General features: G+C 41.1%; 1 protein-coding gene across 3 annotated transcripts; it reads left to right on the top strand.

The window, feature by feature from the left end:
- Positions 1-7,806: 7,806 nt before the first annotated feature.
- Positions 7,807-89,948, top strand: RASEF (RAS and EF-hand domain containing). 3 transcript variants are annotated; one of them, XM_042964743.1, is made up of 19 exons: positions 7,807-8,237; positions 41,127-41,273; positions 44,477-44,567; positions 49,842-49,937; positions 53,357-53,434; positions 55,988-56,103; positions 58,163-58,231; positions 60,077-60,161; positions 61,560-61,648; positions 65,147-65,381; positions 65,683-65,820; positions 65,926-66,073; positions 67,385-67,466; positions 69,119-69,233; positions 74,020-74,139; positions 76,735-76,811; positions 83,239-83,416; positions 88,337-88,410; positions 89,360-89,948. In XM_042964743.1, exons 1-17 carry the CDS (start codon positions 7,807-7,809, stop codon positions 83,342-83,344), a joined length of 2,223 nt encoding a protein of 740 aa, XP_042820677.1. In that variant the 3' UTR covers positions 83,345-83,416; positions 88,337-88,410; positions 89,360-89,948. The 3 variants fall into 3 exon arrangements, with proteins under 3 accessions (XP_042820677.1, XP_042820676.1, XP_015395471.2); XM_042964742.1 differs by having other exon boundaries at positions 83,239-86,790; positions 89,413-89,948; XM_015539985.2 differs by having other exon boundaries at positions 83,239-86,790.
- Positions 89,949-125,830: the final 35,882 nt, after the last annotated feature.

Here is a 125,830-nt window from a genome sequence, read left to right as displayed (position 1 = left end):
TAGCATATGGAGAAAATGCTAAGAATTCTACCAAACAGTGACCAGAACTAATTAGTGAATTTAGCAAGGTCTCAGAATACAAGTTTGTGATAATTCCAAAATCAATTGCATTTTATATGCTGGCAACAAATAAACAAGAGATATATCATATTCTCTGATAGGCAGACTTAATATTCAGATATCAGTTATCCTAAAATTGACTTACAAGATTCAAACACAATCACAATGCCAGATATATATGTATAAATTGAAAAACTGATCTTAAAATTTATATAGAAATCCCTAAGACCAGGAATATCCAAAACAAATTTGAAAAAGAATAACAAAGCCAGAGGACTTATACTACATGATTTTGAGACTTGCAATGTGATCAAGACCATATGGTATTGGTGAAAGGGTAAATGTACAAACCAATAGGATAGGATAAAAAAGTCCAGAAATAGACCCATACATGTATGGTCATTTGATTTCTGACAAAGGTGATTCAATGGGGAGAGGATTACCTTTTTCAAAAAGTAGTGCTGGAAGACCTGGATGCCCATATAGGAAGAAATAAACTTCAACTTTAAACTCATCCCGTACACAAAATTAACTTGAAATGGATCATAGATGCAACAGTAAATGAGAAATCTGTATTTCTAGAAGGAAACATAAATATCTTTGCAACTCTAGGTAGATAGAGGTTTGTTGGATGGGTCACAAAAATATAAATACAAAATACAATATTGATACATTGGATTTTATCAAAACTAAAACCATCTGCCCTTCAAAAGACACCATCAAGAAAATGAAAAGGCAAAGCACAGAATGGGAGAAGATTTTCAAAGTACATTTAAATGACAGAGGACTTGTTTCCAGAACACAGAAAGAACATGTACAACTCAGTAAGATGGCAACCTAATAAAAAATGGGCACATGATCTGAACAGACATTTCATTAAAGAAGATACAAGAATGGGTGATAAGCATATGAAAAATTATGCAATATCACAGTCATCAGAGAAATGCAAATTTAAAAAATGCTTTTTCAACGTTTATTTTTGAGAGAGAGAGACAGAGTGTGAGTGGGAGAGGAGCAGAGAGAGAGAGGGAGACACAGAAGCCAAAGCAGGCTCCAGGCTCCGAGCTGTCAGCACAGAGCCCGACATGGGGCTTGAACCCACAAGCTGTGAGCTCATGACCTGAGCTGAAGTCAGCCGCTTAACTGACTGAGCCAACCAGGTGCCCCGAGAAATCCAAATTAAAAGCACAATGGGATACCAGTACACATCCCATAGAACGGCTAAATTTGAAAAGACTGATAGCATTAAGGGTTGGCAAGAATATGGAGCAACTAGAACTCTCTTATACTGCTGGTGGGAATGTAAAATTCCAATCACTTTGGAAAACACTTAGTCAGTTGCTTGTAAAGTTCAACATAAACCTACCATGTGATCCAGAAATCTCACTCCCAGGAATTTACCCAAGGGAAATGGACACCTATGTTTCTTCTTACAAAGATTTGTACAGGGATAGTTACAGCAGCTTTATTCATAATAGTCAAAATCTGGAACTATACCAAATATCAATCATCAAAATAATGGATAAAACACAATGTGGTGTATTTGTATAATGCAATCCTATGCATTACCAGAAAGGAATGAATTACTGAAATATGAAACAATATGGACGAACCTAAAATAATTATGCTGAGCAAAAGAAGCCAGGCATGTTAGAGTACATGCAGAATGATTCTATTTACATGAAACTCTAGAAAAGACTAATCACCTTAAATCTAATCTCTGAGGTCCTAGACATGGAGTCCTGTCACGACATGGTGGCTACTTCTTCAAGATGAGCAGGAGAATCTCACTCCAGACTGCCCAGTCTTATATAACATAATGTAATCACAAGGGTGATTATCCTATCATATTCATAAGATCTGCTCACTGTGAAAAAGAAGGGATTATATGGAACATATACAGCAGTGAATGGGAATTTGGGGGCTGTTGGACAGTTCTGTTTATCACAGTTGGCCTTTTTTTTTTTTACTGTCCAAAATTTGAACTGAGATGGATGTATTTTCACTGCACTGAATTTCTCTTTCCATTACCTGCATGTATAATATAAAATGCAAACTTTTGTCTCGACTGAGTGAAACAAGATGTACGTATGAGACAGTTTTTTTTTAATGTGGGAAAATGACATATGAGCTTTGCTTGGTCATCAAAAAATGGGATCAGAAGTTTGAAACTCGACACTTCTCACCCAATTCTAGTACCGAATGGTCTACCTTGCTCTGGTTTGTGAAATATTTTTATACTGTTTAGAGCATTATAGAGATATTTAATTTTTTTATAATGAAAGACCTACCAAAGCCTGTTAACTGCCACATACACACACACAACAATGCTGTATACTGATTACAGAAACAACATACAATCAAAGAAGACGTTCAACTGGTTCTGTAATGCTATATTTTCTAAAAAAAAAAAATAGATCTGATAAAATGTTCACATTTGCAATTTCTTGGTATATGGGTGTTACATTATTCTTTTCTTTTTTTCAAGTTTACATAACGATTAATTAAGTCACCACGATGTAAATTTGCTGACACATTCTTTTTTGTAAAATCTTCAAAAATTTCCTGTAACTTCCTTTGGAACAGCAAGCCATGGCAAGTATTCATGAGAGAACGCAGACTCAAGGTCTCGCAGGGTGCATCTGTTTGAGAGACTGTCTGAACCTACTAATTGGTCCCTCAGTGGTATGCCATTACTTGGATATCTAGTTCCATCTTAACAGGCTTACTGGATCTTTCTGAGAGTAACTGCAGTGTTAAGTGACTTTGAGGAACGCTCTTGTACCTGAAGGAAATCCTATAGGATAGATAACAACAGGCTTTCATTAAAAACCTCTCCCATTTACTGGGTGAAGAGGAGGTTAAGGGGTGGGGCTCATTCCCCATTATAGGAAATTGGGCCAATTTTGATACTGTGGCAAGGGAGAATTTCTCATGATTCATCACCCTGGTCATTGTCTATCGAGAGGTTTCCCAAAGTATGTTCTCAAGATCGATAACTTGGTGGAGAGCCCTCAGAAATTGAAACAGAACCAAAACAAAACCAAAAACCTTACTTCCATAGTCAAATACATTTAGGAAATTTTAGATTAAACAAGTATAAACAGCTTTCTTTATCTCATCCAAGAACAGATATAGGATTCTTTTCCAATTTTTTTGGTGTGTATTTTAGAACTGTATTTGCTCACAATAATATCTTTTCACTGTTTTGAGAAACACACTCTAACAAGATTATCTCTGATTTTTAAAATCCTTGAGCAGACACCGAGCAAGCCGATCTATCTCAAAGTCATGCTGATAAATACAGGCAAGCTCTCTTTACCTACTGATTCACTGGCTCTCAAAGGTTGCTCTGTTATCTCCAATTTCTCACTAGCTGTTTCTGGATACTAAAATAGAAAAGAAATGCTTCCTATTTCTTTCTTCCCTCTCTTTCTTGAAAAATTAGAGACAGATTATATAGCCCTGGCCTTCCCCTGAGTATATTGCTGGTATATTCAAAAGCATTCCTCAGTAAGTTGTTGAGTGGCTTTGCAGAGGCATCTCACATTTTAGATACATAGGAGGTTCCTTACTCTTCCCATACATCAACTTTTTTTCTCACTGATTTACATGACAGTTTCAGATGTATTATCAATTTGTGCTTGTGCCTCACAGATTAGTCCTAAGCTTCACTGCCTCCTTCTCTTTTCCATGATCTTCTCTGCCATGTACTTACTGATGTATAAACAAACACTTAAAAATACAAAAGACGATCCAATAGGAACTTTAGGAATATTTTTGTAAGCCAAAGAGTCCTTTCAAAATGTGAGTGATTCTTTTTTTTTTAAATTTTTTTTTTAATGTTTATTTATTTTGAGACAGAGAGAGACAGAGCATGAACGGGGGAGGGGCAGAGAGAGAGGGAGACACAGAACCGGAAGCAGGCTCCAGGCTCTGAGCCATCAGCCCAGAGCCCAACGCGGGGCTTGAACTCACTGAACGTGAGATCGTGACCTGAGCTGAAGTCAGACGCTTAACTGACTGAGCCACCCAGGCGCCCCGAAATGTGAGTGATTCTTGATAGAACAGACTAGAAAGTCCAGAAAGAAACCCAAATAGAAGAATTAAGTATATGCTAAAAGTGACATTTCAATCCATGGGGAAGAGATAGTGAGAGTTGAGACACTAGGTAGAAATCCAGAACAATAGTGAAGTTAAATCTACAAATCACTCACACCTGACCCAAATTGAATTCCAGATGGATTACAATTTTAACTTGAAAAATAAGACCATATTTGAGCTGACATAATACAAACTAAGCAATGTCCTTGTAAGTGACAGGTCACAGTGAAATTGTGGAAACTTTGGTAGGAAAAGCAAGATTCAACTCTTCCACTCAGTCTGGGAAATGGTTTGGTAGACCAAAGAGAGGAAAGCTAAAGGGTGTTTGATATTTACATTTTGTGATGACAATAAGACACTATTAACATAAGTTATGTAATCAAGGGTGGCATATTTGGGGATTGTAGGAGCCCTGGTGAGAGATTAAAGGTAGATAGAGGACTATGAATGACCAGATGAAGAATTTACCCTTGGTTCTCTTTTTACTGGGGAACCTCTAGGAGTGTATGAGCTAGGTTTCTTTTTTTTGGAGGGGGTGTGCAGACTTTCTTATCCGTATTGATATTTTCGGCCAGATAATTCTTCATCATGGGAAACTAGCCCTGTGGATCACAGGATGCTTAGCAGTATCTGTGGCCTCTACCTACTAGATGCGAGTATCATCTCCCCCTTTACAATTGTGACAACCAAAAAATGTCTCCAGACATTGCCCAATGTCTCCTGGGCAACAAAATTATCATAGTTTGAGAACAACTGAGCTCTAGAATGACAGAATAATTGGCATTTTAAAAGGACTATCCAGTTGTGGTTATGTAGAATGGACAGAAGGACAGCAGGACAAGAACCTGAGAAAATGTATTAATGCTGTCCCAGCCCCCTAGCTATGGTATATTGTAATAGTAAAGGGCCTCTAATAAAGCACATCTCCCTGTATCCGTGCCCTTGCATAGTCCCCTCCCACACTGATGTAGGGCTTGCCATGTGACTTGCCTTGATCAAGGTAACATCAGCAACCATGACACAAACCGAGACTGGAAAGGCATTTGTGCATGGGGACTTATTCTCTCGGAACACTGCCACCATGTAACAAAGCCCATGCTAGCCTCCTGAAGACACATGGTCCAGCTAAGAGCCAGCACCAACTTCCAGCCAGACAGGAGTGAGGCTTTCTAACACCACGCAGCCACAGTGAAGCCACCATGACTACATGATCCCAGGAAAGCCAGCAGAAAAAGTATTTACCTGAGCCCTGACCAAGCTGATGACAATGAAATTATGAACAAATGAAATGGTAGCTGTTTTAAATCACTAAGTGTCTGTTGTGTTGTTATGCAGTGATAGATAACTTGCAGTAGGTCTGGAGTAGATCACTATCACTGGAAATGAAAATATGTGTACACAAGGCATTTGGAAGAATCCGTATTTCTTGATGATTCTTCAGTGAAGAGACTCAGTGAAAGGGCAGAGTAGGTCAAAAAATATGTGTTTATAAACCGAGTGCAAAGGTCAAGGGAATTCAGGAATGAAGTTGCATGAAGAGTTTTCAAGAAAGCACTTCTATCTAAGCAGTTATGAATATTAACTCATCTGTTTTGAAAACTACAGCTATTTAGTAATTGCTAACAGTATAATCATAATAATACTTCAAAGATTCAGTTTAATAGATATATTTCTAAAGCTTTAAAAGCATTACCAAGCTAGCCACTTTTTACTTTATATGGAAAAATCAATCTTTAGACTAAACAGGAAAGAACATAAACTCAAAATCAATAACAATTTATATTGCACTGATGATAAAATTCATTTCAATGTATTAGCTGTCCACTTGTATGGAACTCTATTCACTTAGCAATTAGATTGCTAAGACCGGGGCCTCTAATAGAATGCCTCTCATAATTTACCAGTTGGATTTACAGATGGCGATTATCAGTGGTATTTACGGCTTGATAGATGCTGAGTGTTGACCCTGTTTATTGTACTATTCAGGAATTAACAGTTTCTCAGAGGGTTAGCGCTTAGCTTTATGTTTAAGAACACCAGCCTGAGGGAATGTCAGTCAAATCCCCTACTTTATTTTAATCATATATAAAAAATCAAAGTAATAAGCAATAAAGAAAATCCATAATGAGATAAAATGGAAATACAGACTCATAACTAAAAGAACTGGCAGTAAATAAAAGAACGTGTAAAGCATGGAGGGAATGGACAAAGTAAGTAAAGTAGGAATAACCAAAATGCATTTTTACAGGCTATTAGAATCACCAAAGGGAACATATGCATAAGTCATATAAGACAGTGAGGGTCTCTTGGAAACAGGACAAGATTTAAAAAAAAAAATCAAAATGACAGAATTTTAAAGATCTTGTACCCATTAAACAGTCAGTATTAAAGAAACAATAGTATTGTTGAAATAAGTGTTTAAGATCAAAGGGTAACATGCATTTGGATATAGAATTTCCATAAGATTTGTTTAAAAAAAGGAAAAAAGCAACTCCAGTCTTTGTTTAAATGTTGCTGCCTGCCAAAGTATTTGGGTTATTAAATCTTTTTTTTTCTTTTTTTCTTTTTTTTTTTTTTGAGAGAGAGAGAAAGAGAGCATTAGCAGGGGAGGGACAGAGAGGTGGGGGGGGGGGGTGTGTCACAGGATCTGAAGCAGGCTCCAGGCTCTGAGCTATCAGCACTGAGCCCCACACAGGCTTGAAGTCACTGAGGGTGAGATAAGGACCTGAGCAGAAGTTGGATGCATAACCGACTGAGCCATCTAGACGCCCCGGTTTTTACTTTTTTCTCAGGTTGAGGAAACAAGGACTGAGAAAAAATTATTTGGATGTGGGTATCTGGAAGATCTATGTGATTTCTAGTGTGTATTAACCAGTTGTACCTTAATGTTGGAAGGACCTGGGTTAAGGAAAGCTGGTAAAATCAGAGAACGGGGTCTTCTGTAAATCGTCTAGTTTACTTTGTCAAAAAACTTGTATATGCAGAAGTTTACCAATTTTCCGGAATTACAAGAGAATAAAAATACACATAACGTTCACCAACTTGGAATCCTACACCTATCTTCCTTTTCTCTTTTTGTCCGATTAGCTTTGCACACCTCTGCCAGCTCTTGGCTTTACTGAGCAGTGTTTACGCGGAAGGGCCTGGGGACTCTAGTGCCAGGGTTCCGGCCGGGCCCCTAAACCAAAGAGCCCCCCCAACCCAGGTTCCGCCGACTGGAGCTTGGCGCGGAAAGCAGAGCGGGTTCCGGAGGCGTGGGAACCGGAGCCGTGCGCTCCTCCTACCTGGCTGGGCGGAGCCGGCCGGCCCGGAAAGTGAGGGCCGCCGCTCCCCGGCGCTCAGTTGCGGGCGGGCGGGCGGGGCTGCGCGGTGCGCAGAGTTGGGGGGGCGCACTTAACACTGCTCCTGGGCCGGTAGGGGCAGCGCGTGGGACCAGCGTCGAAGCGCGCCGCCCCCAGCCCGCCCAGGAGCCTCGCCCCGTCCGGACATTCCTGCAAGTGGCCGAACCAGCCGGACGAGCCCGACTCTCCGCGGTTCCCGGCGGCAGCAGGTGGCCCCGGAGTTCCTGCCGTCACCTCAGCCCCGGCGGGCAGCGCGCCCCGTCGCGCCCCGGAGCTGTCTGGGCTGTCCCCGCCGGGCGGGATGGAAGCGGACGGGGACCAGGAGGAGCTGGCCCGCTTGCGCTCCGTCTTCGCTGCCTGCGACGCGAACCGCTCGGGGCGCCTAGAGCGCGAGGAGTTCGGCGCGCTGTGCGCGGAGCTGCGAGTGCGGCCGGCAGACGCCGAGGCCGTGTTCCAGCGTCTAGACGCCGACCGGGACGGCGCCATCACCTTCCAGGAATTCGCGCGCGGCTTCCGCGGGGCCCGCCGCGGGGGGCGGCACCGGGGCTGGGGGCCTCGGGAGCCCGCGTCCACCGCGGGCCAGGTGGAGCCCGACCGCGAGGACGGCGAGGAGGACGAGGGCGACGAGGACGCTGCGGAGACGCTGGCGGCACCCTGGGGTCGCGCGAGCCCGGTCCAGGCTTGGCAGGACTTCCAGGCGCGACTCGGGGAAGAGGCCAAGTTCATCCCCAGGTGCGTGTGTGGGTTGGAGGACCGAAGGTGAGGATGGTGTTTCCTGTATTCCGGGTCCACGGACTCTTAACTTTTTCAAGTCGAGACCCCCTAGAGTTGAAGAACGGGAGTGCGTTCAGAGTTCGGGTTTGGGGAGAAAGTTTTGCTTGCTCATTTCTGAGCCCTGCACAGGGCACTTTGTTAATTACCTGGGTCACAGTGAATTCCGCAGGGTCCAGAGTTTCTTCCCAGGCAAGGGTTTGGGAGCGCTCTCTACATTTAATCGCACTTTTTACCAAGGCCTCCAGGCTGCACCCCGGAGCGTCGCTGCGATCCGCATACTCTACGAGTAGTTTTTGTATTTGTTGTTTTCTTACAACTACATAGAAGATCAAACATGTTGGGCATTTATATTCCTGGATTCGCATATTCATTGATGCGTACTATGTTCTAGCCATTTTACACAGTTCGTTCATTTAATTGTTGCAACAACCCTGGGAAGTGGGTTTTCTTATTTCTGATTGTTGGAGAAACTTAAAGACTCAGAAATTTAGACCTGTAAGACATTAAGGGACTTGACTAGTTAATAAAAGAGCAGGGACTTGATCCCAGATATTGTTGAACTGAAAAACTGGTTTTATACAATGGAATCAAATGATAAAATCATACAATTAATTCTCTACTCCTATGGCTCCGACAGAAATAATATCAAGTTACTAACTTACTTCTTAGGGGTTAAGGGAATGCCTGCAGGGGCAGGTCAGGGAAAGAAAGATACTCAGGTTTTATGCAAGAGTAATTTGCATGTGTCCCTGCTTTCCTGCCATGGTATGTCTTGAGCTGCCAGTTTCACTTCTTCCTCTGGCACTACAAACACGTGAATGCTGTAAAAAGTGTATTTCTGCTCTCTGTTTGGATTTTTGGTTGAAAGCTTATGGAGCTCTGTCATTATTAATAACTGAAAGGTGTAATTCTGACTGGCAATTCACATATCTTAGACTTAAGACTCAGAGAAGCAAGTAGCCCTGGGAGGGGACAGTGGTCTGGCTCACTCATTCACAGCGTGCACCTGCAGACCTGGAGACCTGGGTTCCACTTCCTCCTTTGCCCAGCTCCTCCCTCCAGTTTGGAAAGTGAGGCATGGAGAGTGACTCAGTGCAGTATGAGACAGATGTGTAGAGAAAGTGGGTGTGATACCCATTTTTCTGTTATTTACAAATGAGTTAAAATGCAATGGCTCTATCAGGAAAGTAGAAAAATGTAAACATTGCTATAAACAGTATTCTTTGCGTTATCTCTTATCTGTAACTTGGTTTAGGTCTGCCTAATGAAAAGTAACAATTTTAGGAATAAGGAAAGGTGAACCCATGCCATGCTTTATATCCACACGCGGATCTACTTTTCACAGTTGTGAACTCTCAGCAGCAAATATATGACACTTAACCATTAAGTGATTTAGATTGATCTTCTTAGAGTCAGTATACAAACCAGGATTTAATATTGGTGATATTGTTATTATCATTTCCAAACTCTTCAAAGGTTATTAAATTTTATGGGCACCAGTGTCACCAGTAGACTTGTTTTAAGCCCCACCCCCTTCTGATTGGAGATTAACAAGTACAATATTTGTCTTCCTGTACTTGTTCAAGTGGAAAAGAACTAAACTGAGCTGCTGTATCTGATTGTTACCATGGCAGCCATTAACTGTTTTTGGTAAATTGAATTGCTTCCATTCCACTTTCCTCATACAGCTGTTCACCTTCCGTTCCTCTCATCCAAATGTGATAACACTCTTTTGTTATTGATAATGCCATCAGCATTATTTCAGCCAAATTAATTCTGCAAACATTATTGAGTGCTTATTTTGTGCCAGGCACTGTTTTAGGTACTGTTCTAGGTCCCTGGGGACAAAGAGAAGTATGTAGTGTAGTTCATGACTTCAGGAAATTTATAGTGCAGGTGAAACATTTCTCAAAAAATTCATGAAATAACATTTAAAGGTGAGAGGGTTTTTTTGCAAGAAATTCCATACATAGAGGACAGTCCAACAGACTACTATAACCAGGAACTTTCTTTGAAGTCTTGAGTTTTTATATTTAAAAAGGTCATGGGGGTGCCTGGGTGGTGCCTGGGTGGTCAGAGCATCTGACTCTTGATTTTGGCTCAGGTCATGGTCCCAGGATCATGGGATCAAGCCCGTCATTGGGCTCTGCACTGAGTGTGGAGCTTGCTTAAGATTGTTTCTGTCTCTCTCCCTCTCTGTCCCTGTCCCCAGTTAGTGCCTGCACGTGCTTTCTCTTTCTCTCTCAAAAATAAAGAAGCAATAAGAAAGGTCATGTATTTGTTCATTTTCCCCCATAATACATTAGGGCTTATTTTAATATAAAATACTATATTTTCCTACAGTGGGAACATTGTTTTTGTAGGAGGATGTGCCATTTTGCCTGGTGGCTTTATCCCATGCTTATCCAAGGGGTTTTCATGCCTAGTTTGAGAAGAACACATATAGATGTAAGAATGTTGGGCTCCTTTAAAGGCACAATGTGGTAGTGTTGACAGAGTTTCCCATTTGTAAGACCATTTAAGCTCCTAGTGTAAAATATTAAGCAAGTTTGGGTTAAACTCCCCAGTCGTCAGTAATTGTGATCTTAGAGAAGAAATAATGTTGCACTGTCTGAAAGGATGAAAATGGTCTCTGGGATGTGTGTCAGCACACTCACAAATTGGTTTTTACTTAGCAGATTAAAGGGGACTGTCCAGAGTAGTCAAGTGACCTGTTAACCTGAACTGGGCAGCTGTAAATGGTCTTCAGGGTCAGGATGGCCATCACCACTTCCTAGAGAACTGGAATTAGGTCAGCCAGCAGGTGAAACCAGAATGGGCATGGCCACGTGGTTATATAAGAGAATTCAGGAAGGGAAGATTGTACAGGGCCAAGAAAACTCCACGAAGTGGGAAGAGAAGGTTGGGTGAGAGATAGAGAACAGGCTTGTAATAACCTAGCCTGGCCAATTTCTTGTGCCAGGTGTGTTATGAAATAGAGTTTTGTACCTAGTACGTAATAAATGTGCTCACTAAATGTTTGCAAAAACGAATGGAATAAACCTCTGTTCTTTGATTCCTTGGTTCATATATTGAGAATGCAGTTCATGTTATGTGCACTTTCTTCATTTGTTTTGTTGATTCCTTCCTTTTTTTTTTAATACTCTGGTGTGAGTTGTTTATGGTGTTCTAAGATCAGCAAAGAAAGAGAGAAATAGGGGGTGTGTGTGTGTGTGTGTGTGTGTGTGTGTGTGTGTGTGTGTGTCTACATGCATGTGCCTGTGGGTGCATTGAGCATTTGACCAGGGCTGGGGGGATGGCAGAACTCTTTCCTCTAGTTGGAGCTGAAGCTTTTCAGAGCTTCCTTAACTCCATTTGCTGCGAATTGTGTTGTGATTTGATTTCACATTGATAAATCAGTTTAGAGCCCCATGTTTTCACAAACAGAAACATGAGGATCCAGCTGCCACCAAAACCACAATGGATTTGTGCATGGGCACAGGTACTACAATGGCCAGATCAGGGACAGACCCAAGGTGGTGCTTGTAAGGTAACAGGTGTTAGTGTGATTGGTGACCCACTAGGCAGGACAAGGATGCCATTTGTTCAGGCACCCAAATCAGTCCTGTGTGGTTTCTTATGGTTTGTGACCTTTCTACACACACGGTGTTGAAGGGGAGACTTTTATATTGACAATTTAGAAAGAATAAATTTAATTGAGAAGAACTGAAACTACCAACCTGTGAGTTGTGTATGGGGTGTCAAAAACAGTGTACTTTAGGGGCGCCTGGGTGGCTCAGTCGGTTAAGCGTCCGACTTCGGCTCAGGTCACGATCTCGCGGTATGTGAGTTCGAGCCCCGCATCGGGCTCTGTGCTGACTGCTCAGAGCCTAGAGCCTGGAGCCTGTTTTGGATTCTGTGTCTCCCTCTCTCTCTGACCCTCCCCCATTCATGCTCTGTCTCTCTCTGTGTCAAAAATAAATAAACGTTAAAAAAAACAAAAAACAGTGTACTTTAGCATCTCCATATAACTGTAGGGATGATTATGGAAATTGAGAGAAAGATCCATGGCTGAACACCAATCCCATTTAAGCAGGACATTTTAAAAACATGTAGCTACAAGTAGGCTGAAGTATAGTTTCTCTACTGCTCAGGGTTTCTTTTACATTTCCCCTTCTTGCGTTCCACGTTAGCCCTTTCCAGTCTGGTTGCATGCATGCATTTATATATATATATATATATATATATATATATATATATATTTATTTATTTATTTATTTATTTTTGAGAGAGAGAGAGAGAGAGAGAGAGAGAGAGAATGAGAATGCACGCACAGCTGGGGAGGGGCCGAGAGAGGGAGATACAGAACCTGAGGCAGGCTCCAGGCTCTAAGCTGTCAGCACAGAGCCTGATACAGGGCTCAAACTCATAAACCGTGAGATCATGACCTGAGCTGAAGTCAGATGCCTAATGGACTGAGCCACCCAGGCTCTCCGTGGTTGTCTTCTTTTAAAATAGCATGGTTGTTTCATGCAGCCCCTTCCTTTCCATGGTCTGGTACAAGATCACAAGATGGGGAGGCAGAAGAGAGATAAAGGCAGAGAAAGAAAAACTCAGAGGGCTGGAGACTTGGAGCAAGAGAGGGTACAGGTGAGGGGAGAGGAAAGACAGAGATCAATAGATAGATGGACAGATTGGATAGTGCCTCAGTTTCCCCTCTCTTTCCACTGAAGAGGCCATGAGCCACCTTGAGACGGGAGAGGCAAGTCAGCTTTGCTCAATCTAATTTTAGCTCTTGAGTATCTCCAAAATGTGGGTATCTTGGTGCTTTGGACTGTGTGTTTGTAGATAAGTATATGTTTTCTACTCATGTGGCCAGGAATATATCTGGTGCTCATCGGGGAGATAAAGATTTGTTCTAGCCTTGAGACATGACAGTGGGTTGGATCCCAGTCCTGGAAAAGGATTAAGGGTGATTTTGCCTGTGTCTGATATTTACTTCTGGGGCTGGCTTTGGGATCTATCAGTGTAGTAGCCACAGGCTTTCCAGAATTCTCTGCCTTTTCTGGGTTCAGAAGTGGGGTGTTTATATGTATATTTATTTTCTAACTGTTGCTGGTCTTTTGCTTTTTGTTTTCTCCTCTTTAATACATCTTCTGTTGTAATTCAGTGTGTCATTTCCCTGCTGCTGAGCGGGAGAAATGTGTCTGTTAAGAAAACCGCAGCTCAGCCTCGAACCTTCCGAGACTTGCTCCTGGGCTTTGTAGGGGTCTGCTGGTGGCTTGGCTTTTATGGACTCTACTTGATGATGGTCCCTTCTGGTTTTGATATTTGAATTTCATCTCAAGGTGATAATTTCATTTAGGTCTCCTGGCCCCAGAAATGTATTCTGGCCTTCCTGTCCTTGGAAGACTATCTGTTCTGGCCATGTGGTTAAGTGGCCTGCTCAGATTGTGAGATCTCACTGATTGTTCAGGTCTTTATTCTCAGGTTTTGATAAGAGATGATTTATCCCGCCCTTATGAGGTGGGCATAAAGAAAAAGGCTTAAAATGGGGTGTCCTTGGGAAGACTGCACTCCAAGAACCATAGACTGTTCTCTTAGCTTGTCTTTTAACCTGAAATTTTGATTTACTCCTCTCCCAAATCACTGTTCAGATTCAGGGTCATACTACTGCTATCACTGTACATATAGATATCTTTACCTGTCTCTGGGGGCACCTGGGTGGCTCAGTCAGTTAAGTGTCCGACTTTGGCTTAGGTCATGATCTCACGGTTTGTGAGTTGGATCCCTGCATTGGGCTCTGCAGTTCGTGTGGAGCCCACTTCACATCCTCTGTCACCTCCACTTTGCCCCTCCCCTGCGTGCACTTTCTCTCTCTCTCTCTCTCTCTCTCTCTCTCTCTCTCTCAAAAATAAAGAAAAAAGAAAAAAAAAATAAATCTTTACCTGTTTCTTCATTTCCACCCGGGTTACACAATTATTTCATTTGAAAAATGGAAGTAGCGCCATTGCACTGACCTGCCTCCAATGGAGGTTTGGAGGCTGACAGCAGAAACGGGACCCTGTAGGTATGGGAGAGATCGGAGCGCCATGGGCATTCAAATGCCTGGGTTTTTTCCTCCTAAGATGGTGTATGCAGGACACATTCTTGGTTCATGTGTAACTTGTTAAAGCTGAGGCAGCTCCTGACTGCAGTGTGTAGTTGGAAGGAAGAAGCAGGAAGAGATTCTTTATCGTGGGCATTCAGGCTGCTTCTGTTTGATGACATTAGTCTTCTATCAGGTTGTAAAATGGAAAGTAAACACTGCTTTCTACAGGGAAGTTGTAATGGGGGAATATATGTATGACACATGATTTTCTTGGAGTTAGTTCCTCAAAAAAATTCCATTGCTTCAACTTGTAAATATCCAGGATTTTCCAAATTATAATTGCTTTTGTCAGAGCAGTTATAAAAGGAGAATAGTGAATTGTGACCTTTAAGGACTTAGTTTGTATGTCTTATAAAAAGATAGACAGATGCAGTAACTCAAACATGTTTCTGTAATTCTTTCTCTCATTCACTCAGTGTGCCTGCCAGTGTCCTAGGCACACTAGAGAGACTTTGTAGGCTTGACCCTGACCTTCAAAGAGCTTATTGTCCCACCTTAAATACATAGGAGTTTCTGATACCTGAAGGACCTGGGATGAGGTATAATCTGAAAAAATACCTCTTGGCACATACCCTACGCTGTGGACGTTTCATGTCAAGAGTGTTTCTGAAATCAGACCCTTTGAGGTCTTTCCATGTGTACCTGGGAGTCTTAGAATCCTAAAGGTTTTTGTTTTCATTTGGATGAAATATAACACAAACTGATTTGCACACGTTTGGAATCACCTGGATGATTCCTACGTCAGAGATTTGGCCGCTCTGTTTCAAAGCCTGCCTTTGTGATTAAGATTGTGTGGCATCCCCAGCACTGCATTCATAGGCAGAACAGTGCATGGTGACATGTTCATGTCAAGTGGCTGACAACACAAAGCAAACCTATGCCTGACACTTGAATTTACCAGGGTACCTTCTCAGGTAGGAAACAGAGGATGTGCAAACTAGAAATGGTAGCTTTCCCAACTCTGTGCTTTGACCTTCAGAGTCTGAAAAATTGGAATTTCCACTTCAAATCTGAATTTTTCACCATCTTTTATAAGCTGGCATCACTCACAGCACTGAGCCTACATCCAGCATGACAGTTCACTCATGGACTGTCCAAACTGTTGGATTGTCTGTGGTCTCAGTAGAAAGTGATGGGAGAGTGGGGTTTTGGTTGTATCAGTGTGTTCCAAAGAGCCACGTGCAAGCTGTGCTACCATATTGATGCTGGCTATGGTGATTTAGTTTCAGACGGAAGTGTATCCCCTGTCAGATTAGATGAATGTTGCTAATTCTGACTTCATTGATTCTGTAAATGCATGTTTGTCTTCTAAGTGTTTTGGAGCTATAAGTATAGGAAGTTTATATATGGTTTATGTTTGTTCCTGGTTAAGCAACATGGTATAAACAATATTTACGTCAACCCTGGAACTCATAGGAGATATTTTTAAGTAAGGTCTGCATGTTAATCAAGTGTGAGATACACTGTTCTAAAAAAGACTTGAAATTCTCAAGAACAATGTAGGATTGGAAATGTTTATTTATCATTGCTTATCAATCTTGTCTCTCTTTTTTTAATTTTTTTAAATGTTTATTTTTGAGAGAGAGAGAGAGAGAGAGAGAGGGACTGCAAGTGGGGGAGGGGCAGAGAGAGAGGGAGACACAGAATCCGAAGCAGGCTCCAGGCTCTGAGCTGTCCGCAAAGAGCCCGACGTGGGGCTTGAACTCACAAACTGTGAGATCATGACCTGAGCCTGTCAGATGCTTAACTGACTAAGCCACCCAGGCACCCCAGTCTTGTCCATCTTCTAACTTGAGGGCATAATACTGTTGAAGAAGTTCATCTTGAATGGTTCCCAATCTTGTCATTTATCCAACAGAAGAAACTTACCTTTTTCTATGTCTGTCCATCCTTCCTCCCTCTCTTCCTCCCTTCCTTCTCCTTCCTTCCTTCCTTCCTTCCTTCCTTCCTTCCTTCCTTCCTTCCTTCCTTCCTTCCGCCCATCCTTCCTTCCTTCCTTCCTTCCTTCCTATAACATGTTTTTATATCCACATGTGCCTGGGACTGGGCTAGATACTGGGTGTTTTAAAATAGTACCCTGTCAGGGGCGCCTGGGTGGCTCAGTTGGTTGGGCGTCCAACTTCGGCTCAGGTCATGATCTCAGGGTCTGTGGGTTTGAGCCCCACGTCAGGCTCTGTGTTGACAGCTCAGAGCCTGCAGCCTGGTTCCGATTCTGTGTCTCCCTCTCTCTCTGCCCCTCCCCTGCTCAAGCTCTGTCTCTGTCTCTGTCTCTCTCAAAAATAAATAAACATTAAAAAAAATTTTTTAAATAGTATCCTGTTAGAAATCAGAGTTTCTTGGCCAGTTTGTCTCTATCCAGAGGTGATAGCATCAGTGAGGTTATAGAATGGGAAGAATCATGGGTGGATGGTCTGAGTTCAGCTCTTACTGGTGGTCAGAAATCAAACAGGTAAACTAAAATTCAGAGTTTCTTCCTGTCTTCGATACAGAAGTCGTATCCTTCTAGCTCCTATGATGGTGTTACAGTTCCATTGAGGGACTCTAGGCACCTGTCAGATGACCTCCAGGTTCCCTTCTCTTACCATCCTGTGGGTTGTGACTGATGTCATGGAGGTGGGGGTCACAAACTCAGGGGTCTGGGGCCAGATGAGTAACACTGAGCTGGTGGAGAAGAGTCCGGGCCCAAAACCAGCCTCTCTGAACTGTCATGCTGGATGTAGGCTCAGTGCTGTGAATGATGCCAGCTTATAAAAGATGGTGAAAAATTCAGATTTGAAGTGGAAATTCCAATTTTTCAGACTCTGAAGGTCAAAGCATAGAGTTGGGAAAGCTACCATTTCTAGTTTGCACATCCTCTGTTTCCTACCTGAGAAGGTACCCTGGTAAGTTCAAGTGTCAGGCATAGTTTTGCTTTGAGGATCCATGTTGATGTGAGCATGTGATTGCACGGTACCCTAAATTAGGACTTGGGCTGCTGCTTCCACTTCCCAAGTTTGTGGGCAGTATTCTTTGACCCAAAGATAGTCTCTCTCTACCACTGTTTTTTTTTCTTCTGGATATTGTTGTACTTTTCGGAGTCACCTTGTTCAGGCTTAACAGATGTTGCTTGTATGATATTTTCTGCCTCCAGGTTTTGCTGCCCTGATAGGTGCGTCCTTGGGGGAGGAGGGCTGAGTTCTGAATGCATTGGGATGTCCAGAACCCCTTTTACCCTAATGTCTTTCTCTTCATTTGAAGCTAGAACAACATTTAAGGCATGTCACAGTTTTTAAGCGTATAATTTTTAAGACTTGTAACAAAGTCAATCAGAATGGAATGACTTCTGATTAAAAATAAAGGAATTTGAGTATAAGAGGTACTGCAGTGGTATTATCTTTTACTGTTGGAATACTTTGTCCTTCAGACAGAAAATTTTTCACAGATGAAAAGATGCTCAACATCACTAATCATCAGGGAAATGCAAATCAAAACCACAATGAGATACTGTCTCACAGCTGTTAGGATGGCTATTATCAAAAAACCAGAATAACAAATCCTAGTGAGGATGTGGAGAAATGGAACCCTGGTACACTGTTGGTGGGAATATAAAATGGTGTAGCCACTATGGAAAATAACATGGAGGTTTCTCAAAAAATTAAAAATAGAACTACCATATGGGGTGCCTGGTTGGCCCAGTTAGTTAAATGTCCAACTCTTGATTTCCACTCAGGTCATGATCTCATGGTTATGAGATCAAGCCCCATGTCAGGCTCTGTGCTGACGGCACTGGGATTCTCTCTCTTTCTTTCTCTCTCTCTCTCTCTCTCTCTCTCTCTCCCTCCCCCCCCCCTTTCTGTCCCTCCCCAACACGCATGCACACTCATCCTCTCTCTCAAAATAAATAAATAAACATAAAAAAAAAACCCCAGAACTAGCATATGATCCAGCAGTCCCACTTCTGGGTATGTATATAAGAGAATTGATTAAAATGAGGATCTTAAAGAGATATCTGCACTCTCACGATTATTGTAGCATTATTCACAATAGCCAAGAGGTGGAAATAATCTAAGTGTCCACTGACAGACGAATGGATGAAGAATATATAATACAATGGAATATCATTTAGCTTTAAAAAAATAAGGAATTCCCACAATGTGGGACACCGTACATGAACCTTGAGGAATTACACTAAGTGAAACAAGCTAGTCACAGAAGGACAAAGACTGCATGATTCCACTTATATCTTAAGTATCTTCAGTAGTCAGACTCTTGGAAGGAGAAAGTAGAAGGTGGTTGTAGGGGCGGGGGGAGGTGACAATGGAGAGTTGCTGTTTGATGGGTATAGCCTGTCAGTCATTCAAGATGAAATCATTCTGGAGATTTGCTCTACAATAATGTGCAGTACAGGATTGTCCACTTAAAATTTTGTTAAGAAGGTAGATTTCATGTATGTTTCTTACCATGATAAAAAAAAGTTAAAGAAATAAGAATTTTTTTCAGACAGATAAGAAATTTGAAGAGTTATCAAAGCTCTGTGCCTTGATTTCTGTTTGTGTCATTTGTTTCTGAGCCATCCCAAATACAGGGTCTGTGAAGCTTTGCCCCTTGAATGTACTCATACTGGCTGTTTTTAGGCAAGCAGGCAGAAACACTTGAGGTAATGACACATTCTAAGAGCACTCTCTCACCACACACATACACCAAGGGCAGTCACTATTCAATTTCAATTTTTTTTTAAATTAGTTTTGGGACATTTTATGAGAATGTTCAACCACGATACCCCATTGTGATTATTTATAATTATAAAATTATGGAGCATGTTCAGGTGGCCATTTTGTCATAATATTTTTGACCAGGAATATTTTTTAAATGTCTGGATATAAAGCAAACATGTGCAAATGAGTTATTCATTTTGAAATCCGAATGCAGTGGTGAGAGTATCACCTGCTGGCAGAGGTGGAAGGGCTCACGGGAGCTAGTGGCACATCCACTGACTTGTGGCTCATCTACGGGGCATGGCGGCTGTGCCATTTCATCCCTTGACGTGACACGATCACTTTGTAATTCTTGCTTCCGTAGAACAGAGTTATAGTCTGCTCTGGGCTGGGGTGGAAGAATTCTGGGAGAGTCCATCGACATTTGCTTAGAAAATCCATGTTTTAGGATGTTCATATGTCATGTTTTCTGACTGAAATGCTATAAACCAGTGTTGGTGTTTGTGATGCAAAATATTTTTTCTTTCCTTCCTTGGGGATCCCTGGCACAGCATGTACTTCACAGTCTGGCAGAAATGGTTAGCTTGGGGATGTTAATGAATGAATTACAGTACCGGCATTCTGCTCTACCATGGTGTATGCATTCCAGAAAGACATAATATTCTGCAAACACATAGGACATATGAAGAAGGATAGGATGGGGCCGACCACTCAATATTGTACACCTTTGTAACCAGAACACTGGAAAAAAACCCAGTAACAACTCTAATAAGATACCAGCACAATAAAAAAAGAAAGCCATGTTAGATTAAAAAAAATTTTAATGTTTATTTGTTTTTGAGAGAGAGATAGACAGAGTGTGAGCAGGGGAGGGGCAGAGAGAAAGGGAGACACAGAATCTGAAGCAGGCTCCCGGCTCCTAGCTGTCAGCACAGAGCCCAATGTGGGGCTTGAACTCATGAACCATGAGATCATGACCTGAGCCGAAGTCAGACGCTTAACTGACTGAGCCACCCAGGAGCCTCAGTCATGTTAGAGACATAGACATGGAAATACAACAGCCCAGGAATACCTGCACATGTTTTAAAAAACAAAAATATAGGATATTACAGTTTAATTTTTTTTTTGAAGATTAAGGTAGCTTGATGGAGGAGGTATTTGGTTGTGGCTGCTGAGTTATAGGGACAAGGACAAAATGCACAAAGCTCTGAGAGAACCAGGACAAAGCATGTGGACCATCTGTGCCAAGAGGAAGGCCCCTGGCCGAGTGGGTATTGTGTCGGCCCTGTATTTACCTCAGCTGCCGCTGCAGCTTGGGGAATGGACTTGCATTTGGTGGCTGTTACTTGGGGGCACAGAGCCTTAATATGCTGGGAAACACAGCTTCCACTTCAGCATCACTCACCTGTTGACCTAGGAAACAAGCTGGTTGATGCTATAGGAACACGCATTGTGGTGGAGCAGTCCTGGTCTTCAGTACAAATTCATGAGGGGGCAGGGCCAGGCACAAAGCCAGCGCTGAGTGGGAGGTTGGTTCTGTGTGTACAGATTCAGAGGCTTTGTACTGGTCTAAGGGGATAATGCATTGCCTTGCTGCTAATAGATGATAGTGAATAAGCTGTGTTTAGGCCAATAAAAATCCATCAGTCCCCAAAAGTCTGCAGCTTTTTCAGACAGGTTATTACAATCCTAATGAGCCCTGTGACAATTAAAATGTTACGATATAGCTGAGCATTTGGAGCCCTTAAAAAGTGACCTACTCCATCGAATGACACTTAAAGTTCGTATTTGCCAACTGAAAAATAATTCAGTTCTTACTGAATTCAATTTATTCAACTAAGTTGAATAATCTTATTCAGCTCTTTTAGGCAGTGCTAGCTTGTATATGCTATGAAGCTGATATATGTTTGTTTATGTGTGATTAGCCCCAAAGTGCAATGATTTAAACTACCATATTATTTAGGGTTCCCTAGAGAAACAGAAACTATAAAGTGTGTGTGTGTGTGTGTGTGTGTGTGTGTGTGTGTGTGTGTGTATGTGTATGTGTGTATAAGAGAGAGAAAGGAATTTATTTAAGGAATTGGTTCTTAGATTGTGTAGGCTGGCAAGTCCAGAGTCTGCGGAGGTAGACCAGGAGGCTGGAGACCCCAGGAAGAGTCATTGTAGGCAGAGGGAAGGGCAGAATGCCTTCTTCCTCCAGGGAGGTCAGTCTTTAATCTTAAGGTCTTCAGCTAATCGGATGAGGCCTGCCTGCATCATGGAGGGGAATGTGCTTTACTCAGAGCCTACTGATTTAAATGTTAGTGTCATTTACAACATGCGTTCACAGCATGTGAAGCCTTCACAGCAACATCCAGACGTGTATGACCAAGTGTTTGAGTACAGTAGCCTCACCAAGTTGACACATAAAATTAACCACAGCCACTAAGAAACTTTTTCAGATGTTCCCAGTTTCTGAGATTCCCGATGTCTTGGGAATCAGTTTTGAAAAGATCAGAGACCATTTTAAAAATGCTTCTAGGTTATAAAATATATACCAGAAAACTTGTGGATATTTACTTGAATCTGGAAAAAACCCCGGTACATATGTTATATGCCTCCCGCACCCCTTCCAAATGCCTAAACAGTCCAAAACAACATACCAAATTTCTGTGACAGCTTTTTGTGGTTCCTGTTATTTTTCTATCTGCCAAGAAAAGGCTTGCCCTGCATGTGTTTTTGGCTCTGAGATGCCCCCGGGGGGGAAATGGGCTTCCTCTCTACCGCTCCATCCTTACCCTGCAGTCCCACTCTTCATCACAGTATCCGTGAGTCTGAACCAAGCACCAGAGAGAAGAGGCATTTTGGATTGAAGCAGCCTTGGCCGCATCAAGCCACGCCAGCATTCCACACTGTTGCCCTTTCCCGGGCAAACCATCTGCTTGCTTGCTTATGTCTTCCTTCTCCTCCTTCGCCTTCTTTCCCTCCTTCCCTCTTGCAGATGCTGTGGAAAAGTCATTATGCCAAGAAGCCCAAAGATAATGGGAAATATTATGAAGTTCCTTAGAGTAGGGAAGGTTCTTCCTCTACTGTCCCCAACTACTAGTTTTAGTCCCTGAATTGGTAGCTCCTAACAAGGATGCAATTTGAGAGGCATAGGGAATCCCAGAAGTGTGCCACCAGATAAAAGTCCTAAAATTCAGCCATAAGAAAGCTGCTAGTTGCATGCTCATTTTTCAGTTCCCAGGAGCTCAACAGACACTGCTTTTGTTATTATTTTTTTTTTACTTTTTTAAAGTTTATTTATTTTGAGAGAGAGAGAATATCCCAAGCAGGCTGCTGGCATGGAGCGTGATTCGGGGCTTGAACCCACAAATTGTGAGATTGTGCCCTGAGCCGAAAATCAAGAGTCGGTCGCTTAACCATCTGAGCCACCCAGGCACCCCAGCAGATGCTTCTTTTAAATCAAACCTTTTCTCAGGCACTGCTACTCAGCAGTGCAGACCAGCAGCACTGGCAACACCTGGTAGTGGTTCTAGAACCGCAGACTCTGAAGCCCCACCATGAACCTGCTGAAGCACTTGCATTTTAAGAGGGTCCCTGGGTGATTTGTGCACATTTTAAACTCTGTTAGGGAGGAGCACCTGGGTGGCTCAGTCCGTTAGGCGTCCGACTTGGGCTCAGGTCATGATCTCACAGTTCGTGAGTTCTGGACCCGAGATAGGCTCTGTGCTGACAGCTCAGAGCCTGGAGCCTGCATCGGATTCTGTGTGTACCTCTCTCTTTCTGCTCCTCCCCCACTCGTCCGCTCCCCTCTCCCTTCTCTCTCTCTCCAAAATAAATAAATATTTAAAAATTGTTTTAACCCTGCCAGTAAAATGAGAAATGAGAGTATGGGATTTAGCCACTTTTGCTTGGGAGTTGCTTATAAAGAGGTAGAGAAGACCCAGAAAGAGAATGTTGAATTTAGGTAGAAAATAAGAACTTGGCGTATGCCAGAATTATGCCTTGTGTTGCCCCTGGTTGTCTGAAATCTGAATTGTGAAGTGTTCCTGACAGAATTTACCATGAAGATAAGTAATTGATACTTCACTGAATATATTGTGTATTTTGTGAATGTATTCTTCAAAGACGTACGCATACAGAACAGTTCACAGAGCTTAATCTTCCTTGATCTTCCCAGATGGAATGCTCACGTAATCGGCATCCAGATCAAGAACCTGAACATTTTACCAATTTTTCCAAAGTCCCCAGTGGTCCCTTTCAATCCCTGTTGTCCTCAGCCCCAGAACAGTCATTATCCTTTGCCTTTTTTTTTTTTTAACATCTATTTATTTTTGAGAGACAGAGAGGGACAGAGCACAAGCGGGGGAGGGGCAGAGAGAGAAAGAGACACAGAATCCGAAGCAGGCTCCAGGCTCTGAGCTGTCAGCACAGAGCCCGACATGGGGCTCGAACCCACAAACCGTGAAATCATGACCTGAGCTGAAGTCGGACGCCCAACCGACTGAGCCACCCAGGCGCCCCTGCCAGGGTTTTTTTGTTTTTTGTTTTTTGTTTTAATTTACATACAGGGCCCCAAACAGCGTATCTTCCTTCCTGTGCTCTACATTGCGTTCATGAGCTTGGAGTTGTTCATCTGTCATTTTCATTGCTATAGAGTATCCCTGTGTGTAGAGTATCCCATAAATAAATGGATTTACTTATCCATTTGGGAAATTTCTACTTTGTGGCTGTTACTGTACAATGAGCAGTCTGTCACATGTCTTTGGTAAACACATGGACACATACAATGCATTGCTCTTAATAACTGCAAAATGATTTAAGATTTCCTTGCTAACTCAGGGACATCATCATGAAGTCTGGTTTCATCCTGGGCTGTAGTATAGTGATATCCCCAGGATTTGTGGAGATGGTAGTTCAGCGTGGCTTTCTGAGTTCCTATATACATTTTCTCTTCTAGCTGTCAGGCTACCCGGTGACACTTCATGACTGTGAGTTCTTCCTTCCTGGGTACCTCCATCTGCTGAGGATTCACAAAGCAAATGATTAGAATTGTGTTTTCAAACCTCTGTTTGAATGCAGGTTATTCCTGTACTGAGCAGGGGTGTCATAGAGGCTGTTTTTTATTCTTTCTTGGCTTTCACCCTTCTTTGGATTCTTCTTGGTGTCAGATCCCTGAATTTTAGGTGGCTGGAGCGCTGTTGTCATTTTGAAATTATTATTATTATTATTATTATTATTATTATTATTATTTGCAGTCTTAATTTTTATTCCAGTTAGCTCCTTTTCCCATGTTCATTTTGAAAGTTCTGCAAAGTAGACCTGATAGTTCTAAAGTATCTTTGTAGAAATGATGATACTTGGATAAGCACGAACATTCAATTTTATTATTATGAATACATGTGAGAAATAGTGTCTAGTCAAGAGTAGGAGTGGGCATATGCTTGGATGAGCCCATGGGAGTCTGGCCAGGTGTGGGGGCTTTCACCTGTGTCATGGGCCTCCAGGCCAATAGCTGGTCACTGAAATTATTTTTCATGCTCTTTTTTTGAAGTTTATTTATTTATTTTGAGAGAGAGACAGGCTGAGAGGGGAGAGAGAAAATCCCAAGCAGGCTCCGTGCTGTTAGCACAGAGCCAGGTGTAGGGCTTGATCTCAAGAACTGTGAAATCATGATCTGATCCAAAATCAAGAGTCAGACGCTCAACTGACTGAGCCACCCAGTCACCCCTTTAATGCTCTTTTTTATGAGTCTTGGGGAAATGCTACAAAAACTATCCATGGAGGTAAACACATACTACAGCTTTGTGCATTCTCCTTATCCACTCATACGAATTTTTATAATAATTTTATTGCTTATGTCATTTTATTAAGCCCCTTCTTTAGTACTTGGATTGAAAGCAACCATTCAACATCTATTTCCATTTTATTTAGTAGCGTTTGGGCCAATTGTATTGCCCAGAGGGGATGTTTTCCATGCACATGAGAGCAGAGGGCAGCTCATACCACAGGGAACCAGAACTACAAACCAGGGAAGAGTAAAGGTTTGGGATGAAAAATATAAACTGAGATAAATGTAAATACATAGCTCACTGAGATTGCCTTCTTTTTTTTTTTAAATCTGATGAACCAGTGAGTTAAGATGATGACTCAATTAAGAGGCCAGTTGTTCTTTTCTTGGCTCTCCTGAGGGGCTGAGGTCAGATTCCTTCAGTAGATCCTGTTTGCAAATCTGAAGGTTGTTTGCTAGTGGGCTGCGGCTCTGGAAACTCCTAAGTGGATTTGTTTTCAGGACAACTGATCCTGGTATAATGTGAAAAAGTCAGATTTTGATAGGATTTTTGGCTGCTTTCTTTTTTTTTTTTTTAAATCACATTCCAGAAAATCACCCTTTGGGTGTTGAGAAAATCAAATGAAAAAGTAATTAAACTTTCCTGCAGGATGCTGGGAAAGCATTGAAATGGACAGTTGATGAGCAGTGGAGTGTATCTTGGGAAGCTTCTCCCTTGTGGAAAACACGCCCCAGGCACCACTGAATGAGACCAGCGGTCTCTCAAAAGGTCTTAGCTGTTGAAATGTCAGATTAATGCTATCAGCAGCATTTGACTTTAAAAGGGAAATGTGTTCAAAAACATTATGAGGAAACCTCTACAGCGAATTTAACTTTAGTTTAATATTTTGGATCCACCTCTTTGTGTAAAACAGAGAGACTGGAAAGCCATTATTGACTTATCTTTATGTTTGATGGTTAGGTAAGCAGGTATGTAGGTAAAAATCAATGATACTTTAAAAGAAGTAGATTAAAAAATTCTTTGCTATGCTTTTCATACAGTAACTAAACAAACATTGCCATGTATACAAATAGTTTTAAGGTAGTTCAAGGATGCCGTAGAAAAAGCTTTCTTATTTAATTACATGATCTTTCACAGAAAACTGTAGTAACCCTCGAGAGAGGTTTTTAAGAAGGCCAGAGCGGGTTGTATATGATGTACAACAAAATTTCTTGCCCATATCATCCATACACCGGCATAAGGTCAAGATTTAACTGTTCAAGAAAACGTGACTATAGCTTTGGCACCAGTTATCTTTCCATGATGTCAATAATAATTTAGCATTATATGAATAATCAGTAGTAGGTTTTTAACATATACTAAATACAAATTCAAGAAATATGTTTGCTGCTGAGTGAACAGGTAGGATGCACTTATATCCCAGAATATGCTAATTTTAGGAGAGAAAAAATGTGCTCTTTAGTGGTACTCATGATTCTGAAACCAAAATGTACATGTTCGTTTGTTACAAATGCATCCTTGTTTATTAATGAGAAAATATAGTCAGGATTCACAACATTAGTTCAGCCATTCAGCTGGAGTTCTGATTTCAGCAACCTCAGAACACAGAAAGGCGGATCTGAGGTGGATGGACAACGAAGGCACCTGTGCCTATTAGAGATATTAGTGACAGACCTCTGCAGGACAGACAGTTTCTGGAGTAGACAATTTTGGACTCTTTCCTAGTATTATATGGTAAATATTGGGCACGTCCCCTGTTAGAAACAATGCAAAATGAGAAAAGGGAAAAATAAATGAAGGGCAGCAGTGGGTTTAGAGTAACAGTGTACGCTCTTGCCTGTAGGGTTGAGATGTGCTTTCTGGAAAGCCCTGCTTTCTCACAGCGTTCAGGAGGGGATTGGCCCTTCTTCCTTGGCAGTTCGATTTCCCTTAGTTAGTCTCATCTCTGACTCTGTGACCAGCAAGGTTCATCTGCTCCCTCCTCAGCATGGACTTCCTCAGCCAACCTCAGATCCAGCACAGAAGTCCATATTCTCTTCTCCTCTTCAGCTCCCACTGAGTCCTCCTTCTCTAGGCTCTGGCCTCCTTTATTCGTTGATGCAAGATCTGTGTCAGGTCAGCTCTCTGGTGCTGCAAGGGATATGGAGGCTGATAGGGTAACAGGGAAGGTAAACATTCACAGAAAACAGTCCACAGAGCTTCAGGTGAAGTGTGGCAGGGGATCTGAAGGGGAAGATTTCTTGTGGTTGAGACAGGGCAGGCTTCGTGGAGGAGGCAACTTTTGGGAGAGCCTTGACTGATATGCAGGGTTCACTTTCTGAAAGAGCTTTTTATTTATTTGTTTGTTTTGAAATTTATTTTTTTGAGAGAGAGAGAGCGAGCACGCAAGCAGAGGAGCAGCAGAGAGAGAGAGGGAGAGAGAGGAATCCCAAGCAGGCTTCATGCCATCAGCAAAGAGCCCAGTGTGGGGCTCATTCCCGTGAACTGTGAGATCATGACCTGAGCCGAAACCAAGAGTTGGACATTCAACCAGCTGAGCTACCCAGGTGCCCCAGGGTTTACTTTCTAGATAGGAAATACAAAGGGTTTTGATTTGATCAGAGAGCAATATCAAAGTACACTTTGACCAGGAAGGGATGCATGTGTTTCCAAACCCTTTTTCAGTCTTAAAATTTGAAAAAAATGGTTAAGGAATGGGATGATGTGAAATCAACCAAAGTGACATATTTGATCTGAACATTGTCTCCTTTGTTGAAAATTTATGTATTACATGTTGAGCACTGTCAAAAATATTTGAGGACAGTAAGCACCTAAGAGTGCTTAGAATATGAGCAGGTTGAAGGAAATGAGGTAGGAAGTAGAGTAGTCAGAGAATTGATCCTCAAACCCAGAATTTTCCTGTGAATAAAATGAAAGAAACTAATATGCTTGAGATTATCTAACTTTCTTGGAATTGTATTTTACTGTCTGACAAATTGCTTTTATTATATATGTGGTCCTTGAAATAGTTCTACTCAAAAAGTTTTAAAAATAAGGTTATTTCTAAAACATATACACATTATATATACATTAAGGCAAAGAAAATCTTTTGATCAATCTTGTGACTGTTAAAAATTGTGTAAGTGGAATAGTTAGTTTTGGAAAATACTTCAGCACTTTAATCAGTTACTTATTCATCTCTACTTCTCATATTTCCACGAAGAATATATCTTTCTTCATTGTGGTCTTTTATGCTTTTTCTGCACCATAAAATTGTTTGTGATCTTCTTTAGAGTTCCATTTTATGATTATTAAATTTGAAATTATTGACATCAACATTGAGGCTTCTTTGAAGGTCATCATGTTTTTAACTGAGAAAACATTCTCTGTCTAAGCGCTGAGGTACAGTCATAGAGAAAATTCTGCCATAAGCTTAGAGCAAATTCTGATAAATGGCAGATATTCTCAATTGTATTTAGTTTTAGTATGGAGAAGTGTAAATACTGGCATATGTAAATATTTCCACCCTCAATGGTCACAAGTTCTATGCTTTCTGTCTTCAAAGTACTTTCAAAGTACTTTCTTTGACAAATACTTTGACAGATTTCTTAAGTTTTACAAGATAAGACTTGTCAGATGAGTTGTCTCCTACTATGATTCTTAGGAATGTTTTTCAGTACTGAGATGCTCCAGAATTGTAGGCCTTTTCAATTTCATTTTATTTTGGTACAGAGTATAAATTTAATCAAGTAAAAATAGGAGGTGGAGATATTCCAAATCAGAATTATGGAATTTTAGAATTTAATTTGTGCAACATTTGAGCTCTTAATCTGTTTAGTTCATCAGTGCCTTCCTGTTTTCAGGCTTATTTTTCAGTGAATTCCAACCTCTAACAGCTACAGAAGCTGAAGGTAGTTTTTATAGCTCCCATTGTTGACTAATTTGATAAAAGTTTTCCAGCAGCTTTTGAACAAAATGTAATGCCAACTTAGGGGACAGGTTTACAAAAAAACCATAGGATGATTTGTTAAGTAGTTCTCGAAAGGTTCAAATGCTTCCAAAACTTGAATGATGATAAGCCACGAAAAAAAGTAATCTCCACAAAAATGTTTAGATGCTGTAATGATATGTGTGAATATATTTGAAATTCTGATAGCTACAGCTTCTCTTTCAGTTGGTAAGAATATCAAAGCCTGTTTGGGTGCAGTCATATGCACCACTGACAGTTCCACATGTATTTCTACTCCATACATTTCTTAATTTAGTAAAAATTTAATTTTTAACTAAAAGATTTTTACTAGAAGTGCTTTCGTTTTATATTGCACTGAATTTATAGTCACATTTGTAATGAGTTTGGATGTTTTACCTTCAACAAAATGAAGTTCCAAAAGCTTTACTCTGCATGAAGTGGATGGAAAAAAACAAAATCAAACCATTATTGGAATTAACTCCACTGATTTTCTTTTAGAAGCATTGATGACACTGATATAAAACTGGCCTCATTTATCTCTGCAGAGTTCCTTTTCTGCTAACTAGAGACACATAAATACTTGTTGCGTCACCATGTGCATTTGTACAAGAAAACTTGGAAGTGAAAATACACAGAATCGGGGTGCCTGGGTGGCTCAGTCGGTTAAGCGTCCGACTTCGGCTCAGGTCATGATCTCACAGTCCGTGAGTTCGAGCCCCGCGTCGGGCTCTGTGCTGACAGCTCAGAGTCTGGAGCCTGTTTCGGATTCTGTGTCTCCCTCTCTCTCTGACCCTCCCCCTACTCATGCCCTGTCTCTCTGTCTTTCTCAAAAAAAATAAACGTTAAAAAAAATTTTTTTTTTAAAAAAAGAAAATACACAGAATCAATTTAGAAAGATAGTCTTTTGATCTAAGGGAAGGGTCATGCTTTGCATGCTTTCATTCTGCAGTTGCATGAATGAATTGTAGACCCTGAACAGTTTTCTTAAAAGATGTAGATGCGGGGCGCCTGGGTGGCTCAGCCGGTTAAGTGTCAGACTTCGGCTCAGGTCATATCTCACGGTTTGTGAGTTTGAGCCCTGCATCTGGCTCTATGCTGACAGCTCAGAGCCTGGAGTCTGTTTCAAATTCTGTGTCTCCCTCTCTCTCTGCCCCTCCCCCTACTCATGCTCTGTCTCTCTTTCTCAAAAACAAATAAACATTAAAAATTTTTTTTTAAAAATGACGTAGATGCTTTTAGGAGATTTGTTATTTATTATCTTCTGGATTTCTTGCGGTTAATGGTATCAATCTGGTCCGCCATGGTGGAGGCTAAACGTTGACAAACTTTTTTTTTTTTTTCTACAAAAACTTCTTTTGTTTAGAATGTTTTTAGATTTACAGAAAAGTTGTGAAGACAGTACAGAGTTTCCTTATAACTTGTACCCACTTTCCCCCAGGATTAACATCTTGTGTTGGTGTACTACACTTGTTAACAATTAGTGAACTGATCCTGGTACATCCTTATTAACTTAAGTCCATACTTTAATTAATATTTCCTCAGTTTCTCCCCAGTGGACTTTTGTGTTCCAGCATCCCATCCAGGACCACATTCCGTTTAGTTGTTATATCTGCATCGGTTCCTCTTGGCTGTGACAGTTGGCGAACATGATGATCAAGTTACACATTTATCACCATCATTTTTGTAGAAAGGAGATTTGGTACTTACCTTTTTAAAGCATGAACCTTTGTTTGTTCTTTGAAGTCATTGCTGCTAGAAGGGTGTATTGCAAAATGTAAAGGCATTACCATTCAATAAAATAAGTTGTACATGTAAGTTTTACTAAAATGGTTCAGTTACAATAGCAAGAGCATTCTAGTTACTTTCTGTTGCTGTGGGGCAGGGTGGTCCGACTTCTGTTTTCTGTACCAATTTCATGTACACTGTGCCTTTAATTTCCTAATTTCCCATTGATTTGGCCACACAGCCGCCTGGCTGCCCTGTGCATCTTGCAGGTAGTGGCACAATAGGCTGGTTGCCCGGATGGCCAGCAGGGCAGCCGTCCCCAGCCTTTTTCCACCACCATCTGAGATCCACAAGAGTTACCTGTCTACAGCTTCTCTTGTCTGAGCCTAATGTGTCTTATCAGCGAGCATTCTGTTCCTTAGTCCTGAAAGAAAAGGCTTAGTTACACTGTGTCTGAAAAGGATCAGGAAAGGAGAGATGGGCTTATCACTGATTGTCTTCTGATTTAGCCACCTGTTGGTGAGAAGTTTCTCCACTGCACAGGTGGGGTATGTCACACACCACTAGGTGACAGCAAGAGGTAAAAGGGTACAGATCCACAGCTCACCCTGGCTTATTGTAATGCAGCTGTTAATAACTTCGGTGCATAGTTAGTACATAGTTTAATAATAGTTACCTACTGTTAATGTAGCTTTTTGATTAGCATTTATCCAGAATTTTCCTTTTTTTTAAATCAAGACAATACAGGACAACAGGATAAACTGAGATTGTCCCAGGCAAACCTGGGAAGGTGACAGATGTCTTCTAAAGGAAAATTTTGAATAGGAACTGATGTGGCACTCTTTTATTTTCTCGCTAACTCCCATCTTTCTTACCAAAACAAAGAGATTTTCAGTGAAAATACACCAGCTTGCACTAACATTACTAGATTATGCCTACATTTAACTTGATGCCAGGTAAATTGATAGAAGAGAAATACTGGGGGTATGAATGTGCAAGGTCAGTACTCTTAAGTAAAGAGGTATGTATTCTCACATACACCTGCACACATATAGAGCACGCTGACAATGTGATATCCGTATATAAAAAAAATTGTTCTGCACCTAGGGGCAAGATGTGAACGAAGGCCCGCCCGTTCCCTTGTGTATAGAAAGCTAGGCCTGCATTGCCCCATGCTCATTACTGTGCTCAGGGCCTTCTGTTAATAGACTTATAACAGGCATCAGAGGAAGGTCCATTGGCCCTCGGCCTGTTTGTGTAAATAAGGTTTTATTGGAGCATAGCCAAGCTCATTCATTTATGGTTTGTCTATGCCTGTTTTCATGCTACAATGGCAAGGTTGAGTATTTGCAATAGAAATCGTAAATGTTTTCTGACTGGTGCTTTACAGAAGACTTTTACTGACTCTTTTGGAGCACTTGGACCCAATTCCAGCATGGGTGGGGGCTGACCTCTGCACCCCCTCCCCCACCAAAACCAAGCAATCCTTGAACACCAGCAGGGTGTTCAAGAATTCAACTCAATTCTGACAGTTGGAGATAACATCAGATGCCACAGGTTAAGGGTTCATCCCCCATCCCCACTGCAGATGCCAGTCACAAGCCCCAGGCTGTTACCTGTGCTTCTTCTGACTGATTGGGTTTCAATTAATTCACTAGAGAGGCTCACAGAACTCGGGAGACACCTACTTAACATTTACCAGTTTATTAAAGGCTATGACATAATATGTATCAGCCATGTGAAGAGATACCTAGGATGAGGTCCTAACCAAAGGAGATTCTGTCCTTATGGAGCTTGGGGCCCACCTTGGTGGCACATGGAAGTGTTGTGGCTTTCCCCAAACATGGAAACTCTCTGAAAAGGAGCAAAAAGATGTTCTCTTGGGTTTTTATGGAGGGTTCATTACACAGTCATGATTGGCTCAATTGTTGGCCATTGGCGCGTCTCCTCTCCCTGGAGGTCATGGCGTGGGGTGGGTGGGGCTGAAAGTTTCAACTCTTTAATCCTATGGTTGGTCTTCCTGGCAACCAATCACTCCCCTAGGATGGGATCCAAAAGTCACCTTCGGTGATAAAAAGACTCCCATTTCACCTTTATGGCTCTGCAGCTTTTCAGGAACTGTGGATGAATACCAAATCTATCTAAGAAATGTATTTTGGTCACCCGAGTGACCAAATATATATTTCTTATGAATCATTACATCACACGCCTGGACCATAAGCTTTGCAGACTGACCTCGGGCATGACCCAGTTCTCATTTTTTAGTTTCTTCGGCACTGGCACCCATAAGACAGCAGTTCTGTCTGTGATCTGATGTGGTCCACATCACACCACTTTTTCCCTTTTGGCCCCTTCCCAAAACACAACCCAGAAGCACACAGGAGATAACCCCTAGTTCTTTCTAATGCATTGGGGTAGAGGGGTCAAGAGCAATAACAGACCATAATAATGGCCAACATTTATGGATTCCCTGCAGTGTGCCTGGTACAGTTGTGTGTGCTTCAGTAGGAGTTAATGGTCGCATTATGTGGTAGGTTCCATTACTGTCCTCGCTCTATGTCTGAGGAAACTGAAGCTCAGGAGGTTAAGCGTTTTGCCCTGGGTCACGAAGCCAGATGTGGTGAGGAAGCATTTGATTTAGCCAGGCCATTACACTTCCCCCACGCACTATTCATTCATGACTGAGGCAGGCCTCAGCTGTTGGGAGCGTGCCCTCCCTAAACCTTTAGCACAGTGCCTCTTGCTGTTTCTGTCTTCCTCCCTCCATTGGTAAACTCCCAGTAACTAAATGTCAGTGATTTCAAATAGGAAGCAATTTACAATTTGAAATGTTTCTAGACTTTGAATCATCTCCCAGGGAGTTTCCATTTTAAAATCTTTGCTGGAATGTTACCCATATAAGTGCTTAGGGAAGTAAAATACTCGTCAGGGTGATGGGAATCCTGAAGGAATTTTATCCGTGGGAGATGTATTTGGGAGGGGGCCTGGATGAGGCACTGGTGGTTGAACACCCAGACTAGATCATCCTCTGCCTGAGCAGTATCAAAGCAGAGCCAAGGAAAGGGCAGGCCAGTGGACTGGCTTCTCTTTCTGTCTGTGGGATGGTGGGACCGAGTTGAAGAGATCATTATTTTTTTTTTCCCTCTGGAAGGGAGAGCCGGAAATAATTTTGTAACTGAGTTAATGTTCTCACCTTTTGTGAGAACACCAGCGGGAATCACTTCCAGTCAGAGGCGGCCGGCTTCAGGCGGTTAGTGGGCCGAGAGGCACACCCTTGTCTGGAGAGAGAGACACGAACTTCACAGAGAGAGCTAATGCTGCCTTAGGGCCAGAGCTGGATTTGGCTGTTGGAATTTATTTTCTAGTCATTTGGGGTTTACTCTGAAATATGATGTACTATGTAATAAGAGTACGTTTTGAAGTCAGTACCTTTTACCTAACTTGTGTGGGGGTAAAAGGATAAGCCTTTCCACTTACTGACCAAATGACAGTATGGTTGGTTCAGGGCATCCAGAGAGATCAGCTGGTGTCACCTGAATAGGAATATACCCATTTTTATTACCCCCAAAGAGAAATAAAACTATCTGATTTTTAAATTAATTTTTATTAATTTTTTATTTTAGAGAAGGAGAGAGAGCAAGTGGGATAGAGGGGCAGAGGCAGAGAATCTCAAGCAGGCACCATGCCCAGTGTGGAGCCTGACATGGGGCTCGATCCCATGACCCTGGGATCATGACCTGAGCCGAAATCAAGAGTCAGATGCTCAACTGACTGAGCCACACAGGCACCCTGAAACTATCAGATTTTTTTAAAAAAGATTTAGTTTTTAGAGCGATTTTAGGTCCATGTAAAAATTAAGAGGAATGTGCAGAGATCTCCCATATACCCCCTGGCCACACACTTGCCAACTTCCTCCATTTTCCAGAACTCCCATCAGAATGATACATTTGTTACAATTGATGAACCTACATTTATACATCATAGTCACCCAGATTCCTTATTTTACATTAGGGTTCACTTGTGTACATTATGTGGGCAAAGGTACTGTGACATATACCCATTATTATGGTACAGAGTATTTTCATTGCCCTAATGAAATACTGTCTCCAGGTTTTACCTTTTCCGGAATGTCATAGAATTGGAATTAATATGTAATCTCTTCAGATTGGTTTGTTTCATGTAGTAATATGCATCTAAAGTTCCTCAATTCTTCTCATGGCTTCACAGGTCAGTTTTTTAGTGTTGGACACTATTTTGTTGTCTGGATGCGCCAGAGTTTATCCACTCACCTACCCGAGAACATCTATCTGGGTTGCTTCCCAGTTTTGGTAATTATGACTGAAGTGGCTATATGGATTCATATGCAGGGTTTTGTGTGGACATAAGTTTTCAACTCCTTTAGGTAAATTGCTAGATTGTATGGTTAAGAGTACATTTAGTTTTCTAAGTAACTGTCAAACTGTCTTCCCAAGTGAATACCATTTTGCATTCCTGCCAGCAATGAATGAGAGTTCCTGTTGATCCACATCCTCACCAGGATTTGATGTTGTCAGTGTTCTGGATTTTGGCCATTCTAATAGGTGTTGTCGTATCTTTTGTTTTCATTTGCATTTCCCTGATGCCAAATGATGTGGAGCAGTTCTTCATATGTTTATTTATCATCTGTATATCTTCCTTGGTGAGGTGTCTGTTAAGGTCTTTGACTCGTTTTTTAAGTCAGGTTGTTTGTTTTCTTACTGAGTTTTAAGGGTTTTTGAGGGGTATATTTTGGATGACACTACATTATCAGATGTACCTTTTGCAGATATTTTCTCCAGTCTGCGGCTTATCTTCTCATTTTCTTGGCACTTTCACAAAGCAGTTTTTAATTTTAGTGGAGTCCAGCTTCTCAGTTCTTTCTTTAATGGATTATGCCTTTGGTGTTGTATCTAAAACTTTGTTGCCATACCCATGGTCATCTAGGTTTTCTCCTTTCTTATCTTCTAGAAGCTTTATAGTTTGGCATTTTACATTTAGGTCTGTGATCCATTTTGACTTCATTTTGGCGAAGGGTATAAATTCTGTGTCTCTGTTGGTTCTTTTGTAAGAGGAAGCCCAGTTCTAGCACCGTTTGTTGCAAAGACCGTCTTCGCTCCATTGTATATTACCTTTGCTCTTTTGTCAAATATCCATTGACTATATTCATCTGGGTCTCTTTATGGGCTCTCTGTTCTGTTCTTGTGATCTGTTGGTCTATCTGATCAGATTTTACTTGTCTATAATTTTACACATTCTATGGCAAAGGAAAGTAGAAGTTCATGAAAACTTCTGAAGTTGTACATTTCTGGATTCAATGACAGTGGACTTAGATTTACCTTTATCTCTACAAACTTGTTTCAAAGTCCTTTGCTTAATTACCTGCTTCAGCCAAAACGTTGTGAAGATGGAAATAGGAAAGATGCATGTTTGATTAAGTTATCACTTCATTTTAACACTTCCGCTGGATTCCTACTCTCTCAGTAACTGCCCTGCACCCCCACCGTGTCTCTGCTGTGCTTTCAGGCCCTGTGAGGTCCTCTGGCTCCTGCTAACTTCTCAGGCCACATCCACATCTGATGCTGCTGCTGTCCCTCCCCCACTCTGAGCTGTCCAGCCCCACCAGCTTCTTCCAGTTACCTGCTCCCTGCCCCCACCTCTTCAGCTTATGGTTACAGGTGCCTGGGACAGGCCACCATTCCCTCACTTCTTTCCTACTTTCTGCCTAATTGACATCGACTCATCCCTCAAGTAATCCCCTAAAGGCTGGTCATGTTCACCTGTCTATGCTGCCAGAGCATCTTGTACTTAACCTTCAAATGAGGGAAGGAACTCAGTCTGTTTTTTAGCATTTTACTTTTAGGATGTAGCATGGTGCCCCTTGCATGGCATGGATGTTTTAATTTCCCACGCTCATATATTAGTGTCATAATGTCAGTTTTCTTATGGCAGTCGCTAGTGTACAATGATGCAGACATTGGTACTTAATGCTGTTAGCTTTTGTTCATAGCAAACTGTTTGGGCTTTAGATCTGTTTAACTTATAGTTTGAATGAATAGGTTAGCTCCCTATTTTAATGCTTAAGGGAGCAAGACTTGGAATCTAATGGAGTCTTTTCCTAACAACCTTATTGGATCACTGTGTTCCTTAGTGTGGAGTGGTGTTGTCTGTGCTTGGCTGTTCCCAGAGGTGCCCTTATTATTATTTTTTTTAATGTTTATTTGTTTTTGAGACAGAGAGAGTGAGTGAGCACACAAGCAGGGGAGAGGGAGAGAGAGAGATTGGGAGAGGGAGAGAGAGAGATTGGGAGAGGGAAACAGAATCTGAAGCAGGCTTCAGGCTCTAAGCTGTCAGCACAGAGCCCCACAAGTGGCTTGAACTCACAAACTGAGACTGTGACCTGAGCCGGCAACCACCTGAGCCGCCCAGGTGGCCCCCAGAGGTGTCCTTAGACCAGAGGTGTGCAGGCATTCTAAATACCAGCTCTGCTACATTACATACACATAAAGGTAGATATAGACGTGCTCTTCTAAGTAAAGTGTTAATCCTGTGAAAATATGTGACCCTTTAAAAATTTTTGCGCATCTTAAGCATACCTGTTTTTCTTCCAAGTTCATGTAATAGCCCTTTCAGCTTCAGTGGGAATATTTGTGATTTAAAATGCATATTTCCCAACATAATTTTATTTTGGTTTTTATTTTTTATTTTCCCAGGGACAATTTTAAAATTCTAAGTTGTAAATTTTTCGTCAGTAATTAGCCATCACCGCTGTCCTTTTTTTTTTTTTTTTTAAACAAATGATCTTGTAGTTTATCAGACAAGAAGATGAGTAGGCTCAAGTTTTAAACATTTAAAGCTGGTTGATAATTCAGTGTGTGTTGTTCTCTGATCTGATGTCTTTCTCAGCCTTTCATTTGATCTCTTTCCTTCAGACATAAATTAGATTACTTTTAGTGTTAGGGGCTCTCCAGCACTGAAGTGCAGAGAGCGTGTTTTGTCTTGGCTAACTAAAGCATATGATTCGACCCTCTGTTGGTACCGAGTATTTGTCAAGCACACCTATAAACAGGTGTACGTGGTACTTGTGAATCCAAACGTAATTGCCTGAGATGAGTCCCTGGACTTAAAGAATTAAAAGAGCTTCAGGCTTGTCACCACCGGGCACCACACTCAGCACCCACCTGTGCCACCCTGGGTTGGGCCAGAAAAAACCAGATCTGTGTGTGTGGCATTGTGCATCCTCTGCTTGTTTAACCTTTGATGGCAGGAGCAAGGACACGGGGGAGGCCGGTGACTGCGGCACTCTTAGCAGAATAAAGATCGTCTTGGCACCAAATAGTGGCACCAAGTCTGCTGAGCTGAAGAACCCACATGTGTTTAGCTGCCTGTGTGCGGGGCACAGCATTGAAAGCTTGCATAGAGGGACCAGGTATCATCTCTTGTTACAATAAAACATTTTTTGTCTTTGTTTTTTTCCATGAGGTGTCAGAATTGCCAGGTACTTTCTGGTGGCTGTCTCAGCATAATCCAGGTGGTTCTCTGGTTTCACAGATAGAGACCAAATGAGGCACACAGGAATATGGGGGGCGGGGGAAGGTCGGAATGTGCCTTATTGTCTCCTAACGTGCTTTCCCCAAATAGCTTTAGGCAAACCAAATTTTATGAGATTATCTTATTTTAATCTTAGTCATGCCTTCCTTCTTTAAAGGAGTCTCTTTGTGATGTGGACAATCCCTGCAGCGATAATATACATCCTCCTGCAAAGTAGGTTTTTAAAAATCTTGGTATGTTAAATCTTCTTCATGCCCTTGGGACGCCTGAAGACCAGCTCAACATCTACTCTTGGCACGAAGAGCTAGTTTCTCCATGGGGAGCTGGACTCGAGCCAGAGGGGCTGAGATGGAATCCTGGCTTTGCTATCAGGACAGTGCTTACCTGTCTCTGTCTCAGTTTCCTCTTCGGTAAACAGGATACTAGTGGTAACTTCTTTATAGGGTTGCCAGGAGGGTTGAGTGACTAGTACATAATAAATGCTAAATCACTGCCTGGACTACATATGGAAGGTGCTTAGTAAGTATCTGCTTCAGTATATGAATGCTTCAGAAGAGTCTTTTGTTTCCTTGAAAGAGAGGGGGTGGTGGTGGTAAAGACTTAACCCTGGTCATAGAAGCTTTTACGTAGTAAGTACAAAGCTAGCACGGAAGAGGATGAGGAAGTAATTTAATCTGGAAGAGGATGATTAAAAAAACAACATAGGAAACTATAATGCCAACTTTTTAAGTTCAAACTGACTATAACAAGTTCCAAGTCATAGTGGCTTGGAACAAACTTACAAAATACAAACTTATTTCTTTCTCGCGTGTCATTCAGATTAAAGTGGTCAGTCAGCCCTGCAGGGCAGGTGACCTCAGTGTGGGGACTCCAGAATCCCAGCGCACTCTATCCTGTGTCTTTGCCATATTAGAGTTCTCCACTTAAACTATGAGGATGAGGAAGAGAGATGGAAATAGGTAGAGGAGTGGGAAGAGAGGGAGAGGGAAAGGGGATGGAAGGAGAGACACAGAGAGAGAGAGAGACAGACAAAAATGAGTATAAGCTGAGGATTTTATGAAGGATTTTAGGGAATAAGCCATGAAGTGGCAAACACACCATTTCTCTTCCCACTCCATTGATCAGAACTAGTCACATGGCTCCGGTGTACTTGCCTGCGGTTCTGGGAAGTAGCTTCTCCCTGTGTGCCGGGTAAGAAGAAGCAGGACAGATGAGCATTCCAGTAGTCTGTAGCATGATGGTTAACTATAGAACCTATCTTCTGATGATGGCAGATATTTTCTAGAATCGATCTGTTTGTATACTTCACTGTAAACCATCCATAAACCATAACTTCTTTATAATGTCAAGACCAGCAAAGGACTTGAGAAGATTTAGAAATCATTATGTGTCTTTCTTATTTTTGAAATTTGCAGAAAGTCAGGAAATCTGATCTCTGCTTCTGAACATTTTATTGTGCTGTTAGCCACTAAACTAGGACTCTAGGTGACAGTATCTTAATGGCCATCTCTGACAGGCAGGTTCCTATTAAGGAGAAAGTTTTTATGTTTTGTATTCTGCTGGTGATCCGTAAATGACAAAAGGCAAAGAAGTTAATGATCCAGTTATGCACTGAGGTTGCATGGGACAATATAAGAGTATTTTTGGTTTTGTTTCCTGCTCTAGTAAGTACAGCTCACTATTGCAACTAGCATTTGTACTCCGCTCTGATGGGAACGGTGATGACTGCTTTCTGTCTTATATCAAATAAAGTGACTTCATCCTGCAGGTTTATTAATAACATTTCACTTGAGCAGTTCTTTTGAATCATAATTGGCATCTACGCAGATTGAACAGTTTATTTAAGACCTAGGGGATTTTATAGCCACATGGGCACCCCTTGAGGCCATGCTTAACTAAGCTTCTAGGTTAATATATACCTCAGATTTTTCACTGTTTCATAGTTCAGTGGATTAATTTTGAATCCCGTTTCTAATGCAAGGTTCAGATGTCTAACATAATTGGGAAGCAAAATAGTGTTATGGTGGATCATGTGGTCTTCAGCCTCAGACTGGGGTGGCATCCCAGCTCTGTCACTCAGTCACTCAGGGACTTTTTATCGTTGGCTCTGGTTGCCTAGGTATCTCTAGTAACAAATACCAGACTGGGTGGCTTCAACAACCAAGATTTCTCACATTTTTGGAGGCTAGAAGTCCCAGATCACGGCGTTAGCAGGGTTAGTTCTTTCTGAGGCCTGTCTCCTGGGCTTTTAGATGGTCACCTTTCTGTGTCTTCACATGGTCTTCCTTCCTTCCTTCGCGCACCAGGTCCTGAACTTGAGTCAGGAGCACCGCGAGCCCCCCTGACTCACTCCTTTATCCTCCGGCAGGCAGGCTGCCAAGGCGCATCAGTTTTTCTTTTGAAATGACTCTGGAGTATTTGTCTTTTAATAAAAGTTAATGACAAATAGAATTGTCACATATAAGTATATATGAATTTATATGAAGTAATTTTTAATGGACTATCAAATAACAGGTATACTCACTCTTCTGATCATAAATGCTGAAATATGTCTTATTAGAGATTGGTGGAACACGTTATTAATCGGTTTAATGGTTAACTCACTTTTTTTCTGTATATCTATTTTTTACCTTTCTGTTAAAGGAAAAAAAAGAAAAACAGCAGTAACTCCCTATCATTTCCTCCCTATGCACTGGTCTACATCTTCTAACACTAAATCATGACCTTATAAAACTAAATATATACAGTTTTTATTTATCCAGTCATCCCTCAATAAATCCAGGAAAAAATGAGCTTGCTGTTCCACTTAAAAAAATAATACGGAGAATAAGGCAACGGCATCTCTTCCCTCTCTTCCGGTCCTTCTATTGTTGCTTTTTTCTTCCTTGGTTCTTACGTATCTTATTCCTCAAAGTATTGTGAAAATTTGCCTTTTTATTTTTTACTTGGTTTAATTTAGTTTTTAATTTTAATTAAATTTTTTTTTTTTTTTTTTTTTTTTTTTGGCAGAAAAGAGCAAGTCAGTACCTTGTATCTAAACATCAACCTTGTGGAGCCAAGACTAATTCAGCCATACGAACACGTTATAAGGAACTTCATCCGTGAGATCAAACTGCAGAGCACAGAAATGGAAAGCCTGGCCATTGCAGTGAAGAGGTATTAGAACCTTTCCTTTCTCTGTGGCACGCGGGGGTCCTTTAACTGACTCTCTGGCCAGGTGGCACGTGGACTGAACTGCACTGTCGCATCATGTTGTGGGTGGGCTTCCTGAGCCTCAGGAATCTGGAGCTGCCTAAACTCAGCCAGCTATGAGGGCAGCTGCGTCGGGCAGTACTTTGTAGGGGCAGCCAGCAGCCCATCAGTAGGTCGCTGTGACCCTGTCATATAAACTTTTCAAGGCCAATGATTCCATACAGACCAGTTCAGAGAGATTTGTTATCTTCTATCCAGCCACTTGAAACATACGGGAAACTTTTCATCCAGAGAGGCAGACAGGACTCCCATTTGAAGCCTGGCCTCGTCACTGACAGGTGTGTGACAGGCAGGTTTCTGCATCTGCAGAATGAAACGATAAATATTCACCTTCTCAGGATGTTGAGATGCAATCGATGATGTCATGGCTGGAGCCCCTGGCGCAGGCTTAGTGGTGGGACTCTTCCTCTCTCCGGCCCTCCCCACCCAGCCTGAACTGAAAGCCAAAAAGCTTTAATCGCGTACTGTCATGCAGACAGTTTGTGTAAGCCATTCATCTTATTGGTTTTACCAGCAGCCCAGTGCAGAGAAAGAGCTTAGATATGTTACAATCCAAACATCAGCCTTTTTGCCCCCCGGAAGGAGCACAGTCCTTTGGCAGTAGTGGGAAAGAGGGCATGTTGTTTGCTGTAATTCCTGGGTGTTCTGCCCCACAGATGCTCGTTGCTGCCATCTGTTTTACCGACATCTCCGAGCGTGCAGCACGTCCTGCTGGTCTCTGCCAGAACTTGTGACAGCCTCTTTGATAGGATGTGCCCCATGTGCATGGAGGCAGGAGAGGGCTATTCCTCTGTCTCTTTATTCTTTCCTTCAAAATGATGATCAAACTATCTAGTTGACTCTCTGCAGTAAGTGAAGGGAATTAACGTATAGAAGAGTAATGTTTTAAAACATTGATGCTAAGTAGGACTTTGTATAGTGCTGGGGTCACGCAAGAGTTGTACCATTCACAGGGGGTTTCTTAGAAAATTTTCAGTTCCTGACCCTGAACTTCTCCCTCAAGTTTGCCTGCTAGGGGCTTTCAGTAGGATAGGAGGGTGGTCCTCTGCATTCCAAATTCTGTAGAGCATTATGGAGCTGGGGGTGATTCACAGACACACATGTTGAGATTTTAGAGTGTCCAGTGAATACGTCTTAAAACAGACTAACTTCCCTGTACACACACACACATATATACACACAGACTCACACAAAACCATGTGGAACACACAGACACACACACACAGACACACACACACACACACACACACACACACACACACACACACACATACACATTTACATGTGACCTTTAAGGATGTTACCATGTAAACCCATCGGGGAAAAAAGAATGGGATTCTTAATGTTCTCATCAGCAGCCAGGCTGCTCTGCTCCTGTGGAGTGAGTGTGTCATGTGTGTTGAGCTGTGTTAGTGCTTCTCTCCTTTCTGCTTCTGTGTTGTCTGGGTGGAATCCAAAGTCAGGCTCTGCCCTAGCTGTCTGAGACGTCGCTGAAGGGCTTACATGACAACTGTGCAGTTATCTTATGTTCTTACCTGAGGGCCATCCGTCCTCACCTGGGCTTTTTGGTTGGGGGAGGGTCTCCATCTTTTCGCCCTGCACTTGGACCTGAAGAATGGTCCTAGTGTCTGGATGGGAGCCCTGGACTAGGTTAGAGTGGACAGTCTTCATCTCATTAGACATTTCACTAGGAGTTAGGAATTGCTGGGGGCAAACACTGTGTCATTATAGAGTACCCCAATTTACCAAAAAAAAGTTGCTCAGAAATGAGGAGGCAGAAAGAACACATTCAGGAGCAGTCTCAGATGCCCAGATGTTTAGAAGGAGCATCTGGATATCTAGAAGGGGCAGTTGGAAAAATGGTCATAGAGGGAGAAGGGATATGTGGCTTGGCTGTTTACATTCCCAGAGTTGACCAAATCAAACCAAAGTTGCTCTGGAGATATGTAATTCCTAGATTTCAGACAGTAAGTATTTATAAACGAACCAGAAATAGCTGACTTTCTAAACCAGGTTAACATACCTTTGGACAAGCTGTAAGGTAAGGATGAAGAAAACACAAGCAGGAAGTAGTAGGAAATCATGAAAAATTTTATTCTGGGCCCTTCTCCCAACCCCTCAGTGTTCATTTGGAACTTGATATAGAAATTAAACTATAGCATGAACAGACTGCTAACCAGGAGTAAGTAAGTGGAAAGCGGGTAGGACGGTATGGCAGAAGCCTTCAAACTGGAAGATGGGAGGTCTTATATTTAGGTCCTGGTCTCTACTTTTTATTAACAGCATGTCATTGATCGTCTAAATCTCACGCGGCTGCTTTCAAGTCTCTTGTAATCTAGTTGAGTAGGCAAGGCTCATACAGGATAAAATTTAGATAATCAGACCTGCAGCAGAGAGAGAACAAATGATACTTTTTCTAGGGCTTAATCTGAAGCCTCAACCATTGTAAAGTGGCAGATGTCTCCATACTAGACAGTTGCTCAAGAAAACTATCCCAGAACTCTTTTCAATGAAATGTTCCCATTTCTGACTTTCTGGCAAATCCGTGTGCTCTGCCTCTAGAGAGAGGTGATTTAGTGATGACATTAATAAAAGAAACAGAATTTTTATACAAGGTAAAGACCATATATCTGTATTCTAGAACTTTGGGAACTGATTAGAAATAGTTGTTGAGATTCCTTTTTTTTCCACTTCTAACTGTAGTACTGTGTGTTTCATAGAATAAAATCTCAAAATTATATCTAACCATCTGTTTGCCATGGGGTTCTTTTTTTGTCCAGAGTTGTCACTCAGTCATGGCAGTAAAAAGGATTTTCAGAATTTATTGACAGCTTCCCAGTGATTTGGTATCTTTATCTGTACTTTGCCACAGTCTAGTTTAATACTGTTCTATCTAATTTATACCATTTATTTAATGCCTAGTTTTAATGTCATTTTACACCCAAATGGTCAAATTGCCAATCTCGTTTTATTATGTGGAAGGAACAGGGAATATTACTTTAAACGGCGGGTTTCTCCTCCTCTGTAAAAATAGGGGTTGGAATAGCGGAGGTTGAAGTTTTCTCTGCATGTTGCAGTGACAAGACGTGCATCCTCTTGAATTTCAGAGCCCAGGACAAGGCAGCCATGCAGTTGAGTGAGCTGGAGGAGGAAATGGACCAGAGGATTCAGGCGGCAGAGCACAAGACGCGGAAAGATGTGAGTGTGTGGGATCGGCCCCTTCTTTCCACGAATCTTGAGGGAGCACCTTTTGTAGACTGGGCGCCAGGCAAGGTGGTGCAGCAAGTCCAGGTTCCAGGGGGCTCTCAGTGAGGGCAATTTTTGGTGGTGGTGGCTTTGTGGGGAGAGTAAGGAGAGAGAGAGAGATAATAAGTAATCAAATAAGGCAGATAATTTCAAGCACAACAAGTGCAGTGAAAAGCAAGTGTGGTAGACCGTGATGGGGAAAGGAGGCGGGGAGGCCAGCAGCCTCTTTGTAGAGGCAATGTGAGAGCTGAGGCCTGAGGACGAAGGCAGAACCCTCTTTGGTAGAGGAAGGTGGCTCAGCTTTTATACCATTGTCACTGACCATGTCCACTGCCAACTTTAAATCTAGGTTGTGGGGAAATTAAAATTCTCTCTGCAAACTTCAGTGTTTTATAATCGAATATACTTTTTAAAAAATTTTATTTATGTATTATTTATTTATTTTCTTAGAGAGCGAGAGAGAGAGTGTGTGAGTAGGGGAGGGGGCAGAGGGAAAGAGGGAGAATCTTAAGCAGGCTCCATGCTCAGTATGGAGCCCGGCGTGGGGCTCGATCCCACAACCCTGGGATCATAACCTGAGCTGAAATCAAGAGTCGGACGTTCAACTGACTGAGCCACCCAGGCCACCCCTAATGGGATGTACTTTTTATTCATCATAGGCACTCTTGTGGTTGAAAGTTGCTACATCTTCAGTGATTTCCGGAGACACAATAATTGTCTTTTTTCCTTATGTAATATAGTTAGGTGATTAATGTTTACTGAAAACAGAAAATAGATATGATATATCTTTGAGGCTAACGTTCAGTTGAACATTCTATTTTCTTTTCCACTCATTTGCTCTGTTACCACTGAGAGGCAGCAGTGGGGAGTAAGAAGGCCTGAGCATTGGCATTTGACAGGCCTTAGTGTGCTTCCTGCCTGGGGTAGGTAGCCCTGGGAAAATAACCTGCCCTCTGACGGTTGTGGTTCCATCTTAGAATGGGGTAATGTCACCTACCTGCTTTGTGGAGGTTAAGCCTGATGATCTGGCTATGTGCCTAGCACCGTGCCTGAGGTATGGTGGGTACATCACACCTGGGGCCTACCCGCTCTTTCCTGTTGCTTTGCGTACTTTGCCTTTTTTCACATTCTTTGCCTAAAACTGCTCTCTCACATGCATGACTTCAGGTCTCTTTGTTGTCTTATTTCTTAATGACATATTTAATAACTACTGGGAAGTCATAGTCAACTGAGTGAATGGCTCAGAATCCACAGGCCCAGCTTCAGTGCAGTGGGGATCCCATTCTTCTGTTAGCACTTCATTTGTTGTAGTCTAGAAACAGAAAAATCGTAAATTCTTTTCCTTTTTTCCCTCCATCCGTTAATCTGTGTACTCACTCCTGCATCGCACACTTATTGAGCACATAAGCTATTCTGCCGCCAGTCTCCCTGCTTCTTCCAGCTAAGTACGGAACAGACAGATTTGTTGTTGGTATTGGAGACCTTACCATGGCCCCCACCCCTTACAGCATCAGGTTTGGTTAATTATAACATCTGGCTCAGCTCAGCTCCCTGTGATTCTTCACCACACAGCTCTGGTCCGGCTTTGCTCCAGCTCTTTTCTTTGCCTGGGTAACCGTTGCCCCACTCCTTCGCCTTTTCCTGAACTTGGCAAAGTTCAGGGAAAGTCTCCTCTTCTCCTTGATGCTCTCTCCCAGTCCTCTGGCCTGTATTCCACTCTTCCTGACCTTAGCTCCTGTTGTATGTATAGTGTTATTCATTGCTTCAGTTAAATTTTTTTAGTGTAATGGCTTTCTTGCAGTATAATTGATATACAAGAAGCTGCACGTATTTAAAGCATAGAATACAATAATAGTGGGTATATCTGTATACTCTGAAACCATCACCACAGTCAAGATAATGGGGTGTATCCATCCATCTTGTGGGTTTCCTCACACCCCTTCCTCCCTCCTCTGCCCTCCTTGCCAGGCCACTGCTGTGTATCTTCTTTGGTGAAATAGCTGTTAAAGTCTTTTTCTCACTTTTAAAATTAGGTTGTTTCCTTGTTATGAAGCTTTGAGAGTTCTTATATATTCTGATTTTAACATTCTCTCCCACACTGGGACTTGTCTTTTCACTCTCCTAACAGTGTATTTTGAAGAGTCGAAAATTTTCATTTTGATGAAGTCCAATTTGTCAGTTTCTCTTTAATGGATCATGCTTTTAGCATCTAAGAAATCTTCACCTACCCCAAGGTCACAAAGATTTTCTGCTATGTTTTCTTCTGTACTTTTTTTTTTTTTTATGTTTTATGTTCTACATTTAGGATCCATTTTGCAAGGTGTGGATCAAAGTTCATGGGTTTTTTTTTGCAGGTAGATATCCAGTTGTTCCTGTATCATTTGTTGAAAAGATTATTTGTTTTCCACTGAATTGCCTTTGCACTTTGTCCAAAATTGGTTTACTGTATTTGTGTGGGTTTATTTCTGGGCCTGCTGATTTGCCCCATTGATTGCTTTAGGCCAATATTACAGTATTACTTTATAATAAGTCTCAGAGTCAGGTAATGTTAGTTTTTCAAAGGTGTCTTGTCTTGGCTATTTTAGATCCTTTAATTTCCATAGAATCAGCTTGTCAATTTCTAAAAAACAAAACAAAAACCTGCTGGGGGTTTGGTTGGACTTCATTGCATCCATAGATCAATTTGGGGAGAAATGGAATCTAAACAATAATGAATAATTTGGTCCATAAGCCTGATGCGTTATCCATTTACTTAGGTCGTCTTTAATTTCTCTTAGCAATGTTTTGTAGTATTCAGTATAAAGATCTTATAAATCTTTCCTCAGATTTATTCCTATGTATTTGATATTTTAATGCTACTCTACACAGTGTTGTTGAAGATTCCATTTCTGATTGTGAATCTACAGAAGCACATTTGAGTTTTCCATGTAGATCTTGTACCCTGGAGCCTTTGTTTACCTTGTTCACACTCAGTAGCTTGTTTGGTAGATTCCATCAGAATTTCTAGGTAGCTGGTTATGTAATCTATGAATAAAGACAGTTTTACTTCTCTTTACTTCTGATGTGAACAATCACTTTATTGATTTTTCTCTCCTTACTTGCAGTGGTTAGAAGAAGAAAAGTGGTGAGACAGCCATCCTTGTCCATGTTGTTCATAGATGCCCTTTACCGAATTGAGCAGGTTCCTGGGTGGCTAAGAGTTGTTGTGCCAATCAGGAATGGAAGGTTGGATTTCGGCAGATGCTTTTTCTGTCTCTATCGAAATGACCATGGTTTTTCTCATTTCTAGAATATCAGTGTGGTGAATCACATTGATTTTCGAGTATTAAAACACACTTGCACTCTGGGGATAAACCTCAGTTATGATGTATTTTTGTTTTCATATCTTGTTGAATTCATTTTGCTAAATTTTCTTTATAATATTTGCATCCATGCTCATAAAAGATACTGGTTTATAGTTTCTTTTGATGTGTTTGATGTGTCTAATGGTGGTCTCATAGAATGAGTTGGGAAGGCTTCCCTCCCCTTCAGTTTCCTGGAAGTTTGTGATGAGTTGGTCCAAACCACTGCCACGTCTCACGTAGGTTGCTGCGATGACCTCCTATCTGATCTCTTGACATCTACCTGTGACAGGTTGGGAATGGAGAGAGCTACACAGTGATAATTTCCTGTATTGAGCTCTGGATGAAATATTTTTAAACTGTAAAACTTGTTATGTTTGGGGTCGTGGCCCTGGATTTAGTGAGGAGACTTGCCTAGTGACATCTGGGTCCATTTTGATGGCAGGAAGGCTGTCCAAGGTGGTGCCTCACTGGGAGTCTGCACATCTTCATCCCACCCGTGAAGTGGCGACACTGGCTGCCTCACCTGTAAAGCTGGATAAAGTCGGGAGGCTTACTCAGGCAAAGGTTATGATGAGTGAAAATGTTGCTCTTCTCCTATATATTTTCTCCTAAGCATAGAATATTTAATTTATGTGGGTTCTTTGATTTATATGGGTTATTTAATTTACTTGGATAATTAATACAGTCCTCCCCTTAATCCAGTAAGGCACCAAGTAAGTTGTCCCAGCTAGACAGCCAGTAAGTGGGCAGCAAGACCCTGGATCTCAGGCAGGTGTTTAGACATGGGGTCAGGTCTCCTATGCAGAGAGTGCCCTACCTCACCCCCATCTAACTCACTTCCTGTCACATCTCATCGTTAGCTTCTCCTTAGCAGTACTTCCAGAGGTCATCTTTGTTTCCTGGCTTCCCCCACCAGGATGCATGTTTGTCTGCATTGCTCCTGCTTTGTTCCTCTGTGCCCAGGACTGTTGGTGTATAGTAGGCTCTCAGTGGATATTTGTACACTCAATTTCACTGGTTATTAACATAAAACTTGATTTGAATACTAAACATAGGATATAAAGTTACATACTTTGTTAAGAGAAAAAGGAAATCTGAAGATACCTGGGCTCTTGGGAGGAGCTGACCTCCTGGGGTGCCCCTTGCCATTCTCTGACGCAGATAGGACACATTTGGGAAGTATGAGCCCATGTGGAAGCACTTAGCATAGCAATGTGTAGGTGATGTGATTTGAATTCAGGTAATGTGTGAGCTCTTGGAAAAAAGGACAAACCCACCAAACCTTCCTAGGCCCTGATGACATGCTAGGGTTCAGGCAAGCACTTGGACCCATGGCTGTTGCCATATCTTTTAATTAATAACAGCAACAATTAATTTAGCTAGTTAATTGATGTGCTATGGCCTTCCATCACAATGTGGGTAATAGTCATAGAGGTGTCTCTTCAGCTGATGTGTGCACGTAGGCTCTAGTGTTCCACTCTTCTTTCACTCCTGCAGGTTCTAGTTCCAGAAGAGTCATTTGATTTATTTCTTCCATCCCTTCTCATACTCCCTGTGTGGGAGACTTGGGGTCAGCCTTAGTTTGACACAAAACATTTCCTGCTTTATGAGGTGTTGAAGAACCTATTTAAATCAATAATTTTTGGGCACCTGGATGGCTCAGTCAGTTAAGCATCTGACTTCACTCAGGTTGTAATCTCGTGGTTCATGAGTTTGAGCCCCGCGTTGGGCTCTGTGCTGTCAGCTCAGAGCCTGGAGCCTGCTTCGGATTCTGTGTCTCCCTCTCTGTCTGCTCTTCACCCGCTCACACTTTGTCTCTGTCTCTGAAAAATGAATAAATGTTAAAAAAAATTTTTTTAATCAATAATTTTTTTTTTTTTAGGAAAAACGTAAAGCTGAGGAAGCCCTCAGTGACCTCAGACGTCAGTATGAAACAGAAGTAGGGGATCTACAGGTGACAATAAAGAAACTCAGAAAGGTAGGTTTGTGGCAGTGAGGCTTCTAGGAATAGTCTCAGTATATCGGTGTGTTTAATTATTGGCAACTAAAAACATTTGGAATCATATTAAAGCAGCAGTTGGAATCAGATTTCAGAGTCAAACTGCACTCTCTGGAAAGATGTTTTTTTTGAAGATCCCTGATTTCCTTTTCTGTTTCCAAGGGGAACCTATCTTCTGCACACAGATCTAATAAATATTTCTGATCCCTTGAACAGTTGTCCATCAAGCCCCAGTTTTCCTTCCTCAGGTGCCCTCAATTCCCACACGTTCAGTGGACTCTGCTCATGACAGGAGGGGTACTGTCTTTACTCGTCACGTATTCCTGTATGCCTGTCCCCAGCTTACTGCAAGGTACACAGTCAGTATTCAGTGAACATTAAATGAAGTAAATACTTTCTTCTATGTAGAAAGTTCCAGATCTAGGGGACCTCAGATCAGTAGGAGGTGAAATGTGAGCAAAGGTGTGACTGGTTTTGGCCTTTGCTGTGTTTGGTTTCTAATGAGTAGGTTAAGTGTCACCGAGTCATGTGCTGGTAGATACTTAACTGGTTCTGGAGGCAGAAGGGGGAAAGGGAGGAATCTGCAACATTTGCCAATTTCTATGCTGTGAATACTCCCACCATGAATAGTTTCAAATCACTGAGTGCAGAGTTTGCAAGAGATTCTTAAAACAGGCTCTCACCTGTGGGTACGGGTTGTCTGCAGCACGGTACGGGATCCGCTTCTCGCATGTGGATTGTCTCCATAACTAGTGGAAATATCTTGGCTAAAAGGCAAATGGATACTTAAAAAATAATCATCCCTGAAAGTAGTATCGTGGATTCTGGCACATCACTTTGCTTCTCTGGTTGTTGATACGATAACCTTTCAAGCTCTTTCCAATGTTTATATTCATGAGATTAAGGGACAGTTAACTGTATTTTGTGGGCTATTGCAGTTCAAACCTCTGGAATTATTAAAAATTTTCCCCAATAGCCTTCTTGGGAAATTATTATTGATGTCACCCTTTTTCTCTGATTTCCAAAGGTCGTTAGACCATACATAATGCTTGCATTACAGAATTTGAATGGACCAATCCTTTGTTTATGCCAAAATCACAGATTCTCCTAGCCCCTGTCCTCAGTTATCCTCATGCCTTCCCAAATCTTTAGGTTAAGAGAAAGTTACACAAGAAAGACACAAAATTTCTTACCATGATAAGGCATATGATGAGGACCAAATAGTCAGCGAAGAGCATGAGTCAGAAGCCTGGGACCTGAGTTCTTATGGAGACTATGCCACTTTCTGCCTGTAACACCTGGGACAGTTGGCTTCTTTATCTTATCTTTAGTTTCTCATCCGTAAAATGGGGTTAATCATTGGCCGTCTTGCTTAACCGTAATAACCAATACTTTCTTGACTTCATGATTTACTAAGCTCCTTTTCATAATTTTTAAATCTAATTCTCAAACTTTCTCTGAGGATAGGTAAATCTCCCACTTTCACAGGTAAGGATGCTGAGTTCCTTGTGAAGTGAAGTAACTTGTCCAGAGTCACAGAGCCAATAAGCAAGGGAGTCGTCTTGGTACACAGTTTGTGCTTTCTCACACCAGACTTCTTGCCTGCTTGAGGGTTGTTCTGTAAGAGAGCAAGCAATGATTTATGTGAGGGAACATTAAAGGATTTGTTTATTTTTATTGTTATTTTTTTTTATTTTCTAATTTACATCTAAGCATATAGTGCTATGATGATTTCAGGAGTAGATTGCAGTGATTCATCCCCTACATATGACACCCAGTGCTCATCCCAAGTGTTCTCCTAATGCCCCTTGCCCATTTAGCCCATCCCCCCCATCCACAACCTCTCCAACAACCCTCAGTTTGTTGTCTATATTTAAGAGTGTCTTATGTTTTGTCCCCCTCCTCACTTATATTATTTTTGCTTCCCTTCCCTTATGTTCATCTGTTTTGTATCTTAAATTTCTCCTATGAGTGAAGTCATATGATATTTGTCTTTCTCTGACTAATTTCACTTAACATAATCCATCCACGTAGTTGCAAATGGCAAGATTTCATTCTTTTTGATTGCCGAGTAATACTCCATTGTGTGTGTGTGTGTGTGTGTGTGTGTGTGTGTGTGTGTGTACACACACACACATACATACAGATACATACCACGTCTTCTTTATCCATTCATCTGTTGATGGACATTTGGGCTCTTTCCATACTTTGTTGTCGATAGTGCTGCCATAAACATTGGGGTGCATGTGTCCCTTCAAAACGGCACTCCTATATCCCTTGGATAAATACCTAGTAGTGTCATTGCTGGGTCGTAGGGTAAGAACATTAAAGGGTTTAAAGAACTATGGAAACGTTTACAAATTGGTTACAGTTGCCATTACCTTATGCCATTGATGCTGAGGAGCTAGGTCCCCCCCCCCCACACACACACACAGTTTTTCTTCTCTGAAGTTGACATCCCTCTTATAAAATCAAGAGCTCTTCTTAGTTACAGTCGTGTGGTCTGCCATGCGGCAGTCACGGCATAGTTGTGTGAAAATCTTTAGTTGATGATGTCTGGCAAGATGAAGAAAGTCCAGCATCAGATTACTTAGCCTTTGACTTAGACTTGATGAAATACAGCATTCCTTTAGATCAGTACCTAACTATTCAATTAATGGAAACCCACAAATCCCTAAGGTTCCGGGTAAGTAAGCTGTTTGTAGGGAAGATATTTTTTGTTGTCCATGTTAGAGATGCTCCTGAGCCAGTTTAGTCTGGTAATACTAGCAAGTCAACAAGAAAGCAAAGCTTGTGTATGTATTCATATAGTTTGTGTATGTATTCATATACTAATAAGTCAGCCAGAAAGCAGAGCTCAAGTATGTATTCATTAGCCTTATGTCATACTTACATTTTATTGATTTCAGTTATTTTAATAAGCATTTACTGAAATCGCTGTGAAGAAAACAGTTGAATCTGACACTAACCCTCTTTTAAAAATCTTAGACTCTGGTAGAATTAAGGCCTTCATAAATAATTATAATAGAGGATAGATAAAAAGTACAGATAAAAGTTCTTGGGGAATATAAAGGTCCAGACTCCTATGTAGCATAACTGAAAAAGTGAAGGTAGGTTGCTGAATATTTGAAAGGTTTCCCAAAAGGACTTTTCAGTTGTTTCGAAGGAAGTTCATTAAACGATAAAACCCCTTTTTCAAGTTCAGGAACTTGAAATTATTTAAATTATTTAAAGCAAATTTTCAAATCCTCATGAGTTATATGTAGTTTAATGACTGATAAAGTTGAAAATTGAAGACTTTCAGAATTCCTGTATCTACACTTACGGATATTCAGAAACTTAACTGAAGCAATTCAAAGCGAGTTTGCAAAATGCACAACTTTTATTTGCTTTTTCAGCTAGAAGAACAGTCAAAACACATAAGTCAAAAGGAAGATGTGGCTGCATTAAAAAAGCAAATTTATGATTTATCAATGGTAAGAATCAACTTTCACTTACAGAAATACATTTTCTCTTAGATGACTGTTTCTTAGACATAATCATGCTGTTATTTCAGTGTTCCAGGGATGGAAGCATAGAGAGAAATTAATACCGCAGTTAGAGAAAGTCTTTGACATACCTTTGACCAAGGGTGTTACTCAGGCTTTTATCCTCAGTGATACCCCAACTATTGTGAATGTTTTTTTTTTTTAAGTATAAAGCATTGCCTTGGACTTTAAAAAAAATTTTATTAACATTTAAAATTTTTGAGAGACAGAGCACGAGCAGGGGAGGGGCAGAGAGAGAGGGAGATACAGAATCTGAAGCAGGCTCCAGGCTCTGGGCTGTCAGCACAGAGCCTGATGTGGGGCTCAAACTCATGAACCATGATATCATGACCTGAGCCAAAGTCAGACACTTAACTGACTGAGCCCCCCATGTACCCCCATTCCTCTGGATTTTTAAAAAATATTTTTTATTTAATTTTGAGAGAGAAAGAGAGTATGTGCACACGTGTGCACCAGAGTGGGGGAGGGGCAGCAGGCTCTGAGCTGTCAGTGCAGAGCCCCACATGGCCCCAGGCTCGAACTCTGAATGGAACTCACAAATCGAACCTGTGAGATCATGACCTGAGTGGAAGTCAGACGCTTAAGTGACTGAGCCACCCAGGTGCCCCCTATTGTGAATGCTTTTACTTTTCATTCAATGGCATCGCCCTTGAACTTGAAATTGTTAACTCTGTATTCTTACAACTTCAACTCCATCTGTGTCCCTGGCTTTGTAGGATGACTGTTAATGCCCTTCTCTTCCTCCAGCGTTCCTCTTTTTGTCCCTTTCCCATCTTTTGCTGACCATACCTTTGCTCTTTCTGTTGCCGCAGTTGACAGCATTTGCATCTGTTTTGTTACCATCCTTAAAATTGTCTTTATTTTGTTTTTAGGTGGACTCTTGAAAGCCAGTAGTGAGCATTTCCTTTATTATGAGTCTAAATATTCTCATTGCAGAGCCAGAAGTGAGCTGGCTGTGCAGAAGTGCCTTTCTTTCTCTGTAGTCATTACTCCGTCCCGTTCAGAAGGGAAGCTCCCAGCTTTATGGTCAAAGTGGAATGCACCAGCAGTTCCAAATTTTGCCACATCTTAGTTGGCTTTGTACTTGGATCATGACTTTCTTGTGGAATTGCTTGTTTTTCTTGGATTTTCTGGTTGAGTTTTTGGTTTCTTGTAAAACAAACAAACAAAAAAACCCAACTCTGGCATCTTCATGATATCATCCACTGATGCCTTACAGGTTCTTATTTATTGTTCCCAATGCATGGAGTTTGTTTTTCTCCTTGAAAATATTAATTTTGGAGTCCATAAAGTTTCAGTTCTTATTGGAGTGATTGTTTTTCAGACTTGCTCCCCTTATGTCATCCTGTAATTTCTGAGCATTTTAAAAGGTCGCTGGTGTAGGATTCCTGTGCAGCTAGGTAAATAGATCTGTTTACCTCAAGGCCTCTTCCCTGAAAGAGAGTCTTCCTAGGAGCTCTGTGTGTGAAGCTGACTGTCAGACTGTGGGACCCCTGATTACCGGAATGAGTGGGGTATGGATAATCGAGAAGCTGTAGCTAACAGTATCAGGGTCTTCCAGTTATTTTTTAAAAGACATGCCCTGTATTACTGCCTTGGGAATCAACTATCTGCTATTATTTGCTAGTATAAAGGGGATGGCCTTGGGGGGGGGGGTGTGCCTTAATATAAAAATTTAATCTCTGTTTTTAGCCCCATTTCCAACTGTCTTCTCCTTTGCCTCCTCCTTTGTTCTATAGCAGAACCTTCAACTCTGCCTCTTCTGTACCTCCTTTGCTCCTGTTCTCTTCCCTTTAGCATATTTCCATCCAGTTTCCATTTTCCAAAAATGTGTTTAATTCACTGAATGGTTGAGGGACCCCTCCTCCGTTCTTTTAACTTGTATTGGTTTATTTCATGTTATTTGGTATTTCATGTTAATGGGGTCTCAAAAGGGAAAGAATAGTGCTCAGTCCATCATTTTAAACCAGAAGGCCCCAATGGTTTGGGTTTTTTTTTTTTTTGAAAAATATGGACATTTTTTAAACCACACTAGTTTATTTTTAAGTGCAAAACTTACAAACATTAGGTGATAGGATTTATTATAAAAACTAGGCAGTCTACTTGGTAACAGGTACTAGTAATTTCACAGAATATTTGTCAGCATTTTTGTAGCTCTCGTTGAGTAAAACAGATGTTTAAGTATTTGATTGGAGTTTATTTGCCAATAATATGTTAAAGGACCTCATGATCAGGTCTTGACTATTGTTTGGCACCAAATGTCAAGCATTAAAAAAAAAGAACAGCTTCAAGGATTTAGTTCTTTGAGATTTTAATACTTTATAATAATTTTAAATCACCTTGAATTGATAGTTTGTTGGAATACCAAGATTGGAAGAACGGTGGAGGGGTAAGGTTGGTGCGCGAGGCTCCCCTGCACTTGACTCTCTCAGGTGGAAGACACTCCTGAATCTAACTGCCCGTGCTGTTCCTCTTCTCCAGGAAAATCAGAAAGTTAAGAAAGATCTTTTAGAAGCACAGACAAACATAGCCTTTCTTCAGAGTGAATTAGATGCTTTGAAAAGTGATTATGCTGATCAGAGTCTGAATTCAGAAAGGTATGAAACTCTCCATTTTACTCTTTAGTTTGAGTGGAATGTTTGTTTTGATGACCATTCATGTGAATGAAGCTGAGCTGTGTAATAACTGAAATAAATAAAGAGTTATTTATTAACTTTTGCTGATATGTTCTTTCTAAAGCTTTCACTTTCAGTGTCATGTTTCCTGGTGATTTTTGTGTTTTAATTTTTTTAACAAACATATTAGTTTAGTTATTGAGTGTTTAGGACAGTGCAGGACTTAACAAATACTTAAATTATTGAGACCAGAAGAATATGAAGTGTCAGGAGTCAGTGCTAATTAAGGTGCTTCGAAGGTGGGAATCCTGGCCCTTCAACATATGAAAGGGGAAAAAGTAGCATCTTATTAGTAAGTCATTTCCTTTTGATATGCTTTAGTCTTATTAGTGTGGTGTTATTAACACAAGACCTAACACGCACACACACACAAACACATGCATTTATATATATTTGTATATTTATATAGGTAAAGGTGTGCAAATGTATAATGCATGTATTTGTATACACACCCTTGCATGTGAATGCATATATGGATATATGCACAGAATACATACATGTATGTATGTGTATACACATACACATACATTCATATGCACACTCATATATATAAAACATGTACACTTGGGAAAACTATCTTGCTTTTTGTTTTATTTGCTTGTAAACTTTAATCAGAATTAAAGTCCTGTAATGAAAAGCAGCGAAGCAAGTACTTACTGTACACAGGCTCCTAAACTAAATAAGGAGTTATGAGTGTAGAATACATAAAAAAGCAAAGATGTGGTCTCTGCTCTGTGAGAACATCAAATGTTGTTGAGAAAGATTCAAAGCCAAAAGATGACAGAGTTAATGTGAGAGCTAAGCAGTGTCAGGAACAATACCAGCAGCAGTGTTACAGGTGGGCTTCACTGCCATGTGATGGTAGGCAAAATGTACTTTTTATTCAGAAGAAGTGAAAACTTTATTAAAGAGGAGACATTGAGGTTGAAAGGAGTTGGTTTGTGTTGGCTGAAGGGGCAACATCAGCAAGTAACAAAAGTAGCATTACCGTCTGCCGCCCGTACTTAGTACTTTACTAGTATTAACTCTTTCAGTCCATAGAATATCCTATGACATAGGGACTTTTAGTATTCCTATTTCACAGATGGAAAAAGAGAGTCTCAGAGATGTTCCAGGTGAGGCAGTAACCAAGGCAGAGGCACAAACATAGGGACAGATAAGACTGTTTGGGGAACAGTGCTCAGACGTTTGGACAGAAAAAGATATTTTGAATGGAAAGATAAAAGTTAAACAAAATTAAAAATTTTAAAAGCTAATTTAAGGCTATGATGTAAGGGCCCAGAATTGTTGACTAAGGAACTTAAATTCCTATAGTCCATTGGGAAACTTTGAGCTTTATCATCAAGAGAGTGAGCAGACAGGTTATTGTGAACAAAAGTTGAGAGCCTCAGAGTCTTTGGAAGCTTAGGGATTTGTCCACTTAGGAATGGGGGTAGAATATGGGCTGGTGGTGAGTGGCTGTTTTCAGTGGACGTTATGGGGAGGCAGCCAGGGCTTTGTAATAAAGCAACAGGAATCTCTGAGCATAGGTTTATAGCAGATGGAGAAAGCCTGGTCCTGTGGACTCCTCTGCGGTCCAGGGTGAGGAGGGGAGGCCCAGGCAAGGAGAGGAGAAGGAATCACAAGGCAGGAGAAGGTAGCTGGGTTGGGATTGTGTAAGGCAGGGAATAAGCAGGGAAGGGTCAGAGGTGAGAGAGCAGGCTGGATTGAAGGGACTGGTGATGAGTGCCTGGGGAGAGTGGACTTAGCAGAAGGGAAGGGGTCATGACGTTCTGGGAGGAACACAGCCAGAAACTTGCACAGGAAGCAGAGGGGATGTGCTGACGACACAGAGGAACCGAGCAGGAGCGCGGGAAGCGCAGGGAGCTAGAAAACCAGGGCCAGGGACACATCTTTGAGAAAGGGGGTCTGGGAAGATAGGTACAGGTGAGGCAGGACTGAATACCTAATTCTTGTTCAAACATAAAATATGATTTTACAGGGATCTGCAAATAATCCAAGAGTACACAGAAGATCGAAATAGTCTTGAGAGGCAAATTGAAATACTCCAGTAAGTTCTCATATAAAATGCTCATTACATCTACATTTTCCTAATGTTTTGTTAATAAGAGCCGTGCCACATCTGACACAAGTTGCCATATACTGGGTTTGCGGATATATGCTCGTTTCTTCTTGCCATGCTGCCTCCAGCACATCCACTTGGTTTTCTCATGCTTTTAATCCTAAGTAAACTATTCAAATCCAGAGGCTAGAGTATAATTTTCTAAAATCCCTCGCAAGTCAGGTGGTATGTTATAATACCTCTGTAAAGACTAAGGGCTGTGACCTCAGAGGTTTCCTCTGCAGCCCAGCAGAGGTGGTCAGGAGTCCTGTTAGCTCATGCCACAGCACCAGGTACAAAGGATCATTCTTTCCCAGTGTATTGTTCTTGATGACACGGCTATTTTTCTTAGGTTTTTTTTTTTTTTTTTAACCCTACTGGAAATATTATACCCACCCTGTCATCTTCGCTCCTGAGTTACTATAATTCTAGCCTGTGAGGGCCTTCTCCACAAAACCTTCCCCTCCTCCACCCTGCTCTCTTTTCTATCCAGGTATTTTCTTCTGGTTTGTCTTCCCAAAGGAAGTAAGGTCAGGCTTGCCAAGTTTTGTTGTTGTTGTTGTTGTTGTTGTTGTTGTTGTTTGTTTGTTTTTAAATTTTTTTAATGTTTATTTTTGAGAGTGAGAGAGAGGGTGTGAGTGAGGGAGGGGCAGAAAGAGAGGGAGACACAGAATCTGGAAGTGGGCTCCAGGCTCTGAGCTGTCAGCTCAATGCAGGGCTCAAACTCACGAACGTTGAGATCATGACCTGATCCGATGTCGGATGCCTAACTCACTGAGCCACCCAGGAGCCCCTGTTGTTTTGTTTTGTTTTTTTCACCATTTACAATGCTTATTAATTCTCACCTGTAGCAGGTACAGGGTTGACATAGTAACTCTGTTCATTCATTTATTCATTCATTCAGCAGATTTACATTCATTACCTTTTATGGGTCAGGTGTTCCAGGAGCTGAGGATGGAGTACAAGTAAAAATAAAAAGAAAAAAAAAAGTCTCTCTAGATATGGGGCTCATCTAGGGAAAGAGAATGGAAACTGATCAATAATTATAGAAATAAACATAAAATGCTGGAGAGGAGGTGGGACAGGGGGAAGGGACGTGTCCCCTAGGGGCATACAGGACAGAGCTTCCTCCTAACCAGGAAGGTCCAGAAAGTGTTCTGGCAGGTGCAGCAGTTGAGCTGAGATCTGAAGGGTGGATAAGCCTTCAGTAGGAAAAGATTGGCTGCTCTCAGGCAGGGGCTCTGTTATTGTCCTCATTTTTTAGAAGAGGTTGCCGAGGCTTTGACGGCTTAAATGACTCCCATAAATTATATGGAAAGTACATGCCTGTGTTGGGATTTGAATCCACAGTCAACATTGGAACCTTAACTGGTACCTGGGCAGTGGCAGGCCATGAGTAGGACGTGGGAATAGCCAGGAGGAGAAAGAAGTGTGATAAAACACATCGTATCCACACCTGGCTGGGACATGCGCAGGGGGCCAGCTGGGTCCAGGCACTTAGGGAACAGAGACCTGCAGGAAACCTACTCACACTGTGAACCTACCTGAGGGAGGGGATTCCACAGCATAGCTAATTCCTTCCTTAAATGCCTCCAAACCTTTAAAAGAGAGGTGATTCACCAAGTTGTAGTTCTAGTAATGAATTATGATCTCAGTTGATGAGGTTTGAAGGGGAGTGGTACAAAGATGCAAGAGGTGGTAAGTAATTCCATAGAATGAACATGAGAGCCTGCAAAGGCAGTGATTTTCACCCCCACTTTCCTTATCTATCTATCTAATTTATCTGCTTTGTAGAACAGCTAACCGGAAACTGCATGACAGTAATGACGGCCTGAGGAGTGCCCTTGAAAACAGTTACAGCAAGTTCAACAGATCTTTGGTATGCAAGTAGAATTTTATTTTATTTTTTTAAAATTTTAACATTTATTTATCTTTGAGAGACAGAGAGAGAGTGTGAGTGGGGGAGGGGCAGAGAGAGAGGGAGACACAGAATCTGAAGCAGGCCCCAGACTCGGGGCTGTCAGCACAGAGCCTGATGTGGGGCTTGAACTCATGAACCGTAAGATCATGACCAGAGCTGAAGTCAGATGCTTAACTGACTGAGCCACCCAGGAGCCCTTCAAGTAGAATTTTAGAATACATTTTGTTCCTTCTTGTAGTGGGATATTTTGATGAAAATAATGTATTTTCTTTTTAAAGTATTTTGTTTGTTTGTTTGTTTTGAGAGAAAGAGAGCAAGCATGAACAGGGAGGGGTAGAGAGAGAGGAAGAGAGAAAATCTCAAGCAGGACCCCACTGGCAGGACAGAACCCGATGTGGGGCTTGGACTCATGAACAGTGAGGCCATGACCTGAGCCAAGACCCAAGAGTCAGACTTGCTTAATGGACTTAGCTGCCCAGGCACCCCACAAATCATGTATTTTCTTAAAGGGGAACTTACAATAATGAGAAACTATTCCATTTAATGAGAAGAAGCAACATTTTCCCAAATTAAAAAATACGCCACCCCTCTGTAGACATAAATACCTAGATGTTAACTGACTCTCTGTTAGATGTTCAGGGAAACCAGAGAAAGATGTATGAAGTGTGACCTGGGTCCCGGAAGAGTTTATAATGTAGTGGGGAGTTAAGATGTGCATGGATGGCAATAATATAAGAAAAAGTGGGAAATCTTATAGAAGTACAAAGAAAATACTGCTCATTTCTGAGGAGGGAGAACGCACTTCTGACTGAGGCATGCATTTAGACACAGTAAGTATTTTCTATGGTGGTAAGATTATCAGAGTGGAGGTATTAGTTTTAAAACCCTGCTGTGGAAACAAGCTAAGCCCTTCTTGGAAATTTGGGGAACTTCCCCAGAGGGCACATGCCAGAAATCCTCCTCTCCCACTTTTGGAGGTCAGCTTCCAGTTTGGGGTTCCTATGCAGTAGCTTTACATATGGACAGGTCAGTCACTCGGCCAAATTATGGTTTGAGAAGAGAGAAATCCAAAGAAGTTGGTATTGCAGGGTCCTGGCAGATGTGGGGAACCGGGATACCCCTTTATCGCTTATGCAGTAAGGCTTGGACCGAAGACACAATGAGGCAAGGGTACTGTGTGCAGGTGCCTTGTTGAAGTTTTTATCTCAGCGTCCGTACTCAATACTTACTCATGTAGGATACCAAGATTTGAATTACAGTGGAAGGTAACTAGTGTGTTGTATATATGTGTATATGTATATGTACTATATGTACCTTGAATAACAAAAAATTGCTTATATATTTTTTGTATTGCAGCGCATAAATAATACATCACCAGGGAATACAATTTCTAGAAGCAGTCCCAAATTTAATGGTCATTCCCCTCAACCTCTGGGCTATGACAGGTATGTTAACACCTACTTACTTTTTGTTTGAATTCTGGATCAAAGTTAAAAGGAAAGTCAATTTCCTTAAAGGTGAATTAATAAAATAGTAGAATCTACTTTGGGCACAAATTTCTATTTTCTGCTATGTTATTTTAAATTTCTGAAACCTGTAAAAATTCCAAGTAAAAATGTCCCAGAGAGGGCAAAGTAGTTTCCTTAAGATGTTATCATGACTTGATTTTACATGTGCTCCCCATTACCTCATCCCTCATCAGGTCGTGTTCCTTAGAAATGGACTCTGAGTGCTGTTTCAGGGAAATAAATGGAATTACAGTGTAAGATGTTGATGTACGTGTGGTATATGATTTTGAGACTCTTGGCGTGATCTGTAAATGTTTAATAGCTCAGCATAATATGTAAGCTGTGTTCAAGGGCAGGGAAACTTTAAAAACAAATAGAAATATGACTAGTAGGTGTTGGTGAGCTATTGTATTGAAGCTGAAGTGAGAATTTACCTCTATTCTGAATCATATGAAGTGAAATATTGGTCCTAGCTTGAGATCTAGTGATAAGGACTGAAAGGTTACATGTATGTATACATGTGTGTACAAACACATATGTTCTTTGTTTTACTTAAAAAGTTAACTTTGGAGTGTATCAAAGTTTGTAAATAGAAGTGAGCACATAAACTCTAGGTTTCCAGCTCTCCATTTCCAGTGCAACCCTCCAATTCATGTTCATTCCCTTTGCATTTGAGAACTTTTGTTCTCAAGAATAATGTACTTACTATCCCGGAGATAGCAAGATGGTCAGGTCCCCTTTCAGAAAGGTCTGTTACCAAGGCTTATTGGTGGTCACTTTTAGGAAAATTCTATCCAGGTATCAGAAGTTTTGTTGCTCACTGATTTGTGAAATAATAAATGTGGATGGTTTATAGACTTGTAGGCAACTTGGTTGCTCTGTTACTAAGCAGTAGACATTTTTTATCTTTATTTAAATTTTTTTTTAAATGTTCATTTTTTGAGAGAGAGAGAGAGCAAGGGAGGGGCAGAGAGAGGGAGAATCTGAAGCAGGCTCCAGGCTGTGAGCTGCCAGCACAGCTTAACCAACTGAGCCACCCAGGCTCCTTCTTTTTAACAATGTGTGGGTGCAATGTGCTTTTTCTGGACTGATATTTAAGATCAATTCTAAGCACGTAAGGGAAAAGATACATAACTGAAAACTATTTCAGAAATTTTACCATAGTTCTTTCTGGAAAAGATTACACACTATGGGTAAGACTGAATAGTACTGGACTAAGAACTCCTCAACAGTAGGTTCTAAGGGACAAAGTCATCACACGCCTGTGGCTCAGAGAGATAAGAGCATAGCACTCAGGTGCTCATCACCCTGAATAGGAACCAGTGGGCCAGTAGGGTCTGGACTGATGTCCCCTTTGGAGGGTCATTAATTTGATGTAAGAAATCAACATTTAAATTTACTTTTTGATGCTAATATAAAAACTCAAAAGCACATTGTGAATTTTATTGCTTTTGTGGCCTTACTAGGTTTTAACTTGTCTATTTGTTTTAGTTTTGTGTTTTCTCTAAGATCTGTAACAAAAATATGACTTGTTCTATATTTGTACATATTTAATTATGATGAAAATATTCTTTGGGGAAGTAAGAATAGTTTACTTTTAAAAGAGTATGTCCAGGGGCGCCTGGGTGGCTCGGTCGGTTAAGCGTCTGACTTCGGCTCAGGTCATGATCTCACGGTCCGTGAGTTCGAGCCCCGCGTCGGGCTCTGTGCTGACAGCTCAGAGCCTGGAGCCTGTTTCGGATTCTGTGTCTCCCTCTCTCTCTGCTCCTCCCCTGTTCATGCTCTGTCTCTCTCTGTCTCAAAAATAAATAAACGTTAAAAAAAAAAAAAAATTAAAAAAAAAAATAAATAAAAAAATAAAAGAGTATGTCTGGAACTTGATTTTGAGAAAGTCTGATCTGTACCTATATTTTTAATTTGGAGTCTAGATATTCATGGAAGTGATTTCTTAATTCAGGATTTCACTTCTTCATTCCTTATCAAAAATCTGAATAAGTTTTTAAAAAAAGTTCTGATCAATAATTACATGGAGCTGAAGTAGTTTGTACTGTATTATGAGTATGGTTTTCTTAGTTTCCTTATAGTGTTACCTAAATCAGTTTTAGAAGGAGAGTTTCATAAATTATAAAACAACAAGAGAATGTACACACACACACACACACACACACAGATAGCTAGCTACAGATATGGTGTGAATACATGCCCCAGGATATGAGCAACATATTTAGGGAGAGTTTGGTGGTTTAAGTTATTACCTTTTTAATTAATTTGACACATTTGCTAATGGCATCAAAATATTTTTGAGTTCTCAGATTTATATGGCTTATATTTACTTATATTTGAGATCACCTTCTGTTTTCTAAGCATATTAATCTCTTAATATTTTTATCTCTGTACACTTATATACCCTGCCCATTTCTCCATTCTGATGAGATGGTCTATTCCAAGTGGCCAGAATGGTCCCCAGAGTATAGTGGGGACTAAATGAGTTATAGCCCTTGCTTTTATTTCAACATAAACTTAGGTTTTTGTGAAAATCAAATGGAAAAGCAAAAGTATTTAGGGAAATAATGTGGTTTCTTTTGATTCTCCTGTTTGATGTTAATTTCTGCCTCACTTATAAGATGTTAGAGAGTTTGATAAATGGAAACATCCATAGAAGTCAGGGGATCTAGCCTTTATCCAAGTACCTTTCCTACAGGAGTCTTTCTAGACTCTGTATCAACACCTACTGGCAGAAAACTCCCAGGTCATATTCCAGTACCATACCTTTCTAATAGCCTGTCATTTTTCACCATGTTGTTTAGAAGTATGACTCCTGGAAAAGTTTATCAGTTGGCCCTTATTTTGTCTTGTGCAACTTGAGAGAATGTATTCTTCTTCATTATGTGTCAGCTCTTTGAGTATTTGAGGAGAGAAACTGTTAAGACTTAAGCTGAGTTCACGAGACTTAAGCTGAGTTCACAGAACTATTTCTTGTATCTGAGTCTCATGTCACCATAGATGCCTTCGCTGTCCAGGTTCTCAGCATCTCTTTTAAGTAGAGAGTTATCCAGAAATGGACAAGCTATTTGGAATATGTTCCGAACACATCAGAGTAAAAAGGTTCACGTGTTCTGCATACATTTTTCTTAACTCAACTTGAGATTGCATTTATGCCCTGGACACTGTAATTCCTTTTGTATCAGGAAATAAAGTGATTTTAAAAACAGCTTCATTTTTGTTAAATGTTTGATTTGAGTATCTTTATGTTAACTGATTGTTGCATGGAATGAACTGATATTGCTTTGAACATTTTGTTTCCCCTGATGCATAATCATGGAATACATTGTGGTTCTTGGCCAAAGCTAGAGTGTTGATCTTCTGGAGTCCACTGCTGTGTGGTCCTGAGCTTTGTGAGCTCTCCGGTAAATCTCTCTTCCCCTTTGTCACCAGGTCATCCCGCTCTTCCTATGTGGATGAGGACTGTGACTCGTTGGCCCTCTGTGATCCAATGCAGAGAATGAATTGTGAGGTTGACAGCCTGCCTGAGAGCTGCTTCGACAGCGGCTTGTCTACCCTGAGAGACTCCAATGAGTACGACTCAGAGGTGGAGTACAAGCACCAGAGGGGACTTCAGAGGTCACACGGCATGCAGGAGAGCTTTGCGGGCGATGCTTCAGACACAGACGTAAGCCCCAGAAATCATGGTCTCCTGGGCCTTACCTTTGATAGAAATCTGTCACCCCGTTTGACTTGTATCCGTCATGGGAATACAACTTAACAGTTATAAATATGAAACATAGTCAGCCGAATGGTTTTTCCCTCCACCAAGTTGGGAAGATATTCTCACAGATTGCCATTCGGGGCTACTCTGTTCCCTAACAGCACTGACTATAGATTCAGCTACTTATTTTTCTTCTCTCTAATCCATGATGTATATGTGTAATGAGAGACTTTGTTTTTTAATCGCTGCCTTAAAAAAAAATTAGGTTCCTGATATAAGAGATGAAGAGACGTTTGGTGCAGAAGGCGTGGCTTCCATCTTGGACTGGAAGCCCCAGGGGCCCTCTAGTGAAGGCAGCATTGTCAGTTCTTCGAGAAAGCCCATCTCGGCACTGTCACCACCGGTAGGTAGTTGCTGAGGTATTTTATTCATGAACACTGTGTCATATAACTTTTCAGGAAGAAAACTGGCATGACCTTTATCACCCACTATGGCTTTTGTCCCCTAGACAGACATGGTGGATGGTAACCATAAATCTTCCAGCTCACAGAAGGCTTACAAGATTGTGCTTGCTGGAGATGCTGCAGTGGGGAAGTCTAGTTTCCTCATGAGACTTTGCAAGAATGAATTTCGAGGAAATACAAGTGCCACTTTGGGTATGGTTCCTTCTTCAGTTGATAATGGGGAGATGACCTTGTTTAGCTTGAGTTTATTTTCTTTAGAGATTAGATACACAGATATACAGATCTCTCTCTGTATACGTACATGCGTGCGTGTGTGTGTGTGTGTGTGTGTGTGTGTGTGTGTGTGTGTGTGTGTGTCTCCTTGTCTGTAGAATGGTCCTCTTCTGTTTTAGTGAAGGCCCAACTTTAGGAAAAGAAGACTGACAAAGGACAAAGATAATCTACTTAGCCGGTCAGAAAAACTGAACCAAGTTCAGAGCTGGAGATTCATTTGTTCAGCAAACATTTCCTGTGTTCTTCTATGAGCCAAATGCAGTTGTAGGTGCTGAGGGCACACAATGAACAGTCAACTAAAACCTAGCCTCGAAGGAAGCTACATCCCAAAGGACGGGAGTCGGTGAAAAACAAATAAAAAAATATGAGGTTTGGAGAGAGGCGAAATCTCACACAGGGTGGCCAGGGAAAGCTTTTCTGATAAGATGTCACTTGTTGATAAAGTGACATTATTAATGGCCAGTTTGTCATGGTCAAAATCATAGGCAGGTGTATGATCCCTCCCCTCCTTTACAATGGAATACATGAGTAAATACTTCTGAGAACAAGAAAAGAAGTGTCCTGATTTCCCAGATTTGCATAATAATCAGTAAATAGGGTTGAAGATACGCAAATTATCATTCACTTTTGTTCTTCATCTAAGAGTTCTTATTTTGATAACTGGAAATATTAGAACAGATTGATTACCCTCTTCACAGTGGGTGTCTTTGTAAATTTATGGTCCTTTGTTACATACCCTTCAAGATAACAAAGCTGAAAGTTCACTGTAATTTGATTCATAAAAAGACTGCAGTGTTTTGTTCAGTTGCTAAAGAGCATGGCACGTATGTGTGTCTTACCCGTATACACACTCATACACATGCACATACATACACATATGCACGTTTATGTGCACACAAGCACATACACATGCACACACACAAACACAGAGACATAACTGAGTTCATCTGATTACCCAAGCAAATAGAACATAGATTTTCCTTTTGTCCATAGATTAAATCCTTCCCCAAGTCAGCCAACCTGCAGATGGTACATCTGTGTGCACACGTGTGGTCTGACTTGTAATTAGTATCTGAAGGTCAGTCTCCTTGAAGGCCACATTCATTCCTGTTTACCTCACTGAGCTTGGGCTTATTGGCTTTTGTCTTATCCCAGTAGTGCTTGAGAGTAAAAGAACAATAGAATTATTTACATCATGTTCCCTCATGTTCTCTTATAATTCCTTCTTAGGAGTTGATTTTCAAATGAAAACTCTCATTGTGGATGGAGAGCGAACGGTCCTGCAGCTCTGGGATACAGCCGGTCAGGAGAGGCAAGTGCTTTGTTTGGTGCTTTGGGCTCTGCTTAGGTTTGCCTAGACAAGCCTCCTAAGGTGCTTGGTGTTTTTTTCTGCTCGTGATCATGTAATTATATTACAATTTCAGGAATGCACACTTTTTGCCACATTCTTCCCTCCTTCACTTACCTGTCAGTTGTCCGTGGCGATCTTTAGGCTTCCTCTGAGCCTGTGTTGACTTGGGGAAAAAGAGAAGAAGGGAATTTAGGTGACCCAGCAGTCCAAATGCAGTGTCAGTGGGGGCAGGTACTTAGTCGGGTACAGTAAGTGATGGAAAAGAGAATCTGTCCGCTTCCTTCAGTTCAAGGGCAGAGGCACAAACTAAATGGAAGACTCATGTTGGGTGGCATTGCCTTATCTTGCATTCATTGCCAATGACCATAAGTATTAAGCACAGGTTTTAATCTTGTCTAACTCTTTGGAAATAGAATCTCTCCAGTTGTTCAACTAAGTTTGGGTGCTGCCTGCCTGTGTACCAGGCACTACTCAGGCTGCTAAGATTCAGCAGGGAACAGACACAGATATGTAAAAGCTGTTCACCCGGAGCTCATATTCTGGAGCAGGCTGAGTTTCAACGTTTAAAAAACATTCATGGGGCGCCTGGGTGGCTCAGTCAGTTAAGCACCCGACTTTGGCTCAGGTCATGATCTCGCAGTTCGTGGGTTCGAACCCCATGTCAGGCTCTGTGCTGGCAGCTCAGAACCTGGAGCCTACTTCAGTTTCTCTGTTTTTGTCTCTCTGTATCCCTCCTACTCACGCACTCTCTCTCTCTTTCTCTCTCTCTCTTTCTCTCTCTCAAATATAAATAAACATTAAAAAATTAATTAAAAAAACAAAAAAATATTTGTGGTTGGGATGCCTGGGTGGCTCAGTTGGTTGGGCGACCGACTTCAACTCAGGTCATGATCTCACAGTTTGTGAGTTCAAGCCCCGCATCGGGCTCTCTGCTGTCGGCATGGAGCCTGCTTCAGATCCTCTGTCCCCATCTCTCTGCCCCTGCCCTCTAAATGTTAAAAAAACATTTAAAAAATATTTTTTAAAAAAAGGAATAAAAAACATTCACGGTTGATGTGGCCTTACTGAAGATAATATAAAATAAGGCAGTTGGCTTAGAGTTGGGACATACACGTTGAGGTATATGCTCTTCCCCTCACGAGCTGCCCCTCACCTTGTGTGTACAGTTTCTGGCCTGTTGCAGCCATTGTTCTTCTTTCGTGTGACCCCCCCCCCCCACCAAAACAGAGATTTTCTCTCTTGTGCATCTCCCTCCCTCTTCTGTGTCCCACGCGTAGGTTCAGGAGCTTGTTGCCAAGGCTGAAATTTTTAAGAAATTATGCTTCAACCTTGTCCTGGTTATGTTTTGCGGTTTGCAGACATTCTTGGGGTAGTTTGATGGAGAAATTGATTGGCTCTTGTAGATTAGCACCCCAGATTGTTGTCCAGTTACCTTCCGCTGAGACATCCCAGTCCTTGGAGGTGGCTGTTTCACAGTGACGGTTGCCGTTAGAGTCTTCTCGGGGGAGGCTTATTCTAGAAGATGAGAAAAAAAGCATAAAAGAGATGAAGGGGCAGCTCCTGCCCAATGGACGGATTAGAACCATTACTTAACATGCTTTTCTCTTTGCCAGATTCAGAAGTATTGCCAAGTCTTACTTCAGGAGAGCAGATGGCGTTCTGCTGCTGTATGATGTGACATGCGAGAAATCCTTTCTTAATGTACGAGAGTGGGTAGATATGATTGAGGTAAGACCTCAACACAGAAAAGCAAACCAAAAATTACACAAGAGAGTCATAGGCCATCTTGAAACGTGCGATTTATTTTCTTGGTTGAAGTGCACACCGGTAGAGACCATTGGTCCAGGCTGTCACAGGAAGGACTGGGTGTTAGAGGGAGTTTCCAGTGACACTTGGCAGTATTGGTCTCTTCCTCAGTAGCTGGGTAGGTTTCCACAGAACCACGGATACCACTGAAGGGAGCTTCTGGGAATGAAACTTGGGGGTGTTCTTACAGATGAAATCAGAACCCTTTTGGAAGTAAATGCACATGTAGGCAGCCTGAGAAGAAGCTGCTTTTACACATGGAGTAGTGTGTAGAATGACTGGGTGTTGCACAGGGCCTTCCATGCATGCCGGATGTGTGGGTGCCGCATCATGGATGTGAGCATGTGCACGGCCCAGTTCTGTGGCACCTGCGTTCTCAGCCTTGTGGTGGCAGTAATTTGGGTATCACTGAAATACCAGTTGGTATTTTATTTATTTATTTGTTTATTTAAAAAATTTTTTTTAATGTTTATTTATTTTTGAGAGAGATAGAGACAGAATGCAAGTGGGTTGGGGCAAAGAGAGAGGGAGGCACAGAATCTGAAGCAGGCTCCAGGGCTCCGAGCTGTCAGCACAGAGCCTGATATGGGGCTCGAACTCACGAGCTGTGAGATCATGACCTGAGCCGAAGTCGGACGCTCAACTCACTGAGCCACCTGGGTGCCCCTCCAGTTGGTATTTTAAACATACGTGGTAACATCTGTGCTCTTTTTTTTTTTTTTTGGTTAAATGAGATGATGTCTTTCATCTGAGGACCTTTCTTTGGTTTCATGGTGAATAATTTCTGAAAGTAGGAAATGATTTTGACCATAGTTAGTGTGCTGCCAGAGGTTATTTTTTTAAGTTTTATTTATTTTTTTAAATGTTTATTTATTTTGAGAGAGAGAGAATCCTAAGCAGGCTCCATGCTGTCAGTACAGAGCTTGATGTGGGGCTCGATCCCAGAACCATGACGAGATCATGACCTGAAACAAAATCAAAAGTCAAATGCTTAACCCACTGAGCCACCCAAGTGTCTTGCTGTCAGCGTTTATTTTTTTTTTTATTTTTCTTAATGTTTATTTATTATTTTTGAGAGACAGAGCATGAATGGGGAAAGGGCAGAAAGGGAGAGGGAGACACAGAATCCAAAGCAGGCTCCAGGCTCTGAGCTGTCAGCACAGAGCCCAGCGTGGGGCTCAAACTCATGAACCATGAGATCATGACCTGAGCCAAAGTCAGTCGCTTAACTGACTGAGCCACCCAGGAGCCCCCAGCAGTTATTAATCAACATAAAACTACAAGCTATGGTTCAATATACTCTTTTAATTTTTTTTAACATTTATTTATTATTGAGAGACAGACACAGAGCGTGAGCAGGGGAGGGGCAGAGAGAGGGGGAAACACAGAATCATAAGTAGGCTCCAAGCTCTGAGCTGTCAGCACAGAGCCCGACACGGGGCTCGAACTCACAAACTGAGAGATCATGACCTGAGCTGAAGTCAGTCACCCAATCAACTGAGCCACCCAGGCACCACTCAATATACTCTTTTAGAAAAAATAAAATTAAAAAAAAATAGTGGCTGATATAATTTTTCAATTAAGTCCATTATCTATAATTTTTAACAGGCATGAAATAGTACAGTGGTGACTAAACACAGAACTGATTGCTGTATGATACCAGGTTAGCCTCTAGATTCTTCAGTTGGGCCTATTTAATACCCTATCAAAAATAGAATTAATGATCTCTTTCTAACTAAAGAAGTGATGTGAGAAATGACAAAGAAATGTGCATTTTGTTCTACTGAAATATCATGACTTAAATTTGTTATAAATAACGATGAAAGTGTGTTGACATTTATGTAGGATTTTTATTTCACAAAACTTTCCACATGTTATATTCATCTGTGTAATGTATCTGAGAAAAGAAGTAAAAAGTGTAATGTTTTTCTCACTTTTTTATGTGAAACTTGAGGTAGAGAAAGAATAGGACAATGGCTTGTGGTTATTTAGAGGTTAGGGGTTGAATGGGGAATTGGCTCTCCTGATTCAACCCTGGTTGCTACTGGGATAAAGTGCCAGAGTAAGCAGTGGGTTGAGAAAAGCTTTTGAGGTCCAGAAAGGAATTCCAAGGTACCATCAGTCAACAGAGGAAAAGCAGCTGCTCAAGGGAATAGACAGACCTCCCTGGGACAGAGCGATGAGTCCAGAATGACATAATCCCAGCAAACTCATACCTCACAGAAATTCAAAATCTATAGCAAAACTTTTTGTTGTTAAAACTATCAGACTTAGTCTTTGTTTTTTGTTTGTTTGGTTTTTTAATTGTTGTTGTTGTTTTTAGACTTAGTCTTTGTTTTAAGTCTTTGGATTTATGCTCAAGGAAAGGAGGCCTAAAGGCAAGGTCAGCCCATGTTGAAACGGCCCTTAGTGACCAGCCACAGCATGTACCAGGACCTCATAATTTGCCATGATTTGCTAATCACCAACACATGATAAAGTGACCTTTTTCGCTCTTTGGATCATCTTTCACAGGGTCTGAAAAGGATGAAAACTGTATTGAAGATGAATGATTGAATTTGCAATCGGGAAAAATTAGGTACCAGTTGGCATTAGACTTTCACCTTCAGAAAAAAACAAAGCATGATAAACCTTTGCCATGGCTCACTCTAATTTGAGGAAATTCTACAGGGACAATTTATTTATTTATTTAAATGTTTATTTTTGAGAGGGAGAGAGAGAGAGCGAGCAAGAGCGGGGAGGGGCAGAGAGAGACAGAGGATCCAAAGTGGATAGGAAGCAGCCTCTGCACTGATAGCAGAGTGTCTGATGTGGAGCTCGAACTCCGGAACCATGAGATCATGACCTGAGCTGAAGTTGACCACTTAACTGACTGAGCCACCCAGGCATCCCCTGTAGGGACAGTTTATATGGCCACTATAAATATGGGTAGAAACTCAGATTATGATTGTTGGGGTAAGCCAGAGGGTTGTAGAACTTCAGTGGTGAACAGACCCTCTGAATTATTAATGAATATACTTTGATAAAAACCACTGGGTTACAAAATCATGCAACAAAATTAGGGATAAAGTTAAATTTTGGCCATTTACTTACCTGTCATGAATAATGTATTGATTGAATAATTGGGTGAAAGTTGAAGGGAGGAGACACTTGAGATGTAGGATCTCTTCCTGACTTTTACACGTTCAAGAGCATTTTGGGAGTGCCTCCTTTGTGCACGTACTATTCTAGAGCCTGCAGCGTATCCATTAATAAACGGAAAGCCCTATCCTTACGGAGCTTGCACTCTAGTAGGAGAAACATAACCAGCAATAAATATGTAAAATAAATAGAATGATAGAAAATAACAAATCTTGTAGCAACAAGAAGAGGGCAGGGGAAGGGGCCTGATGATGAGGCACTGGACCGCAGGTGGTGTGGTCAGCATGGCCTCCCTGGAAGGTGAAGTTTGAGTCAAGACCTAAAGGAACTGCCAGTCTTTACTGGAATGACTTTGGGAAGTCATTTGGATGCTTGGGTTCTTGGCTTACTTAAGTGAATATTTGTTTAATGGCTTCCAAATGGTGCCCCCTTGGAACCTGAGCAGTTTGCCCAAGAAGCACAATTAATTAACACGTTAGTGGATGGGGTGCCTAGTTTCTGGGAGGGCCTTTTATTTCCTTTCCCCCTTTGCTGTTATCGCACTCTGGTGCAAGGAAAATGGGCTGAAGAGAAAGGAAGTCAGGTATAATGTCATCATTTTTAATGCTTATTTCTTGATCTCGTGACAGGTAGGGCACCAAACTGAAAGAACAACTTGTATCTTAGACACCGCAAAGGGCACGTCCCATGTGCCTTAGTCGGGGCTCCTGCTTCTCGTGCTTAGGAACCAGAACCCTGTTTTTCTGTGCTGGTCAGGTCATCTTCCTCTGTTCTCATCAGCACCTTTTGAGGTCACGTGTGCTCTTACTAACTCCTTCATTTTACAAGTGGGGAAACTGAGGCAGAAACATGAAGAGATTTGCCTGATTTCACACACCCACACCGGCAGCCCAGTGGTGGGAGCGGGGGGCCTCAAACTCAGCTGTGCTTCTCTCATTTCACGCTCTGCCAGCTCGTGTGGTCCCAGATGGTGGTACAGTTTGTGTAAGTTGATTTAGGAGCATTATCCTTACAATTGATTCCTTTGAATGATTGGTAATTAACTCTTGTAAGAAAAATGAACCTTTTAGAACCTTCATATTTTGCTTTTGTTGTAAACCAGACAGCAGTGCATGTGGAGCCCTCAGGCTCTGTTTTTATCCCATTATGGCTGAGGGATTTCCTGTGTGTTTTGTACCTGAGATAACGAAGTTGACTGGTCATCACCGCTCTTTGGAGTGAAAGCTGCAGAAAATGCTGTGGGCGCCACAGCCAAATATAATTCTGTGGTCATGCCTCTTGAGTTTATATTGGTTTGTACGGTGGCAGGGGGGATGGAGTGCATTTGGACCGTGGCCTGGGCCTTTACAAGTTCTTATTTGGCCTCTCTGAATTTCAGTGTTCTCACTTGGCAATAGGAACAAGTCTGACTCTTTTTAGAGATACTTTGAGGCTTAAAGATCGTCCCTCTATGTCACTTGGCACCCGAGGGGCATTTGGAGAATGGAAGCTGCGGTTGGTATTGCTGCTCTTGTCAGTGGAACTTGCTCGGTGTTTGATGAACACACAATTTTATTCTTTATGGCAGGATGCAACCCAGGAGAGCATTCCTATCATGTTGGTGGGAAACAAGGCTGATCTTCGTGATGCTGCTGCAGCAGAGGGACAAAAGTGTGTCCCAGGATACTTTGGAGAAAAGCTAGCCATGGTAAGGGTAAAAGTGGGTCTATTGGGATAGACCTTAGCAGTTCATGAGCTTTGTAGTTTATGGCCCTTCACTTTTGTCTACATTCACTTTAAGAGGTATTTTGGCAAACCTCCATCCTTTTTTAAAACTTTTTTTTAAACGTTTATTTATTTTTGAGAGAGAGAGATACAGAGTGGGACTGGGGGACGGGTAGAGAGAGGGAAACACAGACTCCGAAGCAGGCTCCAGGCTCTGAGCTGTCAGCACGGAGCCCGATGTGGAGCTCGAACCCATGAATGGTGAGATCATGACCTGAGCCAAAGTCAGATGCTTAACCAACTGAGCCCCCCAGGCACCCCCAACCTCCATCCTTTTTGATGGGTCTCCTGTCCTTGTCCAGGCAGAACTCCGCTCACCTCCCTTTAATAGATGTAGTTGTACCAAGGATTTAAACCTCTCATGGAAGTAAAATGACCACTTGTCATCCTCTAGTGGAGAACATTGACAAAGAGTAGCCAGAATTATCCTGCCTTCCTCCCCACTCTCTACCAGTTCCTGGACTCCTGTAGTTCTGGAATCAATGTCAAGGAAAAAGAAGGGTTTCCTGTTTAGAAAACATGGTTGAGTTCCAGAAGTTTACTGTGCCAAAGGGCAGTGTGTCACTTGGGTAGAAGAGCATTGGGAAACTTGTTGGTTTTTTTTTCTCTCTCTCTCTAAGATTTGTGCTTAGTTGAATAGTCTAAATTTGGTTATGCACTTGAATAGAGGATGAAGCCCATGTCTATCCAGCCTATTACCATGGGAAGTGTTTATTCTGCCATTATTACCAGTGTGTGAGAATGCTCCAGGGCCCTCTCACGACCTGTCCTTCCCCAACAAGGAATCAGAGGTACTTGGGTCGGATAAATTCATGCCCTAACAGTCTGATCTGATACTGTGGTCATTGTTGTCTGTCATCAGCACCATGGAAGGGCTGCCCTGTAGCATGGACATGCAGGCTTGAACAATGAGTTACAGTGTCACTATTTTCAGTTGGAAAATCTTTCTTGATTTAAATCTTGGAATTGTGAGCCTAACATGCTAAACATCAGAACCAGGCAGTGAAATACAGAGGGGATTCATTCAACACACGCTTCATTGTATCCACTTCATTGTGTGCTGAGCAGAGACTAGAGAACAAAGCAGACAGTCCTTGTCTTCATGTAGTTTATTTCTGGGGGAGATCTATGTAAAACTTACATAATCCACGTGCCACATTGTCCCACACACCCCCTTGAGAGCACATCATTCCTGGCCATATGCCAGGTTTATTCCCATCTCAGGATTTCTGAGTTCCCAAGGTTTGTTTACCTGTGTGTCTTGTGACCCCTACCCCTGTGCATCTGTGGAGGCAATCTCTGTTTCACCCCCTGACATCCTAGCTCTAGAACTCAGCAGCAGCGCTACCCATTTCCACTAGAATTTTGTGATTTTTATGCATTTTCTGTGGAATCCACAGGGGCTCATGGGTGAAGTTCCCACTGTGGAGTGGAATCTTTCCCCATTGTGTCGTTCTCTCTCTCCATGCTCCAGAGCAGCCATTACATCCTCCCCTTGTCCCACATGGACAGTGTTGCCCACACCCAGGCCTTTCCTGAGGGAAATTGTCTCCAGGCAAAGACACAAAAGTAACTTCATCCATTACACTTGTGGCAAGTGCAATGCAGGAAAACCACAGAGGGCTGTGCAGCAACTTGTCAGGGTGAGAGAACACTGAATCTTAACCTCCGGGGAGGATTACCTGAAAACCCCAAAGGGTGGTAGGAGTCAGCCTGCAGAAGGGGTTTGATGGGGGAAGGGCATAACCCAGGTAAGGGAAACAGCAGGTGTACAGGTCCCGAGGTAGGAGGGAATTTAGAACATTGGAGAAACGGAGGGAAGGTCAGGGTAATTGGAGCATTGTGAGGGGAGATGATGGCAGGTAAAGCTGGGGGGTGGGCTGGGACCTCATTGTCAGCCGTGGTGAAGCACTTGAGCATTACTTGAGGAGGAATGAGAAACATTGAAAGGTTTGAAGCAGGAGAATATGATCAGTGATCATATACATAACTGCTGGGAGGTTGAATAATAGAGGCCTAGAAGATGTCAGTTGGTTTTAGCAACATGGAGGTTGCTGAATCTTGATAGGAAAAGATGATAGTGTGAAGGGATGTGTGTTAGCTGCTGGCCCAAAGGACACATACTTTTGATGGACGTTTAATTCGTGAGTGGTTACCTTAAGCTATCATTTTTACTTCTCTCAGATGATCTTTTAGAGAACATTTGTAGCAACTGCGATAGGACTGTGGGAAGAACCTTAAAACATGAAATTGTGTACAGTGCTTACTTTTAAGGCAAAATAAAATTCCTCTGACTAGAAACTGTTTCTGGCATAACTAGATTCAGATTTACTCTTTCTTAAAGCATTGAAACTCTGAATCCAGTTTCTTGGCTATTAGCATCCTCAACAGAAGAGTATTTTTATTTTATTTGATGGTTTTAAAAGCTAAAATTCCAGGAGACCTAAGGAAGAGACCTGAGAGAGAGAGAGAGAGAGAGAGAATTCTTCATTTAATTGTGTGTATTTCTTTTCTACAGACCTATGGGGCATTATTCTGTGAAACCAGCGCCAAAGATGGCTCGAATGTAGTGGAAGCTGTTCTCCATCTCGCTCGGTAAAGTGTGGCCTCATATTTGGAAAACTGGAAGTAGGATTGAATTTTCGTGTAGTTGGTGCATATATCAAATTTCTTGACCATAACATGAATATACATTCGAAAACACAGTCTTGTATTTAGTAGTGGTGAGCGAAACAATTGAGCACAGATTTTATAAAAACTGGTAATGCTGCCTCTGCACTGTGAATGTTGGCAAAGTACCTTTACTGCCAAACAAAACAGGTGCATCTGAGGTGTCGCTGACATTTCTGCAAAATGTCACTGCAAAGCTAATAGTTGACTTGTATGAATCATTTCCAGGAACCAGATTTTAAACACAAGAGACTATTATGAAATTATCTATTATGACATTTTCCTGGGTAAAGGGGAAAAAAAAACCTCAACAAAGCAAATTGTATATCATGCCAGTTGGAAGCACCTTGTTAAAATTATTAGTCAGATAATTACTAAGCTAAGGTAATGGTGTTAATAATAAATAACACTTTGGGATATAGATTAGAATAAAAATTATATCATTGAGGAACTTGAATATAAATGTGAGTGTTTTAATCCTTGGGAGTAAATTTAATTTTTAGGAAATAACAATATTATCTGTTAGATCTCTCTTTTTTGCCTAGTTTTCTGCCACAAATGAAAAGTTGATTCTTTACTGGCCTAAAGGAATTAAATATCCAAAAGAAAATAGGAAGGAAAGGAAAGAAAAAAAGAAAAGAAAGTATACATTAACAAGATTCAGGCCAGTGATCTTTAATTACTGACAAAGCCATAATTTTAGTGTAATTTGTGTAGGTTTTTTTTCCTGGTCATTTGTGAGGTTTTACAAGAATCTTTTTTAAAAATTTTTTAAATGTTTTTATTTATTAATTTTGAGAGACAGAGACAGAGCACAAGCCGGGGAGGGGCAAAGAGAGAGGGAGACACAAAATCTGAAGGAGGCTTCAGGCTCTGAGCTGTCAGCTCAGAGCCTGACGTGGGGCTCAAACCTACGGACTGTGAAATCATAACCTGAGCTGAAGTCGGATGCCCAACCAGTTGAGCCACCCAGGCACCCCTACAAGAATCTTAATTTTAGAAGGATAGTTGGCTTGCTAATATACATTGACAAGTAAAATACCTTGCAGTGTTTTAAGTGCTGCTTTTATATTGATGACTTGGTGTTTCTAGTGCTTATTAGCTGCTTCGACTGGGGCCTTGGGCAAGATCCTTGCCCTCACTTGAGAGAATCCGGAAATGGGCCCCAGGACTTTTTTTTAAAGACTGTTTATTTATTTTGAGAGAGAGTGCGCAGGCACACACATGGGGTGAGGTTGGGGGTGGGGAGAGACAGAGAGAGACAGAGAGACAGAGAGAGAGAGAGAGAATTCCAAACAGGTGCCACACTGTTAGCATAGAGCCTGGTGGAGCTCGATCTCATGAACCATGAGATCATGACCTGAACCAAAAATCAAGGGTCAGATGCTTAACTGACTGAGCCACTCAGCTGCCCCAGGAAATTAGCCCAGGACTTTAAATGGCCTGTCTTTAAAAATTATCTCCTTTGCTATCAGTCCAAGATAGAGAACCACCTTTCCCCACCACACTGGAAATCATCTTTGTTTAAAGCAAAAGCAGTGCTAACTTTGAGTGTGACCTAGAACAGGGAGAAAAAAGGTAAACATTAAACATTTGTAGATTCAGGGGAATTACTTGGTTTTCTGCCTGTGATTCGCAGGGAGAATCATGGGCTAGTATTATATTTGTCAAACAAGAACCCAAGTAAAACCTTTGTAAGTTGGGTGAAATAAGTGACTTTGTGCACCTCTGTGTGCATAGGGGCCTCCAGCCATTTTGACCAAGGAAGGCTCACTCAGTAGAGGTGGTGAGAGATTCAGCGAAATGCACTAAAGATGGATTCATTGCTGAACTATTAGGTGTTTACACTTTTCCAGGTGGTCATATGGTGTTTCACTGCAGTATACCCAGGGATTCCAGGGTGGAGGTGATGCACTTGCTGGGCTCGATGGGTGTGGGAAGGGCCTGCCTGCAGGTCTGCAGAACATTGCAGGGCCCGAGGCTGACCTGGAACCCCAGGGGAGGTGGAGGGAGCCTTAGCTTTGGCAGTGGGGAGAAAAGGATGCTGTATGTCAGGCCCCCTGTGAGCCTGTCGTTTGCTGCCTAGCTTATTGGAAGACTGTAGTGTCAGGAGGCTCAAAGTCCAATCTTAAATCTGCCCTCGCACAGCCATGGAGTCTCCTCTCAGCCTCTCTAATCTGTGAAACGAGGAAGGAGCCTGGAGGAAACGACCCCCAAGGTCCTTCCCATTCTGACAGTCCATGGTTCTGTGTATAATAGCCAGTAGTCCACTGAATCCCATAATCACTGTTTAATGCTGAATTGTCTTCACGGGGTCATATTAAAGTTAAATGACTCCAAATTGCCACAGTCACACCCAGAGCACAGAATCGATTCCCTTTATTGTATTGTAAAGATGGGAGAGGCTGTGAGCCTCCTGTGCCTTTTCCCCATCTGCTCCCGCCCGGCGCCTGTTTACCATGCAGCTTCCACACAGCCATGTGCTTCTTTCCTTAGAACACCTGTGTGCAGAGGCATTTTGATAACGAGGTCACTTCTGTGAATCACTTATCAAGGAGTTCTTTTATTGTTGTTATTGCATTGTAGCCTGGTGCAAGGCCTCTGGTTTAGTTATGTTAGCGATGTGTTAAATGTGAAAATTACAAGTAGGGCAAACATGTAAATGCTTGAATTTGCTTTCTATCCTGCCTTCAGATTTGCTTGTCAAAGTACCTATGTCTTGAAATGGCAGAGTCACCACAGGTGAAATTACCATTTTTAAAAGTTTTTCATCCTTCAGAAAGCTATGTATCATCCAAAGCATGTCACATTCTCGATTTGGATCTCACAAGATAATTCCTGTCGTGGCCCCTTTCACACTGTGTTACATCTTAAAACGTGTACTATAAGAGTTTATGAATTTGCACTGTCTGAAACAGAATTCTGTTCTGAAAGGAGGCCATAAATGTCTGGTTAACACCTGCAACTACTAATACTGCTTTTTCTGGAAACCTCTCAATCCCAGGAAAAGTTTCTCCTAGAAATGCAATTTCCTTGTAATGTTGACGGGACATCTGTCACAATCATCATCCCTTGGCAGGTGAATTTGCCATACCAGGACCACAAGCTTTAAGCATTTTGCACTAGATTCAAGTTCCAGGGGCATTTAATTGATCAATGGCCTGAAAATTGAAAAAAAAAACCCACAAAAAATGCTTAGGTTGATATTATCAGTTCAGCCCAGGAGCTGAGCCTGTGGGTGTAAATCCATCCATGAGACTGACTCACCTAAAATGCAGCTGTTAAGCATGTGGTAGTTTTTGGAGAGATAGTCTAGTTTTCCCAGCCTTAACCCTGTTGATTTCCTTAAAGTGGGACATGCCTGCATTTATGATGGATTAAAGAAACCCGAAGGCCAGATGAAAAGTGTGGGTACATGTTTTTCCTCCTTAATATTTGTTTTCAGGGTCTATAATGTCTGCATTATGTGAGCACTCAGCCCATGGAGGCCCCATACATGATTCAGTAAAGATACCGAGGAAATAAATATGAGACAGGCCATGCAATTTAACATGAGAGGAAGAGGGGCGCCTGGGTGGCTCAGTCACGGAGCCTAGAGCCTGCTTCAGATTCTGTGTCTCTCTGTCTCTTTGCCCCTCCCCTGCTCACACTGTCTCTCTCTCTCTCTCCCTCCCCCCCTCCCCCTCCCTCTCTCTGAAAACAAAAAAATAATAACATGAGAGGAAAAGAAGAAACATATGACCAGGCAGCCAGATGATTGTAGCTGATAGAGGCCATTGGAACCCCCAGAAGGAGAGACATGAGTTGTCTTGTGAAGTTGCTATGATTATTATACCCATTCTACAGATCAGAAAATGGAGAACTAGAGTGCTTGATCAACTTGCTCAAAGTGACACAGCTACTAAGTGGCATCATTGGGACTTGTCACGTGAATCTGAAGCGTAGGCTTGTCACTTCAGTGTTGGCAGTCTCAGGATTGCATTCCACATTCTCTTCTTTACTCTCTCTCCACCTAATGCCTTCTGTCCCCAGTGTTTCTAGAACTGTCTCTAGCTGGTGACTTCCACTTTCTGTATTTTTAACCTCCACTTCTTTTTAAAATTCCATAACCACATCCCCAACCCATAAACAAGTAGAAATTCTGAAGGCATGACTGTATCCAACATGTCTAAACCCTCACAGCCTGGCCTCACCTACCTTTCTGGTGGCATCTCTTATCTTGCTTCCCAAAGGAGTGATAATCTGTGGACACAGTCAAACTTTATTTCTAGTTGTGGCCAGGCTCTTTTATGTTTCCTTGCCTTTATGCGTGCTGTTCCCTGCACCTGGACTCTCCTTTCCTCATTAACTGAAGGCCAATCCCTGTCCTTTTTTTTTTTTAATTAAAAAAAAATTTTTTTACATTTATTTATTTTTGAGAGAGAGACAGAGCACAGGTCGGGGAGGCACAGAGAGAGGAGACACAGAATCCGAAGCAGGCTCCAGGCTCCAAGCTGTCAGCACAGAGCCCGACATGGGGCTCAAACTCACAAACTGAGATCGTGACCTGAGCCAAAGTCAGACACTTAACCAACTGAGCCACCCAGGAACCCTTCAATCCCTGTCCTTTTAAGAGATCCCTCCATTGTCAAAGTCTCCATGAAGCTGTCTCCATAAAGCCTTCCTTTCCTGCAGGCCAGCACGACTGTGGTATACCCTTTGTATTCCCACATCACACTGTGTATGGGCATTAGCAGCTCTCTCAGGGCCTTGTAATGATTTGTTTAGACTTTCTCCCCCTCAAAGCTCACAGAGAGTGTCCCAGAGTTTGTTGAATGACCAAATGTCTGAGATGATGCAGCTGGAAGTTGTATCACTTTCCTGTTGTTGCTGTAATGAACCCCCACGAACGTAGTCCCTTAAGCAGTACAAATTTATCATGTTCCGCTTCTGGTGGTCAGAAGTCTGAAATGAGTCTCATGGGCTGTTCTAGGTTGGCTCGTGTTTCTTCCTTCTTATCCTGAGTCTTTGTTTCCTTACCTTTGGGGAGAGGATAATAGTACTCACCTGTCAACCTGTCAGGGTTGCATGTGTGTTTATGTTGTGTGCATGTGAATGTGCATTAAATAAGAAAAATGTAAAAACGTAAAGCCTAGCATTTATTAGCTGGCCTTCAGCAAGAATTAATTTCTCTCTCTTTTTTTCTTCCGCTGAGGCATCTTCTTTCCAATTCACAGTATAGTGGTTTTCAAAAGTTATTAGCACAAATGAGCACCTTCTGGAGTTGTGCTGACCAATTTGGACATTCCAGAAGTGTGGCTAACCCAAATTAAGTGTGCTGTAGGTATTAAGTATATGCTGGATTTTGAAGACAGTATAAAAATTATAAAATACTTCATTACTGTTTTTATTGATAATAAATGCTGAAATGACAATATATTTGCTATACTCATTTAAATCAAATATATTAATAAAATTAAATTTGCATGTTTGTTTTTACATTTTTTGATGTGGTCTCTAATAAATTTAAAATTGCATATGTGGATTATATTCTATTTCTACTGAAATATATTGCTGTACTAGGAATACGCCAGTCCTTAGTAGTTTCAGGTGGGACTTCAGGGTCCCTGCATGTTTCACGAGCATCCCAAGGAATACACGTGGAAGGATCTTTCCCTAGGAGACTTTTGCAAGATTTTACAGATCTTTTGTCATTGTTGCCTCTAGTTGTTAATTCTAAGAGAAATTTAGGAAGATTTTTCTTTTTCTGGATTTTAACTTAAACATTCATCACAACATCCATGATCATGTATAATTAAAGAATGGTTATAAAGTTATCGTTGTTTTCATGAAGGTCAGCGAGCATGAGTCAGGGATGGAAGCCAGGTTCCAGAGTATTAAGGAGTGAGCTGTGCATGTGGGAGACAATAAAGTATATGAAACCACCAGAGAGAGCAAGAGTAGGCTGTGTGTGTGTGTGTGTGTGTGTGTGTGTGTGTGTGTGTGTACCTATGCACATGTGTGTGTGCCTGCCTTGTGCACGTGTGAGTGTAGCCTGGTGCTCAGAGCACAGCTCTGTGTCTCCTCCAGCTGCCTGACTGAAGGGAAATTTCTTAACCTTTTTTTTTTGCCTTGGTTTCATCATATATCAAATGGGGCACAACAAATTCATATGGTCCTGGTGAGGATTAAGACAGTCAATACCTATAAAGCATTTACCACAAGGTCTGGGTGGCACACAGCAAATGCTTAGCAGTGTTGTTTTTATTTCTACAAAGCCATTTGTGGTTCGGTTTTGTACCTCGATAATTCATTCTCTCTCTCTTTCTTTCTCTTTTCCTATCTCCCTCCCTCCCTTTCCCCCTTCCCCCAGGGAAGTGAAAAAAAGAACCGATGAGGATGACAGCAAATCCATTACCAATCTGAGCGGGACCAGTTCCAAAAAGTCAACCCAGATGAAGAACTGTTGCAGTAGTTAAATCCCACACATCCTTGGCCTCTCAAGTCCCAGAGTGCTAAGTTTCCATGACCTGTTTGCTTCTTGCAGAGTGGTACATCCTACAGACACTGCCTGTGGGAAGTTACAGTGTGGGAGTCTGAATCGTGCTCTAGATCTCTCTGGAGCCCTGGCTTTTTGCTATGTTTCAGTGAATGGTTTGGGCCCCCTGGTTAAATATACTTGTCTTGTCCTTGCAGAGTCTCCAAGATAATGTGTAAAAAGTGATAAAAAAAAAAAAAAGTCACCTGCTCAGATCAAAGCTGTAGAAGAAACTGACATAATTAGATTCATGTGTAGCTGACTTAGTAGATAATCCATGACAAAATTTTATTTCAAATATTCGATAGTAGAATATTAGTAAAAAGGGGTTACCATCCTAGCTTTACTGCTAACTAGCCTGTGGCCTGAGATCTGTCAGCAACCCACATTAGATCTGTTTCCTCATCTGTGAAACAAGCATCTTGGCCTTGCGGGCCTTGACCTCTCAGATTTTGTGTGCTGTATGGAGCGGGAAGGAGCCCCTGCTGGCCCACAGTTAATAAGGACTCTGGTCGGTTGTACTTTTTAAATATTGGGGATATTGACTTTTCTCATTTCTGAAACAACAGAACTTGAGAAAAAACATGGTAATGTGTTAGGCTCCAGTGGAGACAGAAAAATCTATTTTTTTATATATATAAAGAAAAAAACATTTTTTTGTGACAAAGAGTTGGAAAAAAATGATACTGTAATCTCAGAATACTTACAAAATCCATGGTTTAGAGTCAATGTTAAAAATTCTAATGAAAACTTAGGAGGCCACATACTACTAAAAATGCAATGCCCAGGAAAGTTGTCACTCTTTACTTAAAAATATATACCAGTAAGTCATGACCATGGATTGGGGCCACACAGGAACTGGGAGTGACTGCTAATGGGTATGTGGTTTATTTAGGGGGTGAGAATTTTCTGGAATTACATTGTGATAATGGTTGTACAACTGTGAATATACAAAATAACACTGAATTCTATACTTTAAAATGGCTGAAGTTTATGGTATGTGAATTATACCTCATTAAAAAAAAAAAAACACTACCAGTAGAAACAATTTAACATTTTGCCAAATGAAAATGTGCATGCTTGATTCCTACCTTCCCATGGTTTACAAACATAATCTCCAATACAGTGCAAATCCCTCAACTCCCTAGTTGCCAGCATTTGCTTCCTGAAATAATGAACAGTGATAGAAATGTGTGGTTTTGGAAACCCAACTCTTCAAAAGAGGAATTGTCCTTAGGAATGGGAAGTCCAAGTCCTTTGTTGAATGTGACTAGTGACTCCTGCTCACCAACAGCTTGGTTGGCCTTGCTCTTCTAGAACCTGCGGTGCCTCCCAGATTTCTCCACCGAAATGTCGCTAGCAGCTGAGAGAGTCGACACCTGACCCTAGAGAGAAGCCTGGTTTCTGGTGTTTGGCTTTCAGTGGTCTTGAACCAATTAAGTTATTTCCAACCAGACGTTTGAACTTACCTTGGTTCATATAGGTCCAGGTTCCAAGCAGTCTGCTGAAAAAACTTAAAGAATAGTGGTTATTTGTGGTATTATGTGAGCTAATAACGTTCCTTTTTGTTGAATTAAAAGAATCCCATGTAGCAGTTTTCTCCTGTTTATGATTTTTATGATCAAACCTTAAATTCCCTACCTTCATTTTTTTTTAAATGAAAACTGACCAGATATGTTACACACACAGGTTATAAGTAACCACAGCATCCTTTAGCTTTGAAAAGCTTGCCTTTTCTCTATTGACATTTGGCCCCCCCCCTCCCTCCACTGGAAAGTTTGATCTATCCTCAGCAACTCTACCATGCATTTCTGTTGTGTGGTTTTGGTTGCAGAAAAAGAAGTTTATATTTTTGACTGAAAAGAATGCCTTGCTTGTCAAATGGAACAGGGCAGGGAGGTGGTTATTTTGGGACTATGGTGAGATGCAGATTTGGCCACTTCTGTTTGTCTCTGTGGCATCTTTTGGAGCCCAGGTTAGAAAGGATCTTCTGTGTTGACATAGGGGACACATGTTCAGGTGTTTGGTGCAGTTGCACAAAACTGTGTTAATATACATGTTGTATTGCCTTTATTTATTTTCCCCCAAAGTGTCTCTCTGTGTTTGTATGACAGTCTGTACGTAGAGTATACCTTTGATACAGAAGTATTATCTTCGCTTTTGCCTCTGGATTGTATGGTTAGTACACCCATAGATTCGGAGATTATAAAGGCACCTTTAATAGACAAAGCAATCATCTTTATTTGAACCTAGATAAATATTTTGGCAATAAAATCCAAATTAGAGACTTACAGCTTTGGTTAGCAATCTTGTTTAAAGAAAAGCTACTTGAAAGTTCTTTCAGCTGCATTGGTGGAAAATCATAATTATTACTCACATTTGATTTCATGAAGGTGTTCTCAAAGTTACAGTGTATTTTTGGTAAGAAAAAAATATTTAATGTTTTTAACTTAGACTTATTGTGACACATTGGCATAGTCCTGTGCAGCTAACTCATCTTGACTCAATTTTTCCTTTGAGAGCTTTTAAAATCACAATTCTATTATGCTCCTTTTTTTATGCATCCTGACACATTGGATAATATTTTAATTTCATCATGGAAAAGAATGTTGGATAAGGAGACATTTTTCACTGTTAACTTTTAGCCTCATGCATTTTCATAATTTATTTTTTCCACTTGCTGCTTTATATGACATATGTGACATTTGATTATTTAATACCAAATGTGATTTGCATAAACCCAAGTCATACAACCCTCTTGCTGAAGATAAAGTTGAGGTTAAAAGATAAAGATTTATTTTCATATTTGTACAGTGATCGGCTTCAGAGTGAAGGCTTTTGTGGGCTTTTATTGTATATGTGTGTAAGAAATTTCGTATGTATATATTAAGTAGGCCTCTGGGTACTGAATAATTGTTTCATGATTTTGATTTATATGGTTTACATTTTCATAGTATTGGCCATATTTCGTTTATACTGTTTATTTCTCTTCAAACCATTAATAATTATACCATAAAGTGTAATTTTTATAGCAATGCAAATGTCTAAGGAACTACAAATATTTTCTGCATTGTAAATTCAGTAAAGCATGCTTCTGTTGGCCTTTGGGGTGTTTCCTTCAGCTTTCCTGCAGGCATCCCTAAATAACTTTAATTCTAGGATGTGCCTACATGAAATCATGCCTCTAAAACACTTGCCTTATCTGGCCTGGACAGCAGCTGGCTAGAGAAACGAATGAACACATGGTTTATTTGGTGCTACGGTACAGCCATGTCACCTTGGCCAGTGGGGCAGCACGTCAACCAGCTTGGGATGTGACAGCCAGGAATTGGGAGGCTTTGCAGGAAAATTTCAGTGCACATTCTGGCCATCCTCATGACCTCAGGGGTTAGTGCCTTTCTCCGACACTCATTCTGCTCCTTCCGTTCCCCACACTGCCTAGCCAACTCCTGCTTGTCCTTGGGTTTTAGCAGAAACGTCACTTTCTTCAGGAGTCTTCCCTCTCAACCCCCTAAAATAGGATGAGGCTTCCTGCCCTCACTTGTGTAGCATCCGTTGGAACTGATTGGCATCCTTATTGCCCTTATATTTGTTTAACTAGACACATGCCCTGAGCCCTTTGCTGCTGCCTCCCTTCTGCTGCATGCAGTGCTTAAATAGGGGAGCAAATAATTAACTTTAAATAAGGCAGGCTTTGCAAAGGGTTTCTGCAGACATACACAGATGCACGTACACAATAGTCATGGACCGTGTAATCAAGAGGCAGCATATTTTATTTTTTATTTATTTCGAGAAAGAGCATGAACTGGCTAGAGGGGCAGAGGGAGAGAGGGAGAATATTAAGCAGGCTCCATGCTCAGCATGGAGCCGGATGCTGGGCTCCATCCCACGACCCTGGCATCATGACCTGAGCCGGAATCAAGAGTCATATGCTCATCCTACTGAGCCGCCTAGGAGCCCCAAGACAACATATGTTAATGGCCATAGGTCTGAGCTCTGCAGCCAGCCTGCTTGAGGATGAACCCAGCCTCATATACCTACTAGTGGGGTAACTGTGAACAAGGGGCTTAACTAACTCTGTGGACCCCAGCTGTTTCTTTGATAAAATAGTGATAAAAGTACTATTCTCACGGAAAGTTTATGAAGACTAAATGAGTTAGTGTATTTAAAGGGCTTGGAATACTACCTGGCACTTTTATCACCCTCACTTTGAAAGTTTTGAGGGGCGCCTTGGTGGCATAGTCGGTTAAGTGTCTGACTCTCCATTTCGGCTTAGGTCAGGATCTCACAGGTTCATGAGGTGGAGCCCCGTGTCAGGCTCTGCGCACTGTTTGAGATTTTCTATCTCCTCTCTCTGCCCCTCCCCCACTAGTGTTTTCTCTCCTTTCTCTCACTCTCTTTCAAAATTAAACCTTAAAAAAATTTACCAGATTACTTGGGGGATAGGGCATTGTAGAGGACTCACTTTGACATAAGTTTATTGATTACTTCCAATATATGTTCTTGGTATTTCGATGGACATGAAGTTGGGTATCACAGGGGATAGGCTATTGTGTAGATGAATTAAAAGAGGGGGAAATCATGGAGAGAAAAACGAAGGTCTGAAAATTAAAATGGAAAATTGTGAATGGAGTCCTTACAGGTGTGGAACCTCCATTTATTAAAGTCTAATTGTATCAAATAGTTAAAGGGATGGAGAAAACACCAGAGCTGTGATTGAGAGTGTGAATCTAAATGACAGTAGACAATGGTGGTGGGTAATGATGTTCTCAAACTAATTAGAGAGTAACCTTTATGTTTATACCATGATAGGTAGCCTGTTGAGAAGGATCTCTGATGGATATATGCAAATGTCCACAAGATGGGAATTAATCCTTAGGAAAGCATATTGTTTTACAAGCTTTAAAGTAAAAATAACATCTTTTCTTTCCAGATCTAGATGTTACGCTTCGTTTTCATAGCTGAAAATGGAAAACAGGCAAAAATGCTTCAACTTAAAATTGCAGGGTAAGGCAAATTTTCAAATGAAAAATCCTAGAAATAGTTACCCAGTTTCCTTTATTTTTTTCTGTATCTGCATATCAGGTTTATTTGTGAATTTATATTTCTTAAATTTCTGTAGAATGGGGATTTAGGTGCAAGGTCCTTTAACTTGTGGCCTTTCAGGCTGGCAGTTCACAAACCACATTTCATAGCATTTGACATATACTTTAGTGGAGTTTCTCACTGTCCTTAGGATTTTGGCTTTCTGGAAATTTTTCCATGCAGGTTTTCTGGCACATCTTCCCATTGCTGTGCAGCAAGGCAGAACTCAAGAGCTGGACAAAGATCCCTTCAGGGCATATCTTATGAATAATTCCAGTGTGGGTTTAGGAGTTTTGTGGGGTTTTCTGTTTTTTTGTTTTGTTTTTTTTTGTTTTTTTGTTTTGTTTTTTTGTTTTTTACAGAGCCTGTGTGAATGGAGGAGGGGCAGAGAGAGACGGAGAGAGAGAATCCCAAACAGGCTCATGCTCAGCATGGAGCCTGATGCAAGGCTTGATCTTATGACCACAAGTGTGGTATCAAGAATTGGACACTTAACCATCTGAGCCACTCAGGTGCCTCAGGAGTTTTTTTAATTCACCACACCTATCTTCTTTTCTTGATCAGTCATTCCAGAAACAGATGTTTTTACCTCTTCGATAAAATCTAAAAACTTTACATGATCTCTGCGGCTCTCTGTGATCTGACTCCTACCTGTACATTTGCTACGATTCTAGACACTGGAGATACAGGGTGAATAAAATAGACTCCCAAGCAGATTACATTCTGGTGGGGCTTGATGAAACGTGCAGACAAATAAAGAAGATCCACGTTCTGCTTCTTCCTCACCTCTCTCTACTCCAAAGTCTACCTTTGGGCACAGAAACATCTGTTCTCAGATATGCCAGCCCTCACACCCCCACCCTTTACTCAGGCTCTGCTTTCTGCCTGGAGAACCATGTGCTCGTGTCCATTTGCCCTACCCAGTTCCTGTCTGCACTGCTCGTCTCAGTTCCTCCTGGCAGCTATGCCTGACACTCAGGTCTGAGCCAGAGCCTCCTCTCCGTGATGTCTCCTGATGTGCCCATCGCAGCCCTTCATCATTGGTCGCCATGATCAGCTGACTTGTGCACCTGGCACGCTGGATGATTTCTACCTCCTGCAGCCCTTTACACGTGACTGAGTGGAAGTAAGCTTCCTCCACCCTGAATGTACACTTCAGCAGGTTCATGGCTCTTCTGGATCAGTGTCTCAACTTTCTTATGCCATGGACTCCTTTGAAGCCCAGGAACCCCTAGGAATAATGTTTTTAAATGAATAAAACAAAATACAGAGGATTGTAAAGGAAACCAATGCTATTGAAAGACTATTCCCAAGATACTTAAACAATGTGATAATATGGTGTTTATGCTGTTTTATTGGCACAAGATCTAGTGCAAGATCTGGTGATGGGTCCGAGTCCCGATACTTGTGATGTAGTCATGAAAGTAAACTGTGTGTTGAGACATCTGCATTAATCTAGAGTAAATTATGAATATCTGATTTTGTGGACAGGGTGGTCACAGGTACCAGTAATACTACTGCATTTCATTGCCAGCATTTTATATGAACTGACATGCTAAATTTCAGTTAGAGTTTAGTGAAAATAAACATGTAATTTTTGTCCCATTCAAGTTAGATGGGTTTCTATCTGTGGAGGCAGTGGATCCATTGCTCCAAGTAGGAAGCTCAGGCCCTTGATGAGAAGGTATATCCAGATGAGTATTCCCTTAACATGATCAGAACTCCAAGTTCGCCTTAGTGGTGTTAGTTTTCTCTCTGTTCCAGCTCAGGCTTGCTTCAGCCTGAAGCCTGACACGGGAAGGGGCTCCGTCGCCCTTGTCTGTTCCGCATCCCTGATGTACTACTCACTACAGAATCATTCCCCGTAAGGTCCAGGGAAGGGAAGCATGGTGCTTACAACATGGATACTGCTTCACATGTTAGCAAGATAGATCTCATGAAAGAAAAAGAAGGCACGTGGCCCGCCGTTCCTGACCATCCAGTGTGCTGACACTGAAGGATAAAATATGCCCCTTGCAGAAGTGTGTTGGAGCCCACCTTCTGCCTCATAACTGCAGCTGTGAAACTAGCCTGCTTTCATGATTCCTCTTATAGCCATGAATGCTGGCTAAGGACGTAAGGAAGGCCTAACGCCCTCAAAATAAAAGCAAAAATAAAGCAAATTGACAGCAAAACCTCCACAAGTTGGCACATGACTGAGGATAAGACTCGGTTAGGAAACAGAAATACTGAATGTTTTCAGGGGTGAGAGAGCATATAAATTATCTCCTCTAAAATCCCGTTAAAACTAGAGTCATATAGATTTTCTTTTAAAGATAGTTAGACCCACAAGGACAGAAGACAGTTACAACAAAATTGTGAAGCTGCAAAGTAGATGGAAAATTGGGAACTGAATGAACAACCTAAGGAAGCTGAATCCTTTTTTTTTTTTAATGTTTATTTATTTTTGATAGGGATAGAGAGTGAGCAGGGGAGGGCAGAGAGAGAGGGAGACAGAGAATCCCAAGCAGGCTCCACACTGTCAGCTCAGAGCCTGATGCAGGGCTAGAACCCACAAACCATGAAATCATGACCTGAGCTGAAATCAAGAGTTGGACACTTAACCGACTGAGCCACCTAGGTACGCTAGGAAGTTGAATCCCAAACCAGTAGTGGGAGAAAGCTGAGAATAATCTAGATTTACACTGTGAATTTCCCAAAAAGCTGAGGAACTAGGGAAGCAGATACCTCTGTAACTGGTGTTTCGATGAAAGGTGGGATGAAAGTTTGAGAAGCAGTTTTATCCTAAAGTATTGTTCTTCAATGCTATGCCACTACTACCCAGACCAACATCTGGAGATGTATTTTCTGGAATAAAACAGAGGGCTGCTAAATTGGGGGATGGGTGCCAGGCATAGTTGAGTGTTGGTACTATTCAAAAAAAAAAAAAAAAACAAATGGGGGCATTAAGTGACAATATACATTCTGGGTGCTTGGTGCTAAAAGCCAATATTCCTCATTCAGCTTACAGGACACTGACACCTTTATCTTTCTGAGATTCAAAGACTTTTCCCTGGAGTATGACCAGCCAAGAGGGAAGACCTTAAGACACTAACATCAGACATCTTCCCAACAAATATAACCTCCATACCATCATCCTACAGTAAAGTTCAAAGTTGGCAAGTCACGCCCCACACTTTCCATCAGGATTTTAGCTCCTCTGAATAATCCAAGGATCACTGGATATTTGTGGAAAGTCTCTAGCATGGAAGATGGAGACCAACTAAAACAAAAATATCAAGTTGGGGGAGATAGAGCTCATGCAGAGAAAAGAAAAAAAAATTATCATGAATATATTTAGAGAGACAAAACTATTGCAGCCATGAAACAAGAACAAGTTACTGTCAATAAGGAGCATTTAAAGAGCAAAAGTAAGCTCTTAGAAATTAAAAACATGGGAGAAGTATAAAAAAAGTAAACAACATAGAGTTTGGAAGACAAATTCAAGGAGTCTTTCAGGAACACATAAAGAGAAATCAGAAGGAAGTCCAACATCCAAAAATAGCTATTCCACAAGGAGACATCAGAGAAAACAGGACTACATAGCCAAATAAATCAAGACAAATTTCTAGAACTGAAAGGCATGAGTTGCTAGATTGAAAAAGCTTATCTAAAACCCAGAAGCTTGGGTGGTTCAGTCAGTTAAGCACCCAGCTTCAGCTCAGGTCATGGGTTTGAGCCTGGCATTGGGCTCTCTTCTGTCAGCACAGAGCCTGCTTCTGATCCTCTGTCCCCCTCTCTCTTTGCGCCCCCCCCCCCGCTCATACTCTCTCTCTCAAAAATAAATAAACATTAACAAATTCAGAAGAATGAATGGAAATAAAGCATATTGTCATTTGGGCCCATTGCCCAGTGAAAAAATTCTCTAAGTTTGCAGAGAGGAAAAAAGAAATTAAGAAACAGGAATTAGAATGGCTATGCATCTTTCAACAGAAATACCAGAAGCAAAATGACAATGAAGCAATGCCTTTAAATTTCCAAAGGAAAATTATTTTCAACCTGTAATTCTATACCTAACTAAACCATTGATAAAATGTCAATAATAATGACATTTCAAGACAGTCAGGGTCTCAAAACCTTATCTCTCATACACTATATACCCTTTCTAAAGAAGCTTGAGGAGGACTTGCTACAACAAAGGAAGAGTAAGTGACATGGAGTACAGAAAGTAAGACATTCAGCACAGGAATGTCCAATCCCAGGGCAACAGACAGTCAAGGAAGAGCCCAGGCCGAGAGACTTTACCTGTTGCAGAGGATACTGGTCCATATTAGAACAGTGTGACTTAAGAGAGCTGTCACCACAAAGTGCCATTCACCACAAAGTGGTGAATCATCTTTTTATCTGAGGACAGAATGGCAGGGTAAACCTGGCCCTGATCCACATCTATGCTCTCCTGTCCTTGCCCTGTGCTGGTGAAGTTTCTTGCTTGCTCCTTCGTGCCCTGCTGCTTGGATTAGCTGCTCATTCTACCCCATAGGAGTATTCTGTTTTTACCTTTCCGCGGAGGTGGTGGGAGGCCATGGGGAACTAGAAAAGAAAAGGGAGGGGGGAGAGGGGGAGAGAGAGAGGGAGAGAGAGGAAGAAAGCTGCACACTCTCCCTGCCTATATTGCTGCAGACATCCAGTACCCAGCTCACACTAGATCCTCCCAGATTGCCAATTTTGGGTAAATACTGTTTCCAGAGACTAACGTGCCAGATTTTCAAATGATATACCCAGAAGCAGGGAAGAGAAGGTAAGAAGGAAGGAGGGACAAAAAGAGGAAAGTGGAACACTTTACGTGGAACAGAATTTGCAAACATTCTCTAATTTACTTGAGATTAAGTTATTTATGTTTTTTTATAACTACAGATGAATGGGTCTTCATGACAGTATCTTAAATTTCTTGATTAAATGCTGTGCTGGATAATTCAGATGATCAGAACCAGTGGTAGACATTTGTCATTTTCTTTCCTACCAGCCGTCTGAACACCCTTCTTTATCCTATACCATGTGAATGTTAGTGAGAAGCAAAACTTTGTGGATCCTGAGAGAAGCTGAAAGGAACAAATATTCCCTCCCACCATCCCCTAAAACCTAGGGTGTAGGTATATAATATAGACTTACCTTATCCCTGCCTTCCCACCCATCACTGTGCTGTAAAGGAATGACACAGACCTGAAGGCAGTTAAGAAACTACAGTGATGGACCCCAGACCCTTTGGGACATGGCTGTACTTCCCAGGGCCTAGCTTCCCTTGGTTTCTGCTTATCATCTATAACCCACACTGGGTTCTTGTGCCTTCTTAATTCTGTGTTTCCCATAGCCTTTGGATAACATCATTTTGTGCTAAGGTTCAAAAATAAAAAAAAGAATGTAAAATGCAATTAATCCATCGATCTTTCTAGTTTGCTTACATATGACATCTCTTAATTTTGATCTCAAACTCCAACATAGTTAGTTTGTTATATGTATTATGTCTGGTTTTCTCTACTTGACCTGACAAATTACCATTAACTTTATGACTTAAAAGAATACTAACTTATTTTATAGCTCTGGAAGCCAGAATTACAAAACTGGGTTTTATGGGCAAAAATCAAGGTGTGCACGGGATGTCATTCCCTCAAGAGGCTGTAGGGGAGGATCCACTCCTTGTCTTTTCCAGGTCCTACAGGCTGCTTGCATTCCTTGGCTAATGGAATGACATCATTCCCCCATCCCCTCCAGCAATGACATCATTTTAGCTTTTTCTTTTCTCTGGTTTCTGACTGTCCTCCCCTGCTCTTTCCCTTATAAGAACCCTGTGATTACACTGAGATGACTTGAATAATCCAGGATACTCTCTCCATCTCAAGATCGCTAATCACATCTACAAAGACCCTTTTGTCAATAAGGTGACATATTTACAGGTTCTGTGAATTAGTGCTTTGATCTGCTATTATTCTGTCTATTACAACATCCACAATAATTTTGTCCTATTATCTTTTTCTTTTCACAGTCTGCAAGTTATTACGTGACGTAAATTTTTAAAAAGAATGCTTTACTCTTGAATAGTTTGCCCTTTAACCTTTTAATTTTGAAAACCTAAATAAGTACACAACCCCAAATTTTCACTTTTTAAAAAACATGATGTGTGTTGGCAATTTAAAAAAAGATTCCTAACTGCTCTTTGAAAACAGGAAATGAGCATTTATCACTTCGAACATTAAGTTTGTCTAAATGGCCACAACTTGACATAGAGTTGGCTAATTAAACATTGATACAGCACCTGTTAGGGGGAGTACTCTCTGGAAGCCTTGGCAGAAGAAAAACAAAACAAAGGTACATTCCCTCTTCCTGAAGAACATATCATTTAGTTGACAAGATCACAAAAGAGGCCATTTCATCACCAACTAGAGAAAAGGGAACCATTGAAAAATCCCAGCTGCGTAGAAAGGCAGAATGTGCATTCCTGTGGGTTTCTCCACCAGCCACTGGGTTGATGTGTACTATGTCCCTGTTACCATTTGAGAGGCTGTTCAAATGGGTGTAAACAGATATGGCCCTTTGAGGAGTTTATAACTCCTGAGATTGTAGACTTGATGGAATTTCAGTGGGAACAGTGAACAAGTACACAGATGAATTACTAAAAACATACATCATAGCATGTATAACTGACCTTGTACAGATGGTCTGTCCTAAAGAGTGCTAGATATTTACCTGAGGGTACCAATGGAGCATCAACCAGACACGTGGTCAGCTCAGATTTGGGCAAGTTACAGAGAGAATGTATATTCCTTATTGTCAATAGGAAAACTCATATTTTCTAAGTGTTTACTGTGTCCTACAAGCTTTCTCATGTTTTCTCATGTTATCCTTGCAGTAACTCCTATTTTAACAGATGAGGAAACAGGTTCAGGGCCTAAGTGGCAGAGCTGGGATTCCAGCCCAGGTCTGTTTGAGTCCAGTATGGCTCCCTATCTCAGATAGTGTAAGTCTTAAAGGTTACCCAAATTTATTGAGTCTAAAAAATCTTGGAGAAAAAAAAAATCTCACAAGAAAGAAAGAGAAAGAAAGAAAGAAAGAAAGAAAGAAAGAAAGAAAGAGGAAAGAAAGAAAGAAAGAAAGAAAGAAAGAAAAAGAAAGAAAGAAAGAAAAACAGGAAACATCTTTTCTTTCTATTGTCTTGACTCACTGAGTTGAAGTGCCCAGGACTAGATAACATTGTACTGTGGCTAATGTTCTAATTCAAATCCAAGAAGCCAATTGAATGGCTTTTCCCTGTGGCAGGCCAGGACTCTTAGGGTTCTTGTTTTAGAATGGGGATGGTTTGTAATGGGTTTTTCTCCCTCAGTCTCAAGCATTGGAAGCTTTCAAGTTCTCCTAAGAACTGTTTCTTGATTTCCCAACTGGATACTGAGAAAAATAAACACTATCCTTCTGTGGACCTAATCCAGTGAGTGGACATCCAGGATAGAATTAATGTCAGTGCTGAGCAGATGTTTAAAGAATATCCATTCTATGCACTTTTGTAACCAAACCAATGTGAGTTCCCTCCTTGGTGAGTCAGAAACTGCACCAAGTTGAGCTGTCACACAAAGAAAACTTTATTTGCAGCAAGTAAGGAGATTACGGGGAAAGGGGAATGACTTCCAAAGCCATGATTCCCCAAGCAAGGGTGGATGGTTTCCTTTTATTTAGAGTTATGATGAATATTTAGATAGAGAAGCCTTGTCCTTGTATGTACAGGTGGGCATAGGTGGTGCATGTGCCTTAGGGAAACAAAGCCTATACACACATTGTATGTTATGTAAATGAGGCTTGTGCTCCTCTTTGGGTGGAGATTTCAGTATTATAATGACTTATAGGTAGTTGTAGGGTCCTTCTAGAGGTCACTCCATGGTCCACCTGCGCAGGTCTGGGCCGGCTGGAGGTCTTGTCAGGGCAGTTGCTATGGCAAGCAATGGTTTCATTTTCCACTTGCCTTAGTTAAGAGATAAGTTGGAAAGAAGAGCTTAAGGAAAAATGTGGGAAGAAGGTCAGTGAATACAAGCAGGTGAGCAGTAAAGGTTGGGTCCTGGGGTCTAGCTGGTGACACTTTGTTTTTAATTGGTGAGGTAACTGGTGTTCAGGGACAGCCTGTGATTATCTGTGTGGTTTCAGAGCTGGACCCAGAGTCCAGGTCTTCCATCTTCAGGCCAACAGCTCAAGATGCCACACTTGTTCCTGCTTTTTAGGAATGGAACCTGAGAATTCCTTCCTTCCTTCCTTCCTTCCTCTGTTGCGTATGGAGGTGAGGGCACGAGGGGTGGGAGAGAATGACAACTAGAGGCATGTGGTCTGGTCACTGGTGACACCCTTGTTGGCATAGAAGTAAAAAATTCTTTTCCTCAAAAGCAAACAAGTAAACAGGATCCTAACCTACTATACTCTGGGTATTTAATGCAAAGTACTTACCATCAGATAATTAAAAAAAAAAAAAAGCCTTGAATAGGCAAAGACTTAGGAAATAAACCCCTTGTCTTAGGGGGAAAGAACTTCATCTGAGCCAGTTATATGAAAGAATACAAATCGCAGAGTAACTCACCAGAACATCAATTCAGAAAACCTACTTGACATGGCTTTTTTCTCCTGATATGATACTTCAAGTTTTATGAAAAATACAGTTTTTTCCTTCCCTCCTTCCTTCCTTTTTAATTTCCGTCCTTCTTTTCTTCTTCCTGTGAAATATGCACTTAGTTAATTGCTTATTTTTTCCCATTAAGTCACCATTGTGGATTGAGTTGTATCTCCCTAATGTATATGTTGAAATCATAAACATTGACATCAGTGAATGTGACCTTACTTGGAAATAGGTCTTTGCAGATGTTCTCAGATTAAGATGAGGTCATACTTGGCTAGGATGGTCCTTAATCCATTGTGACTGGTGTCCTTATAAGAAGAGAAGACAGACACGCAGGAAGAACTTCATGTAATGATGGAGTCTGAGATTAGAGAGATGTGTCTACAAGCCAAGGAACTCTAAGGATTGCCAGCAGCATCAGAAGCTAAGAGAAAGTCTGGGACAAATTCCCCTCTTAAGCCTTTAGAGGCAACATGCCCCTACAATTCCTTGATTTGTAGGACTCCAGAATTGTGAAAGAATAAATCCATGTTGTTTAAAGTCACCTACTTCATGGTAATTTGTTACAGTTGCCCTAGGAAAATAATGTAGTCACCAAACATTTCAGAATTCCTGCTGTAGCCAGGAGAATTGAGTAGGGGATGAGGTGGGGAGGAGAGAACCTAACAGGTGAATATGATACAATTTTTTACCCTCTAGGAACTCACAGTCTAACAGTTATGTTAGAAACCTTAGTGATTTCCCCCATCCCACCCACAGGCATATCCACTTTTAATGGCAGTCAAGGATAGGTGACATCTATGGTGACATCTCTGTGTTATACTTTCAATGAAGGAGATTGATCATAGGCAAAACTGTGAGGAGAGGAAATGTGAATAAGTCTTCAGAGCCAGGCAATAATTTAGGTTGGCTTCAGAGAACTGAAAGCCAAAAATTTTAAATTGTTAAAAGAACAATGGTAATATTTAGGGTTCTGTTTTGGATTGTTTAGGGTCCTTAGCAAAGACAGATAGAGCTGAGTAAATAAAACAGGAGAAGATAGGAAAGTTCTGACTGAAATGCTTCTATCCAGGATTCGAGGGGAAAATATGGTACAGAGACCATTAGCTCTCAAAGACCTACATACACATATCCTTTCACCCAGAAGTTTCCCTTTTATAGATATATTCACACACATCTAAAATGCATACCATCACAACATTATCTGATATAGCGAAGTTTGGAGTGGGAATTAAATATCATTTAAACATGGGTTAAATAAATTATGGTGTTTCTGTACAATGGAATATTATGTAGCCATCAAGAAGAATGACCCAGCTGTATATATATTGATATGGAATCATTTCTAAAACATATTCTTAAGTGAAAAAGAAAGATACAGACTGATACATATAATATGATATGGCTTGTGACATAAAGGTTGTAAAGGTTGTAGATCTGTATATGCTTATGTATCTATCAGGTCCAGGCTACCTCTGAGAGTATCCCCTCTGAGATTATCTGAGATAATCAGGGGAAGAAAACTGGGGAAGTAGGAGACAAGGATGAGAATGAGGTTACCACTCAGTATACCCTTTGGAACACTTTGAGGTTTGCTTCATGTACATGTATTACCCATTAAACAAAATCACAAAGCAGAAGAAAACCCAGCCAAGCAAAATGCTTGTGGTCTCGATGCTGGCAAAAATGGCCTTTCTGCCCATCTATTCCAATCTGCTTGGCTCACCTTCTCTGGCTTGCTGGCCTTTTGGATCCTCACCTTGGCTCTCTCTTGACTCCCAATAGTCACCACCAGCCTCCTTTGTTCTGACAACCCACTTTAGACAGGCTCCTCTGGCTTCCATCTCTGGCTCTTCTCTTGGGCATGATGCCATGGATGCTCTCCTGCTCTTTGCAGCTCAATGTGCTGGAGCCCGCCAACTCCTGGCCAGGCTAGCCAGGTCACTAGACAGCATGCACCTGGCTGCAGACACTGCTTAGGTACAAAAAGAGAATGGCCCACATGGGTGTCCATTGTATATAGGAAGTAGTGGGGCTGCCTCTAATGGCATTCCACCTTTAGCTGGCCCAGAATATTTTGGTTCCTTCATTAACTTGTTTCTCCATTGGCTGATTTGTGTGTTCTTTTGTTCATTCTTTTGTTTATTCAGTACTTCTGAACCAGGTAGGTAATATGAGGGGTGTGCCAGGAGATTTCATAGCCCTCTACTTTCCTTTTCCCCAACCCCATGGATAATTTAGATTTTATTATGTCCTGATAGCATGAGATTTAATAATTAAACCAACTGAACATGTTGTACGCAGAGTGGCAGCTTCTGGGAATCACAATCAAATGACCTCTCTTTCCCCCTCACCAGAAAGGATCTAAAAGGTACAACAAAGAGGCATTTAGTTTAATGACATTTGCAGATGAGCCTTATTTCCCTTGGCTGATTTTTTTTATTTATTTATTTATTTTTTTAACCAGTAAAATTCTTATTATTGAGTCTTTTTAGTGTTCCAATTCTCCCAGAGGGCATCTTAAGGAGAACAATGAATGCCTGCAGGCAATTGACCATTTTCCATCTTCAGCCACCAGGGATCTTGAGTGAGGTTAGAAATGCTGCCAGGAACTCCATCAATATTGAAAATGCCTCTGGCTTGATTAAGCTTCGGAAATACCTCCATTGATTCTATTCAAATATTTATTGAACATCTACCTCAGACAGGGTATACTGATTGACTTCAGAAAAGTCACCTTCGCCCAAGGCCTGGGAAGGGGAAGGCTTGCATGAACACTGGGCAGGAAAGGGAAATTCTTTGTGGGGTGACTGAAGAATGGGCTGGCTCAGCTCCAACCAGAGAAGGATCCAGGAGAAAAAGTCATTAGGTTCTAGAATACTGATAGGGCTTATAGCTCCTGTGATCAGCGAGGCGTTCTGACCTGAATGGTCATCCAAGCAGTAAAGGACATCTACAGAGTGGCAGCAGGAATGGTCCTCAGGAGGCACCATCTTGAACAACCCCACAGCAAAAAAGCAGGTTTCTTGAGTTGCCTGTCCACTAGAAAGTGTTCTTTAATGAGATAGTTTAATAGCATGGTATTTAAGAGTACAGCATCTGAAGGCAGACTAATTACCTGGGTTTGGATTCAGGCTCTCCCTGTAAGTTTGCTTAACCTCTCTAGACCTCACTGTCTTCATCTATAAAATGGGGATATGATAGTACCCAGCACATTAGGGTTGTCTGAGGACTAACTGAGTAAATTACTAAGATAGTAAAGGAATCCTAGCAAGTATTCAAAAATGGAAAGAGTTATTTTAATTGTAGCCTTCTGAAAATGACTATGTCTTCCAACAAGTAGAATTACTAATTTGCCTAGTTTTGAATTTTGTTTTTGTAAGGGTAATAAGATTTTTGTGCTGCAAAATACATTTTCCCCCTTTTTGTCACTTATCTTTGTTGGGCTTTTCACATCCTTTTTTTTTTAAATCTCAAATGATGCAAATGAAGGTAGCATGTGGTCTGTAGTCCCCAGAGTGTGTTACTGAATGTACATATGCTCCTTAAATTCGAAGAGGAGCCCATCATCATTGGCTTAAAATGTCCCCAAGAGGTTGCAGCTGAAAATCCCTGAGCTCTTGAATCTGAGCTCTCAGATTTCTGCTCCTCTTGTATTGAAAAGTATCATTAATAATTTGACTAAATCATTTTCTTTCCCAAAGCCTGCCTGAATTATCTTTTCCTTGACCCCATGTGTTCATTGTGGTCACCATTTGAAAATAACTTCCTCATGAAACAAGGGTCCTTCATGTTTATTCAGAATGGTTTGCATTGTGTACAAGTTGGCATTGCCTGAGGAGAAGTTACAACACCTTGCCATCCATAACAAAAGAATTTTGAATTTGCCCTTGAAATAGTGACAATTAAGAATATGCTCATCAAACCCTCTCATTTGTAGAACTTAAACTCTCACCAAACCATCATTGGCCTCATCCTTCTTTCTCTCCTCACGATATACTTCCTGGCTTCCGAGTAGTAAAGCCTAAATAACTTTTGAATACATTTCATTTTTGCGATTGAATTGTAGTTCTGACCATATGGACATATTCAGACTTTTGTAACAATCCCCTGCTAAATGACTTTCTGTCAATTCAGTTCAAGTTACAGGTCAAATCTAACGATTGTGATGAAAATAACTTCAGAGAAAAGCATTTTCCAAGTGCCAGTTGCAACTATAACTTAAAGGGCCTCCCTCTTTAAGGCCAATAATTTTTCACTGAAAACACCCATGGTCATGCTTTTTGCCTAATATATTTTGTTTCAGTGAATTGAGGGAATCATTTCAGTTCTTTGAGCCAGCCAGGTGCAGTGTTGAAAGGCCCCCCTTTAAAAGCAATGCATCAGTTCTTGAACGGTACCTCTAGGTGGCACTGCAGCCCAAGACAACGTGCCTGGTCGTTTGCTTTCTCCCCTCCCCCTCATTCCTGGTTGCCAGCACAGGTTGGATTGGCATGCAGGGAAAATAATCATTAAAAATAAATGCAATCAAAAGAAGTAGGTTATTACAGTGGCACATTGGAACTGCTTTGGTTAGAGGTCTGTTGGCCTCCCGTTAGAAATGTCGTTTGGGAGGAGTTTGCCACTTGGCTGTGAAAATTGGCTAGAGGTGAAAAGTGACATTCTCTAGGTCTCAACCTTGTAGCCTATTTAATCCTAAGAAGTGTGATTTCAGATGGTCGAGTGGCTTTGAAGTAGCACACAAAGACACACAGATGGATTTGTTTTCCTTAAGGCAATTCATAACTGTTTTTGTGACCTTGAAATGCACTATGACCCAATGACATATTGCAGTTTTGTTGGCCAAAATGAGGGTGCATGTCCTTAGTAGGATCTCAAGATTAAATTCTGAAAAATACTGACGTGTGAACAGGGAAAATATTAGAAAGTGCAGCTTAGTAAAACATTTGGGTAGGTTTGGCTACATCTCCACCCCCCACTTTGTCTGAGGCCAATCCCTTCCCTCACACCTTCTTCTGACACCATGGTTTCTTCCATGTTAAAATGAAGAGTCACTCTTGATGAACATTATCATCAGAATGTGTGCGTCAGGATGTTTTGGGGTTATAGTATGGTAACAAGCAGCCCCCAAGTCTGAGTGATTTACCACCAGCCGAATGTGTTCCCCACTCATACAACTTGTCCAATTTGGTTGGCAGGAACCCTGCTCCACACTGTCACAGAAGTTCTGCCATCTTGTAACTGCACCACTGGATATGTGCTCTTAGACTTTCTCTGCTCTGTTCTGGATACACATCACTTCTGCCTTGGTTCATTGCTCACAACTAGTTATGTGACTGTGCTCAACAGCAAGGAGTGGGGGAAATATTGGGTAAGCATCATAGCCTCCAGCCTATTACATCACTGTGTATTTTCTGATTCTATAATTCTGTCGGGATCTATCTTATTTATATTTTAATGCCCTTGACCATCAATACCAAGTGCATGTTAATTCCTCAAAACCTGAATTTAATTGAATACCTTGATCTCCCAAGCCCCCATCTAGGTAAAGGCTATGTAATTTTTTTCTGAGGACTTTTTTCTTCTTTTCTAGGCAAAATTAACTGCTTCTACTCTGTGCCTTGATGGCACTTTGTTCATGCTGATGGGTTTGCATTTGTCACAGTCCAATTTGTTGCTATTCTGTCTCCTCTGATAGAATATAGTCTCCCTGATGGCAGGCACTCATTTTTATCCATCCTTGTATTGCTGATGTCTGAAAAGATATAGATAAAAAGAATAAATGTAGAAAAAAAGTTAATTCTATGAAAAATGATAAAAATAATATTTTTGAGTTCTATGTACTCAAAATATTAAGTTTTAAGCATATATAATATGCATAGGTGCCTCATCTCTTTCAATTCCTATAACAATTCTATAAGGTAGGTAGATGAACAAACTGCATTTTTATAGTAGTCAAATAACTTTCCCCAAATTTATGAGGTAGAAAATGCTAGAGCTGAGATTTGAATCAAAGCCTCTTTGATTGCAGAGTTGTACTTTTGAAGCATTATGCTATAGTGACTTATATGCTGCTTTGTATGTTTTAATAACAAAAACATAATTAAAAACGTAATTATGATTGATTTAAAAGTTCACCGTGCAAAGTGGTGTGAACTTGGAGTAAATCCTCCCACACATGACAAGAGACCTGGATTCCATTTCCCACACCAGTTCTACACTTACTGGTTGTATGACTTTGGATTAGACTCTTCATTTGCCTTGTCCCAGTTCCCGTATCTGTCAATTGAGAGTCAAGTTTGAACTATTAATTTTCAACTTTACTCTGCATACCGGAGATCTTGTTAAAGTACAGATCCTGATGCAATAGGTCCAGGGGGCCGGAGATTCTGCAATTCTAACAAGCTTACTGGGGATGCTGTTGTTGCTGGTCTGTGAAGCACATTTTGAATAGCCAAGAGCTAGATGATTGCTAAGTGCTAAGGCTGTGTACTATATGATTCTACAAGTCATTAGAAGGTCTTGAAAGAACTTCTTAATTTACATAATTGGCACAAAAATATGAAGTAATTGATCTGGTTATCTTCATGTACATTCACCTCAATATTTATTCTCTTGCAGCGATAAATCTAGAGTTTCCCTGGAGATTTTCTCCAGTCATCAGTCTCTGCTTCAATCTCTGTGAATTTGGGAGGCATCGGTGTTTAAAATTTTCTGGCCACAACAGTTGGTTCAGGGAGTGTCTTGAGACATATTGACAGCCAGTAAAATAGAATTAAATGTGTTTCTGAGAACTCAGGGATAGAGTCAGAGACATTTTCCTGCTGGCCTTGAACTTGAAGGACTAGAGGTATCATGACCATCTTAATTTATCACCATGAGCGTAGTAAGGTATCCACAGAGAGAAAATAGATCTAAGACAGGGAGAGAAACCTAAGCCTGGGGAAGTCTTCTGAGCTTTACTTGTAAAAGTAACATGGCAGACTCACCCATACATGGTTAGGTACATTGTGTGTGTGTATGTGCCCTTACACATGTGTGATTGACCAGTTAAAGACTTACCAATTGTTTAGCCCCAGGATCTGGGCTCAGCATCGGAGAATGAGCCTGAGGGCTTAATCCATGAGAATTCAAGGTTGAAGCCACCACTGAAAACCAAGCATAAAATACAACAGAAGCATGGATGAAGCAGAGAGGTAGGAAAAGGAACAGACAGGACCACACTAGAGATTCAAGGCCACAAGACAAGGGACAAGAATGGAGCCTGCTGAAGTCTGGCTGTGATCTCTTCCATGGGCAGAGTCTGGCGTTTGCACTGGGTGAGGAAGGAATCATGAGATATGCCAAGCCAGGAGGACATAGAAAGGGATCGTGTTGTTCTTTCAGGCCTTAATAAGGTAAAGGCCCAGACTACAGACTGAAATTTGTTTGGTCAGGAAGCTGCTGCTTGCAATGCTTCTCTCTCTCTCTCTCTCTCTCTCTCTCTCTCTCTCTCTCTCTCTGTGTGTGTGTGTGTGTGTGTGTGTGTGTGTGTGTGATTATTTATTTATTTTCTGACAGAAGCAGTAATCTCAAATAGTCTCTTGAGACTGGGCAGCTATTATGGATGTCACAGATGAACTCCTCGTAGGATGGCCGACTTCACTTTGACCTGAGGCAAAGCTATTTAAATTTTATTAGGGAAGCAGGCCAACCACCCTATTAGACCTTTGGGTGATTAAAAGAAAATCATCCTATAAAACGTTCCATTATATACATCTGTTAACTGACCATGGCTTCTTGATGAATTTAAAATATCTGAGGGGCAGATAGCATAACAGTAACAATTTATCTGAATCAGACTAAATACACTCAGTTCTATGGAATATCATGGGATCTGTGTTTTTCCTATTTCTGAGCAATCCCCTTCCTTTCCCCCAGTCCCCCAAACATGGTTGCTTCAGCATATTCTGAAATCCATGTTCCCATGATTGTTTTTGTCTTGCTTCAGTAACTCCGGAGCATTTATCCATGTAATAGCATGGTCTTCTGCTCCACTGCTTACATAGTCCTCACGCCTCAATGAATTTGCTTGATGGGATGCAGACAAAATGCTGCTGAGTATATTTTATGTATCTAAATGAATATTTATAGCAAACAAAGGAGGTAGACATTTTAAAAAATATATAATCATTTTGAGGCAAATGACTAAGTTTTATCATATATAATAACTTACGTTCTGTATATCCTTCATTGGCCTTATAGGATGGTATGTTGTGCCATATTTGATTAAAGGGTGGATATTGACATATTGGTTTATTAGTAAACCAAACACATCCTGAAATCCCATTGTGGGTTAATTATTCTGCAATAGTCATTTACTTATACAAAGATATAATATGTAGAGGGGTATGCTGAACAGGAGGTTTTTGATTAGGGAAAATTAGACAAAAAAATTATCAAAAGGATGTCCAGACTCATAGAGGAATCTAATACAGTTACTAAGAAAGAATGAGATTGATCTATACCTGCTGACCAGGAAGGATTTCTAAAAACAAAGACAATTTTGTAATGAATACATAGCATAAACCCATTCTTATGAAAATATTAATAGTATAAATAATACATAAAACTGTAGAGGAAACTGCACCAAATTGCTTTCACATGAGAAGATACTAAGGTACTATCACTTTAAATTTATTTTCATATAATTTTATTGTGGAATTTACAGTAAAAAACCCCAGAGTAAATGGATTCTTCAAAAAGGATCCCAGCTTAGTATATGTAGAGATAATTCTGGTGTACCATTGGAAATCTGACCACCAAAAAGTGAGCTCTAAGGTAAAATGAAGCAATTTCTATGGACGTGTATAGAAGGAAGGACTAGATGCTTCACAATGATAGAAATCCTTGAACTTCCAGCATGGCAGGAAACATAGCAACAGCAAATCCAACACATCATTTTGAAGATGGGGAAAATGAAAGATTGGCAAGGTTAGTGTCTTTTCTGAGCTCAGGCAGCCAGTGCATGATGAGATGGTCATACATGTGAGGTTCCAATGAGAATTTTCTTTCCACTTTAAGGTTGATAATTCTCAAGTTTTGAAATATGTCTGCCATTGCATTTGAAAGCTAAGTAATACTTTAGCTCATTAACTCAAGAATCCTAAAACACCTGTGTCTTCATTGCTTATATTTTATTGTGCTGTACAATTCTGGTGTTGAGTGTGGGAAATGAATTAATCATGACTTTTGCCTCACAGCCCTGTGAAGCAGCGAGCCCTTATTATGGTACCTTCATTTTCCAGATGAAGAAACACGGCACCAAAAGGGTAAGTGATGTGCCCTGGGTCACAAGCTGGGTCAGTGGCAAAGTTGTTAACAGTAAAGCCTGGGTTGGAGGGTTTTATCTCCGATTCCTTCTATCCTTTTGCATTAAAAATGGCTTCTGAAAATCCAGGACACTTATTGTCAACTTACAGATTTTGGCATTTTGGAATGCCAAAGATTCAATTTTTGTAGGAGGGGAAAAGAGACAAAAAGTGAGAAAAATAGATATATAACAGGGATATTAACAGGATAAATCAACCCCTTGCCACTGAGCCTAAATTTGCATATCTGTGAAGAATGTAGTACTTATCAAATGCCTGTGTATAAACCATCTGTTTCCATTCCATGAGAAAGATACAGAAATGCTCTTTTTGTCTGCTTTGTTTCTATAAAAATGTCCACAGGGCCCATAGAAATGTTTTAGATTTGCCTATCTCAGACCTGTGTGATGTAGCAAGGAATTTGTTTTTATTGGACCATTCTGTGCATAAGAATATTTCAATTATGTTTTTTCGAAATCTAAATTAAATCCTCCATTAATTCAATGGGAAAGAGTCAGATAAGGTGAATCACATTAGCCAGACTCTCCTGAGACACTCACACCGTTGCTGAACCTATTGGGGCTCTCAATTCATCAAGTAAGTGTGCACTTGTGAAAATTCACAGGTGTTTTTTTTTTTTTTTCCACTTTAAGTCTTTGGGGAGACTTTGTTTATCAGTGCAAGTGATTTGAGTCATGTACTTTCTTATGAAACACACACACTAACACAATTTTTCTTCGTTGGAATGAACTGAAGTTCCCATCCCCTCTACCAGGACGGAGACTTGGCGATCAGAGAGGTGGCGTGAACTTTGCACCAATCAATATCTTAGATTGTCTCCAGGAGTTAATACGAATTTTTGTCATATAAAAACTGACTCAGGACAGCAGCAAGTGTACTTTCAGAATAATGGGGCCAAGGGAATTATCTGGGTGTTGGATTAAGTTGGGCTTGGGCTCCTAAGCAACTCCTTTGAGTTGCTTTCTAGGTTGAGTGTGGGTGGAGAACAGGGTCTTCAGAGACACCAGGCCAGGTGACTTCCAAAAGGTGATGACTCATGTTAGAGACCATCTGTGTTTGCCTCTGGGTTCCTCAGAAGGACAGCAGTAATGCTGGTAGAAAGAGGTGAATGGGGTTAATCACACCCTTTCTTTCAAGGAGAACCTCTTCCTTCCATACTGACTCTTAAGGAGCCTCCATTGGTACCAGCTGAAGCCAAAGGCAGTCGGGTATAGAGGTCTTGGAATGGGCTAGTCTTTAATAGCAAGGTGGGGCCAGTTTGGTGTGTCTTGAGGAAGGGCAGCTGACACTGTGAGGAAGGCTGAAATAGCATACTGTTGGAGAAGCTGAGAAAGATTTGGGGGAGTAGGTGGAATTTAGACATAGGAAGCATATTCAGGGATTATGTTGGGTGCCAGGGTCATGGGGAGGGTACCTACCAAAGACCTGTCATCTGGGCCTGTGATGGAGAAGGGTTCTAAGTAGAAGGATGAGCATTAACCAAAATGGAAAGTGTATAGCTATAGTATGACAGAGCTTGTGACTTGAAAGATAGTGGACAGTGTGGGATAATTACTCCAGAAAGGTAAACTCAGACAGATTGTAAAACTCACTTGATGTCTGTTCCTGAAAAAGTGATTCTGAAAGAAGTTAGCCAGAACCATTTAGAGTACTCATATGCCTTTTGGCTAGTATTGCCTACCACATTAGTAATAATAATATATCATGAATTAATAAATACAAATAGGGAGGAGGACCTATTTTTCTTTTTATGAGCATCACTTAGCTAGTATGATATTGTTTGTATAGCATTGTCTATACATCTGTTTATGCTAATTATCTACACTCATTGGAGGGGGGTATTTTAGGGGTTACCCATTTTATAGGTGAGAAAATGGAGACCCAGAGGGGCTCAGGCATTTCCCAAGCTAAGGAAAATTAGTGGTGAAGTGAGGACAGGAAGCAAGATTCCTCAGCCCCAGGCTGACATTCTTCTCCATTGAGCTATACTGTCTAATATTATTTTACCCAGAATGCTTTCTTTGGAAAATATATCTCTCCTTCCCAAATATGGAAAGAAAATAAGATCAGTTGAGTGATGGGGTCATCTGGTACTGATAAGAAAAGACTTTGGATCATTTCTTGGTTCCCATCATTCTCAGCACAATGTATTTCCTCTCCTTTTCACTCCTATCCTCTCCCCACCTCCTACTCCCAGGGGCCAACCCTCTCCAGTTTATAGAGTAGTATTGAATGCAGCTTAATAATGTGTCTTGTAAAAGGTCTAGATTAGATTTATTTATCCTTCAGAAGGGAAATAATCATAGGAAACCATAGCATTTCTTTCATTTAGATTATAGCTTGTCACATTTAGCCCGAGAAACATTAGCTGAAATTATTTTTTATATGTTATCTGGACCCTGCAAAAAATTAGACATTGTTTTGAAACATCATTGAACTTGATCTTTTCTTGATAGAGAATTGTCATTAACTTATGCATTTGTCAGGACTGGCAATCAAGCTGCTTCATGTTTGAGTGTACACTCTCTAGAGTGAATTCTTTTTGGATATCACAAGAATGCATAATTTAGAAATATGTAATGACAGAGATGATTTGCCTTCTATTTATTTTCTCTCTTTTCGGACAATTTATTATTTTAAAAAAGAAGATTGTAGTGCAATCTATTTCATTCTCTTTTGACAGTAACCTTCTCTTGTAGGACAGATCAATTTTGAATGATACAAATTCCCTTCCCCCCATCAGTGCATAAACCTTTCAAGCTCAGAGATTCTAGCAGACGGTTGACAAAGCTTTAACTTTACTGAACGTGATGCTATAATTAAGGAAATGTGGACTTTGGAGGTAATCGTTAGTTCTTCTGTATGAACATCTAGCCTGGGATTTTGCCGCCTACTATGCTTCCTTCTTAATGACAATGTTGGGAGGCTTCCATGTAATTGAAATTGCCCCTTTTGAAGAATTGATGTGTTAAGTGATCATGTAATCTCATGATGAGCTAGTAATGGAGAGTTGAATAGAATTCATACACTGGCACAAAGTGGAAATTATAAATAGACAATCATATGGTAAATTTCTGTACCATTCCGCAAGTTTGTGCTGTAGAATTAAAGTAGTTAGGTGTTGCCCACTACTGCATAAATTTAAAAAGATGCTTTTAGACTCTTTTAGGTAGATCATGAATCACATTTCATGGATTCAGCCTTTGAGGGTAAAGGACTTTGTATGTCTTATGTGGGGGTGGGGGTGTGAAGTGTATTGCTTAGCTATTTCTGCAACAGTGTTGCATTTTGAGCATGCCCCAAACTTGCTCACAGATCTGTGGGTTTGGTGCACTTTGACTGGGGGGAAGCTGGACTTTGGGTTCCAGCCTACAGGCTGTGGTTCAGTTTGGGCTTGGGTCTGCTCCATGGGTTTTTCCTTGCACCTCCTTGGACCAGCAGCTATCCAGAGTCTGCTCTTCAAAAGTCAAATGGCAGGAATGCAGGACAACAAATGGAAACAAGTGACACCACTGAAGTTCTTAACCCCAGCTCCCACAATTCATTTGCAAGCTGCAGGGCAAAGCTCTGCTGAATGCAGCAGAACAGGATGCATAGAATGATCCTGTGTGTAATAATTGCAAATAGTGGTTAAAGTTACAGCAAGACCAATGATCTCTATTCCTACATAAGAGCTTCAGGTGGCTCTTATGACCCCATCCTTGAGAAGTATTGGATGTATTTTTTTAAATTTTTTTTTAACATTTATTTATTTTTGAGACAGAGAGAGACAGAGCATGAACAGGGGAGGGGCAGAGAGAGAGGGAGACACAGAATCTGAAACAGGCTCCAGGCTCTGAGCTGTCAGAACAGAGCCCGACGCGGGGCTCAAACTCACAGACCATGAGATCATGACCTGAGCCGAAGTCGGACACTTAACCAACCGAGCCACCCAGGCTCCCCAAGGATGTATTTTGTTTATTTGTGTAGTCTCTTTACGCACGGGTTTTCAAATCGGCAATGAACGTCAAACTATTAATACTGAATTCGCTTCAAATGAAAATTACAGAATGTACTATGAGGTGGGTATTTGCTCTGGAGAGTCTTGTTTGTTTCTTGGGTATCTGTTTATGGATACATATAAGGGCACAAGAAATGTATATAGACTTTGCCTAATTTAGTCACTAAATACCTTTTAGAAAATATGTAGGTGTCTGTTGTAGAAGAGTCCATATTATCAGTAAGCCCTGCTGTCTCTGGGAGGAGGGAGAGGTAACACTTCCCACATTCTCCACTCCCCTCTCTTGGATGTCTGGCCAGTTAGTAGTGAGGTGGGGGCGGGGGGGGAGCTACAACTGGCTAGCCCAAAATTAACCCATAATTTTGTATGGGTATGGAGTTGTGTTAGATTCTCTAGGAAGGAATTTAAGTATGGGATGTGTTTAACATCAAATCCAAATATGAGCATGTACAGTATTTTTGCCTGAAGGAGCACTCAGAAGTTCATATTCTTTAGCAAATTTTTCCATAAAGGAAAGGAAAAGAAAAAAGGTAAAAAAAAAACAAACTGTGTGTCCTTTCTGCCTTGTTATGCATGTGACCCTGCTGAACCTTCCTGTACTCCTTGCTTCACAGTATCCATTCACTGTATTTTCACATTGTCTGAAGACGAGTGTGTTTATGAGGCAGACTACTTGAAATAGGAACTATACACTAAGCCTTGAAAACATAGCCATTGAGTCTAGATCTAAGTTACCATTCTGGTGATCTCTTTCAAAATGTAGGATCTGAGAATGAGATTTTTAAACTACTTTATTAGTACCAGGCCCCAAATTACGTATAATAATTTCACAAATGTTTTTGGATTTTGCAATGATTTTGATTCAAATACCTCTGTGTTTCTGCCTGGAACATGGCTCAAAGGAGGGCAAAGGGCCCACAAGGTTGTCATGCCATCTTCAGGATATGAACCACTCTTTCAGGTTTCCTGGAGGACTGAGCACGAGAAAAGGTGCTCTCCTAATGGGGCACACAGCAGTGTCAGTGCTGGAGAGCCATCCTCAGATATTTTAGCTGACACCTGACATTCCTGTGGCTGCTGAAGTGGAAGAACAAACGGAACATGTTTTTGGAACCCATGCAGACATCACTGAGGATGTCCAGAAAGTACTGGGAAGACTCAGCCTATGTGTATGCAGGGAGACAAAAGCATTGCAAGAGCTATAAACCAGCAAATTTTTGTTTCCTTACCTGTTTCGAATTTTGTGTCCATGAATGAATAGGTGTAACCCAAGGCAATTTAGGTCATTCGTATATCAACGGATGCCTCTGACCAAGTGTATATGTTGAATACCAACTGCTGTTTTTGGCCTCATCCAAACAGTCCTCTGATGAGCGTATGCTCAAAGGAAGGTCATTGGTCCCATGGAAGCAACTCTGCTGTCTAATAAATGTGTGCCAAACCTGAAGATTGCCCTTCAGGCTGAAGTTCCAAGGCAAACCAAGAGGCCCTCTTCACAGAATGATTCAATCTGCTCTCTGTGCAGTGTCTTGGGGGTGGTAGTTTGCCAAGAACCATCTCTCCAATTGCTACAGTCCTATAGGACCCCGGAATGCAAGGCCCCCCCCGCCAGCCACCTGATCCAGGCTTTTAAGAAGTGTTTCTTTGGTGGCAGCTGCAAAAACTGGGGTGCCAGATGTAAAAATCAGGGCATCAGGAGATACTAGAGCTCTGGAGTAATACAGAGGGAGAGCACCAAGATTGCCCTCTGAGGCTCCTGTAAAGGATTATTATCAGCTCCTATATGGGTGTTTAATTAGAAGCCTGCCCCTCAGGCCGCAGTTATGATGATTAGCTAGTAGGCCTTAAAGAAGGAGCTCCTGGGTCGGCTGCCTCTGGCTGTGCTGTGGGGCTGGTAACTGTTCCAGAACGTTCTACACATGAGCATAAGCCCCAGGGGCCTATGGAGCCAGACCAGGTAGAGGTGTCCCCTGGCAGTAGGTGCAAAAATCAAGGTGCCAGACAGGGGTTTGAGCTCCTTCCTGGAGCGACTGTTACAGTCCCATGGGACTGAGAATGCAAGCTCCCCCGGCCTCCGGGGCCAGGCGATCAAGACGCATCCCCTAGGTGGCAGACGCAAAGATCAGCACCAGACGCCGCGCGAAGGCTCCTCTCTGGAAGTCTCCCAGCGCCGGAAACGGAGAGCGCCAAGATGGCGCCGGCCCGTCTGCGTGTGCGGGTGTTCGGAGGTCGGAGACGTGTGTGGTGGGTCAGTGACATGTCTGTCCCTCCGGTGGAGGCTTCAGTGTAAGCAGGTGAGCCTCCTTCACTTTAAGTCTGGGCATGAACGGTCTCCTCTGAGCTGGGTCCCGGGGCAGGTGAGTCCCAGTACATCATCCCTCGAAGTAAGTTCCTCAGATCGCTTCGGTCTTCCGAGTCTTGGGATGTGTGAGTCTCATTGGTTTTCAAAGCAAATTTCCTGGGGGCTCATCTCTCAGGGGCAGGTCCCAGAAGTCGACGTAGGCCATGTAGGATTCCAGCCCTTTGCTACTCAGGGATTTTGAGTTTTCTCCTGATGATGGGTCACCATGCCGGGGGTGAGGTTTATGACGGGAATGTGTCCCAGCCTCTCCTACCCTCCTCTATGTAGTTTTCTTCCCGTTTGTCTGATGTGTGGTTTACTCACCCAGCCTTTAGGTTGCTTTAAGAGGAAATTTGTCCATATGTAGCTGCAGACTGAGTGTGCCTGGGGGAGGAGGTGAGCCCAGGCTCTTTCTGCCTCGCCATCTTAAACCGGATTTTCTCTAGATTGAGGCTTACACACTCTTTAAGTCATGCAAAAAGGATGAACTTACTGCCTACAGGGTTTTAGAGAAAGTCCTAGGAAGTGAACTTTTAAAGTAGCATCAGTGCTGAAAGAGTTATCTGGGAGGCATAAAACATTGTCGGGGTTTTCCTAAGTGCTTCTTGAGACAATGGCGCCTCAGTGATTGAGATTTGAACTCCTGTGATCTGCTTTAATACTGACAAGGTTATTCTAAGGGCTTTGTGCTCTCAAACATGAGCAGCATTTCATTACCCCAGATTTCAACAGAACGTCTGAAATGCCAAGCGTTTGCCGGCTGTTCCCAAGGTCAGTGAAATATAGGCTGGTCCAGCAGGTCAGAGGATCTTACCTTTTGGTTGTGGCCCATTGTGAATGTGAAACGTGAAGTCTTTATAGCCAGAGCATTTGAAATGGCCTTTTAGTTCTTTAATTAGTAGATGCTTTCTCTACCTTTGACTACCTGGGACTGATGTGAAGGAAAATTTGCCTACTTTGCAGGGGGGCCTGGGAGAGCCATGATCAATCACAGTGTGTTAGAAATGAAAGATTGCAGAAGAGATGATTAAAGCCCCAGCGGCTGCCTTCACAAATGAACTTCAGGAGAAAAAAGCAGTTTAGCGTAAACGTGGCAAGTCTTCATATTGGAGTTTGATGAAATTAAAGGCAACGCCGGGTAATATAAACCATTGTTGAATCTTTCTTTTATTAAAACTGGGCTAAAACAAGGAGTAGGAATTTGTCAGGTGCAGTAATTACTTTGGTTCTTCACTGATGAAAGCTCTCTTGGGCAAAGCCCTCCGCTCATCTATTTTCCATTTCCTCCTGGTTATACTTTCAGCTGCTAGAGAATAGGAGCTGAGGAGAGGGCAGCCTCACAACCTACCTATTTCTGGTTTAAATATTTTGAAGGGTAACCCTTGTGGTGGTTTTCTCACTGATTCATTTGCCCTGAATTACTGACTTGAGAAAATTTCTATATTATTTGGTCATAGAAACATACATGTTGGTGACCATAGATATGGGGGAGGGGGGAATCTGGATGAGACAACATTTGTTGCATGTGAAAATACTATAGCCTTGGCATTATAGCTGGAGCAGGAGATGGAAGGAGGATATTGGGGCATTAATAGTGGGATAAAAAACTGCTAAGGAAGAAATGACAAGTCTGTCAGGTCCTTGCTACTTACAGTGTGGTCTTTGAAGTGGCATAAGTATCATCTGGAAGCTTGTTAGAAATTCAGAATCTTACGTGAGACAGGAAACCATCAAAATCCTAGAAGAGAAAACAGGCAACAACCTCTTTGACCTTGGCTGCAGCAACTTCTTACTTGACATGTCTCTGAAGGCAAGGGAAATAAAAGAAAAAATGAACTATTGAGACTTCATCAAGATAAAAAGCCTCTGCACAGCAAAGGAAACAGTCAACAAAACTAAAAGGCAACCAATGGAATGAGAGAAGATATTTGCAAATGACATGTTGGATAAAGGGTAGTATCCAAAATCTATAAAAAACTTACCAAACTCAACACCCGAAAAATGGATAATCCAGTGAAGAAATGGGCAGAAGACATGAATAGAAACTTTTCCAATCAAGACATCCAGATGGCCAACAGACACATGAAAAGATGCTCAACATCACTCAGCATCAGGGAAATACAAATCAAAACCATGCTGAGATACCACCTCACGCTGGTCAGAGTGGCCAAAAATAACAATTCAGGAAAGAAACAACAGATGTTGGCGAGGATGTGGAGAAAGGGGATCCCTCTTTCATTGTTGGTGGGAATGCAAACTGGTGCAGCCACTCTAGAAGTGGAGGCTCCTCAAAAAATTAAAAATAGAATTACCCTACAGCCTAGTAATAGCACTACTAGGAATTTATCCAAAGGATCCAGGAGTGCTGATTCATAGGGGCACATGCACCCCAATGTGGTATATATGGAATATTACTTGGCAACGAAAAAGAATGAAATCTTTCCATTTGCAACAATGTGGATGGAACTGGAGGGTATTATGCGAAGTGAAACAAGTCAGTCAGAGAAAGACAGATGTATGTTTTGACTCATATGTGGAACTTGAGAAACTTAATAGAAGACCATGGGGGAAGGGAAAGAAAAAAATAGTTACCAACAGAGAGGGAGGCAAACCATAAGAGTCTCTTAAATACAGAGAACAAACGGAGGGTTGATGGGGGTGGGGGGGGGTTGGGGGGCAGGGAAAATGGGTGATGGGCATTGAGGAGGGCCCTTGTTGGGATGAGCACTGGGTGTTGTATGTAATCAATGAATCATGGGAATCTACTCCTGAAGCTAAGAGCACACTGTATACACTGTATGTTAGCTAACTTGACAATAAATTAAAAAAAAAAAAAGAAAAGGAAACGCAGATCTCAGTCCTTACCCCAAAGGTACTGAGAATCTGCATTTTAATGAGATCTGCTGGTGATTCATTTGAACATTATTAGTGTTTAAGAAGCTTTGGTGTATGGGCAGTTCTTGAACTGGGTGCTGTCAAAGTTAGGGAGACCTATAAAACCCAGAGGAGAGTCCCAGGTTCTCAAGAGGCATTTGTAAAGGGCATGCCAGTTGAAGGGATTACGCACTCAGTGCTGGTGAAAGTAGGAACCAATAGCTAGAGCACTAGCAAGTTACATCACGTTTTTATACTTTGAGCAATAAAGCTCTCTCCTTTAATGACTGAAGTTTTTACAGTAGTAGAGAAAGGAGTTAAAACTCTTTGCAGTAGACTTACTCATTCTAAAAAAAGGCACTGACTGAGTGGTCCAAAGAAAGGTGGCATGGTTGAGTATCCAACGTGGAGATATAGGAAGCAGAAGAGATACACTAAGCATCAGGCAGCAAGATAGGATTGTGGCTCAGGATAAAGATCTCATCACTTTTGCTAGTAGTATTAACAAAAGCTATCAGTGAGGTAGAGTTAAAAATAAACTCAGACCGTGGTTATCCATGTTAATTCTTTTTAATTTACTGCATAATCTTCTCTATTCTCATGTGTATGTAAATTAACTCTAATAAACTCTACATGATTTGGGTTTTGTTTCTTCACAAGCATGGGCTTATTTCCCAACTCCACTTTTATAGGGTGTGTGATTTTGACAACATATATCTTACTGGGCCTTACTGCCTCAGTTTCTTCCCTGTAAGACGAGGGTAACAGTAGTATTCCCCTCATAGACTTGTTTGAGAATTAGATGAATTAGTACATGTTATCCGCTTAAAAGGGTGCCTGACATATAGTCAGGGTGTGATAATTATTGGTTAGGATTATTATTTATGAAGTTCTGAAATAAATATTCATTCAAGTATTTTAAGGAAAGGGAGGGGAACCAGAAGGATTTATCCAGCATTTGAAGTCACTCTGCTAGTACTCAAAGAAGACAGGTCACATCAGTCAGACCTATTATTTTTAGGTGCTCCTACCTGAAGTGTGGGTAATATAAAAATTAAATAGGATTTTTAAGTAGTCATAAATGAAATTTAATGTATTTTCATATAGCCAAGATTGAACTCTTTGGAAATTAGAACATCTATTATTTTCCTTCCAAAAATCTTCTCTGTTTTCTTTGACCCTTTTCAGTCTCATTCACTTTGAAGGCCAAACCCATATCAGTAGTTCTTGGATAAATACTGATAGTCGAAGTAGTGTGGCTGAATTTGATTCTTTAAAAACTGATTGAGGAACTGAAGTTAATTTGCAGCTGTTATCATGCATCGTGCTCCATATGACAGGAATACTAGAATACAATTAAGATATGGTAAAACTGTGATGTATTTAGGATCGGCTGGAACTCATTAAGAATGAGATGTTTATTCTTAAAAACAGCTTGAGGGAAAAAGTGTTTCCCCCCAGCTACTTTGCAGCAGTGTTTCATGTCCATTTTGGAGATTTTCCTCCCCCTCCTCCCCCTCCTCCCCCTCCTCCCCCTCCTCCCCCTCCTCCCCCTCCTCCCCCTCCTTTCCTTGTCTCTTCCCCTTTCTTGAAGGGCATTTCTGCAAGGAAATGTCATTAAAAACGCAATTTGTCGTAGGTGATGGCAATAATCTCCAAAAGCAATGCATTTGAATAGCTGTCCTTGAGGAGGACATAAAAATGTATAAAATAAATAAATTTGGCTCATGTTATAGACTGGATGTCTGAAACTATTCTTACTGGTTGTGATTCTGCTCTGACATTGTTGTCATTTCCTTTTCTAGGCCTCTGTGTCCTATGTGTGAAATGTGGACTAAAATGTAAAACCTTATATTCAACCCAACTTCAAATTCTAGGCCTCTATGATTAGGACCCTGCACAAAAGAATTACAAAAAAGTATTTCTAAACCAATTAGTTAAATTTTACCTGCTTTAGGAGAATTGGGATCAGGAGCCAACATGAGACTGCCCTGGGGGGAAATTCAAGCCTTTCCTTGAATATATCATTTTCCTGGGGTACATGTAATTCCTGAGAATAATTTCTAATTTTCCTTCAGTCTGGGACCATGTTGGTCAGCCTTTCTGTTATATGGATATCTAATGTTAAAGGAGACTTCCTAGCATCTGCTTTCTGTGCCATTGAAGATGTTGTTGACAGCCTACACAAAATCAGGAAAAGAGGTCTTTGGGATGCTAATGCATTACAGGCCTAGTCTTGGCCCAGGTGGCCCGGGTTTGGCACGAAGGATGTGGCAGAGATGTAGGGAAGTCCTGAGCCAGCAGGGATTACTGTAATTGAATTCCTGGGCAGCCCCTTGTTGTCTTCCAGCCCAGGCACACTTCTTTGCCTTTTTTCTGTTTTCTTTCTGGCTCCCATAAATAATCTGCAAAGTGGACAATTGGCAGCCAGAAAATCAATTGGCCCTTATATCTCTTCTAATTAATTTCTCATTGTCAAGTACTCACAAGGCATTTGTAGGCAGTAAACTGCTCTACCTGATTTTGATAGATGACAAAACAAAGATGGAGGGTAGAACAACAGACAGTTTTGTAACTGAGTACACTCCATCTGGACTTTCTCTTCTGTAACCATGGAGGACAGTGTTTTTCAGAATAACAAATTATTAATATCAATAGTAGTTATTTAATTAGTTACCTTTTTTGAATTCTACTTGCATTACATTTTAGTGTTGTTACAAAAACAAACTGTGGGAATTATAAATAAATAGAAAATAGTGTTGACAAAATGAAAAATAAGATCATAAAGTACATGAACATTCCTAAGGCTTTGAAACATGTACACAGGGAGCATAGCAGACACAGGTGCTCAAGAAATATTTGATGTATGAATGGAATTTTTTGGATAATAGATCTTATTTATATTTCTACCTTCCACTAGCTTAGGAGCTAATCTATTTGCCTTATACTTGCCAATGCTGTTCAGTTCTTTTCATTTTTTAAAGTTAAAAGCAATATATTCTTACTACACACCTACAAGAATGGCTAAAATAAAAATACTGAAAATACCAAATGCTGGTGAGACTGTAAACCAACAGGAACTCTCATTCATTGCTGGTGGGAATTCAAAATTGTACAGCAACTTTGGAAAACAGTTTGGCAGTTTCATATAACGTTAAATATATACTTATTGTAAAACTCAGCAAACATGCTCTTAGGTATTTTTGTCCAAGAGAAATGAAGGTTTATCTTCATGTAAAAACCTGTACACAAATGTTTATAGTAGCTCTTTTCATAATTGCCCCAAACTAGAAACCCCCAAAATGTGCTTGAGTGTACAAATGGATAAACACTGCTATATTCATGTGATGGAATACTATTCAGTAATGTAAAGGAACACATAATTGATGCATGTAGCTACTTTGATAAATCTCATAGGCATTATGTTGAGAGAAAGAAGCTAACCTCAAAAGACTAGGTATTGTGTGACATTCTCAAGGAGTCAAAACCGTAGTGATGGAGGGGTGTTTGGGTGGCTCAGTCGGTTAAGCCTCTGACTCTAGATTTTGGCTCAGGTCATGATCAGACTGTGAGTTCCAGCCCCGGGTTGGGCTTTGCAATGAACGTATGGAGCCTGCTTGGGGTTCTCCCTTTCTGCCCCTCCCCCACTCACAATTTTTCTCTCTCTGAAAATAAATAAAACTTAAAAACAAAAAAAAAACAACCCCATTGTGATGGAGAGTAGATCACTGGTTTCCACAGGTTTGAGGTGGGGAGAGTGTGTGACTGAAAAGTGAGAGTAAGGAGGAGTTTTTTGGATGTGATGGGACTGTCCTGTATCCCAGTTGTGCTGGTGGTTACATGAATCCATACATGTATTATATAATTAACAAATTGTACATTAAGAAAGCCAATTTTATGCTATGATAATTTTGAAAGCAAAAAGATAATACATTCTTATTGAAAACTACTAGACAATAGGGAAACATAAAACTAAAAATGGAAGACCTTCATCCCTCAACTCCCTAAACTCATACCTGGTTGTATATTCCTTTCAAAGCTTCCTATGCTATTCTGAGAAGCTGAGAGTCAGTGGTAAGGACATCAGTACAGGAGCTACATGGCCTTGATTTGTGTCCCATCCCACTTACTCATTGTAGCTCTGTGCCCTTGGGCAAATTACTTAACCTCTCTGTGTCTATTTTCTTATGTACAAAATGGTGCTTATAGCAGTATTGTAGGCATTTGTACTATAATAAATGTGTTGGCCATTTTTACTATACACACTTATTACTTGCACTCATAAAATATATTTGTATTATTTAGATAGTTTTGATGCTTTTATTCCTTTGACATTACCTTATTAACATTTTTCCAAGTCAGTATATGAAGATCCTTCCTACTTCTATGAATTCCAAAGACTTCATAGTAGTCTATCATGTGTATAAATTATATATAATATTATGTATTATATAAAATATATCTAATACACGTAATATTAAAATTTCATGTTATATATCTTGTTTAAATATAATACATACTTAATAAAGTTCTTCTTGATGAAGGCACTCTTTTTAACTTAAATTGGTTTTTAAGTTTCGAAAAATTTTCTCTACCAATTCAATTCCAATCTTCCATGATTTATTCACACATTACAGGTTATTGCTGACGCTTTTTCCCTTCCTCTCATCATATTCTTCCTCTTTCTCCTCCTTTTGAAAATATTTTTAATGATTACAGGAGGCCATGGAAGTGATGTGTGCTCAGACCACCATCTTGAACTGGAAGATCTGATGCTCTCCTAAGATCCTTTCCTAAACCCATCCTGTGGGTTAGGGGAAATACTAGGGCAGAAGGGAGCAGTTATGGAATAAAGCTGGACTCAAGCTGGGAACTTTGAGTGTGAATCCTGCTTAGCCATCAGTTAGCTGGGTGACTTTGGGAATTCACTTTATATTCTCTGGTTCTTGATTTCTTCAGCTGTAAAATGATATGGTTGGACTAGACGAGCTCTAAAATTCATTACTTCCATTTACAAAATGAGAACACTAGGGCTCACAGAAATGAGATGATTTGCTAATGGTCCTCCAGGAAGTAAGATTTAGAATTGAGTCTTGAACATGTTTTTTCAGATTTTAAATCTCAGCTACACCAAGCTGTTCTGAGCAATGTCACCTCAGAAGTTGAGGGTGAAGGGGGCACATCCTCACTGAGCACCATTTCCTACTATGTCTGGTACATGTGTGGAAGTGGGTGCATGCGCCCCCACTCAGATGGCTGTCCCGAGGTCTTTATCTCCTGGGCCTCACACCCCTGCACCCCTGCCAACAGAGCTGTGTTCTAGAGCATTACCTGCTCCAGTCTCTCAGGTTGCAGGGGTTGGGGCACAGCTCAGGTTTGGCCCAGCCCTGAGAAGCAGCCCTGTACAGATGGTGGTGCGGCTGGTTGCACAGTGGTCGGGCCTCTCAGTGCTGGAGAGCACGGCTGTGCTCGTTCTGAAGTCGCTCTGACAACATTCCCCTCCTGGCAGCCATGTACTCTCTCCTCCAATCTTGTGCAAGCAAATGGCTTTGCAGCAGCTTTCCTCAGTCCCCTTGTAAGCTAGGAAACAAGCATTAGGGCTGTGAATTTGCATGCATTTCACTTATTTGAATCTTTCTACAAGGCTTCCAGATTTCATGTCCTTCTTCCTTTCCGTGGCTTTCCCTTTGGGTTGTATGAACACAGTTATTTAAAAAACAAAACAAAACAAAACAAAAACACCTCAAACCAAAGAAACTCCAATTCCTTCAAACACAAATAAATAAGCAAATAAAAAATCAAACCAGTAAGTATATGTCTCCTACAAACCCATTAAAAGTGCTTCTTTAACATGATCATATCAGCTTTTAATTAGGAGAGTTTGCTTGTTTATTACATGGTTTTAGAATCAGGTGTTCCTCTGTTGTCACACACCTTTAACATGTTTGGATCCAGGCCTCTGGGATTCTGATTTGTAACTTCATTCTTTCCCATGTAGTTTTTCCTTCTCCACTTACCTGGTTCTGTCCATTCCCTGAGTTATACACAATTATACCATCTGGCCAACCTCTGTTTTCCTCAAGACCACTCGTTCTCAACTGGCTACATGTTAGAATTTTAATTTGTCTTTGTTGGATTCTAGGTATGCACATATTTAAAGGTAACTCAAGTGACTTGCAGGTAATGGGGAAAAAGAAATGGATAGCATTTGTAAATGGGATCAACTCCTCCTTTTCCCTATGTAGCTAACATTCCTGAAATCTTTCAGTGTTTCTCAGATAGGAAAGAGGAGGTTCCAAGTGGGTGGTTGTTGGCTTTTGGGTCTGATGTGATAATGCACTGATCACTCTGAGTATTGTAGCCGACCCTATGGGTTTATAGGCATTTTCAGGAGTCAGGATGAACATGAGGTACAGCACGATTTTTTGCTTGCTTGTTAATTTTTTCTGTATCCTTCCCTTAGTCATAGTTTTGAAAACAGCAGATGAATTATATAGGATTTTTAGACTCCTCAATAAAATTAGAAGGGGAAAGAGAGCTCTGGGTGGCAGAAATTTGCATAGAAAGGCTTGCTCTAGTCATTGTACATTTCAGAATATATGGTACCAGTATTTGGAATGTTTGTGAGTCTGGTTCTTTTTAAAATACTCAGGGGCGTCCTGGCTATAGAAACACAAGGCATTTTGCACAGGCTGCATGTTTAAGCTCACGGGAAGAGAGTCATAAAGCATATCTTCCATGTCCACCTTCTGCTGGGTATTGAGAAAACTCTTTTCTCTTTGCCTGAGCACCTGTGTTGAATTTGGTAGCTGTGGTGTTTGGACTGATTCAGCAGTAATTAATCTCCAGGCTAATTATGAGCTCTGTTGTCATTTTGCTAGATGTAATTAAACTGCATAGCTGGAGAAAGTTTGGAAACTACGGTTTCCAAGAAAACTCTTCCCTGTAACTTGGCAAGGAGCTCGGGAGTGACAACATAATCAGCCAATTAAATATAAGCTGGAAGCCTCATGTCCTTCAGGATGAGTTTATAGGAAGAAGACAAATGTATGTTCACAAGAGGCACCTGCTGTTTTACTGCTGCCTTTTTGGAAAAAGCTTGGAGTATTTTAGAGATTTTCTCTCATTAATCCTTTCGATAGCTTTATTAAATGGGAAGTGGGACAAACATTTTAGTCCCTTTCAAACAGATGAGATGATTAACATGTGAAGGTCAACTGTCTTGACAAAGGGGTATAGTGACCAGGGTCAGAAGAGATTTCAATAATGTGTGTCCTTACAAAACACAATGATTATCTACATAGATTCCTATAGCAACCATGAAATATATAAGAAAATTATACTTGTTTGAAGATATGAATATGCCCTTTGGTGAATAAATTCTTTAAGTCTTTTGGGGCCAAGGTTGTGTTTCATTTTTTACTCCAGGGCCAGGAGACCACATGCCAACTGTAAGCTAATGGAGGGGGGTGTGTTGCTGAATGATACTGGCCTTGGCCTTGCTCAGAAGAGCCACTTTGAAGAGATGAGTAAGAAGGTGCATTTGGTCCATATGTCCACAAAAATCAGCCCTGATGAGCTCTACTGCCTGATATAAGTAGAAAAACATACTGCATTTTGCAATTTAAAATTCATTTTAATGTTTTAGTAGAGCTCTAAGCTGACTTTGCCTTGAATGTGCAGAGAATCCATGGTCAAGGAGAAATCATTTAAAGCATGGGACAGCGACTGTATTTGCAGGGTTTCTAAAAGTGTATGTTGGTGTATACATGGGCTGCACTAGTGGTGTTCAAGAACTCAGGCTGATTTGGGGTAGTGCATTGACTTATACAGGTAGAGTGAAAGTTGTCAGATATTTTCATAGTTTTATTTATGGCAAAGGGTTTCCAATAAAAATGACAGGAGGAGAGTTCCTTTTGAAAATAAATTTATCTTAGTAAAAGTATGAACTGTACAATATAAATTGTTAAATAAACAGTGACATGGGTGATATGCAGGTAGAGCCAGGATTGAAGTGAAGGTGGCACTTGAATGACTAACGTTTGGGGAATGGGGGCCTCTACCCATTGTCTGCTACTCCTGTTAAGAGGTCTACTTAATTCCTTTGCCTAATTCTATTTTGCAGAAGGTGGGTCAGATAAGAAAACTAATGCATGATACTATAAAGTCACAAATATGTATGCTGCTACTATTGTTATGATGAAAAAAGTAGTGAAAACTGCCACAAACTGCTTTGTGTCTCCTAATTAATTTTAGTGCCCAATCATGTGATTAATAAAGGCTTGGGTCTTATGAACATATGATTTAGTGCCTATATGAATGGATTATGATTATCCCCTGAGAGTGTTTATCGTTTGCCTGGTATACTTATAACTGTTCCTTTTTAACCAGTGACAAAGCTGTAAACTGTGAGAGGGCCAGGCTTTGCATGTTGACTTTGGCTTAGAAAATAAGGGAGACTCTAAAGGAAAATATCCCAATCAACGCTTCCCGAGTGACTGACATACAAAACAACATGGATAAATCTCATAGCCTTGTGCTAAGTGAAAGAAGCCAAACTCAAAATGTTACATATTTTTTGATACATTTATGTTACTTTTTAAAGATTTCTTCTTTTTTTAATGTTTATTTTTGATAGAGAGCGTGCCCGCGAGTGAGCGAGCACATGCATGAGCAGGGGAGGGGCAGAGAGAGGAGGAGACAGAATCTGAAGCGGACTCCAGGCTCTGAGCTGTCAGCACACAGCCCACTGCAGGGCTTGAACTCATGAGCTGTGAGATCATGACCTGAGCTGAGGTCAGATGCTTAACTGACTGAGCCACCCAGGCACCTTGATTTATGTGACTTTCTGAACAAAGTAAAAACTATTGGGACAGAAAATTTATTAGTAGTCTCAGGGGCAGGAGATTGACCTCCAAGGACAGGGAAATTTTTTAAGATAGAATAAACTATTTTTTATTTTCATTTTGGTGGTGGTTGTACAACTATATACGTTTGTCAAAATTCCTAGAACTATATGCTAGCAAGGGAGAATTTTACTGGCTGTAAATTATACCTCAGTAAACCTGGCCAAAAAAACAAATAAGTGTTTTTAGTGTTCCATAAGAAAAATTACAAATAAAATGTGAAATAATAGTCAAGCCAGAACGAAAGGCCACAAATACCTGCAAGTCATTTCTTGAGGGAGGAGAAAGTCAGACTCAACTTTTGAATTGATTTACACTGATAGACAGCCTCTTAATCTGTATGTCTGGAGTAGAAATGTCAAGTGTATGCTTTTATACAAACTGTTTCCATTCAATCATTTTGTTTTTGTTCATGACTAGATTCATTTCAGTCCTACTGCTCCTCATAGTTTGAAAAATGTTTAGGTCCTGGCAGTGTTACCATGGCAAAGAGTAGTTTCTTTGGTTTGGTATCAGATATAGTAAATCACTGTTAATGAGTCGCCTGTAGCAGTTTTTCCATATAAGACACAGTCCCCTTTGCTTTCGGTACGTTAGAGAATCTCTACGAGTGGAAATGACAGAGAAATTAGGAACGTACATGCTTTTGGAGATCATGTATTCAGAGTTATTTGGGAGTGGCCAACTTATTTGGTAGTGTGATCAGGTGTGACAGGGTTTGTGGCCCCTCTTACTGTGCAGGTCCAGTGCTCATCACACTACATGGAGATTTTTTTGCTTCCCCTGTGGCGTCTTTAGTCTGTGAGTTCCTTAGGAGCTAAAGCTATTTTTCATTCATTTTTATATCCTATATCCTAGCACAGTGTTTTTAGGAACTAAAAATTGTGTCTAAATGAATAAGTGAAAAATGATGGCTTTATAATTATTCTGCAAGTCTAAAAATAGACTTTTGCAGGGAATTGGGCAAGTGGCGTGAGTTGTGAGATGCCAAGACTGCCAGGTGAGGATATTCATCTGTGAATCTGTAGATGTAGCTTGTCCTTGATGCATGTAGCTAGACTGGAAGGATTCTTGAAACTTATTCTAGTCCCTGGTTGGTTGAAGAACTAAGAGCTTTTAATACATTAATTAGAAACTGTTTACATTAATACGATAACATAAATGAAGTCATTTAACAGAAGAATAAAAATATATTGACACATTCTTAAAGGTTCCCCTACGTTGCAA

Source organism: Panthera tigris, chromosome D4, assembly GCF_018350195.1.
Source record: "Panthera tigris isolate Pti1 chromosome D4, P.tigris_Pti1_mat1.1, whole genome shotgun sequence".
In the NCBI taxonomy this organism is placed as follows: domain Eukaryota; kingdom Metazoa; phylum Chordata; class Mammalia; order Carnivora; family Felidae; genus Panthera; species Panthera tigris.
The sequence above is the reverse complement of the archived record's forward strand: the minus strand, read 5'-3'. Positions and strand labels throughout refer to the sequence as shown.

Coding starts and splice junctions, on each gene's coding strand:
- RASEF (XM_042964743.1), top strand. CDS start 7,807: ATGGAAGCGGACGGGGACCAGGAGGAGCTGGCCCGCTTGCGCTCCGTC. Junction 44,568..49,841: donor AGCACAAGACGCGGAAAGAT/GTGAGTGTGTGG, acceptor TTTTTTTTTTAG/GAAAAACGTAAAGCTGAGGA. Junction 49,938..53,356: donor CAATAAAGAAACTCAGAAAG/GTAGGTTTGTGG, acceptor TTGCTTTTTCAG/CTAGAAGAACAGTCAAAACA.